This window comes from Cynocephalus volans, chromosome 9 (genome assembly GCF_027409185.1).
Source record: "Cynocephalus volans isolate mCynVol1 chromosome 9, mCynVol1.pri, whole genome shotgun sequence".
Taxonomy (NCBI): Eukaryota; Metazoa; Chordata; class Mammalia; order Dermoptera; family Cynocephalidae; genus Cynocephalus; species Cynocephalus volans.
Window position 1 is genome coordinate 112,212,525 of NC_084468.1, and position 127,941 is coordinate 112,340,465.

General features: G+C 35.5%; 2 protein-coding genes across 2 annotated transcripts; both read left to right on the plus strand.

Moving 5' to 3' along the window:
• The first annotated feature begins 7,087 nt into the window (after window positions 1-7,087).
• On the plus strand, window positions 7,088-81,643 carry INTU (inturned planar cell polarity protein). The gene is made up of 16 exons (XM_063108687.1): window positions 7,088-7,233; window positions 18,823-19,361; window positions 28,136-28,221; window positions 37,911-38,114; window positions 43,425-43,543; window positions 46,285-46,374; window positions 50,441-50,518; window positions 51,298-51,487; window positions 60,250-60,303; window positions 65,149-65,211; window positions 66,024-66,245; window positions 66,826-67,308; window positions 68,649-68,746; window positions 77,732-77,921; window positions 80,787-80,944; window positions 81,508-81,643. The coding sequence occupies exons 1-16, from the start codon at window positions 7,088-7,090 to the stop codon at window positions 81,617-81,619; spliced, it is 2,832 nt and encodes a 943-aa protein (XP_062964757.1). The 3' UTR covers window positions 81,620-81,643.
• A 10,417-nt stretch (window positions 81,644-92,060) lies between these two features.
• On the plus strand, window positions 92,061-120,802 carry SLC25A31 (solute carrier family 25 member 31). Its single transcript, XM_063108676.1, has 6 exons — window positions 92,061-92,304; window positions 101,986-102,113; window positions 113,620-113,737; window positions 115,824-115,978; window positions 117,075-117,200; window positions 120,623-120,802. The coding sequence occupies exons 1-6, from the start codon at window positions 92,061-92,063 to the stop codon at window positions 120,800-120,802; spliced, it is 951 nt and encodes a 316-aa protein (XP_062964746.1).
• The last annotated feature ends 7,139 nt before the right edge of the window (window positions 120,803-127,941 follow it).

Here is a 127,941-nt window from a genome sequence, read left to right on the forward strand (position 1 = left end):
TGAAAAGCTACTTTATCTGAATTACAAATAATTGATCCCATATGCAATAGGAACTAATGGAATCTGAAACTATAAATGTGTTTCTCAGTACTATGACTAACAGTGCTTTCTTTTTAACATTACATGAAAATCTTTTTGCTTTTGCAATACATTATTTTTATTAGTGGTTATTTATTATTTAATGTTTTCAAGCACACATTAAAAATTTGAGAGGTTTCTCTTTCATTTAATAAGGCTATATTTTCACACAAGTTCATATTCAGTCAAATGTCTTTAGACATAATGTAATAGAAATTAGAGAAGTCAGCTAATCTTTAAATTATATGCATACACTCATCATAGTTCTCATGGAGTAGACCAGTGCATGACCTATTTTTTAAATATCAGTTTTACAAAATTTTTATGTTTTCCCTTTAGAACATCCCTTGTAAATTATCCACAAAATTTCAGAAATTACATTAAAGAAACCAGTAGTCTTGGGCCACAGAAAATTCATAGACGAGAGAAAATAGCAGATATTCTATTTTTACATCTTATTTTAAAGGGTAAATCTTACCAGTGTTTTTTTTTAATTGTATATTTTCCGTTGCAAACATAGTTTTCTAAATGTAAAGCATTAAATTGCTGCGCTTTTGAAAAAGATACTTCAGCCAAACTAAAATTGAAGCAAAGTTGCAAACTTTTGTGCATGAGGTGTTAACTTCAAAATGTCAATACTAAAATAACAATAGCTCAGCAAAAAATATTCGGCTATTCTGCTTTTTGAAAAAAAGCTGCATGTAGATTGTCTGAGGGAAAAGCTTCAGTATTGCATTTCTCAGTTACTTTCACTTAAGTAAGTTAACATATTTTGGGGTCATCTTGATTATTAAAAGTACCCAAATAATCATATTAGTGCTCATTAGTATTTTGCAAAGTTTTTTTCAAAACCTTACAGACAAGACTATTGCAATTTAATCACTCCCTTGGAGTCCTATTTCTATTACATACTAGTTGTGTGACTTGGCAAGACTTGTAACTTGCCTATATTTTCCTGTTCTTTCTGTAATATAAAGGGGGTAATACCCCCCTCACAGGGTGGTGGTATGAATTTTTGATGATATGGAAGTGGTCTATAAAACTAAAGTTTTGTCAAATATAGGGGATTATATTAACTGTCCTAAAAAACTAAAACAAAACATGAAAGAATAGCTATTCTTAAAGGACCTGCTAAGAAACTTTGCCCGAGACCTAATGGCTCATGAACGGTGCTGGTCCAGGATAGAGAGCTGGTTTTTTGACACCTAAGCCAGCAGAGAATGAGCTAGAGGTGAGTCTCTGAAAATGTTTGATGACCCAAATTTCATACTCTTGCCAACAGTGTAAATACGCATATTTAAAACATCTAAAATATTCAAAACTCTCAGGGGTAAAGATATGCCCTATTAAATAATATTCCTGTTATTAAAAGAGTATAAAATATCTTTTTAAACTCTAAAAATAAAAACTAAAATAGTAAAATCAAAAGCTTTTTAAAATACAGCATACATATCACACACTGTTTTATTTCTTATGGTGTATGGCATTAGATTTCGAGGGTTATCTCATTTGATTTTTAGCAACCCCATATAGTAGGCAGGGATTATTATTGCTGTCTTCAGATGAGGGAACTGACTTTGTCCCCATGCACTTGGTTATTAGTGCCAGAATCAGGATGAGAACTCAGACCCTCTTACTGGAGAATATATGGCACTTGAGGATCATCAAGTATTTTCAGTCATTTTCAAATTATCGTAGGGTTCAACAATGTCATTTTTTTTTTTCTAGGTGCTACTTAAGGCATTTGGCATTATTTATAAGCTATGGGATTTTTTCCTCTTTTTTAAAAAATAAGTTTTCACCTAGGTATTATATTTTATTTGCTTTGGTTTATTTTGTGCTGTTTTACTTTTCTGTTGTTGTTGTCTATTTTGGGGGGAAGGCAGCTGGCTGATATGGGGATCCAGTTTTCTAATTCTTGTGTCTGCTAGTTGTTTTCTCCTTTTCTCTCCATCAGCAGATTGTCAGCCGTCAGCTGTTTCTGGGGCTGTTGTATTCCTGCTTTAAGGGGGCCTCCTTTCCTTCTGGGTGGCCACTACTGATATATGGTGGTAGAACAGTTCACAAATTTGTTATAATCTGTAAATGAAAAGATAACATAAAGATAAGTAGGAGTAAATGAATGGGGTATTGGGTTTGAGCTTTGTGTCATCTACTTCAGTTACTTTTATGCTTACTGCTGGATTCTCATCTGTTTTCCATTATTATTCAAATGTAGAATACATCATCTTCTAACAGGTAAGTTCTGTACATTTTAACAAGTACAGTATTTCAATTTTTAATAGGAAAATTAGAATATTAGGCCATAATGCAGCTCTATGAATTTAGGATTGCTAAAATGTTATTTTTATATATTATGACTCTAGCTCAAATTTGAAAATTCTACATTGTAAAATCTCAGTTTTTAAAGCCCTATTTTACTGGTCTTCCAAGTTATTTATTCATGATTTTTAAAATAATTGTGGTTATCAGTATTACCACACAGTCTCTGAAGTATTATTTCTGTATTCACAATTAAGGCAATATTAATTAGTTCCTACAAAACTCCATTACATGAACTTTTACCTTGCAGTTTAAAATCTTTTTGATGAATATGACCTCCTGTGGCCCTGTTTTCATTTACCTCCCATTGCTAGCTTCTATTACTATTAGGGAAAGAGCTCCCCAACCTGCTAAAGATGCTAAATATTTAATTATGTTCTTATCTGGTGTATTTTATGTCAGAATTGTATTGTTTGCCTGAGATAGTAATCTAAGGAAAGGACCTATGTCTCATGTGTACTAAACTAAATATTTGGGCATCAGAAGATGGCTGGGCATTTGTGTGGTGGAAAATAGAAAATAAGCATATGTCCCAGTCTAAATCTTTTCTCTTCCTGCAATTGCTAATAATGAAACAGGCAGAGTATTATTATAAAGGCCCTGAAAATGGCATCTTATTCTTTTCCTTTCTTTATTCTCTCCAATACATCTAAGGTTGATACATACTAATAAGATTACTAAAAATATGATATATGAAATAAGAAACATATTAGCTAATTCCATACCCTGAAAATTAAAATAAGAATGAAAAATGATTGCTATTATTTCTTCATTGTGAAAGATCAAGCAAGGTGGTAACTTTTTTGTTGTCTTTTGTCCATTAATCTAGCAGATGGAAGTAAATTAGCCAATGAAGTTGATAAAACCCAGGGACATATATTACGGAAGGAACATTTCTTAGAAGATATATTTTTGTGTGGCATATTTTGCTCTAGTTCAACCTGGTAAAAGGTGAGAGATTGGGGGGAAAAAATGACCCAGTCGTGTCTTTCAGGAGATTGTCATTTGGTGGGAAAAATAGGTATATTCCTAAATAATTTAGATATAAGACAGACTGATATTAGTTACAACAGAACTTTATGGAATATACTACGAAGAGGTAGAAGAGATGTCTGGGAAGGCTTTTTGGAAAAGGTGCTATGTGAATTGAGTCTTGAAGGAAAATGTAATATTTCAACAAATGAATTTTGGATATGTATCCTTCCACAGTCAGAGAAGTGTGTGAGTAAATGTTATAAAATAGCTAAGTTTTATTGACACTTTATGTGCTAGGTATTTTACATGTATTAACTAGTTGGAATCCGAAGTGTCCTGTGATTAAGTACCAGTATCTGAATTTACAGATAAGGAAAGTGAAGCTTGCAATGGTTGATTTGCCTAAGGTTATATAGATGATGTATTCTGAAGCAGGGAGAGGTGTGTCTGCCACGATCAAATTCAGGAGGTGGTAGTGGGTTCCAGCCTACTCAGGAAATGGCCAGTGGATCTGTAGGTGTGAAGCACAAAACTGAGGAAAGGCTTAAGGCAGCGTTTCCTGAGCTTGCCTAGAGATTACCAGGCCCTTCTGGAGATTCTGATCCTGTTGATGTGGGGCAGGGCCTCAAAATCTATATGCTTAACAAGCTCCAGTTGATTTGTGAATCAGGCAAGTTGGACCTAACTTGATTAACTTGATTAAGATATAGCAGGAAATAAAGCATCTAATTGGTGTGCAATTGTTTCTAGAATTGGAAAAAGAGGCTACACAGTTTGCACTTTATTCTCCATTAAATGAGGTGCCATTGAATGTTTATGAACAGGGTATAAAATGATTAGATGCTTATAGAAAAAAAACGGGAGTATTATTTGTAGGAGGAAAAGTAGTATTTTTCTAACATTCAAAATGTCCTTTTTTATTATTTCCAATAAATTGCTTTTAAAATGAGGAAAGTCTAACTTATTAAAGAGGTGCCTAAAGCATTTTTTACTTTGGAATGGAATCAAGTAATTTTTAATGTTTGAGATTGTAATGAGAGTATATATGTATATTTTACCATGAGACATAAAATAACCATTACAGTGACTCCAGCTTTTTTTATGGTATTGTTTCTCTGATATTAAGACTAATACATTGTTACTAGATCTCAATTCAGATGGAAATATGTTTCCCTTCCTTCCTGGCTCCACTCTCCTAAAACTTTTGACCCCATTACTTCCTCCACCACTTTCAGCTGGCAAGGTTGCTGCCTACTTACCAGAGAAAATAAACACCATCACATGGAAACCGCCTCAGCTTCCTGCCTGAAACTGGCAAGTCAGCATCCATGCCTGCATCCTCCTTTGACCCTTCACTCCAGTTTTAAGAGGTGTCAAGGGAGGCCATATTTCTCCATCTGTGCATTGGGTGCCATCCCCTTCTGCCCCCTCAAGGACCTCGCTTTGCCCTTTATCCCTTTATCAACTAGTCTCCTGTTCTCCAACTTGAATAGTATATGGATCTCTTTTAATGAAAAAACTTCTGTGAATTTTCAGGAATGACTTAGACTTTTATACTATAATTTTAAATAAATGAGGTATAAACTGCTTAAATGTTCTTGCATAAGATAAAAATAATATTATAAATTAATACAAATAAACTACAAAATAAAATAGCTGTTGTACAACTATAAAAAAGCACATTTAGAAATTAATACAAATAAAACCTAGGAAATTCACATATACGTAGTTTGTGACAAATGAAACTAAACTGCAGCTTAAAAGTGTAAATACTATTTGTGAATAGGGTTAAGATATGCTATTCTGGCATACTGACCACTTAAGACACTTGGAAAATAGCAGGTGCAAAAAGATGACTTCGACCTTCATGCTGTTTTTTAGAAGCAGAAGATGAAATTCTCATGTGAAAGATGTCCTCCCTATACTAGAAAGATGCAACAACCTTATCCTCAAGGATGACAAGTTGAAATCCAGAGAATTCTGTACAGACCTTGTTAAAATAACTCCTGTTAAGCTTTCCCACTAATTTACTTCTTTACAATTAACCATTCTTTGTCTAACTCAGTAAATAAGTAATTGACTCTGCTTCTTTGGATCTTCATTTCTGTATGAGGGTGTCCTTGCCAGGTAAAACTTGTATTATGCTTTTCTCCTGTTAATTTGTCTTATAACAATTTAATTCTCGGACCCGGCCAGGACCCTAAGAGGATAGAGGTGGTGTTTTTCCACCCTACAACTGCTACCGTACAGGTTCTTTTGAGTTCTCCATGCATATACCACTCGGGCCATGTGATGACTCATCTCCCACTACTCATCTCAGTTGGAACTATTCCATAATAACAAGGTAAATTAAGACTTCCTCTAAGAAATTTGCTGTGGCCAAACATGTGCTAGTTTGGTTTTCTCTGGGTATTCTGTTAGAATCCTGTATTTAGCATAATACTCATCAGTGTATTTTTCAATTGCCCTTTCAGTCTCCACCATCTGCCCATCTAGTTTAAGCTGAATCACCAGCATCCGTCCACTGAGGTCATAAAATATCATATTATTTTATTTACTTGCCACAGTATGAATTTTCCCCGTGCATTACTCTTTGAAAACATTTCTACTTAAAATCATAGTATGCATTGAATTTTATATATAAAGTGCATCTAACTTTTCCCTTATTGTTGGACACATAGATTGCTTTCAGCTTTTCACTTTTATAAATTTTATTTGCATCCCATATTTTAAAAGATCTCTAATAATTGAACTACTGTGTACTGAGGAGGAAATTCAATGTAGTGATTAATGACTTGGGTTCATTTCTTGGGTGGCTTTGTTGCCTGCTAGCCTTATAACCATTAACAAGATACATAACTTCTCTAAGCCTCAGTTTCCTAATTTTAATATACAGAAAATATTTACTTCATAGTATGTGAATACTTAGCATATGAGTGGCGCAAGTAACTATCGCAATCGCTTATAGTCACAAACGACAGGTAAATTTTACCTGTTTTTCCAACCTCAGTGATGAGAACACTTCATCAGATTATAAAATTTTGCGTTAGAAAACGAACATGCAGTTGGTTTCACAATATTGCCACCCATTTGAAGCACCCTACAATAGCCCTTTGGGAGAACTGTAAAAATGTTTGCAATTGCGAAACATTAAAACCAAAGAAATAATGGAGCATATTTACATCAACACCTAGAGGGCGTTGCAATAAAAGAGTCCATTCCGTGCACCGGTTCAGATGCCCTAAGGAAAGGTAGACGGTAGTTGCCCTTACTTCGAGGGAAACCCTAGGCTGAACACTTCTAAGGCTTTGGACAATTCGGCAAGGAAACACAGGACAGAATGAAAATTGGAAGATATCCAGCTGGAAGAAAAAGGGGGGAAAAACCCAGTCGGTCTCGGCCTGTTTTAATAATTTATCCTGCTCCAAGGGAGAGCTTTTAGGACAGCGTTAAGCGGTGAAGTTCTAGCCACTTCCATTCCTCAACTGGGACGCCCTCCTCGAAATTTCAGCTCATTGGCTCCTTTCAGTCCTCTGCGTCCTCGTTGTGAAGCTTCCCCGTCTCCCTAGCAACCGGATCGCCACCAATTGCAGCTAAGGATTGGTGGTCACGTGGCCTCAGCCCCTTACCAAGAAGAGGCAACATGGCGGCCCCGACAAACCATAGCTGCGAGACTTGAATTACTCAGGTTGTATCTGCGGCATCCCTGGAGATGGCGTCTCCGGCTTTGTGTGATTTGCATCGGAGCCCAGACGACCTCCCTGGAGACCCCTCTGCAGAAGAAGAAGATAAGGACTGTGATTCGGAAGATCGGGTCAGCGACTCGGGTTCATACTCCTCAGCGAGTAGCGATTATGAGTAAGGTTCTCGAAGAGGGACAGTTTAATCCGTCCCTTCAGTCCGGAGAGTGTACACGTGGGCTGGAGGAATTGCATGGGTGTTGGCGTGGTTGGAATTGAACTGTTTGAGGTCCTGTAATAAGTGGAGTTTATTTGCGCCACGTTTCAGTTGTGTGGTGGTGTGAGTCGAAACGACGATGCCATTCTTTACTACTGAAGGTTTTTTAATGATTCTTATGCGCTCAGGTCTCCTCTTCCTGGTGCTGAGTTCTGTGCTGTTTGAGGGCATATATGTTACATTGTTCATAAATCTCTTTGTTCCCATCGCAGTGTCTTGCTTCTCTGACATTACGATTTTTGTGACAACCATGTTAGTATTTAGAGTGGAGAGATACCCTATACGTTTTATATGACAATTATTTAAATTATAAAAATTATTTTAAAATGTAGATTTTTTTTCTGTTACGGAAATGAATAGATGCATAGTAGAATGTCCATCCCTAGTCTCACCATCAAGGACAACCTCTCTCAGTATTTCTGGATATTTCTCTAATATTTTCCTGTGCATCCCCACAGTTTTCTTGTTTCGTATTTTTTGTCATAATTTAATTTTTAAAATACAGGTATCTACGTGTTATTTCCAATTTTGTATCCTTAATAATACCATGAAAAAGTTATTTTTTTTCACAGTACCCAGTGCTACTTCATTTTTTAAGGAATCTGTCCCTTATTGCTATGAACTAAGAACTTTTTGGAAAAATCAGTTGGTGGTCGCTTGAATTGCACGACTAACAACGAAAAGGTTTAGGTGCCAAAACATCAGCCAGCACAGTAATGGACTGCCATATATAGTTTTAGGATGACATGTTATGTGTATTTAGGAATAACAGTTACAAATAATTAATATGTATTTAGGAGAAACAGTTACTTGGCAATTATTTCACCTATCAGTCTATAAAACATTTTTATCATTGTCTTTAAAAGTGTGGGGGGAAAACCTGCGTAATACACATTATAGAGGCTTAATAAGGACGGGTTGTAGTCTTGAAGCCTTGAACAAATTTAAAAATATGAAATATTTTTTGTAATCTTCTGCCGTAGTCATTTTAAAAAACTTAACGATTATTAAGCAAGGCTGCTGCAAGGAAATACAGATTACGTGGAACCTTATTTGGTCTTGATATGAGAAGCCATAGATAGACTCAAACTCTTGGTTTCTCTAATCTTAGAGTCACACATTTTTAGTCCAGAGAGAACCTGTAATTTGCTCATGGTCACACAGCTGAGTGTTGTCAGTATAGGAATTCAAGTCGCCTGATTTTTAATTGGCCACCCTGATTTTAGTGGAATGAAAACAAATGCGCTAACTCTGTCTCCTAGGAAACGAGCAATGTGAGGGCCTTGCCATAGGAAAACTTGTTACTTCAAAGTATTTCATGTTCCATGATACATATGTATTCCTACACAAACATAGATACATATACATATACATTATATTTTCGTTTTTAAAAATAACTATTAGGGGGCCAGCCCATGGCTCACTCAGGAGAGTGTGGTGCTGATAACACCAAGGCCATGGGTTCGGATCCCATATAGAGATGGCCGGTTAGCTCACTGGCTGAGCGTGGTGCTGACAACACCAAGTCAAGGGTTAAGATCCCCTTACTGGTCATCTTTAAAAAAAATAAAATAAAATAAAATAAAAGTTACCATTAATCTTTCTTCATTAGTCATTCACTAATCACTCCAAATGTTCTGGTGACCTTATCCTCCTAATAGTAAAAAGTTCAGTGAATCTTTAATGTAAAATGTTTTGCCAGTCTATATAGAGTCCTACCAAGATCCAGGTTTTATGTCTGCCCCTTCTTGATATGTAGAACATGAGGGTTGATTTGCTGACATGATAGGAAGACTTATATTCTGTTCCTCCCTTAGGATATTAGGTGTTTACCTCCCTAAGCTGCAGTCACCAGTGCATGGGGTGGCCTTCACAGTTTGGCCAGAATCACTCTTTGGTCAAAGGTATAGGAATGTGAACCTTAATCTTTCTCATCATACAAAGAGATATGAATTGCTTATCATCTTTCATAGTCTACATGAAGCTTATTAAGGAAGTTATACTACCTATTGATTCAAATAAAATATCTTGAACCTTCAAGGTTCTGGTTAATTTTCTTCATGTAAATCTTTTTGGAAGCTCTCGTTTCATACATGCTTTGTAACAGAAAACCAGTTTAAGCTGCATGTGCTTGTCAATACAGAATTAATAAATTTATCATTTTTGAGGTAAGATTACTTTAGGATACATTCTGGTGGAATTCTTTTAATAGATTTGTTTTAGGCTTGTTGTGGAAGAAGGAGGTTTTAGATTGGTGCAGTGTGATCTGACACACAGGCACGTCTTCAAGGAGGCTTCATAGATAATACTGGTGGGTGGGTTGAGTTAAGGGAACCACTGATCAGTTTCGGTGTTGAGTTAATAGAAATCATACATTTACTTGCAATATTGCTAAGTTTCTTTGCTTTGGTCTATGATTATCCAATTCATTGAAGCAATATCCATTAGTTCATGCTGGCCAGAAGTTGTCAGTTTCATTACTTTGATTTTTAATTTTTCAGAATGAATTTTTTTTGTTGTTGTTATGTTAGTCTTAAAACTGTGGCTGATGGAGAGAAAGAGGAATAGTTTTAAAAGAGATTTTGGCTGTAAAAAGCTAAGTAACTTCTACCTAAAACAGGAGGACTGAGTGCAGAAGGCAATTGTGTCCTTTGAATTTTTTTCAAGGATTTTTCTTTTTTTTTTTGGTGGCTGGCTGGTAAGGGGATCCAAACCCTTGATTTTGGTGTTATCAGCACCATGCTCTAACTGAGTGTGCTAACCGGCCAGCTCTTTTTCTGGGATTTTTTAACAGTTTTATTGAAATAAAATTAATGTACAAAAATCTGCACATATTTTAAGTGCACAATTTGATAAATTTTGACATCTGTATCTTCCAAAATTTTTATAAATTTTATATAATTTATTTTAAATGAAGTTATAAAGTTTATAAATTTTGAGATGTATATCTGTCAAGGTAACAGACATATTCATATGGCCAGAGTTTCTTCATGCACCTCCTTGAGACCACTCATGGCCCCTCACTCCCCACAACCACTAATCTGCTTTCTGTCACTATACATGAGTTTGTATTTTCCAGAGTTTTATAAAAATGGAATCATACAATATGAACTCTCTTTTTTTGACTGCCTTCTTTTACTCAGCATAATTATTTTGAGATTCATCCATGCTGTTGCCTATAATTAATAGTTTTGTTTTGGTTTTTTGAGCAAGATTTCATTGTATGGATATACCAAAATTTATCTTTTTCTTGTATTTTAAAATAGGAATATACTACCTGAAGAATTGAAATATTTCATTCAAGCTCATGATACCATACTATTAACATCCAATTTAGGATAATATTTCTCTTTTTCCTCTCTTGATCTGAACCCTGATCATTTTTTATTTCTTTTATTTATTTATTTATTTATTTTTAAAGAGGATATATATATATATGCATCTATTCTTTTCTTCTTCTTCTTCTCTTTTTTTTTTCGCATCTGGCCAGTACAGGGATCTGAACCCTTGACCTTGGTGTTATCAGCACTACACTCTACCAAGTGAGCCAATGGGCCAGCCCCTCTGACCATTTTTTAATTTAATTTTTATTTTATCAAATTATATAGATTAAAAAGTCACATAGTATTAACTAGATTTATAATGAAAATATGCTAATTCCCTGCTACCATCTCTCTCTGCTTCCACCTCAGCATGTTTGCAGGGAATTCATTTTGTTCCTCATCTCTCCTCTAACATTGCCCGTCTCATTTACTGACATCACTATCTCCTGTTCATGTCTTCAGTTTTGATAAGTCTGAAGTCCTGTCGACTTCCTTTTCTGGTATTCACCTCCCTTTCCTATCCTTTGCATTCCCACAAGCCCTGCCTTACCTAAAGGACTTGCTTCTCTCCTCTCTCCCGTACACCGGTAGAATAGCCTCCTAACTGATCTGGATGCCTCCTATTTCCTTACAGCCATCGGAGTTTGCCTTCTAAAACACAGTTCTAAATCATTTTTTTGCTCAAAAGTTTGGTAGCCTCCCAAATAAATTCCATATTTCTCAGGATGACTTTTTTTTTTTTTTTTAAGATGACCGGTAAGGGGATCTTAACCCTTGACTTGGTGTTGTCAGCACCACACTCTCCGAGGTGAGTGAACCGGCCATCGCTATATGGGATCTGAACCCATGGCCTTGGTGTTATCAGCACCACACTCTCCCGAGTGAGCCACGGGCCGGCCCCCTCAGGATGATTTTTAAAGCTCTTTTAGATCTGTCCCTAGCCTTTCCTATCTCCTCTTTGTTGATCTCCCTCTTTTAAGTTACCTGTATTCCTGCTACATTGAAATACCCACCCATTCTCAGACCAACCATGGGCTTTCACACCTCCCTCTTTATGTACTTTGTTCTCTGTTTGAAACACCCTTTCTTCCTATAACTACTTGTCAAAATCATTTAAGGTCCCACTTAAGTGCTACCTTCTCCTAGAACATGTTCTGATCCCTCTTAGACTTAATTTCTCCATCCTCTGCCCTCTTATAGTTTTATTCCTCAGTTTTGGCAATTGCATTTCAGCTATTTGATTAGCTCTCTGTCCCGTCTGGCATCTTTATAAGGACAGTAAAGCCCTATCATAGAATGTTTTGTTGGTCTATGATTTTTGTTCTGCCAGGGTTAGATTGTATTCCTAACTTAGTAATGTGTGGGCATACCCCATTTAGCAGAGGGGGTTTGGAGTGGGAAATGTGGTCCAGGGAATTGGGGTCATTATTAGCATAGTTCCAATGGAGAGGTATTCCTGATGTAGAAATTTATTACATGCGATGAATACAGGTATGAGTTCATCAACTGATCCCTCCGTCTTCTCCGACATGTTTTACAGTTGTTCCAATGGTGACCGTGGCTAGAAGTGCTTCAGCCCATCCGAGGTTCCCCACCTCTCAAGCTGCTATAGCATCCAGCATAGATTTTAACCATTAAAAAATATGGTTTTCCTTTAGAAAAAAATCAGAAGATCTTCAGGGGTGAAAATTAGGTATTGCTGGTAGACAGAGCACAGAAAACACAGAAAAGCATAGGCAGACCAGTGCTTACTGAACAGGTGCCAGATAGAATCCACATTAATTTGCCATGGTGTTTTTATACTGCATGGTTTTTCTCTGTGCCTGGAATTGTCCTGCTGTACCTATTCACACACATAACTACATATGTTGGCCCTTTTGGTAAAGTGCATTCTACTTTGCCCACTAAAAAAAAGTGTAATGTAACAGGTTTGGAGTAGTAGCCAACGTCTGTTTTCCTTAAATAACAAAATGTATAAGTAGGGCTGGCTATTTTATAACTCTTTTTTTTTTTGTGGTGGTTAAGGAAATCACTATACTATTTCGAATGATGGAAAATGCTGGCATTAATGCAAATAAAGACCTGAGAGATTCAAATAACTTTTAGGGGGGGAAAAAGATTTAGTGTCAACCTAGAATTCTTAATACATCCAGAATTGGTGAACTTACTACCATTATTTGAAGTTCATGTTCTTCAATATATTTATGTTACAGCTTATTACATGAACATGCTTTTTTGCAAATTAGCAAGTATTTTTGGGGGAAGAAGGATTCTGCTCATGATTACCACATCATTTAGGGCTTTGAAAACCAATTAAAGTGCCCTCAAAATTTGCAAGCAGGCTATAAACATGCAGTTATCTCTGTTGGGAGCAAAGTAGAATAAACAAAACAAGACTGTCATTGAAAGACATTTATGTAATGAGAATTTTGCAACTTGCACCATAGGGTCTCAGAAAACATTGAAACGGAATTTATATTAGTGCTGATTAATGTGACCACGTATTACAAAAATCTGAATTAAAACTGCCAGATTTAATTCCTTTCCTTTTTTTTTTTTTTTTTAATTCTTATTTTGGAGTAAGTTTAGATTTACATAAGAGTTGCAGAGATAGTACAGAATTCCTGTAAATCCTTCACCCAGTTTCCACTGATGTTAAAATCTGATACAACTATTGTACATTTGTACATCGTACATATGTCAATACTAAGAAATTTACATTGGCCAGTACTATTAAGTGAACTCCAAACCTTATTTGGATTTCACCAGTCTTCCATTAACATTCTTTTTCTATTGCAGGATCCAATTTAGGATATCATATTATATCAAGTCATCATGTCTATTTAGGCTTCTCTGGTCTGTAACAATTTCTCAGTCCTTCCCTGTTTTTCATAACCTGGGTCACTTGGTTAAGGTAGTGTCTGCCAGATCTCTTCACTGTAAAGTTACTATTTTTTCACTTTATATGCTGTGTTCTGTGGGAGCCAGTCACTAAATCCACACTCAAGGGGGGGGAGGGATTAAACTCTTATCTCCTGGATTGTGATTATCTACATATATTAATTTCTTTAATTTCGTTATTAATGAATAGTTGCAATGAAAAGTTGGGTTTTTGCGTTTGTTCTTTTTGTTGTTGTTTTTAATATATCCCTTTCCTATTAGTAGAACTAGCTCGGGTGTACAGTCCTTAGAACTCTTTTAAATTTTCTTTTCTTTTTTTTTTTTTTTTTTTGTGGCTGTTGGGTGGGGATCCAAACCCTTGACCTTGATGTTATCAGCACCATGCTCTACCAAGTGAGCTAACCAGCCAGCCCTATCTATTAAACTTTCTTAACACACTAATCAGTTATACTCTTGATGCTTATCTAACTAGGAATTAATCTTCTGGAGTAGCAATAAGGAACCTTCCAGGAATGCTGAACTATAGAGGCCTTAAAGGCAGTGCCTAGTTTTGCTTCTTGTGTCACTAGCACCTAACCTGGAACCTAGCAAACTGAGATAATTAGAGGACATCTTCATTTAATGCCAAGGTTTAGAAGAATGCAAAAGCACAAGAGCTATATCTAACAGAGGTGTATGTTTTTCTATAGTTTTATCTCTGTGGGGCAAGAGGAAGGGAACTGACATTTATTTGGTACTTACCATGTCAGACACAACATTATTTTATTTGCTATTGTTAACAACCCTGTGAGGTAGTTATAATCTGGTTTTGAGAAGAGGAAATCTGAAGCTTAGAACCAATCAATCAATCAATCAATCTTAAAAAGGTTAAAATCACAATAAAATAATTTGAATCTAGCTCTTTGTGATTTCTCAGTTCATTTTCTTTTCCCTCTGCATGTTGCCCCCCACCCCAGCGTGGGGTCTCTTATGTACATTCCTCTGTCTGTATTTCTCTCTTATCTTCCTTTTAATTTCTTCTTCTTCTTAAAGTGAAGTATTTGTTTTGAATCTAGACACTAAGAAAATGGATCTCATACATTGCTAGTGAAAACATGAATTGGTGTAGTCTTTTGCATAAAGACCTGTCTATATCCATACATAAGGATGGTTATGATAACTTTGTAGGGAAAAAAACAAAAACTGAACACAAAGCTTATCAGTAGATGAATGACCAAATGTGCTACATCTCTGATAGGGAATATTATACAGCCATTAGGGAGGTCTAAACTGTGTTGTTAAGTGAGAAATTTTAAAGGTAGATATATACCTTTATATATATATATAAATCATATCTGTGTATAATGATTCCACTTTTTCAAAACAATGACAGAATAACCATATATATTTTTATATGATTATAAAAACATGTAGTTTAAACATTGTTTATGTCAGTGAGAGATAGAAAGGAAAAATTACTTATATGATAATTATGTTCTCATTTATATAAAATGAGTCTGTGTAAGTATATGCATAAAAGGATGCATGAAAGTACAGTAGTTTCCCCTTACCTGTTGGAGATACATTCCAGGACCCCCCAATGGATGCCTGAAACTGAGGATAGTATCAAACGCTATACACACTGCTTTTTCCTATGCATACCTACCTACGATAAAGTTTAATTTATAAATTAGGCACAATAAGAGATTAACGACAAAAAGTAAAAATAAAATACAACAATTATAACAACATATTGTTCACAATTTCATGGATAATAGATTTGTGCATACAGTAGATCTTTACTTCAGCATATGATTCTTTTTCTTTCCTTGTAAGTTGTAAACTTTTACCTTTTCACTTTAAGGATGCACTTTATGGCTTGTCTTTGGCATATCTGAATTGCCAGCATCACTCTTGTGCTTTAGGACCATTATTAAGTACAATAAGTGTTACTTGAACACAAGCACTGCAGTACAGTGACAGTCAATCTGACGAAGACTAAGTGACGAGTGGGTAGGTAGCATAGACGGTGTGGGTATGCTGGGCTAAGGGATGATTCACGGCCCAGGTGGGATGGAGCAGGATCTGACATTTCATCTCGCTACTCAGATGGTGGGCAATTTTAAACTTATGAGTTTGTTTCTGGAATTTTCCATTTAATATTTTCATACTACAATTGACTGCAGGTAACTCAAACCAAGGAAGGCGAAACTGAGGATAAGGGGGGATTTGATTTATAAGGGTACTTCAACAAGTTCATGGAAAAATAGAAATAAAAGGTAATACAAACCTTTCCATGAACTTGTTGAAGTACCCTTTTATAGTCAGGAACTAGAAGTCTAGTGAACATTAATCCCTTCCTCTCTCTCATCTTCTCACCTAACCAGTCTCAAAGTCTGGATGATTTTCAAGCATTTCTCAAATATTTTTCCTACTTCCCATCTGATCTAGTATTGCTTTGTTATCAACTTGTCCACCTCAAATCCACCCTCCATTTGTTTGCCAGAATAGGTCTATCAGGGATGTCTGACATGTAAACCCTCTACTTTAATCTCTTCCTTGATGCCCTCTTACCTACACTACAAAATCCAAACCCCTTGGTGTGGTCCATAAGCCTTGCAAAATCGGGTCCTGACCACTTCTGTCATTCCCCACCTCCCACATCACTCTGGCAACTGCAGACTGCCTGTCGTTCTCCGTAGAGGCCGTGGAGACCATCCCTCAAGCCTTTGCTTATGCTGTTGCTTGTCTGGAATTCTCTTCTCTTTTTCTTCAGTTCCCCAACCTCTCTCCCCTACCACTTCGTCTTTTAAAACTCAGTTCTCAGGGTCTCCTCTACCAGAAAGTCTTTCCTGACTTCACCTTCACCCCTGGCTAGGACTGTGTTAGGGAACTATCTTGTACTTACCGTGTGTATTGTCGTGAATTCTTTCTCAGTTTCTCCTCTCCACTAAGCACAGGCAGGAACTGATGTTTTCGTCATTGTAATTCTGGTACTTATCACAGTGTGTGGCACTGTTTATTTGTTCCATGATTGAATGCCATCTCCCCTTGGCTCCTCACCTGCATGGATCTTTTAATCATAACCAAAAAGTCGTTTCACATTCAAACTTATTCTGTTTTCTTTTTTATTTATTTATTTTTCTATGTTAGACATCCTTTGGGGATTCTCAGAAATGGTGTGTGTTGGAGAGGTGGAATGTGTGGAAGGGGTAAAGTCCTGAGCTAGCTGAGAGTAGGAGGGGGAGGGACAAGAGCCTGTAAGAATTTAGTTTATTGCTTCACATTCAAATTTTAGAGATTAAGATGAACCATCTCCATGTTTCACAAGTGGAAAAAGAATGTTTCTTGGGGTCACATGTCTCTAATACAAATGACATACCCAATTAAAAGGGCGAAATTATAAAGCAGATAAACTTAATTCATTGTTTAAATTGCTATGTATCTTGATAAGTAATTAATATCTAATCATGGTATTTATATTATGCCAATTAAAATTATGGTACATTTGTTATCTAAATGTTTATGGTGGGGACACATTTATTTAGACTTTCCACAGAAGAATTGCAGTTATTGAATACTGGTTTCTGTGAGTACAGATAGTTATGGTTGAAATAACTGATACATGATCTGTGTGTGGTAAGTGGAGCTAAGTGCCTAAAATGATGCCACACAAAGGGAAACAACAAGAACCAAAGAAATATTGGTTTTGCTATTTTGAACTAGTTATACCTTTTTAAAATGATTCATATGTAGTTGACAATTCTATATTAATGAGCAGCCACAGACAAGGACAGTGGTTAGTTTCAGAGCTGAGCAATAGTATGGTGCATTTTGGGGCTAGTTTTCACAATATTTAGAAAGAGACATTTGACTTTTAAATTAAAGAACCAGTGTTGCACAGAGTTGCTAATAAACACTGCAGAAAACAGAAATGTCTTCTTTCTGATTGAATGATTAGAACACACATTTATACCCTTTCGTGCCAGGATATTACAGATCATGTTTCTGAAAAGACTCTCCCCACATTTTAGTTTTTCCACTGAAACCAGTTTTGTTTTAAAGAATAACAGTTTGAAAGGTAAACTGTTCATAATATTGAACAGGGTAGAGTTTATGATTAGGTTTGTTATAAAATGAGTGTTTTGTTTTTTGATGCTGTTTTAATCATTTTAATAGAAATAATTTTGGTTTTTGTTGATGGCCTACTTCCCAGTTAAAAATTTTTCTACAGTCACATGACAAATTACGTAATATGTGCTTTACTTTTCTTACTATAATTATTTATAAAAAGGAGTTTTACAGAAATTATAGACTATCATTATTAGCTGCAATTACAAACTGGCGTTTTTAGCAAAGATTTTAGTTCATATTGAGGTGAATGTTTATTTTTTGAAAATTTATTATATAAATAAATTCTGTTAATGCTGGTAGTCTTTAGCTTTCATTTTAACCGGACAGCCTTTCTAAATAATTTTTATGTGAATAGGGTGTTTTCATGTGCAGTTTCCAAATGGCTAGCTTCTGTGGATATACAGTTAGCCCTCCATATCTACAGGCTCAGCATCGGCAGATTCAGCCAACCACAGATTGCAAATATTTAAGAATAAAACAATAAAAATAACTATACAACAATAAAAACTAATATAAATAAAAAAACAATGCAGTATAACAACTATTTACGTACTACTTACATTGTATAAGGTATTATAAGTAATCTAGAGATGATTTAAAGTATAAAGGAGGATGTGCATAGATTATATGCAAATACTACACCATTTCATATAAGGGACTTGAGCATCCCCAGATTTTGGTATCCACGAGGGTTCCTGGAACCAGTCCCCCACAGATACTGAGGGATGACTATAATTGCATAATCAAATGCTAATGCAAATTATCATCCATTGAAATTGTCCAAAGTGAACAATAACCACACAGTAACTGAAATAATTTTTTTTTTAAACCATAGATTCTGGAAGGAGACCATCTTTTTTTAATTGGTTTTCTTTTCTCTATCACTCTGCCTGTTCGATTCCCCCTCTTCCCCAACTCCCATTCTTCAAGGCTGTATAAAAAGCATCCTATAGGAAATTATGTTGATGCTCACAATAAATTAGAAAGAGTAAGGAGAATTTGAAATAATTGAAGAACTTTCACCCCCTCCCACCTTCCTGTCCCCCAACCCCTATCCGCCCTCTCACACATACACACACCCTCACCTGGCAGACTCAACTGTTTTTGTCTTATGTTGGGCTGCTATTCAGATTCTCTTTTCTCTCTTTCATAGTGACCTTGAGCCTGAATGGCTGGACAGTGTGCAGAAAAATGGAGAACTGTTTTATTTGGAATTGAGTGAGGATGAAGAAGAAAGCCTCCTTCCTGAAACACCGACTGTGAACCACGTCAGGTTCAGTGAAAATGAGATTATCATTGAAGAGGATGATTACAAAGAAAGAAAAAAGTATGAACCCAAACTCAGGCGGTTTACCAAGATTTTAAAAAGTAAAAGACTTTTACCCAAGCGCTACAGTAAAAAAAATAACAATGACAATGGGCCAGTATCCATTCTAAAGCATCAGTCCAATCAGAAGACAGGAGTCACAGTCCAACAGCAGTACAAAGATGTAAATGTTTATGTAAACCCTAAAAAGCTAACTGTCACCAAAGCTAAAGAGCAGCTGAAGCTTCTGGAAGTACTGGTTGGAATTATTCATCAAACCAAGTGGAGCTGGAGAAGAACTGGAAAGCAGAGTGATGGAGAGAAGCTTGTGGTCCATGGCCTGCTGCCTGGAGGATCTGCCATGAAGAGTGGTCAGATATTAATTGGTAAGTGTTCCTGGTGAATGTCAGTCCTTGTTTGCAGAGTTACATAATTAATCATGATGCCTTGTAAGGGATAATTCTGTGATAAAAACAGAATTATATACAGAGTCTACACAGATTAAGAACTGATAATGATATTTGACTAATGAAATTGTTATAAATCCTATACCCCAAGGCACAGTGTTCTTAAAGTAAGCACTTTAGAGTATTGAATATGTGTGTGCTTTGTTCAGGCTAGGGAATAGCTTAAGGAATTTTCAAGTTTTGAATTGTATAATTTTATTTTACGTTGGTTATATTTGCTGACAAGAAAAAATATGTTGATTGTACAGTGATAATTTAGGTTTGAATGGCTATATAAAATAACATAATACCAAATATATAATTTATGAATAAAAATACTTCAAAATTGTACGTTTGCACTTGAGTACACTAAGTTCTTGGAGTGGTTTTCAACTGTTTCACTTGGCATATTTACCAACAGTGGTGTTATATATAAGTTTCCTTTTAAGGATGCTTGTCATAAAACATACCACTAATTTTGAGGGGAAAAATTGAATCCACAAGTTATTCTGAATATAAATGGGCATTTTGTGTTGCTGATAAATTTTAAGCTGTTGGATATTATATCTGAGTTAGTAGCAATCTTATTACTTAGTTAAAGATAAATTAATCAAATGTGGGGATGTATTATTAGTAAAAGAAGTCACAACAGTTCTAAAAGCTGACAATCTTGTAAGTTGACCCAGTTTAAGGGATTTAGATAGAGAGAGGAACTTCTATAGGTACCTGGGTATTTCAAAAAGTTCATGGAACAATAAAATTAAAAGATAATTTGAATCTTTCATGAACTTTTTGAAGTACCCTTGTACTTTAGAAACATTTCTAAATATTTTTGACTTTAAGTCTGAATTTCATTTGTTTGTTCATTGATTCAGCACATTTTTTTTTTTTTTTTTTTTTTGAGTATCTGCCAAGTGCCAGGAAAGAAAGTAATACAGAGATTACTCTGATCATCCAACTATTCCACTAAAGGAGCTCATACGATAGTGCAAGAGATGGGTCACAAATAGGCAAACAGTTTCACACTGTATGATAAGTGTCATGATAGGGGTTTGTAGGGTGGATGCTATGGAATTATGCATTTGTAGCAAAGTGTGTATTCCAAAATGGTCGCAAAAAGATCTCCACGTTCTCTTCTTACAATGTAACGTTGACACTCCTCCCATAGAGAGTTACAATCTGTGTTCTTGCATCCGGGTGGGGGCCTGTGACTACAGTTTAAATGGTGCTGTGTGACTTAAGAGATTGGATCATAAAAGGTAACATGGCCTTTGCCTGGTTCTTTTGTGAATGCTTGCTCTTGGAACCCAGTTGCTGTTCTGTGAAGGAGGCCAGGCCACATGGAGAGGCCATGGGTAGTGACCTGGCTGATAGCCCAGCTGAGCTGAGGCCCCAGCCACCAGACATGAATGAAGAAGCCTGTGAGATGACTCCAGCCCCAGCCACCGTCTGGATGTAACTACATGAGAAACCCTAAATGAGAACCTCAGCTGAGCCCAGTTAACCCCAGAACGGGGAGAGAGAATAAATGATTGTGGTTGTTTTAAGCCACTAGATGTTTTGAATGATTTGTTAGGCAGCAATAGATAACTGGAACAGGAGCTAATGCTTACTTGCATTCTGTTAGGTCCTCAACTTACTTTCTTGTAAAGTGATAGGATTGAACTAAAATATCTCCAAGGTTTATTCTTTTAGTTCTGTAACAGGAACCAGGATTTCCTGCTTATGAAACCCTGCCTGGTTGTTTGCTGACCACTGTAATTTTAGGATCCCATATGATGGGAAACTCTAGCTAATGCATTCTCTTTCTACTTAGCTAGAGCCTCAGCTATGAATGCCTGTTTGGACTGGGTTATAGACAAATCTCTAAAATCCTTTTTACCACATTTTCCTCATCCAGTCATCTGTTGATGGACACTTACGTTAATTCCAACTATTGGCTATTGTAAATAGAACTTCAGTAAACATGGGAGTGCAGGTATCCCATCGACATGATGATTTCCATTCCTTCACTACTCTGCCATAAAAAAGAATGAAATTCTGCCATTCGCAGCAACATGGATGAACTTAGAAAAAATTGTGTTAAGTGATATAACGGAGGCACAGAAAGGGAAATACTGCATGTCCTCACTCATAAGTGGGAGCTAAAATAAAGAAAAGAAAAAAAGAGAGAAAGAAACAAACAATCACAATAATACATTGAGCTTTCAAACAAAAAGAGAGAACAGAACTGTGGTTGTTAGAGGTGGGAAAGTGGGAGGGGGAGGGGGTGAGCAAGAAATCAGTTAAGGGTCACAAAGACTATGTTTTGTAAACATGAGTATACTAATTATCCTGATTCGATCACCACATATTGTACACATGTATTAATATTCAGTTATGTACCCCACAAATATATATAGCCAATTATCTTCCAATAAAAATTAAAATACTAAATAAATAAAATCCTTTTTACCCTTTTCTCTTGAAACCTAGTGTAGAGATGGTGATGGCCCAAGCCTCCTATTCTATATTTTCTTTCCCCTGATCCTCACTCCAGTTTGCTGAGTTTTCTAGGAATAAGCATAACCCCTAGGCCTGGTCTTTTTATACCATCTGTATAGAAGGAAAGAGAATGAGTCATAGGGAGGAAGAAAGCTTCTCTCATGGTGTTCCTACTGTTCATCCTTTAAGGGTTCTAATTTTCTTTGGCCTTTGTTGTGTACTTCCTCACTGACTGTTAACAAAAGGCAAACTGAGGCCTATAGTTTCCCCTAAAGATTATAGAATGGGATCAGCCCCTCCAAATACATGTCATTCATTCATTCAACAAACATATATTGAATGCCTGCTGTGCGTCAAGCACCATATCCATATTTTTCTCGAAGCAAACATACCCACACACATATATGTATCTATGACTCATGCTCACACCAGAGAACTTACAGGTAAGGGAGCAATATATATAAACTGTGGAGATCTCAAAAAGTATCTGTACAGGAAAAAAAGGAGAAATTTGACCTTTTTGTCACACCATACATAAAAATCAATTTTAAGTGTATTGTACATCTAAAAATGAAAGATAAAAGAATAAAATTTTTAGAAGATAATATGGGACAATATCTTCAAGATCTAGGAAATATTTATTAAACTGCACTAATCACAAAATAAAAGATTAATAAATTAGTATCCATTAAAATTAAGAACTTGAGTTCATCAAAAAGACACTATTGTAAGAGTCCAAAGGCAGACCTCCTAAAATTGACAAGTGGATTTTGTAAAAAGAACAGCATATCAATAATAAAAAATATAGGAAACCTAATTAAATAATGGACAGGAAACCCAAACAGGTACCTTACAAAAAAGAATGTCCAAGTGGCCAGTAAATTTATGAAAGGGTTTTCAACGTCATTATTCATCAGAGAAATACAAGTTAAAACCACTACACAGACCCTATAGCTGCTAAAATTAAAATTATTGATAATAACAAGTGGTAGAGAGGATGTGGAAAAACAGGAGCTCTAATATACTACAGTTGAGAACTCACTTTGGAAAACTCTTTTAGTAGTGTCTACTAAAGCTGAACATATATATTCCCTATGATTTAGCAGTTTTACTTCTAGATGTGAATATAAGTACAATAAAAGACATTTACTTGAATGTTCCTAGTGGTATTATTTATAATAGGTAAAATTGGAAACAACCCAAGTGATTTCAGTCCAACAGATGAATGGATATATAATTTGTGAAATAATTGCACAATGGAATGCTATATAGCAATAAAAATAAATTATAGCTAAATGCAGCAACATGGATGTTTCTCACCAATATAACATTAACCAAAGCCAGGCACAAAGTAGCAGAACAAATCTAAGATGATAGAAGCCAGAATAGTTTTTACCTTTAGGGAGTGTGATGAATAGGAATTGGGAGAGGGTGCAGGTAGACTTCGAGGATGCTACTTTTTGACCTGAGTGTAGTTGCATGGGTATGTTAACTGTGTTAATTCATTGTACCCTACTCTTACAACTTGTGCACTTTTTTTACATGTATTAAATAGCAAAAATAAATTTAAAAATTAAAATTAAAAATAAATAGCAATAAAAAGTTAGGAAAAATGGGCTCATGATTTCAACTTTATAATGGAAAAAACTTTGATTTACTAGTAAGTAAAAAAATTTTTTTTTCAGAATAAAATAATTATTTTGTCCTGGGTGCACAGCAAAATTCTTTTCTCATAATAAACCCGCAAAAAAACATATATTGAATAAATGAATAAACCATGTAAAAAGAATACATACAGAGAAAACAATCAGAAATAAATGTAAATATAGCCAACTGCTATAGTGTCGAGTTAATGTGGGGGCATGTTGGTAAAATGGAACAATTTGGTCAGGCTCCCCTCACCTCGGACCGGTTCAGGGTCGTTCAGTAAACATTGTGTGTGGGTGTAGTAAGTGCGCCTGCACTGTGGCGCCGCTTTCGCTGGTGTTTTACTGCCTTGGGTGCCTGCCCTGCGTGGCCATGTTTTTCCAGACCTGCAGCTTTCAAGGACCATGTGGCCAGTTACCTAGCTCATAGGTAACTGTGTGAAGGGGTCTGGTGATGCAGCCTGGCATGTGAAGGGTTTGTGACCCAGTCTGTGAATGGGCTTGAGGGGTCTGGGAGCTCCAGACCCAGCCCTAACTCAACCATCAGCCCAGTCGGTGCAGGATTACCGTCAGGTAAAAGAGCCATGACAACTAGCGTGGTCGCCTCCATTACAATTGGCGTCATGAACAGGATTAAGAACTAGACAATTGGCGCTGTAAGGATTCCAGTCCTTAGCTGTAGCTTAGCCAGAGCCAGACAGGGCATTATGGGTGATTATTTTCTCTACTTTTTCAGATTTTTCTATTTTATTTTATTTTATGATTATGTTCCATATTTTTAAAATATATATTTTAGAAATAAACAAAGGACTAATTTAATGTCATCATGGGTTTAGCTAATTCCACAAGGTGCTTCTGCGATGTGAATTTCTCACTTCTTTTTTTCATAGTTACATTTCACACCATGTCTGTGGTTGAACTGTGAGGGAACCCTGTAGGCAGGAGGGTCATAAAAACTTAGTCCTGGTAATGCATTTCCTAGGGGTGACTTCTGCTATTGTCTAGCTGAAGAATGATCCTCCTTTGCCTAAAGTGCCTGGCCAGCACAGTGAGATTGGTGACTCCTGCTATTGTCTAGCTGAAGAATGATCCTCCTTTGCCTAAAGTGCCTGGCCAGCACAGTGAGACTGGTGACTCTTTTCCTTCTTTCCTTTCAAGACAGCAGAACGCTATTCTTTTCTAATTCTTCTTTGCTGGGATCTTGGGAATTTTCGTGTCATTTTTGCTGTTCCTGCTGCCAAAGACTTGCATCATTACTTTTTTATATTTCTATTTCTAAGATTTTCTTAAAGTTTGATGGTCAGCTGAGAGCTTCTGAGCTACCCTGTAGCCAACTCCCATCCCCAGACCAGATCAAGTGGAAATCTCTTTATTATGTACATCATGGAAGCTGTGTGTTAGCTCGGTGATTATTTTTTCTTCAAGATTACTCGTTTTTTGTCATTTTAACTAGGTGTTTTTTAAGGATTGGAAAGGATAGGGTTAGAGAAATCACATATTAATGTTCTAGACACAATACTCCTGCAGACTGTTCCTGATAAAGAATTAAATAGTTTTTATTTTAAGCTCCTTTTGTGTAACTTCTAATGTTTTCACCTATGATCACTGACTGACTAGATGTTTTCTATGACACAGTTGTGGTGTTAAGTTTCTCTTTTAAATTTTTTAAAGGTTTTTATTTACTTTTTAAAAATCTTTTAAATTAAGATATAACATCCATTTATAATGTATACAAATCTTAAGTGAACATTCAATGATTTTGACATATATGTACACCTGTGTAACTATTACCCAGGTCAAGATTTTGAACATTTTCAGTACCTAGAAGACTCTGGTACCTCCTCACAGTCAATTTCCGCTGCCCCCTGCCCCCCAGGCAATCTTACAAGTCAGAAGTCTTCTAACAGAGTTGATTTTGCCTGTTCTTGAACTTCATATAAATGGAAGTGAGTTCATGGGAAAGATAGAATTTTAGGCTTTTTAGAGAGCTTCCGGTGCAATTACTTCCTTCTACAGCTGAGCATCAAAGGTATTACAAGATTTACCCAAGAAGAGATGGCCAGTCAGTGATAAAGCTGGGAGCCATTCTGATTTCCATTCAAGGGCTCTTTTACTTGCTGTGTTGCTCACTTTATTAGGTGGGGGAATGTGCCAAAGGATTTTTCCTTGAAGCAAAAAGGGAAAAAGAAGTTATCTAATCCTTTCGAAATGTAATTTGGAAGTAAGTATTAATCAACAACAGTTTAACACAGTCAATCCATTCTGACACACTTACCCTAAAATATAATCTAAAACAGATCAGCAAATCACTGCAGGTCAAATCAGGCCCACTACCCGTTTTTGTACTGTCTGGTTAAAAAAAATTAAAATAATATTTTATGACATATGAAAAGTATATGAAATCCAATCATCAGTGTCCATAAAAAAATCTCATTGGAAAACAGCCGCATTTATTTATTGCGTATGGCTGCTTTCAAGCTACAACAGCAGAGTTGAGTAGTTGCAACAAAGACCATATGGCCGGCAGAGCCTAAAATATTTACTATCTGGCCTTTATCAGAAAAAGTTTGCTGACCCAGATTAAAAGAAAGAAAAACTATGTGCATAAAAATGTTTACTGAAGGACTTTTAATATTTTTTAAACTAAATGGATAAATATGTTGATATTTTTATGATGATACATGTCTCCTACTTTTTTTAGAGGTTTGTTAGACATGATTCTTTCAGGTGATATTCCCTGTAACACTCAGCTATAGAAACGTATTCATTAGGGTTTGGAGAAAAAATTCATTTGAGACCTCATCCCATGGAGTTTCAGTTTAAAGTAACAAATTTTAAATGGTTTCACTATTTAGAAGCCCTGAGGATAACATAAACTACAGACAACAGAACCCATTACCAGAATGGTTCAAAAATAGTTTTGTTTTACATCGATGCTTGTATATTGTATTCATCATTCCTTTTGTTTGCTGTCATTACACCTACAAATAGTTTGATGTAGTAGTCTTGTTTAATCTATTATTTAAGAGGAATTAGAGGAGCATGCTTTTTTTCCAAGTGGAATTGAAGTTGGAAGTTTATTTTAGTCCACAAGTTTTTCCTTGTAGGAAAAGTTCCCAGGTTGCCCAGAGTGCTGCAGTAGTTTATCGTCATCATGACTTGGTGCCCACGCTCACAGAACTCTTAGCTGAGTAGCATCTCTTGAGCATCTAAACCTACTGAGGTCTTTTTAAGCCTGCATGGGATGACCTAAGAAACCCCTCCTGCTCACCGTGCACTTAGCTCCTGCCCCATATCATAGAGTATAGAGGTATATAGTGTATAAAGATACCTAAAGTATAACTATTTCTCTCTCTTCCCCAAACCTGAAGAGGGTCAAGGGGCACCTAGCAGTGATTTGCATTAAAAGAGATGACACTGAACTTAGGAACACCAATCTTTTATAACGAACAATTATTAATAATAAGACATTGAGCAAGACATTGCTCTTATTATACTGTACAGTAAACAAACTTGACCTTTGTACCGGAAGGACATAACTATCTCTGTCACAGAAGGCTGTTCACTATGCAAACATCCTTGAAAAGATAATTCAGAACAAAGATTCTTAGTGCCTTGGCTTGCAAGATGTACAGAAATATGAGACATCCATGGAGAATTGTCTACCAACACTGTTTTACATATGTACATGTTTATTATCTGTCTTCCCCAAAGAATACTAAGCTCTATGAAGATAGTGATTTCATCCATTTTGTTTGATTCTGTGCCTGCAGTGCTTAGAACAGTGCCTGGAACACAGTAGGTACTCAGCAAACATTTGTTGAATGAATGAATATGAAGTATTTGATCAATTTCCTAATGATATATTTAGGAATATATCATTAGGAAATTGAAAAAATAAGATGAGAAAAATAACCTTGATATGTCTTTATTTCTATTAATATATCTCACTGGTGTTTTGATATTATCTTTAATTATGTTCTAAAATTAAATTTCCATTTTAACACTGATCTTCATTTTATTGTCAAATTTGATAAATATACACATTTAAAGAAAAGCCATGGGAAAGGAGATTTTACTAAAACATGCTGTGTATTTTAATATTGTTGGAACCTTTGTAGCAAAGAGCTATGTGTAAACACAGATCAATAATAACAATGAATACCACAGCTTATTAAGTTATGATGTACCACGTGGATTAAAGTTGCAGCTGAATTTTTTTACTGTGGGTCTAAGTGATTAGATTCAATTATGTTAAGTGCAGTACTCGGTTTGTTCTGCAAATTTTCCATTTGTCCTTTGGGTTTACATAATTCTCTTCTGTAAAGAATAGGAGTATTCATCTCTTTAAATATTCATAGTTTGTATTTTGTTATGGTGCAATGTTGGGCAGTATTACAGATTAAGAAGAGTAGCTCTGCCGCTAATGAGCTGTATAACCTTGAATGAGGCCCTGAATGTCTTTACCACATTTTCCGTTGTACTTTGAGGAGGTTAGAATAGATGCTTTTAATTTCCCATTTCTAGATCTTTTTGATTTTTGGATATTCACACAACTATCTTTTATTATTATTCTGTTTTTAGGTGATGTCCTTGTTGCTGTGAATGATGTTGATGTGACTTCTGAAAACATAGAGAGAGTTCTGTCTTGCATTCCTGGGCCTATGCAGGTATGAACATTCTTTTTCTATATTTTATGATTAGTTGCATGAAATAAATACATCTTGTACTATTTTCTTTTTTAAGATTCTGAAAATTATCATGTATAATGAGTGAGTAACATTTATACTTGGATATTTAAGAAATTTTAACTTTTTAACATTTTTAGCTTTGGGAGATTGTTCTAAAAAGAGAGAAAAATATCTACAAGTAAAACTTATGCTAAGTAAAGCAGCAACAGCAACAATAATAAAAACATATATAATTACCAACAAGTCATTATAACTACCATATGTGCTGATAACAATCTAGTTCCTAGAAGAGACATTTTAAACAGTCGTAGAATGCTCTATTGTCTGACTTACTTATTAAAATCACTATTGCTGTAAAGTTTTTTAAATATGATTTTGTTTATTTTAAAAACTAATTATACTGTTTTCTTGATTTTTCTATTATCTAGTTGTCTTTCTCCTGAGCTTCTGTTTAGCTAAAGAATTATTTTTCATTCCTTGTAGATAAAAATAAATTTCTTTCATAAGTCATTTTGATAGTAATAAATTTAAATAATAAATGGACTTAAATAATAAATAATAAACATTGACATTTCATATCATAGGTGACATTTATAGGCTACTAGATGTATTTTGAAAGTGCTATACATTTTATTTATGGATACTCTGCTCTTGTTAGCATCAGGAATTAGCTTTCTGTCTTGGGAGGCAGGGAAATTGATATGCTTTAAATAGGTTAGAGAATTCATCAGGAAGTGAGAGGATGAAATCATTTTTGGATTGGTCAGGATTAAGAACAGAATCCATGATAAATCAGAATCTTACCTCTGATTTGAGATTCTGAAATAATAAGACACACGATGAAATTTTTTATTTTCTAAGAAATAAGATTTCCCTATGTTCATTTACTTCTCTTAAACATACACATGTGTGCATGCACACACACAAATGCATATGTGCACAGACATACAAACACATACATACAAGTATGCTCTGTAAATTTAGATATCTTTGGAAATATAAAATGAAAATGCTGGAATAACTGTGGTAGTCAGTGACCAGCAGTACCTAGGAATGGATAGAGAGATGTAGGTGGAAATGGTGTGGTATTTGAAATATTAACAATCAGATGGACAGTGCTAGAGTAGGGTATGCTGTTACCCTTTAAGTTACTAGATATAGGAGGTCCTAGATGGTCCAAGGTGGTAGGGTACCTCAGGGGGCTCAGACAGCAGCTACTTACCAATCAGTAAAGAAGAACTGTAGTATTTTAACCATTGAACCAGCTTCCCCCAAATAAAGTAGCTGTGTAGCAGCCTTGAGTAAGGGCTCCCCCTTTCTTGCCTATGTTGATTGCAGGTATACTGCCAATATTGCAAAAGTTCAACCATGTCTCTTCTGTCTTCAAAAAAAGAGAAATTATGGTGGAATCACATTATACATATATTTAACTAACATTTGCAAATTCAGCTGTGCACACTTGGCAGGAAAAAAAGAGAAAAAAATAATGATTTAAATATTTCAGACCAGTTGCACCCACAATTAACACGTCCTCTGTAAGTGTGCAAAAGGAGTCATGTATTTTCTATTTGCCCAGTTTGCTTCTTACCACATGAGCATCTTGCTGCATTAAGTGTGATTCTGAGTTTAAAGATACATATCTTTTTAATACAATATGGCTCTTAAGTACCAGTACTTTCATCTGGTGCCAAAAATGAAGAAACAGCCGTTTGTTTTGAAGATGGAATTAAAACTGCGTGAGTTAGATTTACTGACTTGAGAGAGTGTTTTGTATTCCAACATTACATTGCCTTCCTAATGTAATTTCAAGGTTATTTTGACTATATACAACTTTAGGATATAATTCCTTCCTAAGTGAATATTATTAAAATCTTTTTTATTATTTTTAAAAATAAATGTAACATTTTTTCTTATTATGAAAGTAATACATGTTCATTGTAGAAATTTTGGAAAATACAAAAAAGGGACAAAATCTCTTAGACTCCCACCACCTAAAGATATCTACTATTAACATTTTGGAATATTTCATTCTAGTTTTCCCCCTTGAATATAAACATGCATGCATTTGTTTGTTTGTTTGTTTGTTTGACTGTTGAATTGGTATTATAACTGTGTATTTCTCAAAAGCAAGCACCTGCATTTAGGGCAATGTATCTTTAATAACTATGTAAAAGGTAGTTAAAATTCCTTTAACTAAAAACCATGTTTAATTAGTAAACCACCTTTTTCTTACTTTGTTAATGTTGCAGGAGGGAATAAACTATAAGCTTTTCACTACCAGCCGTTCTCTGAGGCCAAGTAACCTAATTCCGGGAGGCAGGAGCAGAACTGAGAAGGGAACTAGTGTTCCTGTGTGGCAGGCAACATGTCGGGTGCTTTGCTTATCATTTCCTTTAACAATTTCATTTATTCCTCATAACAACCTGTAATATTCCAATAATTACGATTTCTGTATTATACATGAAGGAAAAGAATCTAAGAGAGATTTAATGATTTGCACAGGGTTGCAGAATTAATAACTCAAAGAATTGGAACTCAAACTGACTGCAAAGCACAAACCTTTCATTTCACACAACCTGTGTGGATCTTGTGTCTGTATCCCTTTGTTTTTGCTGAGCCAGAACTAACTAAGGTGGACTTGTCCCAGAAAATGTTGTTTGGCATTTGAAACAGTTATTCAAGCAATAATAGATGAATGCTGATTTATAAAGAATGTCATAGACTTTTTAACATTTAAATTTGGAAATATCTAACAGTAACATTTTAAACATATACTCAGTATAAAAGTAATCTGAAAGCCTCTTGTCACCTACCAGAAGATGGCTTGAAGACAGTGTAATGTGGTAGAAAGGTCACCGAGGAGAAGGAGGTCAGATCTCCATTTTAAACCTCACTTTGAGCAAGTTTCCAAACTCTCTGGGTTTCAGTTTCCTCATCTATAATCAGAGGAGATTTGAGCGGGTAATCTCTGAACCGATTTCAATTCTACAGTTCTCTGTTTGCTTTTTAAACAATGTCAGTTATAAATAGATTCAGAATACCAGAATGAAATCCAGAGGCAAAGCCTGTGTACTTAGTAAAGCACAAAAAGCCTAAATCATTTTGTTTAAAGCCAAGTTTTAATATTTTCCAAAACAGTTGCCTCAGATTCTTCAAAAATGTTTGTATTATGAACGACAAAAAAAGGCCAGAGAACTGTTCTAGACTAATGCAGACTAAGTGGCATATAACTAAATGGGTGGATAATCCATGATTGATCCTGGATTGCTGTGGCAAACAGCTGTATTGGAACAACTGAGGAAATTTGGACTTGGACTTTATTAGATAATAGTATTATATTTAATGTTAAAATTCCCAAGTGTGATAATTATATTGTGATTGTATAGGAGGATGCTCTTATACTTAGGAGATAAAATATTAAAATGTCTACAAATAATTTTCAAGTGGTTCAGCCAAAAAAATTAAAATAGAGAGAAGAAAGGGAGATGGAAGGAGCGGGGAGGAAGACAGGAGAGAAGAGATGGAATGAAGCAGATGAGGCACAGTGTTAACAATATTGAGTGAGGGATACAGGGGTGATCATTGTATTCTTCTTGCAACTTTTCTGTAGGTTTGAAATTTTAAAATAAGAAGTTGTGGATTTTTTTAAAAAGGCTGTAGAAATTTGAAATGGCAAGAACAAAGGTGCAGGTACCCTTCTAATTACTGGCTTTTGTGACCTTGATCCATTGCCACAGCTCTGTGTATTCATTTATTCAACAAGCACATGATTGTGCATGTAGTATACAAGGGGACTTCAACAAGTTCGTGGAAAAAATGGAATTAAAAGATGAAAATAAAAACTAAAAGTTTTTTCCTCCAAATAAGCTCCATCAAGTTCAAGACACTTTTGTAAGTGATGATAACAGCCACTTAGCCCATCCCTAAAGAACTAAGGGTCCTAGGAATTTAGCCATGTCAATTCGGTCTTTTTTACATTATGAAGAAAAATGGGTGCCCTTTAAAGATTTTTCAAGATTACGAAATAAAAGAAGTCAGAAGGAACCAAATCAGGACTGTAAGGTAGATGCCTAGTGATTTCCAATCTACAGTCTCACAAAATTGCCCTTGTTTGATGAGAGGAATGAGCAGGAACATTGTCTTGATGGAAAATAACTCTCTGGTGAAGATTTCCCAGGCATTTTTCTGCTAAAGCTTTGGCTAATATTCTGAAACACTCTCATAATAAGCAGTTGTTATCATTCTTTGGCCCTCCAGAAAGTCAAACAAGCAAAATGCCTTGAGCATCCCAAAAAAGTGTTGCCATGACCTTTGCTCTTGACTGGTCTGCTTCTGCTTTGACTGGACCATTCTACCTCTTGGTAGCCATGGCCTTTTTTTCCTTTTTCTTTTTTTTTTTTTTGGCAGCTGGCTGGTACAATAGCTATTGCCTTGATTAGGTTTTGTCTTCAGGATCATCCTGGTAAAGCCATGTTTCCTCTCCTGTTACAGTTCTTTGAAGAAATGCTTCCAGATCTTGATCCCACTTGTTAAAAATTTCCATTGAAAGCTCTGATCTTATCTGCAGCTAATCTGTGTGCAACAGTTTGGGCACCTATCTAAGCAGAAAGTTGGCTCAAATTTAGTATTTCAATCAGAATTGTGTAAGCTGAACCAATTGTCCGTGGTGTTGGCTGTTATTTCTGCTGTTAATCGTTGGTCCTCTTCTATTAGGGCATGAACAAGATTAAGTTTTTTCCCTGCAAATTGATGTGGATGGTCTGCCACAGCAGGCTTCATTTTCAACATCATCTTGTCCCTTCTTAAAATGAGTTATTCATTTGTAAACTGCTGATTTCTTTGGGGCATTGCCCCATGAAGTTTTTGTAAAGCATTAATGATTTCACCATTTTTCCACCCAAGCTTCACCATAAATTTGATGTTTGTTCTTGCTTTAATTTTAGCAGAATTCATGTTGCTCTGATAGGGCCTCTTTTCAAAATGATGTCTTATTCCTCTTAGTGCCTCAAACTAGATTTTGTTCAGACATGTTATAACAAGTTAGTACAAGTTTATTTTGGTGCAAAAGAATATTAAAATCCATACATAGTTTTTCATAATACACATTTTCCATGAACTTTTTGAGGACCCCTTGTATGTTTATGTAGTACATCATTGCCTTCTGTGGCTTGATCAGAGAGCTTGGATCCAAATTTTGCAGCTGACCATGATTGATTTTATTCAGCACTGGGCCATAGCTGGTTTTCCTGGAGCTTTGAAGGAATGCAACTCCTTCTCTAGGAAGAGATCATTAGTCTTGCCTGCAGATCATTAGTCTTGGACTCTTACCTCTAAGGTACTTTGTAGGCCTAGAGGAGGGGGCAGAGGAGATGATACTTGGGCTCTCTGGTTAGCTCAGTTGATTAGAGTGTGGTGCTGATAACACCAAGGTCTAGGGTTTGCTCCCTATACCAGCCAGCCACCAATAAAAAAAAAAAAAGGGAGATGATCTTGAGTGGAATGTCTTAACTTTTATTACATCCTTGTTACACAAAAGTGATACTTATATACACTGTGGAAAAATTAGGAAACAGACTAGTAAAAAAATTTCTTTAAAGTTGTAAATCTTCCCTATTCTCAGAACCCAGATGTAACCATCTGTATCAATATTTTAACGTGAGGGAGTGATATGATCAGATTTGCATTTTAGGAATATATTACTCTAGGTGAGGTAAGGGTATATAAGACTCTCCAGTCTCCTCTGGAAACTATATGGTCAGTTTTGCAGTTGTCCAGAAGAGAGGGGACAGGTCTGAGCAAAGCTGTTGACTGTGGGAATGGAGGAGGAGATTAGAATTATAGAGGAGGTAAAGATGACAGTACTTCTTGCAGGAGAGAGAGAAGTCCGAGAAGCCTTCTAGGTTTTATCTTGAGTAACTCATTGAGATTGCCCAAGAAGAGAAAAGGATTGAGGAGAGAGAATTTGCTGAGCCAATTAGATTCAATTCCTTCAGAATTTTGACTGAGGAATATTGAAGGCATCTGCCAGTTGTTACCCAAAAGGGAAAAGGTGAGACCTGCAGAACACAGTACAGATGTGAAAGAGGCCGTGTAGACTGTGAGGCAGAGGTGAGAGACTTGGTCTGCTTCTGCAGCTGCTTCACATTGTGACAGCCTCCTCAGTCCCAGCTGTGAAGATAGTGGTAGCTAAAGGGGAGAGAAAGGATCTGTTTGTTGGTAGAAGTTGAGGAGACATTGCTTCGTAAGTAAGATCGGTTGAAGATAGAAGTAGAAAGAGGGAATAATTAAAGCAGCAAGACTTTGGAAGTGATGAGTTACAGAGAGCATGTCTTTGGACCTGAGAAAGTCACATCGTCTCCTGAACTGGGAGGGAAGGAGGAAAGGTTGGGAAAATTGCCCAGATAAGAGGGAGACAGAATATGAAGGATCATGAACCTCATCACAGGCTAAAGTAACAACAGAAAACTCTTTATAAGAAGCTTCATATAAACTAACTTACATTAAATATAGTTTTTTCCTATAAAGCACATAATATCCTTAATATTTATGTATACCAATCCTTTTTTTAAAATAGCATTTAACTCTTAATTTGGTTGTCTGTCTGACTCTTTATTTTTTTATCAAGGCAACCAGATTTCCTGACATGTATAGCTACTTAACATGTAAACTTTTAAATATGTCTTTCTAAGGTGTAATTATCTTTGCATTATGAAGTAAACTTTACTTAAATCAGAAGAATGGCAGCTAAAATAGTTCCTTAAAGAATTTTAATGGATAATTCTGTGGTGTGTGTTTTTGTTTCCATTTTTGTCATGGTGAGGGGAAAAGGTCTGCACCACAGAAAAGAAATGATGTTCTTTGCCAAGTATAACATTAAAGTTAGTTTTCAAGCATGTTGTTTTTTTAGCAAGCTTAGCAAACCAATCTTAAATTTTAGGATGTTGTTGCTGCCTAAAGTAAAATTAGTGAATTTTTATTTTTAAGTCTACCAGCTCATTTCCTTTTGTCATTTTTGGTGAGTCACACCCTATCTTTTGACCTTTCCATCCACAAGAACCTCAGCTGGAAAAAGATACACTCCCTCTTCCGAGACACATTTTCTTCTCTGAAGAACCCCCTTTCTGCTTGTTCACCACTGGTTATGAATAGCTCTCAGAGACACTCCAGCAGACCCAGGCTGTCTCTGTGACACCTGCTTGCCTAGGATGTCACTCATCTCGTGCTCCCTCAGATGAGATCTCTCCCCTTCCATTCCACTCTTACACCTCCAGTGATAGCCCCTCCCCACAGCCCAGTGCCAGGGGACAGTCTTCAAATCTCCCATCTGTCCTGTCACAGAGTCTGTACTCAGGAGTTCCCCAAGTTCTAAAGATTTCTCACCTTTCCAGGAAACACCACCAAGGGCTTCCAGATATTTTCTTTCAGACGCTCCTAAACCCTCTTTCTTAGATAAAGGAACCCCCTGACTACCAAGCCATTCACTTCATCAGACAAGAATTTTATATATATATGCTTATGTTTATATTTATATTTATTAATACATATATCGAGCCATCCCCACTAGAACAGATGTCACCCTCAGAACGTACATAGTCTTTCAGGCCATGTAATGCTTACGTGTAGCTTAATTTGGGTCCAAACCTCACACTAAATAATCTTTTTCATACCCTTCTAAGATGATCATTTCTAAAACAGTGTCTCTTCAACTGTTTCTCAACTTAAACTTATATTAATTTTCATCAGATAATGACACCTGATTGTTCTCATATAGGGTCTCTAATTTTTTCTGTTTTTGTTTAGTTTGCTTAAAATTTTTCCCCCCAAATATATAAATATTCTTCTACTCATCATTTTTTAATACAGTGCTCTGATACCAATGGCCTATTTTTCAAAATCAAGTTTATAGAAAACCTAAAAAATTTAGTAAACATTGATCTTTTCTATTTGAAATTACATTAAATGTTTTGTAAAGAAACATGATCATCAGGCCTCAGAAAAATTTCATGATGAACTTCTCCCCTCTTGCTCTCTGTACAGATTACTGCTAGTCTTGACCTATTTCATCTTTACTCTGAATATATAGATGAATTTAGACCCCATGTCTCTTTTTTTCCTACTTGTTTATAAAATAAAATCTGAGACTTAGAAAAGATGTGTATTTAACTTAATTCACCATGGGTAAACAAAGGTAACTCATGCCCCTGAAATGCCATAGTCAGCTATAGATAAGCAAAATTGAATTTGACCATAAACAGTTGCTCCTTGCCAACAAAAAAAGAATATTTAGATTTTTTCTTTTAGGGGGTTTTATTCATCAAGACAGATTTTTTTTTTTAGCAATATAATACTAATAACAGTTGGATAGGCAGGTAGGGTGACAGATGATTTTTTTAAATATGCTAAACATTTTTTAAAATACATAAAATTATATATAAAAACATAAAATTCATTTTAAAAAAGAGTGACTATAAATGTTAGTATTTATGATATATTTAAATTTGGCCTTGAGAATGGTACTTCTTGTAATAAATTATTAAAATTAGGGATTGTTTATTACTGTGTCTTGATAATAATTTTTAAATATTTCCTTGATAATAATTATTTAAATGATAATTTTACATATATCAAGATGTAACTTTATCTGCTTTTAAATATTGACTGGGCTTTATTCTTGATCAAGCATGAATTTATTTTTTGAATTTTAAAATTTAATCTTATTTTAAAAGAATCATTGGACTTTGATGTTTAAATTTTAAACTTTATGATTACTACGGTTAAGATATCTATTTTTTCATCTGTATTCTGATTTTAAACATTAGGAGTACTTTGTACTTATATAGCTTATCATGATATCCTCACTATACAGAATTAATTGTATTTAGTGAAAACTTCTTTTAGTCAAGATGCTCACTGGTGCTTCTTTGAAATGAGTGAGTTATCTTTGGCCAGCTGGCATCTAGGTGAGTATCTCCTTTTTCAAGGAAAGGTAATTGAGAAGTGGAAGCATCTTTCAACATCTTGGAAAGGCCACATTCTGGACTCTTATCAATCTTGACATCAGGCCATGAAATTAAAACTATCTTGATAAAACTGATCGGTAATCTTCTTAGGGCCGTGGTCCAAGACCAGTATGGTGATGGTTTTTTACCAACTTTGGCCTTTGTTTTAGAGGACCACAAAGAATGTATGAGAGAATCTTTGAAATATCAACCTCATTTGAAAGCAAGTTAATTCTGGGTGTTGAAGTCACTCTTAATCCTGAATCTCTTCCTTTTATCTTCCCCAGATAAGTCAATGCTATTGGTGTTCATAATGTAGGGTTACTCTTTATTACACTATAAGATCATACCAATTTCCATTTTTTCATGGCATTTCTTGTTTTTGTAGTCAATAATTTAGGACACAATGATTACAATTAAATGAATTTTGTACAGAGTATTATACATTCTTAATAAATATTTCTAATTATATGTGTCATACACTGTGCAAGGAGCTGGAGATACAAATATAAATAGACTATTCAGTGCTGCCATCAGGAGCCTTTGCTCTAGGAGGACTTATACATACTGTACATACCCAAGTATTGTCCATGCACAGATCCTTCTTTGTGAAAATTGCACCTGATTTTCCCTTGTTGAAAGTTCAACACATTGTTTTCATTTTTAAAGGTGAAACTGACATTTGAAAATGTATATTCTGTGAAAAAGGATACAACCCAACCAAGACAGAAAAAGGCACAGTCGAACACAAACGATTTAGTCAAACTTCTGTGGGGAGAAGAAGTTGAAGGTGTCCACCACAGTATCCTACACACTCCTCATATCATTATGTATCTCACGCTACAGCTAGACTCAGAAACATCAAAGGAAGAGGTGAGTGTCTTCTCAATAGTGCAAAGGAAAAAGTAAGGACCTTTATAGTCTTCCCAGTGAATAATAAGCATTTTTGACTTAAGAAGCAAAAGTGAATTAACTGTGTTTTATTTTTATTCTTTCAAATTGTCTGTATATTTTAGTCTGTTGTAGACATGACTATTTCATAGTACAAATGTTTTAAAAAATAAAAGCGAATTAACTGTCCAGTTATTTTAAGCAGTAGGTAAAGGAGAAAGGGGAAGGTATTGTTGCAATATTCTCCAACTTAGAAGTTAAGGTTAATTTTTTTATTTGTTTTGATCAGTTTTATTGAGGTATTATTTATATATAATAAAATTCAACGATTTTAAACATACAATTTGATGGGTTTTAACATATGTATACAGTTGTGTAACCAGTATCACAATCATGATATGGAACATTTTCATCACTCCAAAAAAGTTTCTTTGTGCCTTTTTGCAATCAGTCCCTTCCTGCTAGCTTTCAGTGCAGAGGGATGTAGCACTGACTTATTTTCATAGCTTGTAAGTGGTTTTTATGTTTTACGTATTTTTTTTTATTTATTCATTTCTCCATGTTTATTGAACACTTTTATATGCCGGCATAGTATCAGATATTGGGTATTTCTATTTGCAGGGAAGAAAATAATCCTAGAAAAGATAAATAAAATGCTCAAGTTCACATAGCCTGTAACTGACAGAATTTTTACTTAAACTGAGATGTTTTGCCTTCCAAATTCTGTACCCTTTGTATACCAGGTTACCATTCAACATTGATGTTTTGAGACAAATTGTTTTGTTCAAATTTTCTGTATCCTTTACTGATTTCTGCTTGGCCTATTCATAAATAAGAGAGATATGGAAATCTTCCACTCTGGTGGGAATTTGTCCATTTTTCCCTCTGATTCTAAATATTTTTGCTTTATGTATTTTGATACAATCTTATTAGGTGCATTAATGTTTAGAATTTTTAAATCTTCCTGAGGAATTGAGCCTTTTAACATTATGATGTTACCCTCTCTACCCTACTAATGTTCTTTGTCTTAAAGTATTTTTTTAACATTAACATTTTAAAATATGTTTAATATTTTAGTACAGCTTTATTTTATAAGTATTTGAATGGTTTACCTTTTTTTCCTTTCATTTTCCCATTCTATGTCTTTATGTTTTTGATATGTTTTACACAGCATATTTCTAATCTGACAATCTCTAACTTCTGACAAGTTCAGTGAGTTCATTTATAGAGATTACTGACACATTTGAACTTGTTTCTGCCATATTATTTAAAAATTTCTATTTGAACTACTTTTTCTGTGATTCTTACCTATTTTTTGTTGCTTGTGTCATTATTTTTGCTATATACTTTATTTCTCTTTTTTATAGTGATTACTCTTAAATTTTTATCATGACATTTAACATATTCTAAAGTTAAACACTATCCTAAAACACTATCTTTTCAAAATAGTTCAAAGCCCTTAGTACATCGTAACACCAGTTACCACCCTCTCTTCACCTACATACTATTGTCATCAATATTTTAGTACTCTTTTTTTTTAATTCCACAATTTGGGCATAATTATACCACTACTGCTATTAATTAATATTTTTTCTTATGTCTCAGATTGTCCTTACTGGATTATTTTTTTTTTTTCTTCCTAAAACATTTTAGACATTTCTTGTTAGTGAAAGTCTGTTGGTGATAAATTTTTTTTTTTTTCTTATTTATCTGATGATGTCTTTTTTAATCTCCTCTTGAAAGGTAGCTTGGTAGTTCTAGATTGTATTAATCAGGGTAGATTGTATTAATCAGGGTAGGATAACAAACAACCCTAGTGTCTCATGACTTAACATAAGCAAAGTTTGTTTCTCTTTTAATGTAAATGTTCCTGGTCATTTGGCACAGTGACTCCAGCCCTTCATCTAGTGGTCCCATTATTACCAAGGGCTTCAGATCTGTTGGATCCTTTGCATCTAGCTGGCCAATGAGAGAAGAGAGAGAGCATACAATATCACATGGGACATATTGGAGACCTGGCCTGAAAGTAGGAACATAACTTCTGCACATGCTCCATTGGCTAGAACTAGTTAGTTAGATGGTCTCTTCAGATGTAAAGAAGTGAGAAATGTAGTCTTCCTGTGTGGCCAGGAAGAAGACAGCTTGACTAGATAGACAGTTATTTTCTCTAATCTTTTTGAAGATATTATTCCTTTGCATTCTGACTTCCAATATTGCTGTTAAGGAGTCTATTGTCAGTCTGTCATTTCTTTGTAAAGAATGTACCTTTTCTTCTCCTTTGTTCAGTTTCTTGCTTCTGCTATGTCCAAACTGTTGTTTAACCCCTCCATTATGTTTTCTATTTAAACAATTATATTTTTATTTTTAGAAATTCCTGTAAAGTTTTTAACTACTCTGCATTTCAAATATCATGGTATTCCTGGTGGTGTCTTGTTGCTTGCTCATCTTTGTGATTCTATACTGCATCTGTCAAAGGATTTTATCCATAGCTCTTCTCTATTCTGTTTCTACCCATTCTACTATTTCTAGTCCAGATGGGCTCTCACTTATAGTGGCTTGCCTTTGTGCATCCTTGGAGATTTTTTTTTTCTCTTGATCCTGCTTCAAGGAAGCCATGGAGATCTATGACTAAACTTAATGCTTGATTTTTATCTTTGGGAGCCCTGTGGTTCTAAATTGGGAATGCTTTCCTCCAGAGAGAATTTGCTGTTTCTGCCACTGACATAGGGTACTTTAGCCTTACTTGAGGGTCTGGGCTTAACACAGTGGTCCTAAGCTCAGCTCACCTACCTTGCCACTAGCTCAGTGCTCATTGTCTTGACTGAAGGTGTTGTAGGCATCAGGCCTCAGGACAGCCCTGCCTCTGCCCTTCTTCCTACCTCTCACCATTCCCAGTTGAGGCCCCAACTTGCTTTGCAGCAGTGAGGAAGGAGGTTGGAAGGGTGTGAGGACAATGTTCTTGGATAGCTCTCTGTTTCTTACGTGCCCACAATTCAACAAGAATGTTTTGGCCATGGGTCTAGTTTTAAAGCACGAGTGTCTCTTAAAGCATGTAGTCTACCATAATTCTTAGAGCAGAAGTGAGATCTGAAGTGTTTTTAACTAATCTACATTCTTTGCTTCTGAAATCCCTTCAGCCTGTATTCTCAATTCCAAAGCCATTTTATCCAACGGATGTGTTTCCTTGTATTACTTCATATATCAAAATTTGCAAACAATTGAAATGGCAAAGAAGAGATTTACTTATATGTATTTTTGTAATTTTCTGTGTTCTGAAAAATGCACACAGGCCTAGAGTTAATAATTCTAATTTCTTGTGTGTATTACTAGTCCCTTATATGTTTAAAACAAATGCAACATTTAAGCATTTATTATATAAAATACACAACAAGTTTCTTGGGTGGTAACATCTTGAATCTTTCCAGGTCATTATGGAGTAGAAAACTGCTAAAACCTTTCTTCATCCTTGCCCCTCTTTCCATGGGAAAGTATGTAGATGTTTCTCAAATTAACAGGTTTCTGTCTGTTGCCAGCCCTGTATCAACATTGTAATTAGGAGAGGCTTTTTTGAACAGAGTGGAAGCTCCTGCAAATGCATGCTACTAACAAATGCTTAAAAATACAGCTAATTAAATTGGTTAGGAACTTGCCAGGTCTTTAATAGTAGATAGAGCTTGCCAGGTCTTTAATAGTGAGGCTTTCATGACCAAAATAGAGACCCTTAAATGATCTTTTTTACTTACTTTACAATTAAATGTCATAGGGTCATTTTGTTTTCTGTGAGTTACATATTTAATAAATCTTGTCCTCTTCAAGTTATAAGATTTGAAGATGTAAGGACCATAAGCTGGGAGATTTCAAAAAAATAATCAGAGAGTATATGGTTATTTGTTTAAAGTGGTGTTTTGCTAAGTACAAGAAAATTATTTGTTGGCCAAGGTTTAAATTTATTAAGTAGACATAACAGAAGATCCTAACTGATATGTGACTTAATTTCTACAGATGAAGTAATATTTTATGACTGTTTTTATACTAGAATATTACAAGAAAATTTGAGTTGTTAAACAGAGTGTATTTGGCCAACATATTCCATAACAATTTACAAATATTGAATGTGCTTAGTAAGTAATAAAAAGCGATGTGTCATTTATCATTATTTACATTTTTCATAATGTAAAAGTTGCCAAGATATGGACACCATGTCATGTAATTATTTCTTATGTAAAGAGACCAAAGCAAGATGTATAACACTCTTTAGAGAGATAGAGAACCAAGGAAAATATACAACAATATTTAAGGAGTTTAAGCTTTCAATAGTGGCTATATTAATATTTATGGATATAGTTATTAAACAGTGCAACTGGAAGCTACTTTGAATTCTCCATAGTTTCTATCTAGAAATTTTTATTTTGCCTGCTTTTAATTTGCCTTGTGAGAAAAATAGATGTTGCTTTAAGTAACAGCAAAAAAGTGAGGTACAGAATGGTTCAAGTCTTTGTGTAAAAGTATTAGCAAAATGCACATCCTGATTTTGAAATTTATTTTATTTTCTAAAAACTGTTTCTTGGGAATGTGCTTTTCTTGAAAATAGAAAAATATTAGGCATTTTGTGAATTATGTAACAGATCTGGTATTTTCCATAATTTAAAATGTGCTCTCTTTTACAGATTGAATTAAGATTAATTTGTGAGAAGCAAACCCTTTCAAATTTAAGACATAAAATGTTATGCCATAATACATTTTTCTTCCTATCTGTACTACTTTATTTAGTTTTGTATTCTCACTTTGTAAGTTTAAGTACAGTCTTGTTTTAAAAACATTTAATATGGTGAAGTTTATCTTTTAAAAATCAGTGTGAAAGTAATTGAATGTAAAGACTCCTAAATTACAAGTCAGTGTAGCTGTGTAACCACAGGGATAAGAATATCAGTATAATGAAATATAATAAAACATCAGTGTTAGAAATTATTGTTAAGAAAATTAAAGATTAAAACTTGGTTTGAAATTAATCGTAATTTCAGTTCATCAGTATTTTACTTAGTATAGATTTCGGTATAATAACCAGTTTGGGCAGTCTCTAGCTTATTTCAAATGTAGTATTTTAAATGATAGTTAATGCGCTAAAATTCCAGGCATACTTCTCTCTTTCTGTTTGAATAAAACTCCCACTGACACTGAAAGGATTCATTTTTTTGTTCTTTTCTTAATACAAAGTCTGAACTTTCCCATTACAAAAATAAAGGTTGGAAAATTTGGGGGGGTTGTTCATTTCTGTTTCCTTTCATTTAACAGCAAGAAATTCTTTATCACTATCCAATGTGTGAAGCATCTCAGAAACTTAAAAGTGTGAGAGGGATTTTTCTCACACTCTGTGACATGCTGGAAAATGTAACTGGGACGCAAGTTACTAGGTAATAATTTTTATTTAGCTTTAACTCTGTTTCTTTCAAGTTCTTTTCTTTGGTTCCAACAAATAAAATGCAAAAACAAGTATCTATTATACAAATATAATTGTATCTATGATGTAGATATCTATATTGGCAGGTAGAATAGCTGCAGATTTTTGTTTCACCTAAGTTATTTCTACCAGTCATCTATTTAAAGTGTAGGTTCTCAGTACAGATGTGGATCTGGGTGTTTTGGCACCCTTTAAATAACAGACATGGGCTAATGGCCTGTATTTATAATTTCTTCATGAAGGTGATATCTTTTAAGCATGGCATTATTATAAGTCCTGGCTTTTTCATATTTTTATCTTGATTATTAACTTGCTAGCCCATACCTTTGTGGTTTGGCAAGAATGACTGAACACCGAATTTTTCATTGAGTTAGAAAATCGTTGTTTCTCTCGTTGTTGTTCTTAGAACAATGATAGGAAGGACAATTCTTGCAACAATGACAGAAAAATACAGAATATACTTTAGGAGGAATATTCAGAATTCAGTGACATCTGTGAAGTTTTTTAAGTGATGGGTAAGCAAAACTGATGTCAAATAACTTTTTGAAAATTAGGACACATTATATGGTCAATTATAGAGCCAAATACCTATTCCACATTGATTTATCAACCCCTGACTGAAATACCATAGTTAACTTATGGGAGAAGGACTCAAAGCTTTTGAGTTGTTTTTGTTTTTTTCATAAAATAAATCCAAGGATTATAAGCAAATTTTATTCCTTAATATTTGAACAATTTTACAGTTACAAATAAAGTTTATCTCAAATTTTATCAGTCCCCATAATACTGATAAAATATCAAATTGGATTTTCTAGGCTGTAACTTTTCTTTTCCCATCCTCTGATAAAAATGACACTTCTATGATTTTAAAAGAGGTAGGATCTGCAAGACAACAGGAAGAACTTACTTGTTTTTCTAGATAAAAGTCATGTTTAATTCTGTGACTTTTAATATATGGTATATATAGAAAATATTAATTCATTTTCAAGACGGTAGTACCTGAGGCCCCATTTAGTGTATAAAGCTGCATTCATGCAGGCTTCCTTTGTTTTTTTTTTTTAACAGCTTTGTGGAGATATAGTTCATAAATTATACAATTCACCCATTTAAAGTCTACAAGTAAATGGTTTTTAGTATATTCACAGCTATGTGCAACCATCACCAAAGTCAACTTTAGAACTTTTCATCAACTCAAAAAGAAATCCTGTGCTCATCAGCTATCAATCTACCTACCTTAGCACCAACCCTAGGCAGTCACTAATCTACTTTCCATCCCTGTAGATTTTCCTCTTCTGGATATTTCATGTGAATGGAATCAGATAATATGTGGTTATTTGTAACTGGCTTCTTTCATTTAGCATAAGGTTTTTAAGATGCAGCCCTCCTTTTAATCTTACTGTAAAGAAAATTTGTTTTAATTTTCTCCATGTGGGTTTGCTTTTTGGGGTTTTTGTTTGTTTGTTTGTTTGTTTGTTTTTGACCGGTAAGGGGATCGCAGCCCTCAGCACAGTGTGGTCCACACCACGCTCAGCCAGTGAGTGCACCAGCCATCCCTATATAGGATCCGAACCCGCGGCATCGGCGCTACCAGCGCCACACTCTCCCAAGTGAGCCACAGGCCCGGCCCTTTTTTTGTTTTTTTAAACTGTAAAAGATAGATGTTATTTTACTTAACATTTAGATTTTGTTGTTAATGATAACATATGGTCTAAACATGTGGAAAGCAGTAAATACAGCAAGAAAAACTTTTTTGGGAAACAATAAAATTAATGAAATTAATTAATTTAAAAAATAATAAAAATCAATAATAATTAATATTTCAGGGGTTCCTTAGTTATGTGTATATCTTTTGTTGCACATGCATTTTTAAACTATAGTAATATTAGTATGACTGTAAAGGAATCTAATGTTTGTCTAAAAGTATATATATATATTTTTAAACTTTATTAAGACAAAAGTACTGTTCTTTTTGAAAAAATCTGTTTAACAGTTTATATTTGAAATTTCACATACTTCTGTTTTCTATATTTACGTAGTTCTTATTATATCTCTTTTTTAGAACACATTTAATTTTTTCCAACTTTATTGAAGTCTAACTGAAGTACAGTAAACTGCACATATGTAAAATGTACAATTTGATCAGTTTTGACGTAGGTATATACCCTGAAATCATGACAGTATATCCACCACTCCAAAAGTTTACTTGAGAACATTTTTAAATCTGACTTATGTTCTGGTTACATGTGTGTATATCTGTGTCCATATTGAATTGCAATCTTATGAGCTGGTACCACGTCTTCCTTTCTTTGTATTCTTTTTAGCAAATCATGTTCCTAAATAGATAATCACAAAAAGTTTTTTAAATTAACCAACTGGAATGGAAGCTTTCTTTAAAAAAAAATTGTATGTAGTCACGTAATATTGACAAAAGAATTTCAACATTTTGTTTTTTTCTATAATGGGTCTACTTTTGTTTGACCTACAGTTTTCTGGGTATTTTTGTTTTTGTTAAATATTTTAGAATATATTTTTATTGTTATACAATTTCTTGCCTTCTCTGTGTGGCAGTAGAAAATTTACTTACTGACCATGCAGTTCTTAAATCATACTATATGTAATCTTTTATGAATGATATTTATAATTTTATGACATTTAGAGATATTCTAACCTTATTTTGAATTTATTTTTTCTTAGCACGTCTCTCCTTTTAAATGGGAAACAAATTCATGTGGCTTATTGGAAAGAATCTGACAAGTTGTTGTTAATTGGCCTGCCTGCTGAAGAGTGAGTTGAGATTTTTATTTCCCTTAAAATCATTTCTAAAATAAGGTAACAAAATCTTTTCATTAAAATTATGAAATTTTTGTCAAATGCAAACTCCTTAAATAGTTTTACAATTTAAAGGTCCGTTGCACTAGTAAAAAAGTTCCCTGTGTTCCCTTAGTAAGAACAGTGCTGAAAGATGTCACAAAAGCCCAGATGGACCAATTTGTAAGAGTAGGGTCTGTCAATACACTTTGTTCTTTTGTGGCCAGTACAGAGGTGGCTGAGAGATGAGCTTGTCCTCTGCTTAAACTTTGACAATATTGTGATTTGGACTTTGCATATTTGGTTGTTTTTCTTTTGGAGATTTTGGAGAATTGGGGGTCAGCAAAAGGGTATTTTGCCCTCATGTTGAGCGCCTTTGACAAAATAATGAATATGTAACTCTTAAGTAACTTCTCTAATGGTACATCTTACATTATCATGGTTTCCCTCTTAACTTTTTTGCAAGTGTTTTGAAATATATCTTACTGTAATAGTTGTAGGTAAAAGCAAGATTGACATTTACAATTGTAATACGGGAGCCCCAAATCTGAGAGGGCACTTGTGTAGTGTTCACCTATTCCAACAGAAATCACCTGGAGGTCCAGCGGGTAGAGACACTGGTTTATTAGACTTAAGAGAGGCACCGATGGCAGCTGGTTGGTAAGAAGTCCACACTACCACCAAGTACATATAGTGATTATATAGTTAACAGACCAAAGTTGGGGGATGTAAATCATTTTCAGGCGTACATGCAGACTTTCACCCAGCTAACATAACTCAGAGCACCCCTGAGATATGGCTGGGTAGATGAGTTATGCTACCAGCTAATCTCCTTATGCCAGAGTTCTGCTTGCTCACTTAGTGTCTCGCTCCCCCTATGCTGTTTGTCTTAAAGGGGACGACCCTTTCCTTGGGTAACTGCCTTGACCAGGGGTAGTCTCCCAGGGAGGAAGGGGAACTCTGATATGCAAGGGAGTGGGGAATAGAGTTACAATAATGAACTGAGTATGAGCCCAGGGACTTTATAATGAACTGACCATGAGCCCTGGGACTACATTAGGTACTTTACATTCGTTAGTCTCATTTAATCTTCAAAATTAGCTCCAGATGTACTTAGTGATTACTGACTCCATTTTACAGATGAGGAAAAGTAAAACCAAGAGAGGGTTAAATAACTTGCCAAAGGTAACATAATCAACAAGAGTAAGAATTGGAATTTAAATGAGGGTGTGCATGAATTCTTTCTACTACATTGCTTCTCTAATGTCATAGGACATTAAAAACTAGGGGGGAAATGGAGTTTGAATATGGAGAACAGCCCCAAGGAGATGGATTTAACTACGATTAGAATACGTCTCAGTTCAACGGTTTTTAAATCTTGTAATATAGACTCTTGCCTACATTAAAAATTACTTGGGCAGCTTTTACTAAACTATTAAACACACTTTTCCCCTTGGGTCTGTAGAAACAAGGCATATGGTCTATCAAATAGTAATTAAATATCAAAATAAATACTATAGTATGTGACTAACAAAATTTTAGAGAAAACCAGTTCAAGTAAATTTTCTCTTGGTGTTACTTTAAGCTCCCCATGAAAGAAAAAGATGGACAAAAAAAATAAAATAAAAAAATAATTATCCAGCCAATCTGAACACAAATATGACTATTTTCTAGTACTACTGACTTTGTTAAGCAGATTCCTTTCATTATATAACAGTGTGTTAGTTATCTATTGCTGCTTAATAAATTAACCCCAAAAACTTAGGGGTAAATTAAACATTTATTATCTTATAGGTGTTTCTGTGGTTTGAAAATCCAGGAGCAATTTAGCTGGGTGTTTCTGGCTCAGGGTCTCTCTTGAGGTTGCAGCCAGGGATGCAGTCATCTGAAAGCTTAAAGCTTAACTAAAGCTGGAGAATTTGCTTCCAAGATAGCTTACACATGGCCATTGTCAGGGACCTTAGTTCCTTGCTGTGTGAACCTCTCCATAAAGCCGCTTGAGTGTTCTGATGACATATCAGCTAGCATCCCCCAAAACAAGTGATCCGAAAGAGAGAAAGGGGAAAGCTGCAAGACCTTTTATGGCTTGTTCTTAGAAATGATACACTCTCATTTCTACCATATACTGCTAGAGGTGAGTTACTATGTCAAGCCCACACTCAAAGGGAGAGGAATTAAGCTCCACTTCTTTAGGGGAAGAATATCAAAGAATTTGTAGGCATGTTTTACCATTACAGACAAGAACTTTAACAATGACTACAGTGAAAAATATCAAAATGATTATTTTTTGAAGGTGGATTTAATTTTGGATAGAAAGAGATATAATCTATCATAAATGTGTAGTTCAAAATTTTTAACATGAGAGGATAATGGTGCTTGACGAGTACTAGATGACGGCACTTTTTAACCAGCTAAGATGTATTTTTCTGTTTAAAAAGGTATTATAGTGAACCCTGCTGGGAGACTGCACTATGTCAGTGGGTGGGATTAAGAAGAAGAGTTGTTTTAAAAGTATGGGTTTACAAGAATTGAAGAAACATCCAGAATAAGATAATTTAGGATATAGTGGCAGAGTAAAACATTTGCCTTTAATACTTTTGTATTAGCACAAAAGGCAAGAGAGAAGAAACAGAAAACATCATGGTAAGATAAAGGTAGAACAGGCAATTAGAGAAGGGAAAGGAAGTCCTGGCAATGGAACAGAACAGAGGCTTCAACCACACTCTGATGGTACCAGCCAAATTGGCTAGGTAGACAGAGACAGTTTCCAGGAGAGGTTTTATCCTGAAGCTATGAAAGGACTGTCACTGCTGAGCTCTGGGCCAAGACTGTGCTGCATAGGGGATGTCTAGCCAATTTCTCAGTTTTAATTACTTAGGGGGGAAGGTGGCATCTTCCCTAAATATTTATGTCATTCCTAACCTGGAGATCTTGGCTTGATAAAATAGAATTAATTTGAAGATCACCTTTATTCTGTCCTGAGCTTCCAGTCAAAAATAAGCCCTAGCCACCTCTTTACCCATCTCTTACTGCTCACAGCAGGCACTCTGTACCAGATTCTTCTTCTTCCATCTCGTTTCACATAACCATGAAAGAAAGGTATTATTATTCTCATTTATTTAAACTGGGAAATAGAGAATTGAAAGATCATGCATAAGCACCTCCTCAGTGTCAATTTATCTGTCTGTGTGTCCCAGCGCTGTGCATGTGGTTTGTAATTGAGCTGGCAGCCCTGGGGTTTTTCCTTCGTCTGTCTTAATGCCACAGCCTGTGCATTTCCCTCCTCACCACTATGCCTTTTACAAGCAGGGTGAGAAAAGTGCTGTCCTGCAGAATTTAGGGTGGGGCACATGGTCCAGGGACATGTGTTTTCACATCTCCCTGTGATGGCTGCAGTGAATGGTCGGAGCCTAACCAGGAAATAATAAAACCGACCTTGTAGAATATTCTTATAAGGCTTCAATGAGAAGATCTAAGTCCATTTCATTCCTTCCTTTCTCCTGCTTTCTTTCCTTTCTCCATTTCATTTAGGATATGTTTTTGAGACAGGAGTTGGAGGTTCATTCGAGATCTGGGTAAGACTGGAAAGAGTCAAGAATTTAGCATTTCTTTCTATGGGCCCACATATTGCACTAACTATATACATTAATTTCATTTAATCCTCAAAATCAACCTGAGAAGTGCTTAGTGATTATTGACCCCATTTTACAGATGAAGAAACTGAACCCTGAAGAGGGTTAAATAACTTACATATAAATGGTGGTATAAAAAGTTACTATTTGTGTTATAACACCAAGGTCAAGAGTTTGGATCCATATACCGGCCAGCCACCAAAAAAAAAAAAAAAAAAAAGTTCCTATTTGGTTTATGCTAGAACTCCAAAGCTAAACCTCAAGGTGAGCAATTGCTAATGTAGTAAGCAACCATAGTTGACACACTTCTGACAGTCCTTACATATAAATATGAACATGTTCTGCTTCTTCTAGATGTGTATCATTTGATTGTTATAAATTAATAGATGCGGGTTTTTTTCCTTTTTTAGGGTTCCTCTTCCTCAACTAAGGAATATGACAGAAGATGTTGCCCAAACCTTAAAATTTATGTATGGTTCTTTAGATAGGTAAGTACATCTTTAAATCAAATCTCAGGGCCGGCCCTGAGAGTGTGGTGCTGATAACACCAAGGCCATGGGTTTGGATCCTACATAGGGATGGCCAGTTCCCTCACTGGCTGAGCGTGGTACTGACAACACCAAGCCAAGGGTTAAGATCCCCTTACCGGTCATCTTTAAAAAAAAAAAAAAAAAAAAAATCAAATCTCAAGTTTTAAGTATATGATTCTAAGTCACTTTTTGCATTTTATAAGAACTTACACTTATTATGTACTAGATACTTTGCATGTGAGTTAGATTGTATTAACCACATTTTTACAGGATTGGAAGCCAAAGTTCAGAGAAAGGTTAAGTGATTTGCCTGTGATAGCTACCTAGTGAGAACAGTCATAAGATTCAAAGCCAGATCTTTTCTGTTACAAAACTCAAAGTCTCTTTATTATCCCATGTTGCCTGAAAGAGATTGAGAGTTGTAAATGGTTGAGAGAGAGTCAAGAGGTGCAAAAGGGTACTTCAGCCCTTTCCATTGCAGGTGTGCCATTTGTGTTAGCTCTGTGTTTCTTCCATAGTACCATTTACTCAATACATTTGAGAGTAGGTTTAAGGTTAGAAAATATGGACAGCATGTATTTCTTAACACATTCCATCAATAGCATTATAGCAGTGATTCTTATTAACCGGAGAGGAGTGAGGAAGAGAGCCTTTATATTTGGGAAAGATCCAGTCTGCTCAGAAGCACACAAAAGATGACCATATGTTCTTCTAACTTACAGTTCTTATTTCTTCAGTGCCTTTTGCCAGGTTGAGAATGTTCCTCGTTTGGATCATTTTTTTAACTTGTTCTTTCAAAGAGCACTTCAGCCTGCTAAACTACATTCCAGTGCCAGTCCCAGTGCTCAACAGTACGATGCTTCCAGTGCAGCACTTTTAGACAATCTCCCTGGAGTTCGGTGGCTCACACTTCCACAGGAAATCAAGGTAATCTTGGGGTTATAAATAAGAATCAGAACCAGTTGCCTTATTATAATCCTTTTTCTTCTCTGTTAAGATTTCTTAGGCTTTTAGGTATTTGGGGATTATGGGTGAGATTTAAAGAGGCAATGGGTTGATGAAGTAGGAGATCCAGGGCAGTAAACTTAGACAAATTATTCTTTGTAAATAGAAATTAGCTCTTTCATCTTACTTTAGATTACAGCTTTGTCCTAAGTCAGAATATGTTTTGGAAATCTTAATTAATTAGTGTGTCTTACTCTGGAATTTTGTGACTTTGATTTTATAATGCGAGGTCATTAAGTTAGGATGATGTTTCTATACAGATTAAAAGTAGACAAAATGATTGACTAATAAACAGTATTCTTAATTAAAATACAAAGTTCGCTAATAATAACAAAATCTGTCTTTAAATGAACATATGTGATTAGCTTTTGGCTCATCCCATACATACCTTACCAGGAGCAAGGCATCATGATTAAGTATTATTAATGTGACTTTAGTTGTATTTATATACCCAGAATAACTTTATTTGTGAATGATTGACAAGGTTTTTTCGGACATTCTCGTTGATGTAGATCACCACATTTAGTTTCAGCATTTGTGTTAGTATTAAATGGGGCACTATGCTGTAGTCACTCAGCCGCCCATGAAGAAACCCAAGCTATGTTGTAGGAAAAACCTAATTCCAGATTCTACTCTTCATGAAGCTCTGTAATGTATAATCAAATAAATGCCTTTTTGATAGTTTAATAATCATTTAAATTGATATATCAATCTCTTTCCTCAGTTTACTCATCTGTAAAATGGAGAAAGTAATAGTACCTACATCATAGAGGTGTTATGTATTTTATGTGTGAGGTGCTTAGAATTGTGCCTGGCACATCGTAATTGTAGTCGTGGAAGTACTATTATGTATCTGTTATTTGAAAGGAGTTGTGGTGTGAGAGCATGTTTAAGGGAAAATTTTCCTTCTGGTGTTTTTATTTTGTCTTTATCTCCATCAGCTGACTGATGATGCACCTTTTGGTATTTCAGACCAATAATTACCATTTTCCTAAGTCATGTAAGAACTGTGAGATATAGGGCTGACCCCGTGGCGCACTCGGGAGAGTGCGGCGCTGGGAGCGCAGCAGTGCTCCCGCCGCAGGTTCAGATCTTATATAAGGATGGCCGGTGCACTCACTGGCTGAGCACGGTACGGCCAGTCAGAAAAAGACAAAAAAAAAAAAAAGAACTGTGAGATATATAATTCTACCTCATCTATGTATTCATAAGAAAATTTAAGTATTCAACATAGATAGAAAGTAAGTAGATAACTTTACCTTTAAGATAGAAAGACCCCCACCCCCGGAGCCTGTCTCATGCCCATTATGGGGTCTTTTTTTTTTTTTTCTCAGAAAAGCACAAGGCCCAGTCTCACTTCATGAGTCAGAAGGTACCATCTCATAATGCCTGACATTCTGGCTGGCAGTTACTCAGGTTCTTGCCCCTTTCTCAGAATCTCTTCATTAAAGGAAACTCTTTCCTCATCATATATAGTCTCTCTTCTGTGATAGTAGAGGTACTTAATGTTTTTTTAGGGGCAATATCTTTGGAATTTAGATACATTTAGATTAAATATTATTTTTCCTCTAACAAGTTAAAGATGTTTTTAAAATATAAAGATACTTTTTAAAGTATGTGGAAAAATAGAATTGAAAGATAATATGAATCTTTCTATGAACTTTTTGAAATGTACTCTTATCGCTTATTTTGGTCTTATAAATTCCACGTGAAGGCCACTTCTTATATTCAGATTTTTTTAATTGGGATTTTTAATTTAGCATACATTTGATTAAAAAATGTATATGCTTTTCTTTATTTCAACCTAAAAGAATATCACACTAAGAAATCACTGTGTGAATTCTGGTATATATTTTTTCATTCATTGCCTCAAATCAATAGCTGTTTCTTATCTCACCAAAGCTTTGGTTGCTTTTATCCTTAAGGCTAACGCTACAGTGTGGAGATCAGTCTTCACTGCCCCAGGTGTTCAGATTTGTGCTGCGTTTTGCAGAATCAGAAAAAATTCTAGATGTTCAGAGTCAAATTGAGCAGGCAAGATTAATACACAGTAAACAATGCAGATGTAGCTTAGATATGTTCTATATTTTGTAGTCAGGAGAGTGAAGAACAATACTTTTGAAAATAGAGATAGATATCTTCTAATAAAGTGGTCTAAGGGTCTCTTTGTTTAATGTAAAGTTTGAATAACATCGTAACCTTTGAAGTTTTTTTTTAAGACTTTTTTAGAGCACTTTTAGATTCACAGCAAAATTGAGAAAAAGATTACAGATATTTCCCATGTAGCCCCTGCTCCCACACATCACACATGCATAGCTTCCCCCATTATCAACACCCCACACCAGAATGGTACAATTGTTACAACTGATGAGCCTACATTGACACATCATAATCACCCAAAGTCCATAGTTTGCATTAGGGTTCACTCTTGGTGGTGTACACTCTATGGTTTTGGACAGACATGTATTCACCATTATAGTATTATATAGAGTAGTTTCACTGCCCTAAAAATTCTCTGTGCTCTATCCCTCCCTTTCATCCCTCCTTTTCCTCTAACCCCTGAAAACAACTGATCTTTTTACTGTCTTCGCAGTTTTGCCTTTTCCAAAATGTCATATTGTTGGGATGATATAGTATTTAACCTTTTCAGATTGGCTCATTTCACTTAGTAATGTTTTTTTTTTAAGTTCCTCCATATCTTTTCATGACTAGATAGCTCATTTATTTTTAGTGCTGAATAATGTTCTGTTGCTTAGATGTACTACAGTCTATTCATTCACCTACTGAAGAACATTTTGGTTGCTTCCAAATTTTAGCAATTAAGAATAAAGCTGCTGTAAACATCCATGTGCAGATTTTTGTGCAGACATACATTTTCAGCTCTTTAGGGTAAATACCAAGGAGCTTAATTGCTGGGTCAAATAGTAAGAGTAGGTTTAATTTTGTAAGACACTGCCAAACAGTCTTCCAAAATGGCTGTGCCATTTTGCATTCCCACCAGCAATGAATGAAAGTTCCTGTTGTGCCACATCTTGCCAGGATTTGGTTGTCAGTATTCTGGATTTTGGCCTTTGTATTGGGTGTGTAGTGGTATCTAACTGTTGTTTTAATTTGCATTTCCTTGATTGCGTATGCTGTGGAGCATCTTTTCACATGCTTATTTGCCATCTGTATATCTTCTTTGGTGAGGTGTCTGTCAAAGTCCTTGGCCCATTTTTTAATTGTATTTGTATTCTTATTGTGGAATTCTAAGAGTTCTTTGTATATTTTGGATAACATACAAAATGTGTCTTTTGCAAATATTTTCTCCTAGTCTGTGGCTTGTCTTATTCTCTTGATATCATATTTCACAGGGCAGAAGTTTTTAATTTTAATGAATTCCAGCTTATCAATTTTTTATTTCATGATAATGCTCTTGGTGTTTTATCTAAAAAGTCATCACCATACCCAAGGTCATCTAGGTTTTCTCCCATGTTATCTTCTAGGAATTTTATAGTTTAGTATTTTATATTTAGGTCTATGATCCACTTACAGTTAATTTTTGTCAAGGGTGTAAAATCTGTGTCTAGATTCCTTTTTTTAAGAAGATGACCAGTTGTTCCAGCACCATTTGTTGAAAAGACTGTTGTTGCTTCTGTCTTCTGAAAGAGATTATAGAGAATTGGTATAATTTCTTCTTTAAATGTTTGGCAGAATTCACCAGTGAACCCATCTGGGCCTGGTGCATTCTGGTTTTGCACGTTGTACTTGAACGTTGACTCACTTTTTAAAATAGATATAGGCCTATTCAAATTGTCTGTTTACCTACTAAAGTAAGTTTTGACAGATTGTGTCTTTAAAGGAATTGGTCCATGCTAAGTTATCGAATTTGTGAGCATTTTTCCTATTGCTTTCTAGTTTTATTCCATTGTGGTCTGAGAGCAGACATTATATGATTTTTATTTTTTAAAAAAATGTAAAGGTGTGTTTTATGGCCTAGATTATGATTTATATGTTCCACATGAGCTTGAGAATAATGTGTATTCCAGTTTATTGGATGAAGTAGTCTATAGAGGCCAATTATTGATTGATGGTTGTGTTGAGTTCGACTGTGTTCTTACTGATTTTCTGCCTTCTGGATCTGTTCATTTCTGATGGAGAGATGTTGAAGTCTCCGACTATGATAATGAATTTATCTGTTTCTCCTTGCACTTTGGTCAGTTTTTGCCTCAAGTACTTTGACGCTCTATTGTTAAGTGCATACATGTTAAGAATTTTTATGTCTTCTTGGAGAATTGTCCCGTCTCCTCTCTCTAAAATTAATGTAGCTACTTCTGTTTCCTTTTGATTAACGGTAGCAAGTTATATTTTTCTTCATCCATTCACTTTTAGTCTATATGTGTCTTTATATTTAAAATGGGTTTCTTGTAGATGACATATAATTGTGTCTTGTTTTTTGATCCACTCTGACAATCTCTGCCTTTTAATGGTTGCGTTTAAACCATTGATGTCAAAGTGATTATTGATATAGTTGGATTAATATCTGCCATATTTATTACAGCTTTCTATTTGTTGCCCTTGTTTTCTCTCTGTTTTTGTCTTCCACTTTTTTTTTTTTTTTTGCCTTTTGTGGTTTTAATTGAGCTTTTTATAATTTTCTCTCCTTTATTAGCATACTAATTATACTCCTATTTTTACTTTTTTGGTGTTTGCTCTAGAGTTTGCAATATACACTTACAACTAATCCAAGTCTACTTTCAAATAACACCATACTGCTTCATGGGCAGTGTGAGTACCTTATAAACACAAAATAATCCTAATTCCTCCCTCCTATGCCTCATATTATTGCTATCATTCATTTCACTTCTACAAGTATATAAGCATATATACGTGAGGGTACTTCAGAAAGTTCATGGAGACATAGAATTAAAAGATAATGTGAATCTTTCCATGAATTTTTTGAAGTACCTGCATGTATATAGGATACATACATAGATATATATATTTGAATACATTGTTGCTATTATAATTTTGAACCAACTGTTAAGTCAACTAAAAATAAGAAAAGTAAAAGGTTTTTTTTACCTTCACTTGTTTCTGCTTCATTACTCTTCCTTTCTTTATGTAGATCCAATTTTATGACCTATATTATTTGCCTTCTCTCTAAAGAACTTTTTTAGCATTTCTTGGAAGGCAGGTCTACTGTCAACAAATTCCCTCAATTTTTTGTTTGTCTGAGAAAGTATTTCTCCTTCACTTTTGAAGGATAGTTTCACAGGGTACAGATTTCTGGGTTGGAGGGAGGTTTTCTCTCAATGCTTTAAGTATTTAACTACACTCTCTTCTTGTTTGTGTGCTTTCTAAAAAGTCAGATGCAATTTTTATCTTTCCTCCTCTATAGGTAAGGTGGGGTTTTTTTTCTCTAACTTCCTCCAGGATTTTTTTCTTTATCTTTGATTTTCTGTTGTTTGAAAATGATTTTTGACATTTTTCTGCTTGGTGTTCTCTGAACTTCCTCAGTCTGTGGTTTTTGCTATCTGACATTAATTTGTGGGAAATTCTCGGTTATTATTGTTTCAAGTATTTCTTCTGCTACTTTCTGTCTTCTCCCTCTCATAGTCCTATTGTGCATATGTTACACCTTTTGTTATTGTTCCACAGTTCTTGGATATTCTGGGGAGTTTTTTTGTTTTGTTTTGTTTTCTCTCAGTCTTTGTCTTCTTTGCTTTTCAATTTTGGAAGTTTGTATTGATACATCCTCAAGCTCAGGTATTCTTTCCTCAGCCATGTCCAGACTACTAATCCATCAAAAGCATTCTTTTCTCTTTTATAGTTTTGATCTTTAGCATTTCTTTTTAGTTCTTTTTTAAGATTTCCATCTCTCTGCTTACATTGCCTATCTGTTCTTTCATGCTGCCTTCCTTAATCATAGTTGTTTTAAATTCGCAGTTGTATGGGCCGAGCCTGTGGCGCACTCGAGAGAGTGCGGCGCTGGGAGCACTGCGCCGATCCCACCGCGGGTTCGGATCCTATATAGGAATGACCTGTGCGCTCACTGGCTGAGTGCCGGTCATGAAAAAGGCAAAAAATAAAAAAATAAAAATAAATAAATAAATAAATAAATAAAATAAATTAGCAGTTGTATAATTTGAACGTCCCTGTCATATCTGGTTCTGATGTTTGCTTTGTCTCTTCAAATTGTGTTTTTTGCCTTTTAGTATGCCTTGTAAATTTTTCTTGGTAGCTAGACATGACGTACCGTGTGAAAGGAACTGCTGTAAATTGGCCTTTAGTAATATAGTGGTAAGGTTTGGGGGGAGGAGAAGCATTCTTTAGTTCTATGATTAGGTTTCAGTCTTTTAGAGAGCCTACAGGCCTCTCGACTGTGAACTTCACAAGTGTTTCTTGGTTTTTTTCTCCCCTCTTTGATGGGACAGGATGGTTAATGTGAGCTGGAGTTGGGTATTTCCCTTCTCACCCATGGAAGATTAGAGTGTTTTTCTTCTCATGAAAAGCTATTGCTGAATGGAGTTGGTTATTTTCGTTTTCCAGGTCAGTTATGCTCTGATAATACCCCAACAGGTTAGGCTGCAGTTAACTAGTTTCTACTGAGGGCAGACTTTGTTACAAACAGAGTGCTCTGGCATATTTCCAAAATAGTTCCTCTTCCCCTCCCCTGTGAGAAGCACGAGGGGATTTTTATCCAGTATTTACTGTAACAATCTGGTTGAGCTCCTGGTGGTAAAACTCACAAAAGTGTGGCGGTCCCTGAAGGCTGGGTCCCCCTGGAGTTTTTAACTCTCAGACTTATCCACGCAGTCTCCAGCAATTCATCAGTTAGGTTTTCCTGTCCCAGCACTGGCTCCCTTACCGGTTTCTACTCATGAGTCTCTGTTCTGGTAAGCCCTGTCTTTATCTGTCTGTCTCCAGTCTTGGGGACAGCAGTTTGCTCTGTGTCCTCACCTCTCTTATAGATCCAAGGAGAATTACTGATTTTTCACTCTGTTCTACTTTTTACCTGTTAGGACTGAGTGGCAACTTCAAGCTCTTTACATGTGGAACCAGAAACCAAAAGTTTCCAAAGTTTTTGTTTTACCAGCAAACTCAAAGAACTTAGACAGTTTCTTTTTCTCTTTGAGATTTCTTACTGTGCTAAAAATAGTAGGATTTATTGACTATATATCTTCTAATGGAAAATATTAAGAATTTAGTGCCTTAAGAAATCTAGTTTAAAAACACATGTGGGAGTGGCCGGTTAGCTCACTTGTTTAAAGTTTGGTGCTGATAACCCCAAGGTCCGGGGGTTACTGGCCAGCTGCCAATAAACAAATAAAAAGATAAATAAATAACATATATGTATAAGGTAACTTGTGCCTGTCAGATTTTAGGTGGAAATTGTTACTTTTTACTTGGAAAAAATGTATTTGTTCTGAGTTTAGTATATGATGAAGTTTTCTTTCCCACATGTTTGAGAATTTCTTTATTTTGTTTATTTGCTAGATGTTCTTTTTTTTTCAATCGTATTTTCCTAGGATACACTGGAATAACCAAGAGAAAAGATATTTTACCTTTTCTCTTAAGCAATATGAAGAAACAGTGATCATATAAGTTAGCCTGTAGAGTTCAGTAGCAGGAATAGCAACTCATTAAAGTTTCTGAGATCTAAAATCATATGTCAGTAATTTTTTCTTTGTCCTATAGTTTTTCACAAGATGAACTATAGCTACAAAAGAGAGAACATGAAGTATTTGCTAGATGCAGAAAAATGTAGGTCACAAATGAGTAATAATTCATACTGTTTGAAAAGCATTGAAGGGCATGACTAATGTTTTAAAAGCTTTTCTCATCTCAGTAAGACACAGTTTGTGAAGCAGTCCTGCAGACAGTGTCTTGGCCTTTTAAAAAAAAAAAACGGATTCTTATTCAAAAATAGCATATATGCTGCAAATTTCAATTACCAATAGTTTTCAGTTTATATATATATATGCATTACAGATTAAGCTGAAGATTACATTTATTCTGTTTTTAAATTTCGAATGCTTTAGGGAAGAAAGGTAATACATGAAAAAAGTTTAGGCAATTTCCATAGAAACAAAAGCCAAATCCTAAGTAAGAGATTTTTTTCTAAAAACTCTGTAGGGTAGTTAAACTGTGCCAGATTCCAGGGGAAAACATGCCTTTGTGTTTTAATCTATGAATAAAGATTGAAAAATCTTTTATACAAACGCATTGTGTCTAGGAGAGAGACTAGGAAGAATGTTGATATTTTCCAAGAATCCAACTGTTGAGAAATATACAGGAAATTGGAAAACAAAAACAACTCAGAATAGATTGGCAACATTAAGATTGATTTTCATTTTCTCTTAGAAATTTAATGGGTTAAAAGCATTTCTAACTTAAAACTGGAAAGCAAATTTTTTTAACCTCATAACTTGTTTTGCATTGAATACAGGGTGAAGACCATTTTGTTGTAACTGAGATTTAGTTGAAAAATGCCCATACATTAAATAAATTAATTTTTTTTATGATTGTAAAGCTTAAAGACAAAGATGTTCCATTTTGAGACATTTCTTAAGTAACACAAAAAAGAAAAATACTCAATTCTGCAAGTAGTTATGATGTACTTTTTATATGGCCGTTACTAAAAAGTAACTAATATGAGTCGAATGTTCTGTTACTCTTTTTTTTTTTTTTTTTTAACATAGATGGAATTAGACACCACATTAAGTGACTTGGAGGCCGCAGATTTTGCAGAACTGGTAAGTGAAGGAATGGATTTTAGGAAAGGCTCAATGATGAAGTCGTATTTTGTGTATCAATCATTAATTCTAAGTTTTTACTGAGTGGACATACAATTATCTTGAAATTCACATTAGGCCTCTGTTTTGACACAGACAAAATCTATTTTGCTTGCCTTAAGGTTCTTCTACTCAGTTGAAAATATTTGTTACACAATGTATACTATGGGGTTAAAAAATTAATTACATTGGTGTCATGGAGCACTGAGCTTTCTGTGGAAAGGAAATACAGATGTAATATTAAGTAATAACCCTGTAGATCTGAGTTTAAATTGAAAATATTAGTATGGGTTTTAATCTATTAAAAACTATATCTCCTACCTCTGTCCAAAAAGCCCTAAGAATAGTGACTATCCCAGTAGTGATAAGCACCACTAACACCAGATCATGGTAAATAAAAAACATTTCTCATCAAAAGGAACCAAAGACTCCTCAGGTAAATGTCTCATTCCAGATTTCGGGCCAAAAACGTACAGGATAAACCTAGGAACACCTTGTCATATCAGAAATCCAGGAAGATTTCATAAATTACTAGGGTTATAGTAGGGTACAAGTTGTCGGGAGACAACTTGAAGAGGCTCCCTCTTGAGCATCTATAAGGATAATAACCTCAACAGATTGAAACACATCAGATATGTGTAAGTCCATGAATTCATAATGATACTAAAGAAAAAAAAAAAGAAGAAATTTATTAGTCAAATTTGACAAATGCTAGGGAACCAACTTGTTTTTGTGAAAACTGGTAAATGAGGAAGAATCAAACACTTGTCTGAACCATATGTGAAGGTTACCAAATAGAGATGAGAGGAGTTTTTGTTTATGGAAGTAGTGTACCTAACATAGCAAGAAAGAATGACAGAATTGCAATATCACCATTTTGCAGTCCCCCAATGAATTAATATATCTAGGCAATAGTCATCAGTAGCTGTTAAAACCACAAAAAGAAAAGACAGCCAGATAATACATGGTTCCTCATGGCAGCACACAAACCACCTATGAAATATGCTTGATGAGGCCTCAAGATCTAACTACCAATTTACAGGAAATACCATCAAAATAAAGACATGTTGGTTCCAGGCAAGATGGCAGAGTAAATGGTATCCAGCGTCAGTCTCTCCCACAAATAAACCAATTTACAACTATTAAAAACAACAGCCAAGCTGGGGCTGCAAGAGCTCAGGGGAAAAGGAGAAGAGACCTACAGAGTTCATGAAGGCAGGAGAAGCCACGATGAGAGAAAGAAAGGACCACTCCAACCATTTCAAGCCCTGGCCACTTTAAGGCTGGAGCCAGTGAGCATACAAAGCAGGAGCTGGCAAAAGTCACAGCAGCGCCCTTCAATATGAGGTTGCTTCAAGGAGGCAGGGGAAAAGGGGCCTTGGTGGCCCCCAGGCCAGCAATACCACTGATAGGGTTCCCATAGACCCACATAGGAATGAGAGCCACAGACAACTATAAAAAGAAGCCACTCACAGGACAGTGAGTCATCACAAGGGAGTGCTTGTGACACAGGGGTGGTGGGGGAGACAGGCCACCGGGGAACATTGGGGCACAGCATGGATATCTGATCTACCCTCCAACCAGCATAGGACCACTCCGTGGAGACTGGTCAGGAATAATGAACTGCAGGGGGTGCAGTTTGCTGAAAAGACTCAGGCCCAGACCAGAGTTTCCACATAACCCAGGTGTACCAGACCTCATGAGACCTGGAAGTGCTTACATGATCAACAATTAAAACCTGAGCTGCACAAAAAACCTTCCCAGAGAATCAGCAGCAAAGCAGCAATTTAGCTCAACCACAGGGCTCAAGTGCTGGTTCCCTTAGGAAGTTTCCCCGTTTTAGACATAACCAAAGGACAACAAATTAGTTCCAATGGATAGTTTAAGTGACAGGAACAGCAGATAATCCAACGTAGAACTGAAAGAAAAAACAAAATACCCACAGATCAGAGACAGAGTTTGATATTAACCAGTAAAGGTCTCACACCACCAAAGAACACCTATAAAACCTAGAAGGACTGAATGAAAGCCCACTGGGCTACCAAGCCAGGAACAGGGGAGGGCCATGGGCCTCAGCCACACCACCCCAACATCTGCAACCAGCCCAGTGACAACCACCAATCTGCCACAGGAAGCACCCTGGGCTCCTGAGCTGGGGCAGTGGGGGTACAAGAGCTTCAGCCACAACCCCCTAATATCTGCATCCAGCCCAGTGATGACCAAGCTGCCACTGGAAGCCCCCTGGTCTCCCCTGCCAGAATGAGGGAGGTGCCACAGGCCTCAACCATTTCCCCCTCTTTCCTCTTCCACCCTATTTCCCTCCCCCTATCTTTCTTCCCCTATCCCCAGCTGTTCCGCGACAACTTAGAATGTAAAAAAATAATATTATTAATAAATAAATAAAGTTTAAGTACAGAGGTGAAAAAAAAAACAGGGACATGTTAAATGACCCCGTTTTGGGAAGGGGAGTTGCAGTCAGCAAAATCTGGATTGGGAAACACTACAGGACAGTTTCTTCAGCAAGTAAATTAGAAAAGGGTGGGGTGGGGTGGGGCAGTGGGAGAGCAGAGAGAAGTTGAGAGAGACCCTATCAGTTACAAGAGACTTAAACATATCAACCCAACTAAGTGCATTGTATGGCCTTTCTTGGATCCTGATTCAAACATACTTTTTAAAAACATCTATAAGACAGTTGAGGAAATGTAAAGATTAATGACTGGATATGAGATGAGAATAATTCTTTTGGTGTGATAGTATTATGGTTATTATTTTTTAAGATTCCTTATGTTTTAGAGATACATTCTGAAGTATTTATAAATGAAATATGATATCTGGGATTAGTTTTGAAATAATTCAGCAGGGGGAGGGAAGGAGAGAGAGATATAGATGAAAAAAGAAGAGCCATGTACAGGGCATAGTGGAAGCTGCTGGGTACATAGGAGCTAATTACATATTTTCTTTTTGTATATGCTAAAATTTTCAGTAATGAAAGTTATTTTTTAAAAAACTCAGAACAGTTCACAGTGAATTTTTTTGGATAATTATTATATTCAACATTATACAAAGTAAGCATTTTTCAACATTTGCTTTTAATAGCTATATTTGCATCTCCATCCCAGTATGCATGTATTACTTTTATAGTTTAATAAAAGCCAGTGAAACCTAAAGAAAACTGAAAACAGGAAATAACCTAAATATCCCTCAATTGGGGAATGGATAAATAAAATGTGATATATCCATACAATGGAATACTACTCAGTAATAAAATTTTACCTTAATTAAAAAAATAAAAATAAGGATCTAAATTCTTCTGTGTCCCTTTATAGTCAACCCCTTTCCCTATCCCCCAACCCCTGGCAACCATTGATCTGTTTTCTGCCCCATGATTTTGCCTTTTCCAGGATGTCATATAAATTGAATCATACAATAGATAATTTTCTGTGTCTGACTTCTTTCACTTAGCATAACAGATTTGAGATTTATTCATGTTATTGTATGTGTCACCAGTTTAATCATTTTTATTGTTTTAAAAGAACTTTTATTACTGGAAATTTTAGCATATACAAAAAGAAAATATGTAATTAGCTCCTATGTACCCAGCAGCTTCCACTATGCCCTGTACATGGCTCTTCTTTTTTCATCTATATCCCTCTCTCCTTCCCTCCCCCTGCTGAATTATTTCAAAACTAATCCCAGATATCATATCATTTCATTTGTAAATACTTTAGAATGTATCTCTAAAACATAAGGAATCTTAAAAAATATGTAACCAGGGCCGAGCCCGTGGCGCACTCGGTAGAGTGCTGCGCTGGGAGCGCGGCGACGCTCCCGCCGCGGGTTCGGATCCTATATAAGAATGACCAGTGCACTCACTGGCTGAGTGCCGGTCACGAAAAAACGACAAAAAAAAAAAAAAAAAATATGTAACCATAATACCAACAGATGTCCTCCCTCATCCCTCTCCCCCGCTTTCATCTCCAGGTATATCGGCTCTAACAGTTTGGAATGTACCCTTCCAGACCTTTTTCTATACATGTACATTCCCCCACATAAACCAACACACATGTATATAGTTGGGGGGAGGGGTGTTATTTTTAACAAAAATCAGATCATGTGAATATCTTGTTCTGCAGCTTTCATTTTTACTGAGCAATATATCCTAAAACCTTTTATGCCTGCTCATATAGATCAACCTCTTTTTTTAAAACATATATATGATATTCTCTGGTATAACATAGGTAAGACCATTCCTCCACTCTTGAACTTCACGTTATTTCTGATTTTTGCATATTACAAATAATTCTATTAACTTTTCATACAAAACTCTTGATTTTCTTTTTTGAATATTTCTGTATATTTCTAGAAGTGGAATTACTCAAAGAGAATGTGTATTTACATTTTTTTTTTTACATATAACTCAGTTATCCACAGATAGGTTTTACCAATTTGTGCTTTCAAAAATAGTATATGGTAATATTGGATATTTTAAATGATGTATAATAAAAGGTTTTCATCTTAAAAGATTTGTTTTAAAAATCTCTCACAGAGAAATGAATTTTATGTTCTATTCTTAGATGTCTCTAATCAAGTGTCTTATGAAAGTCAAAAATAAGGTTCTCAGTCAAATAAATATGTATGCATATTATATTTCACCCTAATACTCTAGTATATTGATTTCTAAAGGATACATTATGAAAAAATTCACTTACTAAGGAATATAATTTTCATTTTAATTGTAGCTTAACTAGGATTTTTTTAATCACAAAAAATCAAAAATATAAATCCACTGTGAATTTTTTCCCCCAGTCTGAGGACTACTATGACATGAGGCGGCTATATACAATTTTGGGGTCTTCTCTATTTTACAAGGTAAGTTGAAGCTTGAAGTTTTTATAAATGTCCAACTGCTATATAAACAGACCTATGGTGAATTTTCTCAGACTTTACAGACATCAAAATACATTTGTCTCTTTTCCTCTGAATGTCAGTAACATAAGATCTTAAAACAAGACATGTACCTACATATTTATAATTATAACACATATTTATGGTGTCATTGCATTCTAAAGCATTTGCAAATGTGTAAAGGAGAGACAATAGTGAAGGAATCAAGTATGTGAGAGAGAAGAGCAATACTTTCTTGATTTCCTTTAGCAGTAGTGTGTTTTTTATCCTATCTTCAGAAGTAACTATGCATCTTTTAAATAAACACTATAACATTAAGTAGTTGAGTTCCCTGTAAAGCAAATTAAGCATCAAAGGAATTTAAGTATTTTCACTTTTTAAAAAAGATCTTTAAACACAGTGTGAAACAACTGACAAAGAATCATACAATACAGAGGGGTACCCAGTGAAAGTCAGTCTCTCCCTACCGTGACCCCTGCTTCTTCACTTTCCATCCTTAGAATTCAGTTCTTTTCTAATTTTGCCAAAACTTGGCTAATATTATGCAGAGATAATCTTGCTCTGTGCTAAAGTGTACCTGTTGAGTTCAAGTTATCATTATAATCTCTGGCTTGACCTCAGGGAAAAAAAACTTTTATTTTTTCTTTATCTTATTCTATTTGAAACTAGAATATTTTAAGCCACTGCAGAAGTGTTTATAAAACTCTTAGAAATACATTATGGGATTATTGCTTTTTATCACTGGTTGACTTTTGCTCTTTGTGGTTAAATTCAAGGGTTATCTGATATGCAGTCATTTGCCTAAGGATGATCTTATTGATATTGCTGTATACTGTCGCCACTATTGCTTGCTGCCTTTAGCAGCAAAACAAAGAATTGGTCAGTTGATAATATGGAGAGAAGTGTTTCCTCAATATCACCTCCAGCCTTCTTCAGACTCAAACACTGAAGTCTTTCAGGAACCTGAAGGGAGATATTTTTTGCTAATTGTCGGACTGGTAAGTTTACCAAAAGTTGACTGTCTAAATAAATACACAAACAAACATGCTCATCTAAAATAATGAGTATGTAAAATACCAATATTCAAGAAAATGTTTTATGTCCTTTTCTTTTGCATCCATTTAATACTCATGTAGAAATATTAATAAAATCCAGGAAAAGATTTTAGCTCGTTCTTAAGATCTCTTGTTCCCTGTTTTTTAGTGGTTTATCCTTTGGCTTGTTTTGGGAAGTAGAGGGAGGCATGAAAAGAATATAGAATCAGAAACAGAATAAATATGTAACTGTAAACGAAAGGACTTCCAATAATTAAGGCTCTTTGAAAGCTATCTTAGTTAGGGAATTCCATGTACCAAGAGAAGTGGTTGATGATATATCAAGATAAAGCAGTGTGAGATTGTTTTCAACTGGGATCAAAAAGCACTGATAATAACCAAGAAGGAAAAGGGAGGAATTTTTAATAATCATCACATGATTGTCCCATATGCCCATATGTCTTTAGTATTCATAAATTTATGCATGCACATTATATGTAAATATTTCCACGATAGCTAAACCTATTTTTTTTTTTTCTTATAGAGGCATTATATGTTATGTGTACTATTAGAAGCTGGAGGTTGTGCATCCAAAGCTATTGGGAATCCTGGACCAGACTGTATATATGTGGATCAGGTCAAAACAACTCTTCACCAGCTGGAAGGAGTGGATTCTCGCATAGCTGAACGGCTAGCAACTTCTCCAAGCCCCTGTTTATCTTGTGCGGACTGGTTCCTTGCTGGATCACGTGAAAAAACTGATAGTTTGTCCACTTCACCTATCCTCAGTAGGCTACAAGTTACTTCCAAAGTAGTAACCTCTCCAACATGCAGAAGAACCCTTTTTGGTGACTATTCTTTAAAGACACGTAAGCCCAGTCCTTCCCGAAGTAGTGGAGGATCTGAAAATGGTTATGAAGGTGGAGAAGGAATTGGCCTTAACCCCCACACTACACCGGATACAGTACAGAAGCAAAGAGAATCTCAGGGTTCTGATGGTTCAGAAGAAAGTGGGGCCTTGCTTAAGGTGTGTGTTCATTCAAGTGTGTACATTCTGGGAGCTAAGCTGTCTCTCCAGTCCTTACTTTATAATGGCAAGAGATTTTCTTAATGTCTGATTATTTCTCATTTGAAATGGTGATTTTAGTCACTGTTGGCAAAGTAATAATTTAGAACCAGAGAAAGAAATATCAAGTAATAAGACAAGAGCCCCTTGACATCCAGGATATCTGTTTAACAGTACATACAAGTAAAGAAACTTTAATCCTGCTTTCCCCTTTCTTTTCTATTCGCAGTGGTAACAGAGAACATCCTAACTGTGGGGAATTTGGGAGGCTGATCCAACTAAATAGCTAGTAACATGTTTAGCAGAAACAAAAAGAGAATCAGGATCTTAAGTGGGTGTGTGTGTGTGTGTGTGTGTGTGTGTGTGTTATCCTATTTTTTATAGATAAGTATTTTTTTATCTGCACCTGTGAAGGTCAGGTCTCCATATTCAGTGCTTCAAAATGTGACTATAAAATAAAGAGGAGGTTCATTTTTCAGACTGTTTATCATTTTTCTACATTTTTTCCATGAAAATATCATAAGACAGCCAAATAATTATCAAAATAATCACCCTGGGAGGCTTTATACTTATTCTAGTGATGCTTTTTTCTTTCAAAAAATGTTTAAAACTTGCCATTTGGCTCGATGGAGGTAATGCCAGACAAGGCATGAGTAAAGAGGAGTCTGAGAAGAGGCACAAATAAACTATGAGATTCTGAGTGGCATGGTGTAAATAACCATAGATTCAATCTCCTAATTCTAAACAATAGAACACTCTTGGACCCCTAAGTGGAATGTATTTAGGAAGTACTCACATCAGTACTATATCCATTGTCCTAGTCAAATTGGTAGCAAATATAGTCTAAGAGGATTTGGAGAGATTTACGAATAACAAGACATGAACAGCTCCTAAGAGTAACTGAATTAAACTTTACGATTCAGCCATTCAACAAATGTTGATTGAACACCTAGTTACTAAGTGCCAAGGGCTGTGCTACACAAAGGACATACAAAGATGAATAAGACACAGTCCCTAACTTTGAGGAGTGCAGAATCTAGGGAGAGAGGTATGCACACATATAACCTTAGTAATGGCTCCATAATGGCTCTGGTAGGAAGTTTTCAGGGAACACCATCACAGCCCTGGGATCCCTCTTAGCAAAGGATAAGCAAGAGGTACAAGTTAGCATTGAAAGTGTTTAAAGGAACCATTGCAAAATAGTAAGTAGTTTTCTTAGAAGGATTTTTAATTTTTTAATTATTTCTGCTGTTTGATTTCATTCTTAGATATAAACTGATCTATTTAACGGTATTTTTCAGGTCACTAAAAAGAAGTCTACTCTTCCAAATCCATTTCATTTGGGAAATTTGAAAAGGGACCTTTCAGAAAAAGAATTGGAAATATATAACACAATGAAGTAAGAAACTTCCTCATAATTCTGTTTTTCACTTAAACTCTCTGTCTTTGAAGAATTGTTACACTGAGAAAGTACAATTCCAGAACAGAGATTTTATTCAACAAATATAATTATGATATATCTTACATATTACAGGTAATATCTATGGTATTTCTGTAATGTTTCATTACACATTGAGGAAAATGAACATAGTCATGTTATAAGAGATCAAAACAAAGTAATATTTCAAAATGCGAAAGTCCCCCCTTTTCTCTCTTCTGCAGGTAACCTCCCTTTTGTGTGTCTAATCTAATTTTTAAATTGGAGTTTACTATTTTTCGGCTGTCTGGTGGTTGCAGTGGTGGGCTGCCCAGTTACCCCTTAGTTCAGGGTACTGTTCCCAACTCTTGAGAGTGGTGGTTGCTAATGGCTTATAGCTGAGTCCTTCCCCTGAGAGTTCTAATGACTAATAGATGGGCAGAGAGGCTTGGCTCCTCACCTAAATTCAAAACAACTCTGAAAGGCCATCCAGGCTTCAGAGTTCTCAGTGGTATCTGCTGAGACCTCTGTTTCAACTGAAGCAGTCAAACTTCTCCCTCTTCTCAATCCTGCTTTCATCACACCGCCACCACAGCTATTATTTCCAAGAGTACTTCCCAATAAGCTTTCTCCCTGTACGTCTCCCTCTCAAAGTCTGGGTCTCAGGGAACTGGTCCAAGACACCCTTTTTAGAAAATGAGTAAAACCTCAAACTTACACTGAGCAGGGAATTCTGAGGTAAAAGGAACTGAGTGAGGAAAGAATGTTTAGCAACTTAAACTGTCTATAATTATTACAATATCAAGTGTTATGTATTCACTTCTTTGCAATTATTATGTGGTGACAAGCAAGTCTGCCTGAGCCTTACCTGGTATTTATGTACCATGTATGGGATCAATTGGTGTAATAAACTCAATTGCACCCTTTTATTTGAACAATTAGACATGTACAAATAGAATTCACAAAAAAAAGAAGTGCAGAGCTACCTTTTTCTTAATCATTGAAATATTTTACAATAAGTTCAAATATATATGTCACAGAGTTATCAGGAAATAAATTTTTTCTGAAGATGGGGCAAAAACAAGGTAACTTCTGTGCGTAAAATAATGCATTGGAAATCTAATATGTTAAAATTTGGTATTTATTGTCTCCAACTATGAATGTTTAATTTTTTAATAGTTAAAAATGTTTTTTAAACAAATAAATTGAATCAAACATTTTATGGAACCCTAAAATACCTTCACAAAACTCTGCTCTTATGTTTATCAAAACCTACTGCTCTGAAATTTTATCACCTCCATATCAGGTTTTTAACATATGTATGTTATTTTGGTGTTATCTCTAACAAAAGAAAGCTCTTTTTTCAAGTTCAGTGGCTTAAACATTTATTCGCATGTAGTGTAGATCATAGACCCTTTTATTTAAAAAGAAGCTAAAGATGTGTGTTTATTTTCATTATTGACATGGAAAGGTGTTTTCATACTACAGTGTTCCTTTTAAAAGGATGGTATAGAAGATAGTGAACTAGAGATGCCCAGGGCACTTTCCTTCCGCAGAAGAAGATAAAAACGGGTCTACTGCTGCTGCGGTCTCCAGAGCCATTGTCCAGTCTCAGAACCATCACCCATTGCAGGGCAGCTCCCCACAGAGTAGCAGTCCTACGTGTGGCCTGTCGCTGCAGTGGCAGACTCTGCAGACACAAGAGAGGTGGCTTCAACCACTGCTGCCATTGCCACCTCCATGAGGTAACCCTGCTGCTGCCAAGGACATTGCAGACATGAGAGAAGCAGTTGCAGCCATTGGTGATGCTGCCACCCCTGAGAGGTAACCTTGCTGCCACCAAGGATGCTGCCAAGGGAAATCGCAGACTCAAGAGAGACAGTTGCAGCCACTGGCACTGCCAGTGCCACAAGGTAATCCCGCTGTCGCCAAGGACACTGCAGATGTGAGGAAGTCAGTTGCAGCTGCTGGCACTGCTACTGCCCCCATGAGGTAATCCTCCTTCTGCTGAGGAGGACACCAAGACAAGAGGGAACCTGTTGCAGCCACCACTGCTGCCTCTCCCCATGATGTAACCCTGCTGCCTCCCCCATGAGGTAACTCCACTGCCTCCAAGGACATTGCAGAAGCCAGGTAGATACTTGCAGCCACCAGCACCACTGCTGCCACCGTGAGGTAACCCCACTGCCGCTGTGGTCACCATAGCTGCATGAGCCGCTGCTGTGGAAACTGCAGCCAAGCAAGTGGCTGCTGCAACTGCCACTGCTGTAGTCATTGACACCAACAGAGCCACCAGGTGGCCACTATCGTCGTGCGAGCAGTGCACCACTGCTGGAGCCACCACTGCCATGCGAGCAGCCTGCCAAAGCCACCACCACAACCACCACCACCACAAGGGTGGCCTGCTACCACAGCAGCAGCCACTGCTGCTTTGCAAATGGACTACCAAACTCTCAACTGAATTGACACAAGGAGGGTCACCAGCAGAGTCCTGCGAAAAAGAGTAATAGAAGAAGCAACTGCTTTACCAGATGACCAGATATCAACATACAGATACTAGAAATATGAAAAAACAAATTATTAGTCCGCCAAAGAAAAACAGTAATTCTCAAGAACTAGACTCCAAGCAGGAAACCCTCAAAATGACTAGAGAGGAATTCCAAGTAAAAGTCTTAAGGAAAATCAATGAGATACAAGAAGACGCAGCTAGATGACACAATGAAGTGAGCAAAACTACCCAGGATATGAAGGAAGAAATTTACAAAGAGATTAATATTTTTAAAAAGAATGTAGCAAAACTTGTGGAACTGAAGGAATCATTCACCGAGTAAAAAACACAACTGGGAGCTTAAGCAGCAGACTAGATAAGCAGAAGAAAGAATTTCTGATCTTGAAGATAGTCTCTTTGAAATAACTCAGGCAGACAAAGAAAAAGCATTTAAAAAATTGAAGAAAATCTAAGAGAGATAGCACACAACCTTAAGCACACAATCATCTGAATCATGGGTATTCCTAAAGGGGAGGAAAAAGGAAACGGCATCAAGAACATATTCAATGAAATAATAGCAGAAAACTTCCCAGGTATAGAGAGAGACACATACCTTCAGATTCAGGAGGCTCGAAGAACCCCAAACAGATTCAATCCAAAAACGTCCTGTCCGAGCACATTATAGTCAAACTGGCAAAACTCGAAGACAGAGAGAATCCTAAAAACAACAAGAGAAAAGCATCAAGTCACCTATGAGGGACTCCCCATCAGACTAACAGCAGACTCCTCTACAGAAACTCTACAGGACAGAAGAGAATGGGATGATAAATTCAAAATTCAATAGCCAGCCAAGAATAGTATACCCAGCAAGGCTAGCCTTCAGAAATGAGGGAGAAATAGTGTATCTCCCAGAAAAACAAAAACTGTAGGAATTCACCACCACACAACAAGAGCTACAAGAAATCCTTAAGGGAGTCCTGTATGTCAAATCCAAAAAATGATCATCACTACCATGAATACACAAGAAAGAACAAAACCCACTGGTAGAACAAAAATGCAAATGAGAAAGAGAAAAAAACTCTATCTTACCACCTCAAAAAACCAACAAACACCAAAAGGAAACAACAAAAGAAAGGAACAAAAGATATTTAAAACATCCAAATGAAAGTTAATAAAATGCCAGAAGTAAGACAGTGCCTTTCAATAACAACCATAAATGGAAATGGATTAAATTCCCCACTCAAAAGACACAGACTGACTGACTGGATTAAAAAGCTAGACCCAACTATATGCTATTTTCAAGAGACTCACCTCATCTGTAAAGACACACAGACTAATAGTGACAGGTTGGAAAAAGATACACCATGCAAGTGGAAACCAAAAATGAGCAGAAGTAGCTATTCTTATATAGGATAAAATAGACTTTAAAACAAAAACCATAAAAAGAGACAAGGCCATTATATAATAATAAAGGCATCTATCTAGCAAGAAGACATAACAATCATAAATATGTATGCACCCAAAACCAGAGAACTCTTGATAAATAAAGCAAACACTATTAGACCTAAAGAAAGAGATAAACCCCAATACAATAATAGTTTGAGACCTGAACACCCCTCTCTCAGCATTGGACAGATCATCTAGGCAGCAAATCAACAGAGAAACATGGGATTTAAACTACATTCTAGACCAGCTGGACCTAGTAGATATCTACAGACCATTTCATCCCACAACTACATAATATACATTCTTCTCATCAGCATATGAAACATTCTCCAGGATAGACCACATGTTAGGTCACAATTCAAGTCTCAACAAATTTAAAAACATTAAAATCATTTCAAGTATTTTTTCAGACCACAGCAGATTAAAACTAGAATGAATAACAAGAGAAATTCTAGAAACTGTACAATACATGGAAATTAAACAATATGCTCCTGAATGACCTATGGATCCAAAAAGAAATTAAACAGGAATTCAAAAAATTTCTTAAACTAGAGAAAATAAAGTCACCTCATATGAAAAGTTATTAGATACTGCAAAAGCAGTACTAAGAGGGGAGTTTATTGCAATAAACATAAACAAATGGAAAGATTTTAAATAAACAACCTAAACTACAACTCAAGGAACTAGAAAAACAAGAACAATCCAATCCCAAAATTAGTAGACACAAAGAAATAATTAAGATCAGAGCAGAACTAAATGAAATAGAGACCCAAAAAATGATACAAATGATCAATGAAACAAAAAGGTGTTTTTTTGAGAAGATAAAAAAATAGACAAACCATTAGGTAGGCTAGCTAAAAAAAGAAGAATGAAGACCAAATAATAAAAACCAAAAGTGAAAAAGGAGACATTAGAATGGATACCACAGAAATACAAAGAATCATTAGAGACTATTATAAAAAACTATACACCAACAAATTTTAAAACCTGTAGGAAATTGATAAATTTCTGGACATATGCAAACTACCAAGACGGAAGCAAGAAGAAATAGAAGCTTGAACAGACCAATAACAAGAAGCAAGATTGTCGTAGCAATCAACACACTCCCAACAAAGGAAAAAGCCCAGGACCAGATTGCTTTACTGCTGAATTCTACCAAACCTTTAAAGAGGAATTAATACCAATTCTATTCAAACTATTCCAAAATATCAAAACAAAGTCCATTCTCCTGGACTCATATGAGTCCAGCATCTCCTTGATACCAAAACCAGACAAAGATACAACCAAAAAAGAAAACTACAGGCCAATATCTTTGATGAACATAGATGCAAAAATCCTCAATAAAATATCAGCAAATAGAATATAGAAGTACATCAAAAAAATTATACACTGTGATCAAGTGGGATTCATCCCAGGGATGAAAGGATGTTTCAACATACTCAAGTCAATAGATGTGATACACCACATCAACAAAATCAAGAAAAAAAAACCATAGGATTATCTCAATAGACACAGAAAGAGCATTTGACAAAATTCGACATCCCTTCCTGATAAAGACTCTCAGCAAATTAGGTATAGAAGGAAAGTATTTCAAAACAATAAGAGCCATATAAAACAAACCCACTGCCAATATCATCCTGAATGACGTCTCTTAAGAATGGGAACAAGACAATGATGCCCATTATCACCACTTCTATTTAACACACTATTGGAAGTACTAGCCAGAGCAGTCAGGCAAAAGAAAGAAATAAAAGGCATCCAGGTTGGAAAAGACAAAGTCAAATTGTCCCTATTTGCAGATGATATGAGCCTATATATGGAAAAGCATAAGGACTCTACCAAAAACCCCTTAGAGTTGATAAACAATTTCAGTAAAGTTACAATGTACAAAATCAACATGCAAAAATCAGTAGCATTTTAATACTCCAACAACGAACTAGCAGAAAAAGAAATCAGGAAAGCTAGCCCATTTACAAGTCATCAAAAAGTAAAATACATAGGAATAAATTTAACCAAGGAGGTGAAAAATCTCTACAAGAAGAACTACAAATCACTGCTGAGAGAGACACAAAAAGATTGAAAGATGTTCCATGCTCTTGTGTTGCAAGAAACAGCAATGTGAAAATGTCCATACAACCCAAAGCAATCTACAGATTCATTGCAATCCCCATCAAAATACGAATGACATTCTCCACAGAAATAGAAAAAACAATCCTATCATTCACGTAGAACAACAAAAAATCCAAATAACCAAAGGAATCCTGAGCAAAGAAAATAAAGCTGGAGGCATAACACTACCTGACTTCGAATTGTGTTACAAAGCTATAGTAACCAAAACAGCATGATACTGGCATAAAAAACAGACACTTGGACCAATGGAACAGAACAGAGAACCCAGAAATCAACCCACAAACTCACAGCCCACTAATCTTTGACAAAGGCACCAAGACATACATTGGGTAAAAGACTGCCTCTTCAATAAATGCTGCTGGGAAAACTGGACATCCATATGTAGAAGAATGAAACTAGATCTTTACCTCTTGCCATATACCAAAATCAACTCAAAATGGATTGAAGACTTAAATATAAGACCTGAAACTAGAAAACTTCTAAAAGAAAACATAGGGTAAACACTTCAGGAAGTAGGACTGTGCAGTCTTTATGAATATGACCTCCAAAGCATAGACAACAGAAGGAAAAGTAAACAAATAGGTTTATATCAAACTACAAAGCTTTTCTGCACAGCAAAAGAAACAATTAACAGAGTGAAAAGACAACCTCCTACCGAGTGGGAGAAAATATTTTCAAAATATGCATCTGACAAAGGATTAATATCCTAAACATACAAGGAACTCAAATAACTTCGGTAAAAAACAAACTGATTTTAAAATGTGCAAAGGAGCTAAATAGGCATTTCTCAAAGGAAGATATACAAATTACCAACAGACACATGAAAAAAAAGCTCAACATCACGCATCATCAGGGAAATGCAAATCAAGACCACTTTGAGATACCATCTCACTCCAGTCAGGATGAGTAATATCCAAAAGACTGAGAATGATAAGTGCTGCAGAGGTTGCAAAGAAAAAGGAACTTTCGTACATTGTTGGTGGGACTGCAAAATGGTGCAGCCTTTATGGAAAATGGTATGGAGGTTTCTCAAACAACTTTGGTAGAACTGCCATACAGTCCAGCAACTCCAGTGCTGGGTGTATACTCAAAGGAATGGAAATCATCATGTTGAAGGGATACCTGCACTCCCATGTTTATCGCAGCTCTATTTACAATAGCTAAGAGTTGGAACCAACCTAAATGTCCATCATCAGATGACTGGATAAGGAAAATGTGGTATATATACTCAATGGAATACTACTCAACCATGAAAATGGATGAAATTTTGCCATTTGCAGCAACATGGGTGTACTTAGAGAAAATTATGTTAAGTGAAATAAGACAGACACAGAAAGAGAAATACCACATGTCCTCACATGTGGAAGCTAAAAAACAAATAAATAAAAAGGAAAGAAAGAAAGATACAACAACCACAATAATATGTTGAACTTTCAAAAGGAGAGAACAGAACTGAGGTTACCAGAGGTGGAAAAAGGGAAGAAGGGATGGGAGGAATTTGTAAAGAGCCACAAAAACTGATTATATTGGAAAATGTTGAATATACTAATTATCCTGATTTGAGCATTCCATATTGCACACAGGTATTGATATTAAACTTTGTACCCCACAGATATGTACAATCAACTATGTTACAATAGAAAAAATAATAATAAAAGTAATAATAATTGTATATAACAGGATGTAATATGAGGGAGTACAGGAATTTGATTATCATGGATAATTGATGCAGTATCTAGGTTAACAGCTAAAATATGCCTTTTCCTTGCCTGTGTGTTTACAGCTGGAAAGAATAATCAACTGAAGGTAGTTTTTAGTATAGACAGTCTCTATCATAGAAGGACTTGAATGGGGCAGCTGAGCGTTTGAGGTGGGAAATTGCTTTCTGTCTATTTAAAGATTGCCAATCATAAGTCAGCAGTGCAGAGGAAAAAGTGAGGTATAGTAGAGCAAGCTTCGGAGTTAGCTAAGCTCTGCCATCTGGCTATGCAACCTCAAGCAAGTTCATCTAAATCCTCTGAACATTGGTTTCCTCATGGTTAAAATGAGGATAGTAATATTTAATATCTTGTAGGGTCATTATGAGAATTAAAACTAAGGTATATTAAAGCACCTACCTTGGCACATAGAGGACATTCAGTACATAAACTATTATTATTTTGTTATTGCTGTTATTTTTGTTCTTTAGCTCTTCTTATTTCTGGTAGAAATAAGCGGTATTTATAGGTTCTGCTTGCCTGTCTGAGATTTAATAGGGGAGAAGAGGATGGGAAAGAGAGGAAAAATGAAAATAGTAAGAACACAGGAGAGAAGGGAGATTGCAATGATAAGTGGTAGTAGAATAATACCAGTAATTGCCACAGCATTATACAATATTAATCCTACTTTGCCTTTGGTAATAATAATTTTATTTTTCTTTAGGTTCATCAGTTTGACTATCATGGTAATAGAGTTTAATGCTACTAACTTAAATGTGTTTAGTTTGTTGGAAGGTATTTTTATATGTGATCTACCCTGTACTGATTACTTTGTTCATGGCTTATAGATATCTGGGCTAGATATGAGCTAAGTTATTCATTACCAACCATGTAAAAGAGGGGTTTAGACAGTTTGGGTTGTTTAGCAAAGGAATAGTTAATGTTGCTTACAAATGAATTGGTGTTTGTTTATCCCTGCTTAACATGTAGTGTTTGCCTCCGTTAAGGGAATTAATAGTAATCCTAGCCTGTACTTCAGTTAAGGATGAAGAGGGAATTAAATGTTTGACCCAATTTTCCTTCCCTAATTGTACTACTGATAATATATTGTTGATAAAACTTGTAAGAAGCCTAAAAAATTCAAAATGAAGCAACATTTTAAAGTTTACTTAAATTTATGTTTTCTTTTCTGTTTTTCTTTTCAAGACTGACATCTGGTCCTGAGAACACGCTTTTCCACTATGTTGCCTTAGAAACAGTGCAAGGAATTTTTATTACTCCTACCCATGAAGAGGTGGCACAGCTAGGTGGCTCTATCCACCCTCAACTTATAAAGAATTTCCATCAGTGTTGTCTTTCCATTCGTGCATTTTTCCAACAGACATTGGCAGAAGAGGTAGGGCACTATTCTGAATATAGTTTTCTGCCAATTTCATTTTCAGATCTCTGAAAATTCTCCCTACTCTCTAATCAATATATCCAGCAATATTTTTATTTAATTGTTTTTTAAACAGTCACCCAATCTAACTTGGGTGCCTAAAGGTTTATACTCACAGTACTTAATTTTGTTTCATAATACTGAGTTTGATGTCCTGGATTACTATTTCAGGAAATGGTGGACCCGTGTTTTCTATAGCAAAGTGGGATGTAGTAGTTTGTAATATAAATTAACCTCCCACATTTGATTTCTGTGACTCAGCCATTACTTGGCCATGATATCCACCAATTGATTCCTAAAATAACTCTGATAATTCTTTAAATATTCAGCCAGCAATATAAGGTGTTTTGGAACATGATGGGTTAAGGTGCAGCTATAGACACAATATGAGGGGTCTTGAAAAAGTTAATGGAAGGATTCATATTATTTCTTAATTCCATTTTTCCATGAACTTTATTTTTGGAGGGGAGGATAGGAGGTGGCAGCTAGCTGGTTGGTACAGGAATCCAAACCCTTGACCTTGGTGTTATAACACCATACTCTAACCAACTGAGCTTAACTGGCCAGCCCCTCCATGAACTTTCCGAAGTACCCTCATGCTATTGCCACATTTTAGCACTGGTTAGTTGGTTGCTTGCTTGCGTGCATTTCAAATCAGGATGAAGTTTCATTAAATATTGTACCTGCTGGATAAGAAGTAAAGCTGTATATAATTAACGTATCGATTGGATTACTTTAATGGCAGGGACAGGTAGGTGTTGATTTCTTGAAAAGGAGAAACATAAGGAGGTTTACTTACAACTGGTCAAACATATACAGCCAAAAAAAAACACAACTATCTGAAGATGGTTGTAATGTATATAGCAATATGTGTGTTAAGGGTACCAAATTTGTGAAGAACTTGGATTTAGTAGTAGAACAACATTAGGATGGGAATTAAGGAATCCTGGACTCTTTCCTCAGCTATAAAGTGAGTGGGCTGAATAATATTATCTCTCAGGGTTCACTCAGCAGTAAAATTCTGTCTCATAGGATTTCTTTTTTGAGTTCTCAGAAATTGTTATTTTGTAAAAATGTTATGTTTACCATGTATCCCTATGTGCTTTAGGTTCTTATGCTCCTCCTTCCCTTTTTAACATAACTGCTAGATTCTATAAAGGAATATTTTATTAACTTATTTGACAATATTTAGTAATGTAAATTATTTTTCCCATATTATTTAAATATCAAGGTACCTACTCTGCATCAGACACTGTTCTAGGAGCTAGGAATACAACAGTGAACAAAACAAAGTCCCTTCCTTCATGAAGCCTATGTGTACTTGATCCTCTGTATCTGTGGGTTCTGCATCTGTGGATTCAACCAACTGCACATTGAAAACATTCAGAAAAAAAATTGCATCAGTACTGAACATGTACAGACTTTTTTCCTTGTCATTCTGCAAACATACACTGTATAGCGTAGCAACTATTTACATTATCATTTACATTGTATTAGGTATTCTAAGTAATCTAGATATGGTTTAAAGTATATTGGAGGATGTGCATAGATTATACGCAAATACTACACCATTTTATATCAGGGATTTGAGCATCTGCAGATTTTGATATCTGCGGGAGATCCTGGAACTAATTCCCTATCAATACCAAGTGACAGCTGTTATTAGCGAATAGTATGTCAGGAAGGGTAAGTGTCAAGAGGAATAATAAAACAAGGTAAGGATGAAAGATGAGGGTTCCGATTTTAAAAGGTCCCTCTAATCATGTCAAATAGTATTTGAGCAGAGATCTGAATGAAGTGAGGGGGTGAGCCACATGGAGGAAGAGCTTCCAGACAGAGGGGATAGTATGTGCAAAGCCACAGAGGTAGGAATGGCTAGGAGAGAGAGCACTAAAGCAGCCTGAGTGGGGAGGAGAGTGGAAGGAGATGAGCTCACAAAGGTAGCAGGGCCAGATCATGTGAGGCTTCATAGACTATGATAAGGACTTTGGGCTTTGTTTTGAAAGAGGTGCAACATTCTTGCACAGTTCTAAGCAGAGGAGAGACATGATCCTTAGTTTTTAAAGGATCACTACTTGTTGAGGGGGTAGCCAGGGTGGAGGCAGGGATCAGCTAAGGGCTATTGAAATTCTCAAAGCAAGAAATACTGGTGTCTTCTGGATTATGGATATATTTTGGAGGGTGAACCAAAAGGACTTGTTGATGGATTAGACAAAGGTTATGAGAGAAGGGGAAGAGTCAAGGGTCACTCTACTATTTTGGCCCGAGCCTTATAAAAAGTCTTTAAAAATTCCAGACTAGTCATTGTTTTCCTAATGCTTTAATCAATGGGAAATTTGGAGATTATGCATCACAGGAAGAAAAAATACTGCTTTAAATATGTGTGTGTTAAGTTTATTATAGAATGATCTATTCATTTGGTATTTATTTATTAAGCATCTACTATGTGCCAGGCACTGCTGGTTTAAAAAGTAGAAAGATGAATACTATAATTGTCTGTGCCCTAGGAAGAAAGTTTATAATCTGTCTTCTACTGTGGAAGACAGACCTATAAACTGCTGATATAATTTGATGTAAATACTAATAATATAGGGCAGTGAACAAAGTGTTCCCTGGAAGAGTCAAGAGACACTTTACACACAAAGTCTCCTTTGGGAGATGGTTTTTAATATAAGTATTGAGGAAAAGTAGAAGGTAAGGAGAAGAATGTCATTGCAGGCTCTTAAGTATTAGGATCAGCCAATTCAAATCTATATGTGAAAACATTTTTTAAAGTAACACTATTAATATCAGTTAATACTAACAGTATCTATTTATTTACAGAAAAAGAAAGTACTAAAGGGTAAAGGTTATTCAGAGTCTGCAAATTCAGTCTCATCTCTTCACCCTGTGAAAGAACATGGTGTGTTGTTTGAATGCTCACCTGAAAACTGGACTGATCAGAAAAAAGCACCACCAGTTATGGCTTACTGGGTAGTAGGGTAAGTGGGAAAAAAAAAGTATTTAAAAGTAAAGTGAAATGATAGAAAAGTGAAAGAAAAATGGTAAAGGAAATTAACATTTTAAAATGTAGGCATGGAACTAATAATCTAGCTATAATACTTGAATATATTTAGAATTTTATTTTATTTGCTAAGTATCTCCTTTAAATCCCTCCCAAGTCATTTTCTATTTTTAAAAAGTATTCAATTATCTTACAAAATTACATTAGTAATACACTAAAAAGCATAATCCACAATTTTCCTCCTATTTCTTTCCTTCTTTCCTCTCTCTTCCTTTCTTTACCTCTTTTCTTCTTCTCCTCTTTCTTCCTTTCTTCTCTTCCCTAGAACAATGAAAGTAATGGACCCTAACACGTATATTATTTATTTAGAAATAAGTCTAGCTGTACTTTCCCTATTTACATTAGTGATTTATGTTAGTGATTTTTTAATTTACTACTGATTCTTTCAGAAACAATAAAATAAAATAAATTGAAGGGTTGGGGTTTCTTTTTTTTTTTTTTTTTTCTTAATTTCTGAAATGAATGTCTTTCCTTTTGCAGGAGACTCTTCCTTCATCCAAAACCACAAGAACTTTATGTCTGTTTTCATGACTCGGTCACAGAAATTGCCATTGAAATGGCTTTTAAATTGTTCTTTGGATTAACCTTGTAGTTGTGTTTTCCTGATGCACAGCAACACATGCATAGAGCATCAAGCCATGCTAGAACTGCTGAAACTTAGCTTCTCTTTACCGTTCAGTATTGAACATGATATTGTTAAATTTTGAGATGACATGTTGTTGGATTTGATGTATTAAATATTATTTAGTATTGTGAGACTTTTGAGAATATACTTCATCCAAAATAGGAAGAAGGGATTGTTAACTTATTGCCCTTTTGGTATGTAATGTTAATGCATACCAATTTGACTAATTTAAAATAATGTGAAGTTTTTTGTACAAAATTAATATAGAAAGTGTTTATTTTGGAAAAATACCCAACTTATTGTTTATTTTTCTTAAAACTAATATTGACATCAGGTGAAAGAATCATGAAATTGGGAGGAGGTAATCAGGTTCTGTAACTACTAATTAGTGCTGTGACCATGAGCAATTCTTTGTACCTCTATGAGCTCAGAGTTTTCATGTACAAATGAGATGATTGCATTGAAGTTTCAAAAGTCCCTCTTAAGTAAAACGTGCTACTATTTTTTTTTTTTTTTTTTTTTTTTTTTTGCCTCTTGCTTGTTGGTCCATACCTAAATTTGTAATGTCCAAGTACTGATTCCTTATCAGATCAAATACTTTTCATTAGATTAAGTATTTTAGTAGATACCTCACTGTGGGGAAGAGGGAAAATGAAAATTAACCTTATTTTTTATTTATTTGATTGTCTTTACTCTTTCAGATAAGCTCTATTTTGACTAGGATATATTTTTAAATTATCTGTAAACTTTGCTTGTTTTTGTTGAAATTCATTCAGGTATACACACATTTTATACAGTTTATGAATTTTAGGAAAGTTTTATGTAAATCTTTTTTAAAAAAATAAAACAAGTTAAAAATACTGAAAAGATTTGGCGAAAGAAATAATATATTGACTTTGTTTGTAAAATATTAATTTTCCTATTACAAATATGGATCATTAGGTACTGGGTTTTCCCAAAGGGGGAACACTTTAGTGAACAGTCATTTACTTGGCCTTTAGTAGGAAAAGAAAACTAATGGTATGAAAATATTTTGTGGCTGTGAGAATTAGTAGATTGAGAGAAAGGAAAAACATAATAAATATCGCATTTTTAATTGATATTTACCCAGTGGATCCTCCTGGAGGCTCAGATGCCCCCAAGACTTTGGAATACTGGGTTGTTTCTTCTTCAGGACTTAAGCTTTGGAAGATAAGTTTATACCAGCACATATAAAATCAGTCACTGCATTTCCCCTACCTCAAACGTGAGCCTCCAGTTTAGAGCTAACTGCAAAACATAGTGGCTGCACCATTTGAGTCATTTGGTCTTGAAACACTGTTATCCCTCTGTCATCGGTTTAAGAGATTTTCAGCTAGGCTTTTGAGATGCAAACAACTGCATATTCATCACGTTAGTGACTTGTGGGCCTTAATTTTAGAATTCAGATCAGGGTAAGAAACCTTGGTTCTTGAAATGCTGTAGAAAATAGTTTGGAATATCCTCCCCTTAAGATCACAATATTGAGTCAAATGGTAGATTCCTAACTACTGTCTTAGGACTGCTTGTGTACATATATTGGTCTTAAGGTACTTTGTTTAAAAGTATTTATTAAATGTCGTAAATTTCTGGAACTGTCCCCCGCAAAACACCATGAGCTATTTCTAATGCTGAGAATTATTATTACTTTCTTATTGAAACATAATTGATTATACATATTTGTGGGGTACAGAATTGACTGTCAATGCCTGTGTACAATACTTGATCAAATTACAATAATTAGTACATTCATCATTACGAAATATAATCATTCATGACCTTTAACCAATTTCTCACTAACTCCCCTCCCCCTTTCCCCCCTCTAATCTCTAATAACCACAGTTCTGTTCTCTCCTGTTGTAATTGTTGTTTTTCTTTCTTTCTTTCTATTTATTTTTTTATTTTTATTTTTAGCTCCCACTTACGAGTGACAACATGCAGTATTTCTCTTTCCGTGCCTGGCTTATTTCACTTAACATAATTTTCTCCAAGTTCATCCATGTTTAATGGTGAGAATTATTAATAAATGGAGCTATTGATCACCTCAGGTTTTCAGACAGACTGTGAATGAAGACTTGGAGTTTTATCACGGGACTTTTTTTTTTCATTTAATGAAATTTTGATCTGTTAAATAGCTTTCCTGTCAAAGAATCATGAGATCACCACTCTAACTGAAATGAGAAAGTAAAGAAGATTGCTCTTAATAAAAGGAACATTATTTGCTATATTGTAGATGTGCACTATAATTTCCATGTTGCAGAGGCATTGCATTTTTAAGAAGTAAAACCAAACATTATCTTGTTTTTCATCTCTAAATGGACATGGAAGTAAGCAGTGTAGGTAAACTTAGTGGCCTATTTTAACAAATATGTTCACATTCACATGTGAGAGTAGATCACTCTATTGGACAATAAATTGAATATCTATCTCTTTATTAGATAAAGGGAGACAAAATGACAGTGCAGATACCCTAGAGCTATGCTTTATCAGACAAAGAAATTCTTAAATTTGGTTTTACTAGCATCAATGTTCCCTTCCACTAAATAATATTAATGTGAAAGGTTATGTATAACCAGCATTTTAAAAAATGTCAAGTACTGTCTTATTACCATCATATTTTTTAGCCCCCCAAAATTACATTTTAGTCTCTCTCTCTGTTTCTCTCTCCCTTCTTCTATTTCTCTCTCCTCCGTTTCCCCTTTCTTTAACTTTTTTGTTGTTATCAGAGAACTGTGCCTAGCAGGAGAATATTTCTTGTTTGTGCTGAGGCCTATTGATGATGATGCATACTGGCAAGACAGTAATTCTGCAGTTCCTGCTTTTTTATATTTGTTGGGGGTTTTTTTGTTGTTGTTTTTTGTTTTGTTTTTTTGTGACCGGTAAGGGGATCGTAACCCTCGACTTGGTGTCGCCCGCACTGTGCTCAGCCAGTGAGCGTACCGGCCATCCCTATATAGGATCCGAACCCGCGGCCTCAGCACTCCCAGCGCCACACTCTCCCGAGTGAGCCACGGGGCCGGCCCTATATTTCTAATATAAATGGGAAAAGCTATGCAACTAACTTACTAGATTTCTCTGCTTTGAACGTTATATTTGTTGTATGTGTTAGTTTTCTCCAAACAGTGCCTGGCACATGTTAGATGCTATAAAATTGCTAGCTACTACTATTATTAAATATCCATTGGTTGAAAATCAAGGAGTTAGCTAAATCATACCTGGTGCTGTACAAAATACTGGAATGAAGCACAGAAAAAGTATTCATCACAAAACAGTTTTGAGAACAATGGTTTATACTTTATTTTTGTTGTTTTTTGACATTTACTTGTATATATTTGTGGGGTACAGAGTGTTGTTTGAATACATACATATACTGCACAATGATTAACTTAGGGTAGATGGCATAGTTTTGTTTTGTACCTTTAGTCCACCATTTCTTCTCCCAGGATTTATACATTGGATATTTTAAAATATATTATTAAATGCTATTAAAACTTTATACACCGAACTGTATGAAATAATTTAATTTTGCAGAGTTGTATTTCTATATTCTATATAATTAAAGCTAGTTTTATACTATATTGATAGTTTTAAATAAAAATAACGTGGAGGTTTGTTTGCAGTCGTGTTGCCTGTTCATGCATTCATCCAACAAATATTTATTAAAAATTTCTACCCTGTGCCAAGCACTGTTCTGGATACTAAGAATATAGCAGTGAATAAAACAGCTCAAAATTCCTGCCTTCATGGAGTTTATGTTCCAATGGGAAAGGCAGACCACAGATAAGATAAATAAGTAAAATATGTTGATAAATGCTAAGAGAGAAAAGAGTAAAGCAAGAAAATGGGGTATGAAATGTGGCAGAAAGGGTGTCCAGGGAAAGGGTTGCTGTGGTGACCCCAGACATGAAATAAGTGAGGAAACTAACAATGCCGATTTCTAAGGAAAACAAAGGCCCTGAGACTATACTTTTAAGAGCAACATAAGTCACTAGAATTTTTTCCTTCCCTAAATCAGTAAATAAAATGCAAATTAAAATAAACATTTTCAGCTCCAATCTATTGAAAAGGGTAGATTCAGAGCTCTCAATAAAGTTAAAAAGCTACATTTCCAAGTAGGTACTTTTACTTTTGTCTGTCTTCTATCATGAACACATGTCAGAAATAAGCTTGATATCATAAAGGAATACGCTATAAATATTGTCAAATATGGGGGGGGGGGCGAGTTGCCCTGGGGAGCCGAGGAACACTTTCTTTTCTGTCCTCAGAGATACTTATGTGGGCAGACTAAGGAAGTAAGAAAAGAGTTAAACTGCACTGTTGCAGTAACTCCTTAAAGTTGTTTTGCAGGAAGCAGCAACAGCATCAGCCAAAGTTTAGGGAGCTAAAGAGCTGAACTTCGAAGAACTTTGCTCGTTATAATGCTAAATTCTCCACCCAAGGAGGAGCTTAAGCTTCATTAACATAACAGGATGTATGAACAAACATGATGTGAAACTGAGTTCATACCAACAAATCCCTACCTCTACATGCAATGACCTGAATAAGATCTTTGCATATTCATATTTATACTAAATAAAAGAGGCTGTAACTTTCTCTTCTGGGAGACACTGCTTTGGGAGCTATCTCCAGTGTTCTCCTTACTTGTTACAAGTAATAAAGATTTCCTTTCTTCAATCTGATCTTGGTAGAGTTTGTTTGGAATATGCTCTCTGGGAGGCAGACCCCTTGAGTCTGGTAACACTTATGTTCCCTGTAAACCAGAAATGGTTCCTTTGACCTTTCTTGGCACCTTAAAAAAGATGGTTTTACCTGGTGTGTGATTCAAGTCATTCCCACCCCTCCCCTCCTTAAAATTCTCCCTGTGTGTTTGTTTATGCTTCAAATTCTTTTAAAGGAGACTCCAATCTTTCATAGTTCATATTTTTTCAGATAAAAACCCAGTCATTTCTTGAATCTGCAATGGATTTCACAAAGGATTTTGAAGTCAGTGCAATGAGAAGACTTTAAATTATTTAAGCCTAGGAATAATGACTAATGCAGTTACCTCAGAAAGATTAATCTGGGAGCACATGTAAAATCGAGAGAGACACTGAGAATGAAAAACCCACTTAAGGGTTGGATAAGCCACTATGGAAAAAAAGTTAGCACCAACCATATGGTACCAGTAGGACTTGCCAACTGATTTTATGGGAGGTAATCAAAATATTAACGAGATTCCTGGTCTAGAATCCTTCCGGTCTAAATGGTTTTTTACTATTGACAAGTAACATTAGAAGGGTTATGGCACATTTAAGATAATTAAGAAAAAACTGGAACCTAAAGTTTAAAAAAAGCCAGAAACTCACCTCAGGTTTCATAAATGTGTTTCAAGGCTCTGCAGGTCCTACAGATAATAAGATGGGATCTCCATGTATTAAAAAGAATCAAATAAGCTGTAAAAAGCAATCAGGAATATACTATGTGCTACTATAGAGGGATCTCAAGGATATATTAAATGAAAAAAGTGAGGTGTAAGGAAATAGAGGCAGACGTGTAGGATAGATGTACTTCTACTGAGTATTCTTGCCAAAGAAACCTGAATCTGATACCCTCCAGATGAGTTCTCAAAGTGTGGCATGGGGGACCCCTCCATGTCACTGAGACTCAGCAACTCCATGAGGTCAAAACTATTTTCTTAATGATGCTAAGACATTATTTGCCTTTTTCACTTTCATTCTGTCCTAGCGTACAGTCCACTGTCTACATGTGTTATATTGGAACAAACAGTGCAAAAGCAGTCATTTACTAAGCCAAACGGAACTTCAAACATGTAAAACAATGCTATTCTTCTTATTACAGGGCACACAGGGCCTGAGGAGTTTTTAAAGAAGGGGTGGAGGGGAGGGAGGGGGACGTACAAGGGACAGGTGCCAATTCTCGCCAAGGCTCCGTCTGGTTTCTGGTCCTGTCCCAATGTCAGGGTCCTGCTGGATAGTATGTGCCTCACTGCAAGCCTGCAGCTTCAGGCAGGCTGGAAAACAACTTTACATTTATGTAAATAATGTCATCTTGCCCCATAACCAAGGCTCAAAATATCATATAACCAGGGAGAAAGAGAGCATGCCAAGAAAAAAAACCTGTCTTTTTAATTTGCCTACAGTCCATGCAGTTTTAGGTCCCAACATGGCTTCAGTCCTGCTCGCACCAACGTTCTCACTGATGTAGGAGGTGCTCAGTTTCCCTGGGCTCGGATTTCAGGACACACTCTGGGTTTCAAGCCACTCCCCAAGGTCCCAGGCCCTTCCTCTGGGCCCTCCCCTAAAGGGAAGCTACTGTTCAGCACTATGGGGGGTGGGAAACAGAGACCACACGGGTCTGGCTTATGCAAATCTAGTGGCTGGGCATGCTCAGTAGAGAAGGGTTATAATAACACTGGTAGTTGAATGACCTTCCACTATAGGTGGTAGAGAGCACACAATATTCTTGAATATGCCTGGTGCATGTGATACCGTTTGACCAATGAACATGCTCCGAGAAGAGACCAACTGAGTATTTGCAAGACTAATGTTACATAACTAGGAACCACCCCCTTAACTGAATATTTATTAGACAGCAAAACTACAAAAGCTGAATACCAACAGAAGGCAGGGCTATTGCTCACTCTCCTGGAGCCAGCTCATACTCTGCCTATGGAGTGTGTATTTCTTTCTTTTTCTATCAAACTTACTTTCAGCAAGCGGCTGCTCACTATCTTGAGCCAGCCTGACTTCTGTATTGAACTTTAAGGTGTGTATTTCTTACTTTTATGTTAAACTTGAGGTTGGCCCTGCTCAGTCTCTGGAGCTATGCTGCTCTATCTCTGTGAAGTCCGAATCTCTTATTCTCTACATTAAACTTGTTCTCACTTTCTACTGTGACTCTGCCCTTGAATTTTTTCCTGTGCTAAAGTCCAGAACCCGGTAAGAGGACAGGGTGGGTTGAGGCCAACTATCAGGGCCCCCTGACCCTACCTCCGATATCATCACTACACTATTTTGTTTTGAAAAATATTTTAGTTTTTATTTGAAAGCGTTATTTATGTTGTCGTGTAATGGACTTAGTATTATTTCAAACTAATACTTTAAGATTTTGTTTTAATTTTGATATGGTAAATTGTCAATATATGTAACAAAAACAAGATTCTTTGCCGGAGACCAGCTCCAGTCGAGTTGTGGGTCCTTGAAAGAGGGATGAGGAAGCCAGCGAAAATAAAAAACACAGACAGAGACCTCAATGCATCAGTATGCATGTTCTCTCTCTGCGGGCTGTCAGCGTGTTGCAGCTGGAGCACAGTAGAGCATGAGACAATGCCTTTTATTTAGATTTTTCTCTGCAGGGGGGGTTTGGGTACCATTTTTATTACATCAGCAAGCTTGAATTAGTAATTTAAAAAGGACAGGGGAAGCCAGTTTTTTTTCTTTCGTTAGCATATCTCAGGTGATTAGCTCGTGCTTCCTCCTTTTGGTATCAGGTATCAGATTGGGACCATCTTCTCATTGTCCTGAAGTTAACCTGTGACCTTTTCCAGTTGGCAAGCTGTGGTTAATATCTACCCTATTAACAGGGTGGGACTATTGCAGTTGCAAAGTGATAGACAGTACTATCATATGACCTATGTCTATTGCTAAATGTAAGTACAAATTTGCTAAAAGGAAAAATGCTAACATTTAAATTCTAATGGGGGTGTAAAGATTTTATGTTCTAATGGAATGAAACTACTGTTCATATGGAAAAAGAACAGTGGATATTTTAGCAGCATTATCATGCACATTTTGAGGTTATGCATTTGCTGTGGCCCTGTAATCTTGATCTTAATGTTAAAGTGTCCTTGTGCACAGCACTATCCCTCACAAAACCAGTTACACTCTCTTATTTTTCTAAGATCTAATTTTGCAGGTTTGATAATTTTACAGCATATATTTTTATCCCAACACCTGATTCTTAATGATTTATTTAAAACTGGACACCAGCAAGTAAAAGGAATTCTACGGTTTCATTTCCATATACTTAATTTATCCCAATCATATAATTTCTCATTAATGCCAACCATTCTCTTGCCATTAATATAATCTCCAGTAAATGATGTTTGCCAACTTACATTAGGCTGCAGCTCGTATTTAGTCATGAGCGGTGCTTTTGGAACATATGTTGGCATGGCCATTTTATCATAAGGGGATAATTTTAAATTGTCCAATTTACTCAGATCCTCTGTGGGAATGTTTAGTTCAATGACTGCAAAATTATTTGTGTTATTTTTATAACCTTTTGGGAATTCAGAGAACTGCCACGCTAACCAAAATATCGAAAGAGAAGGCAAAAGCTACGAAGCCGAGGCAGGAACCCTTATGATTGTAGCAAGTGCTCTTAGCTGCGTCCTTGCCAACAGCTCTCCCTCCGGTGGCCTTGCCAACTCGGAGAGGGCATCCCAAGCTGATTCCTTTAGGATCCTGCCATGGCGTGGACCACATCAATTCTTTTTGGTCTTCAATAATTTTTAAGAGTGGGCCGACCTTGAGGCTCACTCAGGAGAGTGCGGCACTGGGAGCGCAGTGGCACTCCCGGCCGGGGGTTCGGATCCTATATAGGGATGGCCAGTGCACTCACTGGCTGAGCGCAGTGCGGACGACACCAAGCCAAGGGTTGCGATCCCCTTACCGGTCATGTAAAAAAAAAATAATAATAATAATAATTTTTAAGAGTGAAAAGAGGTACTGAGGGCCGACCCGTGGCTCACTCGGGAGAGTGTGGCACTGGTAGCACCAAGGTCGCGGGTTTGGATCCTATATAGGGGTGGCCGGGGTGCTCACTGGCTGGGCGTGTTGCGGACCACACTGTGCGGAGCGTTGCGATCCCCTTACCCGTCAAAAAAAAAAAAAGAAAAGAGGTACTGAAATCAAAAAGTTTGTAAGCTTCTGTTCTAGAATAAGTCATCCATTTCTAACCCTGCACATTAGAATTACCTGGGGAATTTAAATACTGACATGAGGCCTCCCTTCCAGAGATTGTTTTAATGGTCAGGGCCTAAACCCAAGCATCAATTCAACAACAACCACATCCACACCCCCTTGAATCCGCAGTTTGGATTGAGACACCAGGGCTGTAGATAAAATTATAAATTTATTTATTTATTTATTTACTTTTTATTGATTTTTTTTTTGGGCTATGATTAATTTATTAATGATCATTTTCAAAAGTGAAAGATCTGATGAGTTTATTACAAAAACAATGCAATTGATGAGGAAATTTGGTTTTTTCTGTGGCATGTGAAAAAAAAAGTAAAGGCAATTTAAAATTAAAGTGACAATAAAAATTTTAAAGGAAAATATAAATGGTAACATGATTGTAAAGAAGCTTTGTTCTTTCACCCATGAGAAGACGTTGCTTCTTTAAGTACTCAAAGACATGAAAAATTCAACATAAAGCACAGGAAATTATTCTAAGACACAGAATCATTGCCTTCCAGGCAGATTTCTCAGAAGTTAAAGAAAAACCTTTACAACCTCTTAAGAAGCATATCAATAATTCAAGAAAATTTTGTCATTTAACAGAGAAAACAAATTTGTGTTACCCCAGTATAATATTTGATCCTAAAGCTCTTTTTAAGAAAATCTGTTTAATAATCCCACTAAACCTTATCCATCTTTGACCATAACAAATAAAATTCCTCTTCTGTGCACCTTCTACAACTTTCCACATCTGTTGGAGTGAGCAGGACTGAAGCCATGTTAGGACCTAAAACCACATGGGCTCTAAAAGATTTTAAAAACACATAGTTTTTTTCTTGGCAGGCATTTCTCTGAGTTCCCTCTTTAAAATTATAAATTTAAATACAAAAAAGTGGAAGGTGTTGAATTATGCTGAGGAGATGCAATCAGCAAAAGCACACAGTGCGAAAGTGACATACGTGACCCCTGCTAAATTAAAAGGACAGATTAAAGCAGTTTCTAAGAGAAAGTGAAGGCAGTAACCATAGGAACAAAAACTAAATTCGATTAATCCCATGCCAATGGTTTACTGCTCTGTACTAGTTTCAGCAGCTGAATTTCCTTACAGAGAAGTGGCTCCCTTGGGTGTTTCCATGCACCTCCTCCGCCCTCAACCCACTGCTTCCTGACTCTGCAGCAAAGAAGTTCCAGCGTTCACACGTGCGGAGGCTGCGCGTGAGTCCCACAGCCACGTGTTGGGAGTCACGTGTCAGGCGCCAAGTGGCGGGAGGCGGTTGGAGGCGCCTGCGCAGCTCCCACGTCCTGAGCTCCGCTTTCCCGCCAGGAGGACGCTGAAGCGGTTTTCTACTTCCCTTTGTCGTCGCTCCTGTCGCTCCTGTCCACGTCTTGAGCTACTGCTGCCTGTATTTACGTCCACCATTCCCACCATGCAGCGTGAGCAAGGGAAAAAAAAGCAGGAGAAGAAGGCCGAAAAACGGCTGTTTGATGCTGTGTCCTTCGGGAAAGACCTCCTGGCTGGCGGGGTCGCAGCGGCTGTGTCAAAGACAGCGGTGGCGCCCATCGAGCGGGTGAAGCTGCTGCTGCAGGTTCAGGCGTCTTCCAAGCAGATCAGCCCCGAGGCGCGCTATAAAGGCATGATGGACTGCCTGGTGCGGATTCCCCGTGAGCAGGGTGCGTAAGGAAGGCCCCTGGGCCAGCCTCTCCCAACTCCTGACCGCTGCACGGGGTGGGGCTTGGCCGGGAGCGGGACCATTGCGGGTGCCTCGGCCACGTCTGTCAGTGATGAGTTTGATTTTTAACCTTCCAGAATTTAGTTTTTTAACCAATCTAACAGGTTCTGCTTTCCCTTCTTTTTCTCTAAATTTCTCTGCTGCAGCATGATTTACATCTTGATAAATCTGTGCCTGGCCAAAAGGAAAATGGTTGACCTCCCAGGATCGAGGGAGATGCCCTTAGGCACTCTGCTGTATGTTAACTGGCATTTTTAAGTTTTTAATATGTTTGTTGCAATGGTATGCTTAGGAGAAGTACGAATCTGGAAGTATTGGGGCCTCCCAGTACTCTGATACCTATTAGTGAGAAGAGATAGATCCTGCTTATCCTTGAGAACTACTGAAGATCAGGGTATAGACTAATTAGGCCCTCACCTTCCCACAAAATTTACGGGGTACCAAAAAACTCAGTAATTAAGATAAATAGTATTTTAATGAAATATTTTTAAAAATCAAAAGTTATGTAAAAACATGAACAAACTATAAAAATTTTAAATAAAGATGGTGTCAGTATTACCAATTTTTCTTTTTTGCGTCAGGCCTTGTCTTTATTTAAAATTTTACTTTTGTTTATCATGGAATTTTTTCCACTAATTAAAATGATTTGTAGGAATAAATAATGGAAGTGCTTTATGAACCATTGCTGCAAAATGGCATCTAACTTAGCTAAGGGAATGTTTATCAGAAATCTTATGTAATCCACCCATGTAGTTGGAAAAATCTATATGAACTTTCAAAAGGAAATAGGCCTACTTATTGTGTATTCTGAACAAGAAAAGAAGGGGCTTCAACTCCCATGCAGTCCTTTCTTCCACTCCCAGGTCTAGGGCACTTTCTCCCTAGGAATGTGGTTACAACTCTTCTTGACCTATTGGGTGAAGTATATGGGGTCAAGAGTAGACTCTTAAGGCATCATCCCAAACTGTGCACTTAGAATGCCAAGCTGGAGGCTGAGCTCAGATCTTTAATAGTGGTCCCCCCTCTCCATTCCCATTTGTTTTGTCAGAACAAGCCTCTTAGTTCCCCCAAGGTTTTTACAGGAAAAGCAGGAATTTATCTCTTTTTAGCTCAAATTTTAAGAACTCTCCAGAGAAGTAGGAGTCTCTTTATTATTAGCTCATTTGCTTTAAATATTTAGTCATGTAAAGTGAAGTATTCTGGTCACGCTGTGCTGATCGATGCTAATTTATTTTTATTTTAAATGTTTTTGCAAATTTAAACCTAAATATGTTCAATACGACTCCTGTAAGTTGAGATCATTTTTAATATAGAAAGGTCCCTGTTTTGTTTTCTTTGCCTTCCAAGATGAGATGATCATAAGCAGAACTTTAAGATGTTTTCTATTCTTATGTACAAGGCATTGTTATGAGTACACTATGGTACATCCTATGCTAAGGGATTTGCAATTCACAGCAGGGATAATATTGCCATCTAGAGGCATTTTGAGAAGCTTGAGGGAATTTTTTGTTTAGCACAGACTGGTGTAACCCTAAATTGCAGTAATATGAAAGGCAAGGGCCAGGGATGCTAAACATCCTGCTGCTTTACATGGACCAGTCCTACACAATGAAGACATATCCTGCAACCCGAATGACTTTTAGATCTTCCATTGAACACTCATATAGCAGTGAAACCTGTTTATAATTATCTGAGCTTAGAACCTAACTATGATTTACCTAAAAACACATAGTATCTGGGATAAAGTTTTAGTATATACACTGATTCCTATAGAGCAAGTACCATGTAAGGAAGTAGGGGGTGATTGTATTTTTGTTTTGTTCAGAATTTTACTAAGAGTTGTTTATCACTGTGAAAACTCATAGCAGCAATTCTGCTTGTGATATTTGGTCACCACTTATATAATCTGTATTTGTAGCTATTACATTCATGATGATTGTATATTTATATGTACAAGTATGTTTATTAAGCCCTTTTTTCAATCAATGGGTAGCTTAATTGCAACTGATTCATTGTAAATAGAGGCAAGCATATGACTAGTATATCTGTGGCATGATTATGGCCCACCAATTTACATGTTAAAATACATTATAGATTCCCTTAATTTCCCTTTTAATATGGTAGCAAGGGCATTATACTGGTTTTCTAAAAATTGGTGACTAGGACATTGTCTTTGAATTTTATTTCTGGCCAGTAAAGGTAATATTGTAAAATATTTATTATATGTAGATGACTTGAGCCTGGTAGGTTGAGAATCACCGTGCTAGATCATTCTGGAATTTTACTGAACAATCAAACTCCGAGACTGTATTTTCTGTAATTTGCCTTCTCTCTGTTTTTTGAAAGTCAAGATACATACCCATCTCAAGTGTTCTGAAGTTTCTCTTAGTTTTCATGTTTTCTCTAATTTTATTGACAACTTTGCCTTTTTTTAGGCAACATGAACTTGGAAGGTGCAATTAGATGCTCTCTCACTATCTTCTTACCTTATCTCTGCTTTCTTTCCACCCTAAGGACAGATCTCTTGTTTCCCTGAATATAGCTTTAAACATCGAATGTCTTTGATACTTTTATAAGCTTTTCTTGGCTTACAAAAGCTTCTGGATTTATCCTGACTCATGCTATTCTTAAAGATCTTCTCTATTCTTTAACTGGTTTTATCACCTTCCAACTTGGTATGCGTGCTTTTATGTAATACTATTTAAATTTATTGCACAAATAATGCATGTTTATTATAAAAATTAGAAAATAAAAAGAAGCAAAAAGTCAAAACAAATCACTACTGAAATCATCATAGTTAACATTTTGGTGTCTATTCTATGCTTTTGCACTGACTAAAATATGCATATGTTCATATATTTAATTAAAATGACTTTTTTAATATATTGTCAACATAGTTTTTTTAATTGACACATGATTGTACATGTCTGTGGGGTACAACGTTGAATATCAATACTTGTGTGCAATATGTGATGTTCAAATCAGGATTATTAGTATATTCAACCTTACACATTATAATCATTTTTCTGTGGCCCTTTACCAATTTTTTGCTAACCTCTCCTGCCCCTCTCCTACCTCTATTGGCCTCAGTTCTATTTTATTCTCAACATAGCTCTTAACAGATCTGATTTATACAGTCTCATTTTTAAGGGACTACCAGAACTCTTTTCTCTTTTAGAAGTTCCTGGCCAATGAGTTTATCAGCTATCTTCCATCTGAACATTTCCAAACCTATTTTTCTGAAGGCTAGAGTAGTGAGATTTTTTAACATCCTAGGGTTCATCTTAAAGATGACTTTCGGGGAGTATGGAAAGAACGTATTATTAGGTATTTTATTTATATTACTTTATCTTAATAAAATAGAAATGCTGGGTGGTTGGGGGAGTTGCTTTGGAGTTCTTTCCACGGTCTCCAAAATGATGACCTAGAAAGCAACTGAGACCAAATACATATAGCAAGGATTTATTGAGCCAGTATGACAGTCGCAACTAGGGAGACACATAGAACACTGAAAAATATGTTCTGACCCATCAGAGCTTAACATTTTATAACCACAAGAAGAGGGAAGGGTCAAAGGAGAAAGACAGCCCTGCCTAATTACATCATCAGGCTTTCTATTGGTTATACATGACATATAGATTTGGGGTTGTTAGTTACATCCTTCTTGCAGGGAGGGATGTAGGGTAAGGGTAATAAGTATTCTAGGTTATCTTATGGCTTGCTGGTGCCATTTGGCTGCTTCTAAGTAAAATGGTCTTATGATAAAATTTTCCAGGACAAGTGGATGTGATTACTGACTTATCCCAGATCTCCCAAGGCACTATAATTTAGCTAACCTGGTCAGAGCAGATTCTTTTGGTTATCAACTTTATCCTCTGCCAATACCCTGTCATTGTATTACCATAAACTGTGGTTCAGAAAATCAAATCTTATTCTTAAACATCATTTACACAGTCACAGTTCACTTTCTATATTCTTTCTTTTCCAGAGGTCTGACCTCTGAGAAAATACAAATGCTTAACTGTGTTCTTAAAAGTTTTTATTGACTGGCTGGCCAGTTAGCTCAATTGGTTAGAATGTGGTGTTGGTAATACCGAGGTCCAGGGTTCTATCCCTGTACCAGTCACAAAATAAAAAAAAAAGTTTTTATTGACTGCTAAGAGCTTAAGTACCACTAAAAATAACTCCAAAAATTAGATTCACCAACATCTCTTAGTAGTTAGTAAGGCCTAATTAGCAAGAAATATTCCTTTCTAATTTGCTTACATTTCTCATGATTTAAGATATTTATTTTGCTTCCATTAAAGAAACACAGTTGATCTTTCTTAGTGCAGAAAATATTACTGTGTCCAAAGTACTCATAGAAAAGTCCTATAGTTAAGGTACCGAATTTTTTAGCCAGACTCTTGGGTTTGAATTCTATCTCAACAACTTTATGACTAAGTGAACTTGGGCAAGTTACTTAACTTTCCTATGCCTTAGAAGTTGTTTTTAACTCATCACTTCATGGGGGGAACTAATAGTACCTACCTCATAGATTATGAGGATTAAGTTAGTTAAAAGCAGTTCCTAGTAAATAATCATTGTTTTATTAATACTGCCTCACGCACACTGGCCAGCTGCCCCCCCCCAAAAAAAAAAAGCCTCAAAAATAATTTTTCCCAGCTTTATTGAGGTAAAATTAACAAATATATTTAAAGGGTACAAGGTGATACTTTGATATATGTATACATTGGGAATTGATTAGAGTGCAGTTATATCTTCAACATACTGATTTCAGTTCATTTGGATACATGCCCAGTAGTGGGATTGCTGGATTATATTATAGTTCTACTTTTAGTTTTTTTGTGGAACCTCCAATACTGTTTTCCAGAATGGTTATACTAATTTACATTCCTGCCAACAGTATACAAGGGTTCCCTTTTCTCTACTTCCTTGCCAACACTTGTCTTTCATCTTCTTGATAACAGCCATTCTAACAGATGTGAGTGATGTTTCATTGTGATTTTAATTTGTATGTCTCTGGTGATTTTTCCATATACCTGTTAGCCATTTGTATGTCATTTTATTTATTTATTTAATTTTTTTTTTGAGAAATTTCAGTTCAGATCCTTGGCCTATTTTTTAGTTGAGATCTTTTTTTCTTGCTATTAATTTCCTTATATATTTTGGACATTAGTCCCTTATTAGGTGTATAATTTGCAAATATTTGCTCTAAAACCATGAGCTCTTTACTGTATCTCATTTGCTGTGCAGAAGCATTTTAGTTTGATACAATTCCACTTGTCTATTTTTGCTTTTGTTCTCTGGACTTTGGAGGTCATATCCAGAAAAATATTGCCCAGACCAGTCATGGAGCTTTTCCCTTATGTTTTCTTCTAGTAGCTTTACAGTTTCAGGTCTTTTGAGTTAATGGTTATATATGGTGTGAGATAAGGCTACTTTTTCATTCTGATGTGGATATCCAGTTTTCTCAGCACCGTTTATTGAAGAGATTGTCTTTTCCCCACTATGTGTTCTTGGCACCTTTGTCAAAGATCAACTGAACACATATGTATGGACATTTTTCTAGGCTCCCTCATATATTTTATTGGTCTATGTGTCTGTTTTTATGCCAGTACTATGCTGCTTTGGTTATCATAGCTTTGTAGTATATTTTGAAATCAGGTAGTGTGATGCCTCTAGCTTTGTTCTTTTTTTTTTTTTTTTTTTTTTTTTTTGTCTTTTTCATGACCGGCACTCAGCCAGTGAGTGCACCAGCCATTCCTATATAGGATCCGAACCCGCGGCGGGAGCGTCGCTGCGCTCCCAGCGCTGCACTCTCCCAAGTGCGCCACAGGCTCGGCCCTCTAGCTTTGTTCTTTTTGCTCAAGACTGCTTTAGCCATTTGGGGTCTTTTGTGGTTCCATATGAATTGTAGGATCGTTTTTTCTGTTTCTGTGAAAAATGCCATTGGAATTTTGATAGAAACTATACTGAATATGTAGATTGCTTTGGGAAAAGTGGACATTTTAGCAATATTCTTCCAACCCGTGAACATGGTATATCTTTTTATTTATTTGTGTCTTCTCCAATTTCTTTAATTAGTTTAAAAGTTTTTTTTTTTAACTTTTCAGTGTACAGATCTTTCACCTCCTTTCACCTCTGGTTAAATTTATTCCTAAGGTTATTTTGTTTTCTTTAGTTTTTTTATGCTGTTGTAAATGGGATTGTTTTCTTAATTTATTTTTTGGATAGTTTGTCATTAGTGTATAGAAATGTAACTAATTTTTGTATGTTGATTTTGTATCCTGAAACTTTACTGAATTTGTTTATTAGTCCTAACAGTTTTTTGGTGGCATTTTTAGGGTTTTCTATATACAAGGGTACTTAAAAAGTTCGTAGAAAAATGAAATTAAAAGATAATATGAATCTTTCCGTAAACTTTTTGAAGATCCCTTGTATAAGAAAGATCATGTCATCTGCAGACAGGGTTAAATTTTTGCTTTCTTATTTGGATGCCTTTATTTCTTTTTCTTGCCTATTTGCTCTGCCTGGGATTTCAAGTATTATATTAAATAGAAGTGGCAAGAGTGGTTATCTTTGTCTTGTTTCTGATCTGAGAGGAAAAACTTTCAACTTTTCACCATTGAGTATGGTGTTAGCTATGACCTCTACTGTACTTCTGTAATGTACAGAAGAGAATGTAAAAACGTTGAGAGTTTTTAATCATTAAAGGATGAATTTTGTCAAATCCTTTTTCTGCATCTGTGGAGATGCTCATATGGTTTTTGGCCTTCATTCTGTTAATATGGTGTATGACATTTACTGATTTGTGTAGAACCATTTTTGCATCCCAGGGATAAAACCCACTTGATCAAAGTGAATGATCTTTTTAATGTGCTGTCAAATTTGGTTTACTAGTGCTTTGTGGAGGATTTCTGCACATGTTCATAAGGGATATTGGCTACATTTTATTTCCTTGTAATGTCTTTCTCTGGCTTTGGTATCAGGGTAATGTTAGCCTCGTAAAATAAGCTTCAAGGTGTTCCCTCCTCTTCAATGTTTTGGAATAATTTGAAAAGGATTGATTTAATTCTTGTTTATTTATTTATTTATTTATTTATTTTGGCAGCTGGCCAGTATGGGGTTCCAAACTCTAATTCTTATTTAAATTTTGGTAGAATTCAGCTGTGAAGTCATCATGTCTTAGGAGGCAGGAAGATTTTTGATAACTGATTCAGTCTCCTGACTCATTTGTTGGTCTGTTCAGATTTATTATTTCTTCATTATTTAGTCTTTGTAGATTGTATGTTTCTAGGAATTTATCCATTTCTTCTAGGTTATCCAATTTGTGGGCATATAATTGTTCACAGTAGGCTCTTATAGTCCATTATATTACTGTGGTATGTATCAGTTGTAATATCTTTCATTTATAATTTTATTTATTTGAGCCTTCCCTTTTTTTCCCTTAGTCTAGCTAAAGGTTTTTTCATACTGTTTATCTCCTCAAAAAAAAAAAAAAATCTTAGTTTCATTGATCTTTTCTATTGCTTTTATAATTTCTATTTCAATTATTTCTTCTCTGACTTTTATTCCTTTCTTCAGCTAACTTCAGGCTTAGTTTGTTCATTTTCTGGTTCCTTGAGGTGTAAAGTTAGATTGTTTATTTGAGATCTTTCTTCTTTTTTGATGTAGGCAGTTATTGCTATAAACTTCCCTCTTATACCTGTGTTTGCTACATCCCGTAAGTTTTGGTATATCGTGTCTTTGTTTTCATTTGTCTCAAAACATATTTTCATCTTGTTTTTAATTTCTTCTTTGACCCATTGGTTGTTGAGGAGTGTATTGTTTAATTTCCACATATTTGAGAATTTTCTAATTTTTCTCTTGTTCAAAAATTTTATAGTAATGTTTCTTTTTTCTTTTATAGAACTTTATTTATCATACTTTAATAATTTTAGAACTTTTCTATGATATCTTTCTCCAGAAACCCAAGCCTAGAATAGAGCATTAGGTTCAGCAAGACAGGAAAGCGGCAGGGGGAGAAGGGGTGGGAACCTGAGTTAGGTGCTATTTCAGCCAAGCAGCTTTATTTCCACCAACATGGAGGGGCAGACTGAATCAGATCAGTTCCCCTGGACAGAGGAAAGCAGGAGGTGTATGAGGCTTTGAGGGTTCTGGCAGAGTAAGAGGAAATTTCAAAATCACTAGTATTCAAGGTGACACAGCCCTTGTCCAGTAACATCTGGTCAGTTAGGGCATAGGCTTCTGAAGCATTCCTTCCAGCCCAGCACAATTGCCTTAAGCTGGCCATGAGACCTAATATAGAGCTTTGGAGTCAGACAGAAAGCCTTATTTTTAAATCCTGGTTTGGCTATTTATTAACTATTTCCTTAGACAGTATTTAAATTTTTTAAAGTTTCACTTTGTGCATGTTTAAAATGGCTGCTGTAGGAGAACATAAGCATAATGTGTTGATTAAATGAAATATACTTATAAATCCTTTGTCAGTGCCTGGCTTACAGTAAATGATCGGTCGGTGGTAGCTGTAACCATTACAAGTTTAATACCATATAAAGACAGCTATGAGCACTGAGAAGATTATTTCTTCACTGTTAAATATGCTTAATTGTCTTTGTGCAACCACGTTATACTCAGCCTTGGAGTCACCAATATTCTATATTTCTACCACAGGGTATACTTACTTGACAAATATCTTTATCTCTGTATGGTTATGTAATCCAACTCTGTCAGTCTTTGAGCACTGACACAGTCAATTGAGATGATTTTCTTTTGAATCTTTATTTTTAAAAGACTGAATTTGGGTATTCTCCAAGCTGCCACCAGAGTTATCCTATTCAGAGTAGCACAGTCAAACCATTCGACAATTTGCAATCTAATGAAAACGATCCAGGCTACTGAAGGGCTAGCCCTATCATATTTTAGATCAGCCCTGGATTATAAGCACAGCTCTGAATTTTAATGGTTACACAATATATGAATTAAAAAGGTTATTAGTCAATCCATGGAGAATTGAGATAGAAAGATTATTGACCTTAAAAATTTCCTCCAGTCTCTCCATCGGGCCTCTGGAGATTTCCTTGAATTAAAATGCATCCTTTCTGTGGCTTGATTTCAGCCCCCAATCAAAATGGTTCCAGAACATAGAAGGCACTTTAGATTCTTTTATCCCTTTCACATTCTCATAAATACATGTAAAAACTAATAAGTGGACATGGTTGTTCTTTCTAGTGTAGCCACTTGTAGTGTAGCCTTATCATCATGGAAATTGTACATCAGGGTTTGAGAATAAGACTAAGGGTTATTATGCCTCTGACCAATATTAGTGAGCTCTGTACTAGTAAAGAGCCCTATATTCAGCCCAATAAAAACCTATGGATAATGCTTTCCATAGGTTTTTAGGTATTCAAGTCTTTTTATTTGAAATAAACAAAATTGGAATGGGGTACACAGAATTAACACTGCCTTTTTTCTTCAGTGGAGACACACATATTAACTTTATTTTTCTCATGAGAAAGTATGTTTTAAATAGTTCAAATAGCTAAATTTGTTAAAGCTATGGCAATTATTTAATAATAATGCAATACAGGTTTATATATTTGTATGTTTTCTTTTGTAGGTTTCTTCAGTTATTGGCGTGGCAATCTGGCAAATGTTATACGGTATTTTCCAACACAAGCTCTCAACTTTGCTTTTAAGGACAAATACAAACAACTTTTCATGTCTGGAGTTAATAAAGAAAAACAGGTAATTATGTTTGAATATCTATAAAATTTTCTAAGAAATGGTTAGGTTTGTCTTACTTATGATGTTTTATTTAAAGAGGAGGTGCTCAAGTGGCAGAAAAAATAAAGCAGAACATATTGACTGTTAACTTATTATGGTATGGATTAAGTTACAGAAATTGTATATGAAACAGAATTACATTAACTTTTACAAGTTTCACCAAACCTATCAACACAATTTAATTAGTAAGAGATCTTTTGTCTGAGGCAATATTTCTCTGAGTAAACATTAAATTTAATGTAATGTGCATCTTATAATCATTGTTCTACTTCACTGAGGAAATTCAGCATTATACCTGCTTTTCTTAAGTACAGAGAGTGGACAACAATATGTATTTCCTACTACTGAGGTAATTTATTCCCTAAAGAAGTAAATTGTTTCTTCTTTATGACTAAAGATCTGAGATTAAAGTGTATAGGAATACCAAATCAAATCAAAACAGGAATATTATATATTTAAGTTAGAGTATTTTATTTTTTATTGCAAAGGTGCTTTTTGTTTTTCAACATAATTACTCCCTTGGTTACAAAATCTCAATTGCAAATTTTCCTATTAATATGAACTAAATATCCTGATTTCTATTTGTTTTGTTGGATTCAATACACACCTACATCATTCCCAAAGTCTTCCCCTCACCCTTATAAAATCTCTCTCCGGCCTCACCTTTTTTCTTATTTTCTCCCTTCTGCTCCTCATCTCCACCCCTGCCCCAACCAACCAAACTGTCTTAGCAGGTTTTTTAAAAAAACGGTTTAATGGAACATTTCCTTATTGCTATCTTTTAAATTTCCTTTTATACTCCTTATTCCCATTTTTTCAGAATTTTATTTCATTAACAAGTATTTATTGAATTCTTTGCACTGTCATTTATGTTATGGGGAATGTAACTAAGAAAATTCTTTAGACATAGAATCAGAAGATTTGAATTTGGATTCTGTCTGGGATTCTATTTAGCTGTGTGAGTTTTTGAAACTCACTTTACTTTTCTGATCCCTAGTTTTCTCATCTGAGAATTGGACATAATAATGCCTATCTTTTGGTTTTATTGTGAAGTTTAGATGAGAATACATGTAAAGTGCTTAGCATAGTGCCTTGCTTTATAATAAGCATTCAGTAAAATGTTCCTATATTCTTTAGCTGGCAACTCTAATAATTGGAACTTCCTTTGACTCAGAATCTTCCTTTCTCTCTGCCAGGATCCCCAAGACCCTCAGGTTCAGTGATTCACTAGAAGGACTCACAGAACTCAGAAAAGCTGTTATACTCATGGTTTGTTACAGCAAAAGGATTCAGATTAAAATCATCAAAGGGTAAAGGCACAATAGAATAGAGTCCAAAAGACACCAGGGGCAGATTTCCAGTTGTCCTCTCATAGTGGAGTTAGATGGACAGCACTTCTCCCAATAACTTGTGACAACACATACGTATGTTGTCAACCAAGAGAACTCACACAGGCCTTGAGGTCCAGGGTTTTTATTCAGGGTTAGTTGTATAGTCGTGGAGTGTGACTGACCTTAGCTACTCAGTCTCTAGCTCCCTCCAGAGGTCAAACTGATAAAGCTTAGCCCAAAGCCCCAGGCACACAACAAAACAGTTTAACATAAATCACATTGTTAGCATAAACTATCTCGGCTGACTTGCTGATCTCAGTCCCATTGTAGATCTTGAAATGACCCTATAAATTGACTCCAGCTCTTTTCAACACTGATCTGAAAACAGGCCTGCCCAACCAGGAACCTACCAGGAGACACACCAGTTTGTGACCCCAGAAACTGGCCTGCATATCTTGGTCTTGGCTGTGGACCCTGAAATAACACTGTGACTTGGTTCCAGCCTCCTTCAGCCATGGTCCAGGGCATTATGGCCTTCCCAGAGACATACTCAATGATCCAACAGGAGCCATCCCAAAGATGGGAAGAAGCCATACCTATCAGCACTCCTATAAAGGCCCATCATCTATGAACCATGAAGCAGACACTCATCTTAGCACCAGCTCCACACACCAAAGTCTTGGAGACAGTTAGTCCACCCAGGGACTAGATAGAATCCATACCCACTGGAGCTCCTGGTGAGAGGCCCACCAACTGCAGTCTCTACTGCTGACCTAACAGCAGCCACGTAATTTGAATACCACCCCACTCAACCACCATCCTGGAGGCAGTCCTGTCAGCCTGGAGACCTAATAGGAGAAGACTTTAACCTGCCAAAACCAGTCTGTAAAGACTGAAAGAAGGGTTTTGTCCTTCACATGCACAAACACCAGTGCAGGGCTACATGGATAACAAAGAATCAGGCAAACATGATACAACCAAAGGAAACTAATAAAGCTCCGATAACCAGCCCTAAAGAAATGGCAATATATAAATTACCTGTAAAAGAATTCAGAATAATCATCTTAAAGAAGCTCAGTGAGATGCACGAAAGTACAGATAGACAGCTGAATGAAAGAAGGAAAATAATGCATGAACAAAATCAGAACTTTAATAAATAGAAACTATTAAAAAGAACCAAACAAAAATCCTAGAGCTGAAGAATACAATGACAGAACTGAAAAACTCAACCGCAAACTTCAACAACAGACTCAATCATACAGAAGAAAGAATTAGCAAACTCAAAGATAGGTCATTTGAAATTAGCCAAATAGAGAAATAAAGAGAAACTGAAAAAGAATAAAAAAGTATAAGAGAACTATGAAAGACCATCAAACATATGAATATAACAATTATGAGTGTATAAGAAGGAAAAAAGAAAGAGGAAGAAAGTTTATTTAAAGACATACTGTCTGTAAACTTCCCAAATCTTGGGAGGGACATGGATATCCATATTCAGGAAGCTCTAAGGACTTCAAGCAATATAAATTAAAAAGAATACCTGAGACATACTATAATCATATTGTCAAAAGTCAAAAACAAAGAATCTTGAAAGCAGTGATAGGAAAGAAACTTGTCACATATAGGGGAACACCCCCATAAGGCTAAGAGTGTACTTCTCTACAGAAATCGTGCAAGCCAGAGGGGAGTGGGGTAATATATTCTAAAAGAAAAAAAAATTGCCAACCAAGAATACTACATCCAGCAAAGTTGTTTTTCAGAAATGAAAGAGAAAGACATTCCAATACAGACAAAAGCTGAGGGAGTTCATCACCAGGAGAGCAATCTTACAAGAAACGTTCTTTGAGCTGAAATAAAAGGACACTAAATAACAACATGAAACAAGAAAGTGTAAAAGTCACAGGAAAAGGTAAATATATAGTTACATTAAGAATACCCTAATACTGTAAAGATGGTGTATAAATCACTTTTAACTCTAGTATAGAAGTTACAACTCATAAGAGTAGAATGGTGATTACCAGAAGCTGGAGGTGGGGGGTGTGGGATGGGGAGAAGGTGTGGAATGGGGAGATGTTGTCCAGAAGGGACAAGGTTCCAGTTAGACAGGAGGAATAAGTTTTAGAGATCTGTTGTACAACATGGTGACTATAGCTAATAATAATAATGTATATCTCAAAATTTCTAAAAAGAGTAGATTTTAAATGTTCACACCACAAAAAATAAGTATGTAATGGATATGTTAATTAGTGGATTTAATTATTAGTGTGGATTTAATCATTCTACAATGTAAATATGTATCAAAACACATTGTACCCCATAAATGTATACAATTATTATTTGTCAATTAGAAGTAAAATTTTTTAAAAGTCATTGGTCTACCAAAATGAGATATAATTACACACACAGCAGAATGGCTAAAGTAGTGAGAACACCAAATGTCGATAACAGTGCAGGCAAACCTTATGACCCTTTTTATGCTCTTGAACATTCATTCCAGAGAAGTAAAAACGTATGTTCATATAAAAACCAGTGTACACATATTTCATAATAGGAAAAATCTTGAAACAACTCAGATGTCTTTCAACAGGTGAATGGTTGAACAACCTATGGTGAATCCCACCATGGTTATTACTCAGCAGTAAAATATTACTCAGCAGTAAAAAGGAACAAACTTTTGATTGGACGATTATTGTATGGTTTCACTTAGGTACCTAGAATAGGCAAATTCATAGAGACTGAAAATAGAATAGAGGTTAAATGAGGGTGGGTTAAATAATAGGGATTTATTGTTTAGTGACTATAGAGTTCTGTTTAGGATGATGAAAGTGTTCTGGAAATAGATAATGGTGATGTTTACAACATTGAGAATGTACTTAATGCCATTGAATCATAAATTTTAAAATGGTTAAAATGGTAAATCTTATGTATACAGGGATACTTCAAAAAGTTCATGGAAAAATTAGGGCTAGCCTGTTAGCTCAGTTAGTTAGAGTGCAGTGTTATAACACCAAGGTCAAGGGTTCAAATCCCCATACCATCCAGCAACAAAAATAAAACAAACAATAAAAAAGAGTTTTATAGCCAAAAATAGAATTGAATGATAATATAAATCTTTCCATGAACTTTTTGAAGCACTCTCATATTTTACCACTATAAAAAAAGGAACGGAGAGGCCAAGGCCAGCCCCCTCCACCCAGAAGCAGGTATAAGAGCAACACCCGGGGCCTTAGGCAGGAGTCAAGGGCAGCCCCCTCCTCCCAGAAGCAGGTAAGAGAGCATGCCGAAAACACCACTTCCACACAGGTGGCCTACCACAGCCATGGCTGCTGCAAAAACGTGATGCCACAGCAGTAGCCATAGTCACCATGCAGGAGGCCCGCAACTGCATTGACACAAGGAGAGTCACCATTGGAGACCAAAAAAAGAAGATGATGTCTCTCTCCTCAAAGCTAACTCAAGTAACAGAAGAAGCAACTGCTCTACCAGATGACCAGATATCAATGTAGAGATACTAGAAATACAAAAACCCAAGAAAATATGACACCAGCAAAAGAATAAAGTAATTCTCAAATACCAGGCCCTTTAGAGTAGGAAACCCTTGAAATTACTGAAAAGAAATTCTGAGCAACAGTCTTAAGGAAACTCACTGAGTTACAAGAAGACTCTGTTAGACCATAATGAAATGAGAAAAAAAATCCAGAATATTAAAAAAAAAAAACAACCCAGGATATGAAGGAGGAAGTTTACAAAGAGAATACCTTAAAAAAGAATGTAGCAGAATTCACGGAATTGAAAGATTCCCTAAGCGAAATAAAAAACACAACCAATAGATTAAGCAGCACGCTAGAACAAGCAGAAGAAAGAATTTCTGATCTTGAAGACAGTCTTTTTGAAATAACCCAGGCAGATGAAGAAAAGGAAAAAAGAATTTTAAAAAATGAAGAAAATCTAAGGAAGCAAGCTGATAACGTTAAGCTCACAAACTTTCAAGTCATGGGTGTTCCATAAGGGGAGGAGAAAGGAAAAGGCATGGAAAACCTATTCAATGAAATAATAAAGGAAAATGTCCCAAGTATAGGGAGAGATACAGATCTTCAGATCCAGGAGGTAAGGATCCCCAAACAGATTCAACCCAAAAAGATCCTCCCCAAGACACATTATAGTCAAACTGGCAATGCTCAAAGATAAGGAGAGAATCTTAAAAGAAGCAAGAGAAAAGCATCAAGTCACCTGTAAGGGAGCCCCATCAGACTAACACCAGGCTTCTCAAAAGAAACTATACAGGCCAGAAGAAAATAGGATGAATATATTCAAAATAATAAAAGAAAAAACTGTCAGCCAAGAATACTATACCCAGCAAGGCTAGCCTTCAGAAATGAGGGGAAAATATTGTATTTTCCAGACAAAAGCTGCAGGAGCTCAGCACCACATGACCAGCCCTGCAAGAAATCCTCAAGGAAGTCCTGCATCTGGAATCCAAAAAACAATAATCACTACCATGAATATACAGGAAATATAACCCACTGGTGGAACAAAAATGCAAACAAGAAAGAGAAACTCAATCTTACCACCATGAAAAACCATAATGAGAATTTAATAATGCCCCTACTTTATTTCTGATTTTAGTAATTTTGGTCTTCTCTCTTTCTTGTTGGTCCATCTAGATAAAGGTTTGTAAATTTTGTTGATCTTTTAAAAGAATCAACTATTGGTTTTGTTGATTTTCTCTATTTCTTGAGTTCCCTATTTCATAAATTTCTGTTGTAATCTTTATCTCCTACTTATATTTGCTTTGGGTTTAGTTTGCTCTTCCTTTTCTATTTTCTTAAGGTAGAAGTTTACATTATTGAGATTTTTCTTATTTTCAATGTAGGTGTTTACAAGTACAAATTTTCCTCTAAAAATTGCATGAGCCTGGCATCCTATAAATTTTGATATGCTGTGCTTTGGTCTATCTCAGTGTACTCTAATTTTCCTGTGATTTTTCATTTTACCCATTGTTTATTTAGGAGACTATTGTTTAATTCCCACATGTTTGTGAATTTCCTAAATTTCCTTCTGTTAGTGTGATCAGAGAACAAATTTTCTATGATCTTATTTTTTTAATGTATTAAGACTTGTTTTATAGCCAAAAATAAAATTTTTAAATTTTATTTAAAAAGAGAGAAAGAAATTAGCAATCACTTGTAATCTCACCATCCTGCTCACCATCTAGAAATAGCCACTATTGACATTTTAGGATATACCCTACCTTGTTTCTTTTTCCTTATTTTAGTTCTTTTGTCTGTATAAGACAATTTTTCATTAAAAATTTTTTAATTAAAAAAAAGAAATCAACTTTTGATATGTGCAGCAATTTTGGATAAGTAAAAACCCAATCTCAAAGGTTATATGCTTCTTGATTCCAGTTATATAACATTCTTGAAATGAAAAAATTATAGTGATGGGTAATAGAATAGTGATTGCCAGGAGGGAGAGAAGTGGCTGTGGCTAAAAAAGAGTAGCATGAAGTATCCTTACATGGAACTCTGGACCATGGTGGTGGTTATATGAATCTGAACATGTGATAAAAGTACATATAACTAAAAAAACATGCAAATGAGCGTGTCTAACTGGCCAAGTCTTAATAAGGTAGGTTTTATCAGTGTTACTTTCCTGTACTATAGATATGCTAGATGTTACCATTTGGAAAAATTGGTTGAAAAGCTTACAGCCTCTTTATTATTTCTTAAAATGCATGAGAATGTTAAATTATCTCAAAATAAAGTTTTGTTGTTGGGTTTTTTTAAAAATAAACCATGGTAAGGAAAGTATGTGCCAACCATATATTGTTTCACTGAATTTTCACTTCACTCTTTGAGGTAGTTATTTTTATCCCAAGTGTATAGATAAGAAAAGTAGGACTCAGAGCTTATAGCATTTTCCCAAATAATTTGTTCCAGTCTAACTCCCATACTCAGCTGGTGTGACCAGATTGGATGAGCCTCAGCTGGGCCAAGATACAAACCTTTTCTCAGCCACCCTAGCAGTTTCCAGTATAACCCTCAATAGGAAAGACTAGAACTTCTACCTCTCTTCCTAGCCCAGACAAACTCTGTTAGAATTTTGGTCCCAGGGTATTTGTTCTATGATGTATCATTGAGTCTCTTTACACAGTATCTGTTTGTCAACAGTTGAAAATAAACAGGATTGTTTTCCTTCAGAATCCTCAGACTTTCACCCTCTTCTCCCTTCCTGATTTCTTTCCATGTTCCTTCCTTTTACAATATAGTAATACTTTAAATTACTAACTTTAATAACTGAAACTCATTTATACTGATACACTTCCTCTCATGTGTCTTATTTTATTTTCAATCTTAATTGTGGAGGGACAGGTTTTATTTGTTACACAGATACTTGCAGGATCATCATTCAACACGGGTAGTGTATTAGTCCTTTTCTGTTGCTTATAACAAAATACCCGGAACCGGGTATTTTATAAAGACAACACAATTTATTGCTTACAGTTTCTGAGGCTGGGAAGTCCAGAGTCCAAGGACACATCTGGTGGTGGCAGCAGTGACCCTGAGTATCATACTGTGAAAATGGTGGAGCAGAGAGAGACTAACCTCCTCATTTATTCTCTTTTTAAAGCCCTCAGAACCACGCCTATGTAGGGAAAGTGAAGGTAAATGGTCAGGATCCCTCAGGGCTTTGGAATCTAGGCGAGCATTTGATAAAAACATAACTATGCACGTGTGCCCAAGTTTTTTTTTTTTTATTGTCTGATGTAATCGCGCATGTGTGCCCAGGTGTTCTTTGGTTGTCTGACTCGCACCCAGGTGTTCCTGGGTTATCAGGCTTAAGTATAAAGGACTAATGGCTCTGATCCACAATGCCCCCTGCCCCCGGGATTCCCCAGAGGGGCCACAGGGAGGCCCCTACTGTTGTTGGAGGCTGTTGCTGCCGGGACCCCCCCGGAGTGCTCCGGGAGGCCACTGCCACTTCTGCCAGATCTGCTGGAGGCTGCTGTAAGCTGCTGCCGAGGAAGCTGAGGACTGAGGTCACATTGGAATGAACCTGTCAACTCTGCCAGTGGCTCCCAAGATCTTTCCCAATTACCTAGCTCATGACCTGTATGTGAGGGGACTGTGACCCAGCCTGACACATGAGGGGTCTGGTGACCTAGCCTGGCACATGAGGGATCTAGTGACCCAGCCTGGCATATGATGGGTCTGTGACCTAGTCTGTACGATGGGTTTGAAGGGTCTGAGCCCTAGCCCGACAGCCCTTGACCACCATTTTTAAATCATTCACTAGGCATGTTCCTCAGAATCTAATCACCTCTTCAAGGCCCCACCTTTTAATTACTGTAATAGGAATTCCCACCATCAACAGTTACAGTGGGAGTTTAAGCTTCAATGCAGGGGGGCGGGGCATACAATCTACAGCAGGCAGATTGTTACTTCCTTTCTCTGTATCCTTCCTTCCTTCCTCCTTTCCTTCCTTCCTTCTACCATCCCCCTCCCTTTCTTCCTTCCATCAGTAGATTGTACTAGTTGCACACGTTGTGCCTGCCTGTGTCATTTTTTTCATAGTTCCCCCTTTCAGTATCAGAACTCTCTGGTTTGAATGATAAATTATATGATTATCCACCCAAAAGGTCATTGATCTGACTTCTTTTATCTAGGAAGGAAAAATGATTAAGTGGAACTAAGATCTATTTTATAAACATTTATGCTTTATCTCATGTTTGGTTTGACTTATTTGATTTTAAGAAGCAGAGATCAACTCAAATTACCTCAGGAAAGAGGGGGCTTATTGTAATGATACACTGGCACTTGAATTTGAACCAAAGTCAGCTCTAAGGACCAAATTATAGTCTTCATCTTTCTCTCCCAAGTCGTCTAACGTTCTTTCTAATTACCTCCTTTTCATGTGTGTGTTTGCTCTGTTTTCTCATTACTGCCCACCTTTTTTACTTACCTATATTTTCATATTTCTTTTAAGTTCACTGTTAATATAGTAATCCTTTCTGATCTTTCTATAGGTCTCAGATTCTTAACCTGGGATTGATGGATGCTTCGGGAATACACTAAACACACTGAAAGTATATGTTTATACCTGTGTGCTTTTTCTTGGGAGAGGGTCTATAGCTTTCAATAGTGTCAAAGAAGTCTGAGACATAAAAAAAGTTACTTAACTTTTCCATTTCTGTCCTTACTGCTAACTGGTATAGAATCCCTAAAGTCCAATTCTGGCCCAGCTCATCTTTTCATACCAGGTTACAGATCATCTACTATACTGTGGATTAGCAACCCTGGTGTCACATGCAACCTCCCAATCTAATCATCTCTGTGCAATAATGAAACATGGATACTTATGTACTAGAACTGATGAGCTACACTTAAAATGAGTTATGGGAGTCTGGTATTACTTCATTAAACAAATATTTATTGAATGCATTTCTCTGGGCAAGGCCCCATGACTTGCTCTGTGAAATAGACAGATGAATTAAGAATCCTAGTCTCAAAAAAATGGAAACAACCCAAATGTCCATCAGCTGACGAATGGATAAATAAAATGTGGTATATGCATATAACAGAATATCATTTGGCAATACAAAGGAATGAAGTACTAATACATGCTGCAGTGTGGATAAACCTTGAAAACATTGTGTTAAATGAAAGAAGACAGTTACAAAAGACTACTTATTATGTGATTCCTTTTATGTGAAATGTCCAGAATAGGCAAATTTATAGAGATAGAAATTTACCTAGGGAAGATGTGGAGTGACTTATAACAAGTACAGGGTTTCTTTTTGGGTGATGAAAATGTTCTAAAACTGTGGTAATGGTTGCACAACTCTAAATATACTAACAGTCTGTTAAATTGGGTGAATTGTATGGTGTGTGAATTATATCTCAGTAAAGCTGTTAATTGAAAATAATCCTGGCCTTAAGAATTTTATAGTCTGTAGGAATATAAATACACACAAATAATTATAAAGTAGAAAGTGATTGTTAGTACTGTACTACTTTAAAAAATGACAGTCTGGAACATGTTGACACATCTTACATATTGGTCTTTCGATGCATCTTTAATTCTCTGACACAGATGAAGTATTTATGGGAAGAGAGTAATAATTACAGTTTTACATGGATTGGAGATCAGAGAAGATTTCATGGAAAAGGGAGAAACTGAATTACAGCACAAAGCAATAACTGTTTTTTGGTTTAAAAAACAAAAAATAGGAACAGCATTCCAGGCCAAGAGAAAATTAAGAGTTCCAGAGCTATCTGAGACTTAAAACTATTGTTAGAAATAAGAGCTAGAGAATAAAACAAGAAATTGAGCTTGACTAGAATATTGTTTTCTTTAATGTATTTAATGGTTATACCCTAGATTTTCTGTAACAGCATTGATTCAGATATTCCTTTCTTCTCCCATAAGACCTAGATGTTGAAAAGCAGCTTGTTGGACCTGGAGAGGGCACATTTTAAATGTTTATCAAAAAGAATTATACTTCTTCAGTAGTCCATGTGAACCAGCAGACCAACAAAACCTAACTTACATGCCACTGAGCTATATTATAATTGGTGTCTGTCAATTTTCATGTCATCATTTGAACATAATTAAATTTACATTTTTGAGCTGTTCAAATTTAATGCTACTAAAATTACGAAGTAAAATTGGGGTATTACGAAGTACTACTGCCCTTGTCCAAAAAGAGCACAACTAAATTTTCCATATGTAAATGACATTTTAATCATAGCTAACACTATTATTAACAAAAAATGTATGTAGCTAATACTATTATTTACAAAGAAAAAGTATGCAGTCTAGAGAGATGATGATCTTATGTGGCCTCTTTTCCTAATTTGGGCTGCTTTCACTGGAGAACATTAAAATATCCTGGAATTTCACTATGTCAGCATCTAAATTATATCTCCCAAACTGCCTATTGAGAAACAAAGGCTATATAGATATGAAGAGAAATATTTTAGATAATATGATATATGTTATTATATGTGTTTACTTTATAAAAGCATCTTGTAAATCTGATTTTTAAACGTTTATAAAAATAAGAATTTACCAGCTGTTTAAATAGCCAGATTCTGTAGTTTAATAACCACTTTTTAATTAATATGTTTCAGTTCTGGAGGTGGTTTTTGGCAAATCTGGCTTCCGGTGGAGCTGCTGGGGCAACATCCTTATGTGTAGTGTATCCTCTAGATTTTGCCCGGACCCGATTAGGGGTCGATGTTGGAAAAGGTATGGGATTTTGGGAAATAACTAATTCTTCCTTCTTTGTGTTTTGAACTATGTATTGTTTATTGTAGAGTTATGATATAACAACTGTATTACTAGGTATAGTTTACAAATTTTATTCTCAACCAAGTGGTAGAGTCATAGGGCCTAAACTATACTAATTATTGTTTTCTCTCTTCAAAGAGAGAAGGGGAAGTCCTGTTGTTACAAAAGAATAAACACAGACTTCTTACAGTTTAGTTCCATTTTTTCCTACAGAGCCCCTCCTAGATTCCCCCGTACACTTAATCCTGACTTGACTGTGGCTTCTCTCTAGGAAAGATGTACAACTCTCATCCTAGAAATTCCCTTTGCCTCTATCCTTACTTAAATATCACATCTTCCTATTTTTTTGTTACACCCTTATTTTGGTAGAGTATGTTCTTTGGTAGCTTTCTGAAAAAGAGCAAATAGGAAATAAATGGAGATCTTTCATTTCTAAAACAGTTTTACCCTCTCACTTGATTAATATTTGGCCACATATAAAATTCAGATTTTAAAGTTATTTTCCTTCACAATTTTGAAAGCATTACCTTGGCTTTTAGTTTCTAATGTTGCTCTTAAGAAATCAGATCTCTAGGCTGGCCAGTTAGCTCATTTGGTTGGAGTGCAGTGTTGTAACACCAAGGTCAAGGGTTCGGATCCTCACACTGGCGAGCCACAAAAAAAAATAAAGATCTCTTACTCCTGATACTTTAGAATGTGACAGGTTTTTCTTTTTAGTAACTTTCTATCCCTGATGATTTTACATTCCACAATTATGTATCTCTCTGTGTCTCTGTTTTCCATAATCATAGATATCACTCAATTGGCCGTATTCAGTCTGGAGACTTGTGCTCAGTTTTAAGGATGGCAGTGGAATAAGTAATTTGGCTGCCCCGGATGAGATTGTAGATTTTGAGCATTCAGTTGCTTCTGTGCTTTTCCCCTAGGAAAAAGTTTCTCTAATTTCTAAGTCTTTGAGATTATTGGGGTCAAATGGCTTGCTTCCTAACAATATCTCCCTCTGTAAGAAAATAGCTTTCTTTGCTCTACTTAGTGAGTTGCCACTCTCTCCTCTCCTTTTCATCTTGCAAAAATGTATGGATTTCATTCTCTGTCATGTACTCTTCTTGGCTTATATGACTTTAAACCTGTTTTATTCCTTTACTATCATTTTAACATAAGACATGGAGCTCATGCCTCATGTACCTTATAGTTTAGAGGAGGACACAAGTAATAAAAGATGAATGAATGACTAAGATATACAAGGGTCCTTCAAAAAGTTTATGGAAAAATAGAATTAAAAGATAATACAAATCTTTTCACAAACTTTTTGAAGTACCCTCATACTGTCACTTAGTGATAAATTCTAGGAAAAAAATTAGAAGAGAGTGATGCCAAGTTTAGATAAGTAATCAGAGAAAATGTTTCAGAAGGGGTGGCAGTTTGAGCAAAGATGAAAATATGACTTCTATCTATTACGTTTAATTGGAAGTCCAGATTTTCTTTTTATTGCTAAGAAGGTACAAAATAATTCAATGTATCTTTTTTAAGTTCTGTAATTTTGCTTTCTTTATCAAAATTAGGAGATTTAGTTTATTTTGGAAGATTGTGTTGTACATATAATAGTTTTAAAATATTGTCAAGAAGTTAGAACTTCTCAAGGGAAAAAAAAACAAAACCAGCAAAAACTAGAAAAATACGACACTGCATCTAAAATGTTAACTGTCCGAAACTTAACCAGTTTTTAGCTTTGTCTTTTTGCTTTTCAAGAGTCATAGAGTTTTTCGTTCCTAAGTATTTTCTGATAATTTTAATAAAATTTTAAGTAAGATTGCTTGAGTTAGAGTCCTTTTATAAGATTAATATTTTCAGTTAATTTCGTTTAAGATACTACTTGAAATGTTGATTATCTTTAAATGAACAAGAGGATTTTGATTTGTGCCTTCTTTGTTAGCAAGATTTCTAAGTGGCAAATCCAGGTCATTTAAGTCTGTAAAATGTTCAAATAACTTTGAAGTATTTGGTATAAAATGTTGCTAATAGATTTTAAATGCCTTTATTTTAGGTCCTGAAGAGCGACAATTCAAGGGTTTAGGTGACTGTATTATGAAAATAGCAAAATCAGATGGAATTGTTGGTTTATACCAAGGCTTTGGTGTTTCAGTTCAGGGCATTATTGTGTACCGGGCCTCTTATTTTGGAGCTTATGACACAGTTAAGGTAATTTGGGGGCTTTAACTTAGTTATATTGTTCTAATTAGTAATGTATTCAGCAGATATGTTACTTTTAATTATAGAAACCAAAATAAAGGATGAGATAAGAGAAACATGAAATTCTGTTTAATCATGACTTTGCCATAACCTAATTAAATTATAATTGATTTGACCTTAGATATAAAGTATGTCTCAAAACATTATTTTGTGGTGTTTGCACTATACATCATGTTGCAAATGGAAAACATGCTAAGGCCTACATCCTCATCAAATCTTTGGCAGATAGAAAGGCACTTTCTAATAGTTTTTCAGATTCAACGTTAACTTTATTATCACTTTTTTACATGCAGACAATCAATTTACTATCATTTCTGGAAGTAGGAAAGACATAATTGATCACAATAAATGCTACTGTAGCTTGGTTATCTATTGGACCCTGTTAGCTTCTGTGTTATATTTTCCAGATTGTTCTGCGATTCACATTTTCATTTCAGATTTTAATAGCACTTCCCTAAGGTAGGAAAAAAGAAAGATTGTAATAACGGCTACAATTTTTTGAGCTATCACTTAGTTCTGGGAACCTTGTTAACTACTTTATATCCTCACAGTGTGCTGAGATAGCTTTTTAAATCTCTGTTTTTAAGATAAATAACCTAGAGCAGTTAAGTAATTGTTAAATGGCAAGCAAAAAGTTTATATTTTAATCACTACATCATAATGCTTCCAAAAGGAAGCAGTGAAATTATTATCAGTATTATTACTAAATAAGCTTAAAACTTGAGGGAAATTTTATGATAGATTTATATATTATCCCTGCCCTCCCTCATTAGTATAAATGTAATTCAATGTCATTTTTATTGTGGTCTTGACAGATTACTTTTAGTTTTTAGTGTATCTTTTAGACAGATATGTTCATGGAAATTACTCATGTATATCATTTCCCTTTTCTTCTGATCTGCCACTATTAAACCCAACTGGTTTTTATCGCATTTTAAATATAATTAAGCCCTTTTTCATGTATTTATAGAAATTATCCTTTGACTTAATGATTTCACATATTTTAGAAATGTAGGTGGTTACTTGATACATTTTTCTTTCCTAGGGCTTATTACCAAAACCAAAGGAAACCCCATTTCTTGTCTCCTTCTTCATTGCGCAAGTCGTGACTACATGTTCTGGAATACTCTCTTATCCCTTTGACACAGTTAGAAGACGTATGATGATGCAGGTATTTAATACTATTATTTGTATACTGAATTGAGTTTTCCAGTATCTCTGATGTCCAGGTATAATTTATTCAAATTTTAGAAAAATTTTGGCTGAAATTTTGGCAGAAATAAATAGGTCATTTGTTTTACTTAGCTAAAATAAATACACGATATATTGTGTTTTATATTCTTTACTCCTAAAATAGCCAGCAAAGCTTCTTCCTCATCTGCCATTAGAACAGAAATGCCTTCTCCTGCAGCATGTATTCCTTGGAGGGTAGAGGGGGGTGACAGTTATTGGATGAGTATGTCTATTTTAACTCAAATATTAGATGAAGTAGAATAAGCCCAGTCACAAACCATTGATGTGTCATCATTTGTTGTATTATATTTTCAGAAAAGTAAATAATTTTGAACTCCAAGGATGAAAATTGTTTATAATGATCTGTGTTCTAAATATAAATCCCGAAACCAGAATTTTGATACATTCAATCTCCAGTGCTGTTATCTGTTATATTCATTCCTTCAACAAATATTTGAGTGCTTAATCTGTGCTAAGCTATGATACAAATAATATAAGACAGATTGCATTCAAACTCATAGTCTAGTACTGAAGACATACAGTTAATGGTTTAAACAGAAATATGTATAGGTTCCAGGAATGCATAGAGGAGGGGCACCCAAATGCATATAGTGAACAGATGTGGCCTCTTCGAGAGCTAAATCTCAGTGAATAGGCTTTCCTCAGACAGTAAGAAAATATTCTAAGCATAGGAGAAAGACATACATAGAGGTAAGACTTGAGAAGTAGTTCAGTAGAGCCAGACCATAGGTTTCAGGAGGGCAAGTGAAAATAATGATGCCAGAAAGCTACAATAGTAATAATAGTGCTTAATGGGTGCCATATACTGTCCTAAGCATTTTACACTTTAACTCAATAAATCCTGAAAACACTGCTATGAGGTATAGTTACTATCATTATCCTCATTTTTATTATTTACAAAATGGTCCAGGAAGAACCCCGTAGACCACCTGGAAGGGTAAAGCTAACCTATTACTTCATTTGTGGACTATACTTAGAGTTATTCCTTTTACATCTGTGTTTCCTCTTGATCTATAGCTAGCTCTAGTTTAGTACATTGAGAAACTTTTAAAAATGGAAAATTAATTTGCATAGAGGCTGTGGATTGGGTAAATGGTACTGGATCAATGTTAAATTTCCTGATTTTGATAACTGTACTTTGGGTATGTAAGAAAATATACTTGTTCTTGGAAAATACACAATGAAGTATTTAGGGATAAGAGGCATGATGTCTGTGACTTATTCTCAAAATGGTACAGAAAAAAAATTGTGGGTATATGGATCTTTATGTATATGTGTATGTATATTAGCTTGCTAGGGCTACTATAACAAGTACTATAAACTGAACAGCTTAAACAACAGAAATTTATTTTCTCACAGTTCTGAAGGCTAGAAGCCTGAGATCAAGGTGTTGCCAGGGTTGGTTTCTTCTGAGGATCTCTCTCCTTGGCTTGTAGATGGCCATCTTCTTCCTTTGTCTTCATGTGGTCCTTTCTTTGTCCCTCTTCTTATAAGGACAGTCATATTGGATTAGGGCCTACTTTAGTGATCTTATTTAACCTTAATTACCATTAAAGATCCTATCTCAAAATATAGTTGAATTCTGAGGTACTGAGGATTAGGACTTAAGCATATAATTTTGGGGGGATACAACTCAGCCCATAACAGTACTCTTTAAATTTGTATTTTCATTTTATATCTCACAATTTTGTTAACCCTATTACAAACACTAATATATATGTATGCACTTTGAGGGTTTTTATTTACGTAAAAAGGTATATAATCTGCAAATAATATCAATTTTTTCACCTTCCTTATCAGTTCTTATACCTTTTATTTCCTTTTCTTTTCTATATTCACTGAAACCTCTTGTTCAGTATTATATTATATGTTAAAGAATACCTGGAAACCTTGTCTTTTTCATAGTCTTATAGTGAATCCCTTCAATGTTATATAATTTAATGTTTGTTAGGTGTAGGGGTTTTTGTAGTTATTTTTTATCGTGTTATGACAATTCCCTGCTGTTCCTGGGTTACAACAATTTCTAATTATGAATGGCAGTCATTTTTTTCTATATCTATTGAGATGATCAGTATTGTTTTTGTCTTTTAATGTGTTAGCATATTATATTACATTAATCTATTGTCTAGAGCTAAGCCAACCCTATATGCCTGGGATAACTCAGGTTGGTCATGATGTATTTTATATCCCTTGTTGGATTTGATTTACTGGGTTCTGTTCACAATTTTTGCATTCATGTTTCAGTGACTTTGGCTTCTTGTGTTGTACTATTCTGACTTTGGAATCAAGGCTATGCGAGCCTCATCAGATATGTTGATTAGTCTTCCTACTTTTCTCTTCTCTAGAATAATTTCTGTAAGATTAGAATTAAAATGTTCATTGAATGTTTAATAGAATTTACATGTAAGTTCTACATCTGGACATGCGGTTTTCTTTGTAAGATTTTCAACAACAGATTGAATTTCTTTAGCAATTATAGTATTATTCTATTTTTTCCTATTCTGTTGGTAAATTATACTTTTCTAGGAAACATCCATTCTGAGTTTTAAAAATAATTGTCATAAAGTTTTTAATAATATCATCTTTCTCTTTAATCTCTGAATCATCTGCATTTATATGACTTTTGCCATCTCTAATAATCTTGGGGTTTTTTCTCTTTTTTCCCTTAAACAGTATTTCAAGAAATTTGTCAGCTAAGAATTTCAAAGAACTAACTTTGGACTTTTTATGTTTTCTGTTATGTTATTTTCTATTATCTTTTGACTTTTTATGCTCTCTGTTGTGTTTGTTTTCTATTTCCTCTATTTCTGATGGTCATTTTCTTATTTTTACTTTCCTTAGGTTTATACTTTTCCTAAAGATGTTTAGGTTGCTCATTAATTTTCAGCTTTTCTAAGATTTCACGGTCATTAATTTATTTATAAATTACCACTCAAGCTACATCTTATAATTTTAGTTAAGGGATTTTGTGGTTATCATTTGGCTTTCTATATTTTCTAAGAAGTGGCATTTTTCTTAATATCCAAACATATTTTTCTAGTTATTTTTGCTGTCAATTTCTCACTTAATTGCATTGTGATAAGAGGATAAATCCTGTTCTATATGATGTAGTTCTTTGACATTTGTTAAACCTATTATATGGTCAGTTTTCAAATGTTCCTGAAAAGTAAGAATATTCTCTAACCACTAAGTAAAATATTCAGTATATGCCCCAATCAACTCAACAAAGTTTTACTCCAGTGTTAATCTTATCCTTAGTGCTGATAGAAAACTATGTTTGTTAAGGTAAAAAAAAAAAAAAAAATTAAGATAATGGCAAACTGTGTCTTTTCTATATAGAGTGGTGAAGCTGAACGGCAATATAAAGGAACATTAGACTGCTTTGTGAAGATATACCAACATGAGGGAATCAATGCATTTTTTCGTGGTGCCTTCTCCAATATCCTTCGTGGTACAGGGGGTGCTTTGGTGTTGGTATTATATGATAAAATTAAAGAATTCCTTAATATTGATATTTGAGGTAGTTCATCAAGAAATTAAATTGAGAAATACATGTATTTAATTTGTTTAAACATATAAATTACATAGCTGCCATTTGTGTACATTTTGATAGTGCATTACTATTGTCAATATTTTCTTAAAGTGCTAATTTTGCAATAAAAGCATAGGCTTTTTTTCAAGGATTTAAATACTAAAGTCAGATAAATGTGGGTTTCCTTCCCTCTTAGAATCAAACTCTAATGGGACATTTTACTTATTATAAGTAGTATATGTTATTTCTCTTAGTTTGAAATTCTTTTCTTACTTTTGTGATGAAAAGTTAAAATGTATAATGCTAAAACCTAACAAATGAAAGTATCTTTCTTCCCTTCTTTTAAAATCACATGGTATGACAAATATTTCTTAAGAGCTTATCAGGAGATGTCATCATTATATCTGTAGGCATAAATAAGCTTTATTCTACAACATCTCTAGTAAGACAGCCCTTGTATTACTGTGTATCATATTTACAGTATCATATAGCTTTTTATAAGCATAGGCTGTAAATCTGATCATTAAAAAAATTTGATAACTTTAATGATATTATAAAAACTGCATTTGGAAAATAAAACAAAATGGCTTATCTGCTAATCTTTATCTTTCAAATAAATAAAATCTTGCTAGAGTGAATATACCTTGAACAAAAAATACACCCATGAAAATTAGTTTGTGTATTCTGCATTGATAATAAAGGAAGTTTAAAACTGTTATAAATGAGCCTTTTTAATCTAACTTTATTAGTGAGCAGAGGATAGCAAAACACTTGTCAGAAGTGGGAACTGACTTAAAGACAGAAAACAAAAGGTATTTCTCAATGGAGAAATACAAATAGCATTTCCAAGGTTTCATAAAGGAGTCTGTCTAGTTTTTCAGAGATGCTGTAGAAGATACTACATTTGAAATCCCTAAGATTTAAAAATTTTAAGGATTCGTAAGGATTCATAACCATTTTTGTGCCATGGACACCTTTGTCAATCTAGTAAAGCCTATAAATCCCCTCTTGTAATGAAGTTTTTAAATACAAAAAATAAAATACATAGGATTACAAAAGAAACAATATTGGAAATATGGTTATTAAAAATACAAATTTGTGATGTAATATGTGCTTTTTAGCACATTTATAAGATCTGACAGCCTAATAATTACCATATTTTCAAAGTAGTGATGACCATTAATGTTGTTTGGAGATATATCCATCAATTACAATGTGGGATGAAAATATCTGATTTCTATTGGTGGGAATAATCACAGATACTGTTAATACCACATTGATTTGTGCCTACATTCATAATTAAATGAAATGTTAAATTTCAGTTAAAGGTTAGTTCAAGATACACACACACCCTTAACTCTATCTATGGATCCCTTGGGAATCTGGGAAACTCAGGTAAAGAACCCCTGTCCTAGAGCATTATACTCATCTGCATAGTCAAAGCTGCATCTCTGACTCAACTGTGTTCCCACATACAGGAAACGGGAAAGATAAATCAGGGCAGGTGGAGTTGCACATATCACATACACACATTGGTAAGACTTTATTTACATGGCCATACATAGCTATAAGAAGGTGGGAACTATAGTCTATAATTGAGCAGCCACGTGTATAAGATGAAATAGTAGATTTTGATAGTCAACTATGAGTCTGCCACAGCCAACTAAGTGATAGTTTGCATCCAATTTCATTTTGCTCCAGTCCATTCTCCACGCTGCTACCAAAGTACTTTTTAAACTCCAATCTCATCACGTCAGTTTCTACCTAAGCTATTTCAGTTCCTCTAAATGTCTTATAGCAGTACCTGACTTGTAAGTCATCTAAATTGACAGAGGTTGAGGGGACAGTTTTTGCAAGTAATCCAGGAGTCTCGGTGTTTACTAAAATTGAAAACTGAATTTTAAAATGAGGCGTGTGTATGTATAATTTTTGTTTATATATGTACAGTCTTTGGGGATTAGCAAAATAGTTATATATTGAAGTGTTATTGAACTCATAGTAGTATGCAGACATTATTATTTCAATAAACGCTAAAAAAAATAGTTACTTTGGTAGGCATATTTTTTTACATTAAAAAGGAGCCCTCGTTCTTGGAAAGGTAAATTGCTGGCCTATAGGATAAAGACTTCTTAGCATGGCATACAATACCCTTCATGATGTATCTCTAGATTTCGGTTATACATTGTACCTGTCCTTCTAGGCACTGCAGGCATACCAGTAACTTCTGATTCCCCAAATACAATTATGTTCTTTGATGCCTCTGTGCCATTGCACCTTGTTTGTTATATATCATTTATTTTCTTTGTACCTTCTTTACCCTCTGCTCATTAGTTTTCTTCCTTCTCATTACCTACCTGGAAAGTAACTTATTTTTTTGAAGCATAATGCGAAAATTGCCTCCTCTGAGAAGACCTTCCTGCCTCAAAGGATTCCTCACCCCAGACAGGAATCCTATAGCTGGTCTATCAAACACAGAAGCTTCTAGACTGCTATGCAGATCTCTACTATAGCACTTATTATAGGGTGAAGTTCTTAACTTATTTCAAAAAATATTGTGCACCTCCAAGTTCAAGGCCTTAATTAGTATGAAACACACAAAAACAAATACATTTCATATGCTCATAATCTAGTAAAGTTCATAATCTAGTAAAATGGACAACACAAATAACTGTTGGACAGAATGTGAAAAATACCTTAAGAAAGGTATAAAGTGCTAGCAAAGGAAGGAAACAAAGTCAACTTGAGGCAGTCATGGGAGGCTTCATCATATTTTAAACTGAGTCTTAAACAATATTGAAGATTTTAAACATGTAAAAGTGAAGCAGTATCCCAAAGAAAGATATTGGCACAAAAACTTGGTAGAGAAAGTCATGTCATATTTACACAATAGCAAGTTGTCAAGACTGGCTAAAATTAAACAGTAAATGTAGAAAAGTGATAGGAAAGAGGGTTGAAAAGAAGATCAGGGGCTGTCTTAAGTCTGTTTTATGTTGCTGTAACAAAATACCTGACACTGGGTAATTTATAAAGAACAGAAATTTATTTCCCACAGTCCTGGACACTGGAAAAGTCCAAGATAAAGGTATTGACATTTGGTGTCTGGTGAAGCTACATCCTCCGTAGGGGCAGAATGCTCTGTCCTCACATGGCAGAAGAGCTGAAGAATCAGCCAGCTGAACCTGTGTGGAGCCTCTTTTATAAGGGCACTGAACCCTGAAGGAGGAGTCCCATGACCTAATCACTTTTTAAAGGCCCTACCTCTTGATACTATTACATTGGCAATACCTAGATTTTGGAGGGGACACATTCAAACCATAGCAGGGGTCACACTGTTTTGGGCTTTAAATGCCAGAATGAAAAGTTTAGACAGTGGAGAACCATCACTAATTTTTTGATCAGGTGGAATAACAAAGTCAAAGGCAATGCTTTAGGAAGATAGCTTGGCCCTATAATGGGAGAAAGGCTGAAGGTAGGGACAAAGGAGGAAATTAAACCATTAATCCAGTTGAAATAGAGATTCTGGATCATCAGATATTTTAAGTATATCTGCTAAATATTCTAGCAATATGTCAGATTGTGCTGACATAGATGCCCCTCCTCACAAACACATGAATGTGCTAGATAAAATACGGCCAAAAGAGTTTTTTTGGTTTGTTTGTTTTTTTTTAATAAAAAGGGAAATACCATATGTCAGAAATGAAGAACATATTCAAGGCCAGGAGAGTAACTAGGAGCTAACAGTGTAGCAGTCCACCAGTTTCAGAAACAGATATAGATTCTAAGGGGGTTTTGATACCGACACTTAGATGGGAGTTATGAACTTGGGCCTGGTAAAGAAGGGGGGATAGTTGTGGGTAGTATGTTTCAGTTTCAACTCCCTCAGGGCTCTGACAAAAACAAATACAAAACCTCTCTGGGACACTTCTACAATCCAGAACATACAAAAATCCCACAGAAATAGTATCCCCTTCAATGGAGATGAATTCATATTCAAAACACTGTGTGCCAGTTGGTAGATATAACAAAAAGAATTAGCACTCCAGGTACTAAAAATGTGATAGGATAATGTAAAAGAGACTATAAAATTAGAAAGTTTAAAATGATTAATAGGTTTTTATAAAAGGAAGAGAAATAAAAATAGTATAGTATGAAAGAACAGGCAAGTTTTAAAAAGAACATCTAGAAATGGTAAATAGAGCATTTGAAATTAAAAACATGACAAAATAAAAGGGGCTAAGTCATTGAGGTTCAAATGAAGGAACCCCATATATTCTAATAAGAGATCCAGAAGAAACTGGATCAAAGGAATGTCTGATAATTTCCAGAGCCTTAAAAATCTGTTCATCTTCAAGTTAACAAAAACCTCTGAATAAATAAAAGCAAAGCCACAACTAAGAACATCATAATGAAATAGCAAAATATCAAAAGAAAAAATAAACTCCTGACTTAAAAAAGAAAAAATAAACACATGACTTTAGACTCATGAATAATAGGTGCCAAAAGATATGGGAAAGTATTGTCAATCACAAATTCTATACTCAGCTAAATTATTATTCAGGTTAGGTTAAGATAAGATTTTCAGACAAAAACAAAAAATAGTTCACCATTCAGAGACCTTTGCTAAAAGAATTACTGAAAGAAAACTGAACCCAGAAGGAAGGGGTAGGATGCAAGAAGCAATGAAATCAACAAACTCGTAAACATGTTGGTAAACCTAGATAAGCACTGGATGTGAAAGGAAAAATACACTTTGTGGTGGGAGAAGAGACTTAACATAGTGAATTTGGAAATAACTTAACCTTATTCTCACTTCTCTTGGGAGCCTGTACACATTCTGGTCTCTTCCTCCTTGATATGTTTTATAGGGGCAGGCCCACATGTGGCATTAGCGTGCATTACTTTGATATGGTAGGTAAGTCTACTTAATTTGGGGGTACAGTAATTACCTAAGGCACTTAAATCATTTCTCTTATATCAGTATTATCTTTAATAAGGCAAATTTTTTGTCTCCGTTGCCTACTTCTATCTCAATTATTTGAAAACCCAGGTAGGGATATAGCTAAAATAATATCTAGAAGGAAATTTATGCCTTCAAATGTCTGTTAGAAAACAAGAAAACTGGAAAATTAATGAGCTAGGTGTTCAACTCAGAAGATTAGAAAAAGAATGAACATAAATAAAAATTTAGAAGGAAATAATAAAGAGAAAATGAAATAGGAAACGTATATAAAGAAGGCAAGAAAACCAAAAGCTGGTTATTTTAACAAACCACTAGTGACAGGAACCAAGAAAAAGAAAAGATTCAATTAAACAATATTAAGAATGCAAAGAAGGACACAGAGCTACAGAAGAGATTTTTCAATCATCCATGATCAATTTTAAGCCAATAAATTTGAAAACCTAGATGAAATCATAAATTTTTAAAGAAAGTATAAATAACCAATATTGATTTGAGAATAATAGAAAACATAGACTATAACCACCAAAGAAATTTAATCAGTGGTCATAAATCACATAAGCTCCAGGCCAAGATGGTTTACAGGCTTGTCTTATCAAAACGTCATCAGAGAACATTAAAAAGATAGGAAACACCTTTGACTTCCTCTGAGGTTAGTATAATCGTGATACCAATAAGAGTAAAGAAAAGAAAATTAAAGGTTAGTCTCACTTATGAATATAGATACAATATTCTACATAAAATAATCACAAGCCAAATTTACTGTATCTAAAAACAATCAGAACTGTCATGGCCTAGCTGGTTTATCCCAGGATACAAGGATGTTAGAAGAATCTATTAACATTAACGATATTAACATATTAAGGGGGGAAGTCACTTTATTATATGATTAACATTTGTTAAGTTTCAATATCCACTTTTGAGAAAAACTTAGCAAACTAGGAATAGAAGATACTTCTGTTAATTTTCTTACATCATAAATACAAAAGTATTTTCTTTAATGTTAAGGACAAAACAAGGATGCTTACCATTACTGCCTTTATTCAGCATTTTGCTGGAGAGCATAAGCAACATAATTACAAAAAAATAATAAAAGGATTAAAAATTAAAGAATTAGTTATTTCCCAGGCCATATGGGTCTACACACAGAAAATCCAAGAAACTCTGCGAATACGAGAACTTATGAGTACAGCAAGGTTGCTGGACACATGATCAATATATATAAATCAATATTCCTATATTCTAACATCAGCTAAATGTAACTACCATTTATTTACCCTTTGGTGCCAGGCACTGACGCCATGCTTACATTATTTAATCATAAAAACAGCCCCATAGGTATATTTGTCTTTAGTTTGACTTCAAATCTGGGGCTTAGAGAGTTAAAACATTTGCCAAAGGTCCTACGCAAGTCTGGGCCTACAACCGAAGTCTATGAGACCCCAAAGCCTGTCATATTTTAGCCACTAGGTACTCATGTCCTCCCAATAATTGTCAGGAATGTGATAACAACTCCTTGCTCCTGACCTCACCTGTTTCTTTCTACTTTGATACTGTGGGGATTTTTAAAAAGAAAAATCATTCTTACACCCTCAAGTTCTACAGACAGCATGGATAAATAAGTAGAGTTAGGTAAATAAATGGTCCTAGAAGAGTTTCAGGAGATTCTGGAATAAATCTAGATGGCGGTGGGTCCAAAAGGGTGATAACTGAAGAGGTAACCTAGGAGAAACAGAGAAGCTGCGGGCGCCCAGCAGGACTGGGGCCCAGGTTCTGTTGGGGGCACAGCCGCCAATCCCTGCTCTGCTCAGGCACTGCGTGCTGGGAGCCTAGTCCTGCGACCTCTCAGAGGGCGTGTCAACCGGAGCAGCTTGTGTGTCCTGCTTTCTCCCAAAATGAAGAAAGGGGTGATTCTTTAATGGAGAGAAACCAGGACCGAAGCAATAGTGTACATTCCAGTTTCAACAGTATTGCCCTTGAAAATGGATTTCATGGTCATCATAGCAACAGCAGCAGAAGCTATAGCCACACTTGCTGCTGTTGTGGCAGCATTGTTCATAGTAAAATGTCTAAGTTTCTTAAAGAAATGGACAACTAGTGACAGTAAGAGTAAAAAATATGGTAAAAGCCCCACGCCTATTTTCAAGATGGCAACCAGTATGAACAGGA

What these genes read in the sequence shown, in the direction of transcription:
- SLC25A31 (XM_063108676.1), top strand. Translation starts at nt 92,061, where the DNA reads ATGCAGCGTGAGCAAGGGAAAAAAAAGCAGGAGAAGAAGGCCGAAAAA. An exon ending in GAGTTAATAAAGAAAAACAG is followed by an intron (nt 102,114 to 113,619) that starts GTAATTATGTTT and finishes AATATGTTTCAG; the next exon opens with TTCTGGAGGTGGTTTTTGGC. An exon ending in AGGGGTCGATGTTGGAAAAG is followed by an intron (nt 113,738 to 115,823) that starts GTATGGGATTTT and finishes CCTTTATTTTAG; the next exon opens with GTCCTGAAGAGCGACAATTC.
- INTU (XM_063108687.1), top strand. Translation starts at nt 7,088, where the DNA reads ATGGCGTCTCCGGCTTTGTGTGATTTGCATCGGAGCCCAGACGACCTC. An exon ending in ATTGGCCTGCCTGCTGAAGA is followed by an intron (nt 46,375 to 50,440) that starts GTGAGTTGAGAT and finishes TTCCTTTTTTAG; the next exon opens with GGTTCCTCTTCCTCAACTAA. An exon ending in GGTCTTCTCTATTTTACAAG is followed by an intron (nt 65,212 to 66,023) that starts GTAAGTTGAAGC and finishes GTTAAATTCAAG; the next exon opens with GGTTATCTGATATGCAGTCA.